This window comes from Eptesicus fuscus, chromosome 25 (genome assembly GCF_027574615.1).
Source record: "Eptesicus fuscus isolate TK198812 chromosome 25, DD_ASM_mEF_20220401, whole genome shotgun sequence".
Taxonomy (NCBI): domain Eukaryota; kingdom Metazoa; phylum Chordata; class Mammalia; order Chiroptera; family Vespertilionidae; genus Eptesicus; species Eptesicus fuscus.
Window position 1 is genome coordinate 2,693,158 of NC_072497.1, and position 144,179 is coordinate 2,837,336.

Sequence of the window (144,179 nt, forward strand, 5' to 3'; positions counted from 1 at the left end):
GGTGCCTTTTGTGGAAGCTCGCATCGAAAGCTGCGTCCAGGGAATAGAATCCTTACACATAACTGCAAAGCCGTGTAATATTTGAGGAGTCGCAAGCCTGGCTCCGCGTCTCCGCGTCTGTCACGGATGTGGCCTCCGGGCCCGACAAGCGTTTCGGGGGAGCATCCTCTTTGGAGGTGAACGGGCTGACACTTTGGTTGGTCCCGGTTTTTTTTTTTTGGTTTTTTTAAAAATATATATTTTATTGATTTTTTACAGAGAGGAAGGGAGAGGGATAGAGAGTTAGAAACATCGATGAGAGAGAAACATCGATCAGCTGCCTCCTGCACACCCCCCACTGGGGATGTGCCTGCAACCAAGGTACATGCCCTTGACCGGAATCGAACCTGGGACCCTTGAGTCCGCAGGCCGACGCTCTATCCATTGAGCCAAACCGGTCTCGGCAATAGCATCTTCTTTTAAACTGAGGACGATCTTGACTAAGCAATTACCTTGCAAAATACAACACAAACAAGGTCAAGGACTCTCCTTCCATGGCACTTCCCACGGTCCCTCCCCGCCTGCCTGGGGGCTGCCTGGAGGGTGTCAAGACTCATGCCGTTTACATGTGCTGGCACGGACCTGACCGCGTAAACAGTCAATGACAAAAAAAAACACGGCTCCAATACTTAACATCTGCAACAGGGACACATCACATAAATCGTTATTAACAAAACTGTTTATTGGTTTTTAAATATACATGGGTTAAATTTTTAAATGTTAGTTTATTTTATTACGGTTTATGTCATGATAAAAGAATACTGAACCAAAACATCAGAGAAAATGGAGGCTCAGTAGCATGATTTAATATACTTTCCTGGATAAACAAATTTTCTTAAAAAAGTATATAGCTTTTTATCTAATAAAAACTTCCTAAAAATTCAATGTTCAGAATTGAATTTTTACTAAATCCAGAAAACCAGAGTTCAGAAAAATAAAAGCAGTGTGGGTAGCAAGAGAAAAGAGAAAGAAGTGGGAAAAAAGTAGATCTGAATAGCAAGTGTGACATCGCTGGCTGGCTTGTTATAATTTTTTTTTTCCCCAATCTATTTAAAACAGGATTATCTCTCTGCGACCCTGCAGGTAAAAAAATCCTAGTGTTTTAGCTATAAGAAAGTTTGAAGATTTCAGATATACAGATAAGCCAATTAAAAAACAAACACCTTTCTGTCTAGTATTCTAAAGACTTTAAAGCATTATATAAAACTTTAAAATTCCTGTCACCCACATTTTAAGAAATAAATCTACACTTTAATAAGCACTCTTAAGATATAAAACGGTCTGGAAAAAATTACATCCTATACCGGGCTAACCCCGCCCTCTGCCATAGGCAGGAGGGGAAGGTCATCCCGAAATCTTGTCAATTTCTGCAACAAGCGAGCAGGCGCCTCCCCCAGGAGGGACGCCTCAGAACACCCTAAATTTACCTAAATAGCTGCACTTTCTCAGTGGGACTCTCTGCAGCAAGAGAGTTACACTAATAGAACCGTCAAAATTTATTTTAATGGCGAGACTTAAAAGCATGATCTCCTTTTTCTTTTCTTTTCTTTTTTATCTCCCCTTTCTTTTCTTTTTCTTTTTCTTTATCTCGCCTTTCTGGAAAAGCTTGCTTTGAACACAGACAGGGACTCCTATTATTTCCAGCCCATCATGAGAAACAGAATGGAGGAAGACCAACAACCTCCCGTATCCTTCAATTCTACTGACGGGACAAAAAATATAAAGGAACTTCACTTTTTAAAGGACAACCTAATAGGGTACATAACGTGACCTTTTCACTGTGTGTCTTCTGTGTGCGTATGTCTTTGATGCTCTTAAGCGTTCCCTTTAAATCACAAGATTTCAAATCCCACCCTTAATATTGCTGAACAAGACAAACACCGAAGCTTATCGTATAGGCACGCGGCCTCTAAGGCCGAAACCACACCCAGAGGTTTTAAGCAAAGTCCCCGATCTTTCGTAAGCGGCAGAAGGAAATGAAGGAACGAGAAGGGTCAGACTCAACCTGAAACCTCACTATGAGAACCAGGGCTGCCCGCGTCCAGCCAGAGCGGGAGGCAGGGGGCGGCCCTGGGCGTGCACCCGGCGGAGGCGCGCTGCGGGGCGGGCCCTGGGCTGCCGGCGGTGAGGAAGGGCCGGGAAGGGCTTCTCTCCGCGCCCCCCTTCCAGGCCGGCAGCGCCGGGTCCGTTACTTCCCGTAGAACTTCTTGTTGAGGAGGAAGATCAGGAGGTTGACGTTCACTTTAGCTCTGTCGAACAACTTCATGACGGCCACGCCTTCGTACTGAAGCTGCAGCAGGTCCTGTTCAGAGAGAAACGTCTGGACGGTTAATCAGGCCCGTGGGACAGGAAGAGAAAGGACGCGGCGTGGAAAGGACCGCGTGTGCCGGGGTGAGCCGGGCTGGGAAAGACGTTGGCCCACGTCCCTGCCCACAGCACAGCCACCTGGGAGCTCAGGGAAAGCACAGGCCGGTCGGCCCAGTTTCCCGGGACGTTTGGAGGGAAGAAGGCAGGTGGCTCATATGAAAATACACAAAACACGCCAAGAAAAAGCAGCATGTTCAGCTGTCACGCACAATCACGTGTCTCCGGTGGGTCGGAGCGCTAATCAACCTGGAGAAGGTGAAGGATGCCAATCCCCGGTGAAATGCACTGATCGCTGCCAGGACCAGGCCGGCAATGTTGTCGCTAAAGGAGCTACTAGAGCCTTCGTGTCTGTCTCACCAGAAAAAGCTTATATGCCCTGACCGGTGTGGCTCAGTGGATAGAGCGTCGACCTGGGGACTGAAGGGTCCCAGGTTCGATTCCGGTCAAGGGCATGTACCTTGGTTGCGGGCACATCCCCAGTGGGGGGTGTGCAGGAGGCAGCTGATTGATGTTTCTCTCTCATCAATGTTTCTAACTCTCTATCCCTCTCCCTTCCTCTCTGTAAAAAAATCAATAAAATATATATAAAAAGAAGAAAAAAAAAGCTTATATACTGTGAAGGCGAGGGAAAGAGAGGACTAAATGTTTATCAGGTGTCAGACGGAGTGACCCAGGGACATGGAAGCGTGGATCAGAGTGCGGGATCTCGGAGGGAAGGCGGGGGAGGGTGGGGGGCTGGGGGGGTAAACCAAGGACCTTGCATGGATATATGCATGGCCCATGGACACAGACAATGGAGCGGTGAGGGCCTGGGGTGGGGGCAGGCTAGAGGGGGGCCAGTGGGGGGGAAAAGGGGACATATGTAATACTTTCAACAATAAAGAATTATTAAAAATAATAATAATATGCCCTGGCCAGTGTGGCTCAGTGGATAGAGCATCGGCCTGTGGACTGAAGGGTCCCAGGTTCGATTCTGGTCAAGGGCACATGCCTGGGTTGCGGGCTCGATCCCCAGTGGGGGGGTGTGCAGGAGGCAGCCGATCCATGATTCTCTCTCATCGTTGATGTTTCTCTCTCTCTTTCCCTCTCCCTTCCTCTCTGAAATCAATAAAAAAATATGTATTTTAAAAAATAATAATAATAAATAAATGTTTACCAGGTGTCTACCACATGGCTGACACTGTATAAGCACATTATGCAGTGTCTCTTTAAGTCTGACAAAAACCCCGAGAGGGGTGGTAATCCCGAGTTTAAAGACGAGGCTCGGCCGGGAAATGACTTGACCAGGAGCCCGGACCTGGACGCTGAAGCTGGGCCTGACCCGGAGCCCTTGCTTTTCCCACCGCCCTCCACTGTCCAGAACAGACTTAGGAAATCGGATTGGTCTCACGCCTCAGCTTTCGAAGGGCGGTGATGAGAAAGCAAGAGTCAAAGGGCTCGAGAGGAACCCTCAAGTTCAACCAGTTCATTTTTTTTAAATGTATTTTCTTGATTTCAGAGAGGAAAGGAGAGGGGGAGAGAGAAACATCAATGATGAGAGAGAATCATGGATCGGCTGCCTTCTGCACGCCCCACGCTGGGGATCGAGCCCGCAACCCAGGCATGTGCCCTTGACTGGAATTGAACCTGGGACCCTTCAGTCCCCAGGCCGATGCTCTATCCACTGAGCCAAACAAGTCAGGGCAACCAGTTTATGTTTTTTTGAAAAATCCTAGCAGCTTCATGAAGGCCAGGACCCTGGTGTGTCACCTGCACCTAACACACAACCTCGCACCAGCAGTCATTCCATAGTTCATGAATGTGTACATGGAGGAATGCAGTACCTGAGGCGGAATGGGGGGCCTGGAAGAATTTGGGGAAACTGAGGGAATGACAGGATCTTTTTGTGTAAGTACTGAGTCAGCTATGTGTTTCACAAATCCATTTCACATTTGTTCAGCCAACCTGTTTTTTGTGTTTTTTTAAATTTTTTTAATTGATTTCAGAGAGGAAGGAAGAGGGCGAGAGAGATAGAAACATCAATGATGAGAGAGAATCACTGATCGGCTGCCTCTTGCACACACCCCACTGGGGATTGAGCCCGCAACCCTGGCATGTGCCCTTGACCGGTATTGAACCTGGGACCCTTCAGTCCGCAGGCTGACGCTCTATCCACTGAGCCAAACTGGCCAGGACCAGCCAACATGTTTTGAGGGTCTACAAGTCATTGAGAAGGAAACAAAGAAATACTGCGGGTTCCTAAGGTTCACGGTTTGGGGGTGAGAGGAAAATAAGTCGGCCCCTACTAGAGGCTCCTCTAAAGGATGTGGAGCAGCTGGCCTGTGTGGCTCAATGGTTGAGTGTCGACCCGGGAACCAGGAGGTCCTGGTTCAATTCCTGATCAGGGCACATGCCCAGGTTACTGGCTCAATCCCCAGTAGGGGGCGTGCAGGAGGTAACTGATCACTGATGTTTATCTATCATCGATGTTTCTATCTATCCCTCTCCTTTCCTCTCTAAAAAATAAAAAAAAATAAAAATCCATAAAAACATATTTAAAAAATAAATAGCCCTAGCCAGTTTGGCTCAGTGGATAGAGCATCAGCCTGCGGACCAAGCGGTCCTGGGTTCGATTCTGGTCAAGGGCACGTACCTTAGTTGCAGGCTCCTCCCCGGCTTGGGCCCTGGTTGGGGCTCGTGCAGGAGGCAGCCAATCGATTTGTTTCTCTCACATCGATGTTTCTCTCTGTCTTTCCCTCTCTCTAAAAAAAAAAAAATCAATGGAAAAATATCCTCGGCCAAAACCGGTTTGGCTCAGTGGATAGAGCGTCGGCCTGCGAACTCAAGGGTCCCAGGTTCGATTCCGGTCAAGGGCATGTACCTTGGTTGTGGGCACATCCCTAGTGGGGGGTGTGCAGGAGGCAGCTGATCGATGTTTCTCTCTCATTGATGTTTCTAACTCTCTATCCCTCTCTCTTCCTCTCTGTAAAAAAAAAAATCAATAAAATATATTTTTTTTAAAAAAAGAAGAAAAAAAAAAAGAATAAAATCCTCGGGTAAGGAATAAAAATTTAAAAAAGGATTCAGTTCACAAAGATGCAATTTACGCACATCTTGTTAGACATACTCCTTTGACCACCTTTACCAAATCAAAATCTTTAAAAAAGGATATAAAAAAATTAAATTAAAAAATAAAAGCAAAAAAGGATATGGAGCTAGCTCCCGAGTAGGCTTACAATGGTGTACTGTCAAGACGTACACTTAAGCCTTTTGTTCGCGTCCAAGGTATCAGCTCCACCGAGTGCCAACACGAATGGGAGCCTCAGGGAGCGGCTCTCTGAGGATTCCCACATCCCAGGGCGCACAGACCACATCACACAGAAACCGGACTCGGCGCCTCTCCCCGCAGTGGAGCCCAGCTCGCCGCCACACACGGACTGCTCTCTCCCGTCTCCCGTCTCCCCGGCCTGGACGAGAACACGACCACCCCGGACGCAGGGCCCCCAGCTCCACCTGGGGCACGCCCACCTGGTAATGTAACATGAACGTCTCCATCTGGACTCCCATGAACTTGGCTTTCACTTCAAAGTCTCCCACTTCTTCTGTTGGAGTGATTTCAAAGATCACATTCTTAAACCTGTTGAGACAGAACATCAGAAGGGGTGATGTTGATGGTCTCATATAAAAATATCCTGTGAAACCAGAGGGAGTCGGACCTCCGTTACCACCATTTGTCCACCATCCAGAGCTGAGGGGTCAGTGCCGACATGTACACATAAGGAACTGGTGGACATTGAAATTGGGTCTCAAAAGAACTGTTGGTCCAGAAAGAAACTCACTACAGACCGATTCATTTGCCTGTCAGCATAACCATTATTGCTCGTCTCACATTCAGTTCTTATAAGTATATCTCTAGTGACACATGATCTCGCCCATCTAGGGGAAATGATGAACAACATAGACTGATGAACAAGAACAGACCCAGAAACAAGGAGGCATCGATCGGACTATCGGGCCTCAGAGGGAGGATAGGGGGGGGTAGGGGGGGGGGGGGAGAGATCAACCAAAGGACTTGTGTGCATGCATATGAGCCTATCCAAGGGTTAAGTTCAACGGGGGGTGGGGGCATCTGTGGGGAGGGGTGTGGGATGGGAATGGGGGGACGAGGACAAATATGTGACACCTTAATCAATAAAGAAATTAAAAAAAAAAAATCCTGTGAAATGCAAAGGAGGAGGTGAACGGTGACTTCAGGAGTGACACAGGGGTACAAGGTCAAGGTCCCAGGACGTCTGCAGGTGACGCCGCGTGGGAAGGCTTTGGGTTTGGAGAGAAGAATGGCACCCCCTCCCCGCCCGCCCCTCCCACCCCCCGTCCCCCCAGAGCTCTCTTGCTTTCTTTTCTTTTCTTTTTTTTTTTTAAATATATTGTATTGATTTTTACAGAGAGGAAGGGAGAGGGATAGAGAGTTAGAAACATCAATGAGAGAGAAACATCGATCAGCTGCCTCCTGCACACCCCCTACTGGGGATGTGCCCGCAACCAAGGTACATGCCCTTGACCGGAATCGAACCTGGGACCCTTCAGTCCCCAGGCCGACGCTCTATCCACTGAGCCACACCGGTCATGGCCAGAGCTCTCTGGCTTTCTACTGAAAAAGGAGCCACTGAGGAATGCCGCCAATGGCCTCTGAAGGGGTGATGTCAGAGGAATGCGCTTGGCCTGCCACGTGGCCACTGCCGAAACCTGGATAGAAGGAGAATCAAGAGCAAGTTGGCCTGGAAGGAGAGGGCGACAAGAGGGTATGTGAGAACGCACACATGTTTGAAGACTGGAAGAAGCACCCTGGCCGGTGTGGCTCAGCGGATGGAGCGTCGGCCTGTGGACTGAAGCGTCCTGGGTTTGATTCCGGTCAAGGGCACATGCCCGGGTTGCGGGCTCGATCCCCAGTGGAGGGCGTGCAGGAGGCAGCTGATCCATGATTCTCTCTCATCATTGATGTTTCTATCTCTCTCTCCCTCTCCCTTTCTCTCTGAAACCAATAAAAACATATATTTAAAAAAAAAAAAAGACTGGAAGAAGTGATTAAATGAACAAAAGGGGGTCAGAACAAAAAGAGCGAAGAGAAGAGGTTTTCTGGACAGAGTGGGTGTTACAGATACACATGCACCGAGTATCACCATAGATAATTGCTATTACTGAACATAGAGGGCGTCCCCCAACCAACGTATACATACTTTGAATGATTATAATGTCAGTGATTACTAACATACAATTTATTTTCAAAACTAAGTGCGTTATCAGCTGTTAAAGTGTATATACAATTTTTGGGGACACTCTATTTAAGACATCATTCATTCTCAACATGTTACACGCCCCTAAGTTTTATGGCACCAGAAGAAGGTGGGAACATGCTGTTCTCCAAGTGATCAAAGCACGTCACCCCAGACTTCCAGAACTCAACTGTGGAGCAACCTTATCTACAGACAGTCCTCGGGTTACGTCGGACTCGACGTACGTCGTTTCGTGGTTACGTTGCCATCTCCCATTTATTTATTAAAAAAAAAAAAGTTCTGTCATTTCAACGTATGTACACATGTGCTTTATGTTTTTTATCATTTATTTACCACAAGTAAAGGTCAGGAATTGTTATCTTCCTTTTAAATTTTTTTACTGTTTCACTTCATTACTGCTGTCTATGTGCTCCATGTGAGTGACGTAGGTGCTTATGTAGGTGGGTTCCGACTTACGGTGAAAATCGCGTTATGTCGCACCGTAGGAACGGATCTCTGACGTAACCCGAGGACCTAGTGTATTGTGAACAGAGCTGAGACCATGAAAGATGCAAAAGAGGCACCTAGCTGGTTTGGCTCAGTGGATAGAGAGTCAGCCTGCGGACTGAAGGGTCCCAGGTTCAATTCCGGTCAAGGGCACACGCCCGGGTTGTGGGCTTGATCCCCAGTGTGGGGTGTGCAGAAGGCAGCCAATCAATGATTCTCTCATCACTGATGTTTCTATCTTTCTCTCCCTCTCCCTTCCTCTCTGAAATCAATAAAAAATGTATTAAAAAAATACTAAGGCATTGAAAAATCTTAAAACGAACAACAAAAGAAGAGGGACTGGAGAGGCTAAAAGAGGTCACAAAATCCAGGCCCTAAAACACATGCATTTTACTCAACGGGAGAGCCTCACAGGTCATTCCTTAGAGATATTTATTTTATGTGACAATTTTATTTTAACTGACATCTTTTGTTATCTGGTGTCTAAGCCCATGGTAGCAAATTAAAAAGAAGTAAGAGAGGCAAATAATGGTAGGCACTTGAACAGTAGTGGGAAATGATGAAGAAATAAGAGAAGAGCTAATAAATATTATGAAATGAAAAATGCATAAAGTACCCAACCAAAAAAAACGCCCCAAAAGACCAAGATCCCTAATTGAAACAATGACCAGAGAGAATCCAGACAATAAGCCACATTTTAAACACACACACACACACACACACACACACACACACACACACAGAATTCAAAGAAATGCAAAACTTTAAAATGAGATTCTTTTTTTAAACTACTAAGCTCAAAAATATCAACGATTATTTTATTATTCATTGATGGAAAGGAAGTCGTGAGATAAGTAAGCACTTTCATACACATTTCAGACACAAATGAAAAATATTTTGGCAATAGATAAAAAAGTTAAACATTTTTTTCAATTAATATGGAAAACAGTATGTCAGTTCCTCAAAAAACTAAAAATATAACTATCTAATGACCTAGCAATCCCACTTCTGTGTATATATCCAAAAAGGATTGAAAGCAGGATCTCACAGAGGCATTTCCACTTTCCTGCTCACGGTAGCATTATTCACAATAGCAGAGAGGTGGGAACCACCCAATGACCATCGATGGATGGATGAATAAACAAAATGTGGTTTATATACACAATGGAGTATTATTCAGCCTTAAAAAGGAAGGAAATGTCACATGTTACAACATGGATGGCCTGTGAGTACAGCATGATAAGTGAAATAAGCCACTCACAAAAAAAAAAAGAAAAAATAAGACAGAAAAGCAGAATGGTGGCTGCCCGGGGCTTAGAAATGGGAATAAATTAATTAATGGGCTCAGAGTCTCAGGGTTTTTTTCTTGTTGTTGTTAAATATTTTTATTGGCGTTTTTTTGTTTTTTGTTGTTTTTTTTAGAGAGAGAGAGAGAGGAAGGAGAGGGAGAGAGAAACATCAATGTGAGAGCGGAACAGGGCCAGAGACTCAGTTTTACAAGTTGTCTTTGTTTAGAAACAGAAGAAATGGGAGAAATGGCTTCCTGTTTTAAAGAGGAAAAATTAAAATGGGATCCACACAGCAGGTGTGAAAATGTCCCGAGACAAATGTTCCACAAACAAGGAAAAGAGATACTTCCTGCTGATAACAGACAATTAACTCTGAGTATTGGCTCTAATTCTGCACATACATACATATATATAAATAGATAGAAAAGTATAAAAATGATCATCCTGCTTAGAGAAATAAAGGCAATAATATAAAGATGTGATAAATGCATAAATTAAAAGTAAATAAGTAAATGCATACATTTAAAACATCAATGTACAGAATAAAGTTAAAAAGCGAAGACTTACTGATTCACTTGTAGGTCCTCAATTTCCAGAAGGACCCCCTTTTCATGTAATCTTGCTGCCGTGTATTTCAGAGAAATCTTTTTGCTTTTCTTCCCTTTCATTTCCCTGGGCTTCTTGGAGACCCTGTAAACATGACATCATGTCACTTTCTATAACTATCTACTTTGATTCGGTTGGTAATTCGAAAATATGGGATCAGAAAGCGAACTTCCCATACACAAGGGTAAATAACATCAACTCTAAAATGGCAAATAAATATTAGGATTAGCCTAAGCAATATCGCTGCAAAACGGGGGAAAGATTACGAAGTTGGTTTTCTCTTTAATTTAAATTACATTGGAGAACACGCCATGAATTTGACAGTGTCTTCATCTTTCTATGCACACCTACCAGCAAGGGTGAGGGCTCCTAATGCCAGCTTGGGGGAGCTGTACTGACCCCCAGGGGAGTCACTCTACACCCCTCGGCTGTGCAGGGGAAGAATATAAACATCTCAGAATAAGTACTTTTTAAAAGAGTTTAAGCCTGGCCCTGACCGCTTTGGCTCAGTGGATAGAGCACCGGACTGCGGAGTAAAGGGTCCCAGGTTCGATTCCGGTCAAGGGCACATGCCCAGGTTATAGGCTCGATCCCCAGTAGGGGGCGTGCAGGAGGCAGCCGATCAATGATTCTCTCTCATCATTGATGTTTCTATCTCTCTCTCCCTCTCCCTTCCTCTCTGAAATCAACAAAAAATTTTTTTTAACAACAACAACAAAAAAAGAGTTTAAGCCTGCATAGTTATTACAGAGGAATGGGAACAAGGAAAAAGAAACAGATATTGGAAATTACTGGGGATGCCCAGCTGGCATGGTCCAGTGGTTGAGTGCTGACCTATGAACCAGGAAGTCACGGTTCGGTTCCCGGTCAGGGCACATGCCTGGGTTGTGGGCTTGATCCCCAGTGCAGGAGGCAGCCGATCAATGATTCTCTCTCATCACTGATGTTTCTATCTCTCTCCCTCCCCCTTCCTCTCTGAAATCAATAAAATATATATTTAAAGAAAAAAGAAGTTACTGGGATAACTGAGGCAAGAAGTGATAAGAAAAATAAGCAAAGGAAAAATAGAGACAAATGAAAACCAGGGATTTGGGACTCCAAAGGGGGTGAGGGGCGCCTCAGGAAATGGGGCAGAAATGCTGGCAGGAGTGGAAATGGGAACCATCCCTCTGGAAGGAAACTGAAATATCTATCAAAATCGCATCTGGACAAAACTTTTGACCCAGCAATTCCACTTCTAGGAATTTATCTTTAAAAATATGCCCACAGCCAGAGACATGGATAAATGGAACTGACAGATCTCGGAAGGGAGGTGAGTGGGGAGCACGGGAAGACCTCAGCCACAGAACATACATATATGCATATATGCAGAGCCCATGGACATCCTTGTAGACAATAATGTGGTGAAGGCCTAGGAGGGGCGGGGGCAGGGCAGAGGGAGGCAAAGGTGGGGGACATCTTTTACAGAGTCAACAATAAAAAATAAATTAATTTAAAATATATTCCCTGGCCGGTGTGGCTCAGTGGATAGAGCACCGGCCTACAGACTGAAGGGTCCCGGATTTGATTCCAGTCAGGGGCACATGCCCAGATTGCAGACTCAATCCCCAGTAGGGGGCGTGCAGGAGGCAGCCAGTAGATCAATGATTCTCTCTCATCACTGATGTTTCCATCTCTCCCGCTCCCTTCCTCTCTGAAATCAATAAAAATATATTTAGCCCTGACCGGTTTGGCCCAGTGGATGAAGCGTCGATCTGTGGACTGAGGGGTCCCAGGTTCGATTCCGGTCGGGGGCATGTACCTTGGTTGCGGGCACATCCCCAGTGGGGAGTGCGCAGGAGGCAGCTGAATCGATGTTTCTCTCTCATCGATGTTTCTAACTCTCTATCCCTCTCCCTCTCCCTTGCTCTCTGTAAAAAATCAATAAAATATATTTAAAAATAAAAATAAAAATATATTAAAAAAATATGTTCACATTTGCAAAATGATGTATGTACAAGAGGTTATTTGTTGCAGAATTTTCCAAAATACATAACTGGAAAGCACATAAATGCCCACCAATGGGGAATTTATTGAGCCAGTTGTTGTATCTATCTTCACAGTGGAATACTATTTAAAAAGGAAACGAGACCCTAGCTGTCTTAGTGGACCTAGAAGCAATGACGACTTCATGGCAATGCGCACACTTAGTCCCTAGATCTTGGAGTCTAAATACTGTTCTTCTAAAGGGAACCAGGGGTGTTTGGAGAAAAAGCTAATTCCCAGTCTGGGGAGGGGAAGTACAAGTTGAACCAGAAACACCTTGCGCTATAAAGTCAGGAAGTTCTCAAGAACGACGGGGGCATGTCAAAAGGACACAGGCACCAGCCCTGCCAGCCGGGTGAACGGGACCTGGTTGTTGAGAGAGAAAGCTGATATGGCAAAATGAGAACAGAAGAATCTAGGCGAAGGCTATGTGGGTGTTTACTGTTCTATTCATTCAACTTTCCTGAAGCTTGGAAACTCTTAAAATGGAAAGATAGGAGCAAAATAGAAACTAACCTACAAGCAGGACCTACACGGACCAGCGCGCCTCTCTGGGTTTCGAGTTTCCCTCCCCACAGAGGGGCAGGCTAACGGTTTCGGCTGGTGCATCACACTCCTCAGCCACCAGGAAAGCCAGGGGCCGAGACCCCGTCCCCAGGAGCTACAGGGTGAGGCTGAGGAACCGCAATGTTTAATATTCCTCAAGCGACCTTGGGGCGCAGACAGGGTGCAGGACCACGAGATAATGTCCATCCTGATTCTTTCATTTCTGGGGCTAGGAAGCCATTTCGGAACAAGAGATGTTTAGAAAGAAGTACCTGTGAAATCCCCCACACAGTGCTTATCTGCATCCTACAATGGCGAATGGGACCAGGAATTTACACAGATGATTAGATCAGAAGAAAAATAAAGAACGAATGCAATGAAGAGGTCCAGTGTGTTCTAAGTTAAAAAGTCCGCAGCCCTAGCTGGTTTGGCTCAGGGGCGGAGCGTCGGACTACAGACTGAAGGGTCCTGGATTCAATTCTGGTCAAGGGCACATACCTCGGTTATAGGCTTCATCCCCGGCCCTGATCAGGGTCCGTGCAGGAGGCAACCAATCGATGTGTCTCTCTCACATTGATGGAACTCTCTCTCCGTCTCTCCCCCTCCCTCCCACTCTCTCTAAAAATCAATGGAAAAAATGTCCTCAGGTGAGGATGAAAAATAAATAAATAAAAAATCCCCATGTCACTTCAGTTGCCTCTACGGCTCCCCACCACACACACACCCCTGCCCTCCCCCCCCCCGCCCCGATGTGGATAAATCTTTAAAAGAAACACTCACTTGCCCTTGCTGGCCAGGTTGTCCAGGCAGGTTTTGATGTAGCTTTTATAGTAATCCACCTGCTCTCCGTAGAACGTGGCCTTGGAGTTCAGAGCAGCGTACGTCTGCTGCAGCTTCACCAGCTCGGCCTTCCTCCTCTGCCGGTATCTCCGCTGGTTCCGGATATCCTGGGACACAAGTATTAAAGTGAAAAAAAAAAACACACCATGTCCGATATCTTGTGCCCCTGGAATCATTAACAGTAGAACCCAGTGGTGCTTAAACTGTGCCTTGCATGACCACCCATTCTTAACAGGCAGCAATTCATGTTCAATAATTAACAAGGAAACTCAGATCGCATCCATTTCCCCCCCGATTTGTATTTTCCAAAGGTGGGGAAATGTGTTACTTTTATGGGCTTCCACATTCTTAGAGTTTACATGCAAAAAAAAAAAAAAAGAATTTACATGCAAAGCTGGTTAAGCCTCTTAAATAGGTTGTCAGAAGAAGGAGAAGATAAGGAGTTGATGATCAACTCAATGTCAATTTAGGTTTCACAGAAATCCTTAGGAAGATCTGGAAACTTCCAAAGAGGTCAAAGACAAATAGAGATATGGGAAGCTCTTTCTATGAATTTAGGCTCTGAAATGAGTTATCAAAGGGCGGGCCAGGTCCTCGTGTTAGAAGAATCAGAGACGATTCTTCAGGTGAAAGGACACGGGTGTGCTATGAACTGCAGATACGCTGCCATCTGAAGAGCTACTGTCTCTTTAAGAGCCTCTGGGAGAGGGAGAAACGTGGCCAGGCCCCCGCCGTCCCCGGGCAGCAGTACCCTGGCGATGTCGTTGATCAGCTCCTGGTAGCGGTTCTTGGGGTTCACGGTCCCCAGCTCCGTGAGCTTCTTCAAGCCCGCCTGGATCTTGTCCTTCTTCTCCTGCAGGCTGAGGTTGCTGTCTTCCTTGACAGATTTGGACTTCTTCATTTTGTCGGGAGTTTTGGCGTCGCGGATGGCGCGTCTCTGCATGGCCCTCTGATGCTCGGCTTCCTACACGGAAGAAGTTCCCGGTAACCTCAGTGCCCCGGTCCCAGCCCCGAATTCACACAGCTCCCACACTGCGTTCTGGCAACGGGGAACACGCTTAGCCGGCAGCTGACAGAGAAACTGCACGAAGCAGAGGCAGATTGCTTTACATCTGTTTGTGTTTTTTTAATTATATTTTTAATCTTTATTCTTTTTTAATTGATTTCAGAGAGAAGGGAGAGGGAGAGAGAGACAGGAACATCAATGATGAGAATCGTGGATCAGCTGCTTCCGAACTCGCCCTACTGAGGATGGAGCCTGCAACCTGGGCAGGTGCTCTTGAGCGGAATCGAACCCGGGACCCTTCAGTCCGCAGGCTGACGCTCTGTCCACTGAGCCAAACGGGCTAGGGCTGCTTTTACATCTTTCAATCACCTGGCTTCTTAGGGCTTCTGTCCTGGACTCTTAGGTACAATCGGGAGATTGGGCTCTACTGGCTACAAAATCCCTCGTCTCTTCCCTATCACCTGCTGAGACATGGGAGCCGCCTCATTTTATTTGAAACGCAGCTCGATAAACGTTATAGCTACACCAGGGCTCAGTCTCTTCTTGCTGATTCTTTTTGCCACCTGTCCGTGCCGAATCACGCTCCGGCCTTCCCTCTGCTTTTAAACGCGTTGCAAAGGCCAGGATCTTGAGAATACAAAGACTTTCCCTTCACACGTCTATGTTTCCCAGTCAACACCCAATGTTTGCCCAGTCTGGCCCTGCCCGACACAGGACCCACACCTGCTGTTCAATTCACTCGGCACTTTCGTCTTTAACTCTGCAAGCGGGCTCCCGCATCTGCCACCCTCATCACCAATGACCATCCCCCAAATCCTTCTCCTAGTTTTCACCTCGCTCATCTCTGCGTTTTCTTCTTTTTAAAAAAAAAAAAATATTTTATTGACTTTTTACAGAGAGGAAGGAAGAGGGATAGAGAGTTAGAAACATCGATGAGAGAGAAACATCCATCAGCTGCCTCCTGCACACTCCCTACTGGGGATGTGCCCGCAACCAAGGTACATGCCCTTGACCGGAATCGAACCTGGGACCCTTCAGTCCGCAGGCCGACGCTCTACCCACTGAGCCACACCGGTTAGGGCTCTGCATTTTCTTCTTGCCCTACAAGTGACCGATGGTCACTTTTCTGTAATGTCCACTCTCAGTATGTCAGTGATCACCTCCGTGCTGACGGGTCCCAAATTGCTGTCACTAGGGCTCCAGTGCCACGTTCTGAGCTGCTTGTACTGAGAGGCTCACATGTGGAATGGCTTGTAATCCCCCCCAAACTGGAGCGTTTCCCTTCCCCACGCTGCCTTCCCCCCTGATGTCCAGGCTACTCTGCATCACACAGGGCAAGGAGCGCACACACTGGAGTGAGACAGCGGGAGCCCGGTCTGGTTCTGCCAGGACGAGCAGATGATCGCAGGCAAGTCAGTTAACTCTCCGGGTCTCCGCTTCCTCGCCTGTAAAATGAGGACAAACAGACTCGCCTCCTGGGGAAAGGGCAAGGATTCAATGGAGGAACGCGGGGAAGGCACCAACCAGCATCAGGTCCTCAGTAAAGACGGGTCCCTCCCTCACGTCTAACTTTCCTGCAGGTTCAACAAGTTGCCGTTGTTGGTGATGTCTCTTTGCCTCTTTTCTTGCCCCTCACACACACCTATCGCTTCAGGGATCCATCGCAGCTGCTAAAAGCGGAGCATTCACTTCAAACAGTGTTTTTTAAACAGCCCTCTGTGCAGCCTGGAGGGACGCCCAGAGGTGCCACAGGGCTCCCGAAAGCGGGGCTCCCGGGGCCCCATTCCTGCTGCTGTCAGAGCAGCTCCAATTCTGCCTGCTTTATAAACGGGGCTTCCAGCCAGACCGGTGTGGCTCTGCGGCTGAGGACCCAGGAACCAAGAGGTCGCTGGTTCGATTCCTGGTCAGGGCACCTGCCTGGGTTTGGGGCTTGATCCCCAGTAGGGGGCGCTCAGGAGGCACCCAATCAATGATGTTCCTCTCTCACCGATGTTTCTATCTCTCTATCCTTCTCCCTTCCTCTCTCTAAAAATCAATAAACACACACACACACACACACACACACACACACACATACACACACATATATTTTTAATTAGGCTTCCAAGTAAACTGTCATTTAATGGAAAGGATTCGTATGTTCAAAATCTGAAAACGAATGCCCTGACCTACTTCTCTCCTTTTATGAGGACGTGAAACAGGAGCCTTAAACATGAAGTGACTCATCCACCCCTCCCCACTGCCACGCCGCCCCCCAGCACCCGGGCCTGGGACCTTATCACACACCTGGATGACTCACCGCCATCTGCTCTGATGGCGCTACCAAATTAATCGGCACCAAGCAGTCCGCACGGTTACAAAGGCTCTTCACTCCTTCTCTCTCCAGTGCCAAGTTCCTGTCCCGGTTTTGGTGCTACATCCTCTGTCCTCAGGTGTTAGCTCTCGCTGCGCCCCTCCCCGCGGGCCTCCCTGGTAGAGATGCAGGCCTGGCCACATCACACCGCCCTTGGTGCCTCGGTTCCCACGCTCCCCCGCCTGGACTGCCCGCCCCTCTTGCCTCACATCCTATCCATTCTGAGCGTGGCTCCAGCTCCACCTCTTTCTGATGCCTTGCTCCTCGCCGGCCTCGGCCTCTTTCCTGAACATCTGGCGCGTTCACAGCCAGTGCTTCAGGTAACGTTTAAAGGCTCCTTCACTTCTGGTATACACTGAGTGGCCAGATTATTATGGTCTCTGAACACATAATAATCTGGCCACACACACACACACACACACACACACACACACACATTAGAGGCCCGGTGCATGAATTCGTGCATGGGTGGGGTCCGGCCAGCCTGGCCAGGGGGAGGGAACATGGGCAGTTGGCCGGCCTGCCTGCTGGTCGAACTCCTGGTCGAGGGGACAATTTGCATATTAGCCTTTTATTCTATAGGATATACACTGAGTGGCCAGATGATTACGCGTCCAGAGATCATAATAATCTGGCCACTTGGTGTATATCTCACATCTTCCCAACTAGATCATGAACTAACTGGTGGAGTTCAGGAGCCACATCCTGTACTTTTATTCTATCTACCAAGGCACCTAACAAAATGCTAACGATATAATTAATACTCAATAAACTACCGGGCAGATGCACTGATTCTGCCTGGAGTTAAGGGAAAACACACACGCATACAGCATGGACGCGCCAGTGAGCTGCCTCTGGAGCCAACAACCTTCTCAACGAGCCTCACCCAGCACCGCCCTCTGTCCAACCCCAGGCCACCACCTCGTGTGACCCCCACCCGTCCCGGGGGCACCTCTTTGCCTTATGAAGAGTCCACATTAGACCCCTCCGGTTTACCTGCTCGTTGGTGGCTGGGGTTTCCAGGATCTCAGTCAAGGTCTCCCCCGGCTGGAACCGGATGACGTCCACAATCAAACGCTTTGTGCTGGGAGGAAACGGAGGGAACATTTAAATATTAGCAGGTGTCCCACCTCCTCTCCACGGGCCCACGCAGCAGCGGCATAATCACCACCTCCTGGTACTCAAGACCCCAGACTGAGTCGTGCGACTCTCACAGAGCGGGTGCCAAGGCGGGGATCTCCGAGACGGACACTTCACTTGAACATCTTATTGGCAAACAAGGCAGATCGGTCCTAGGCCGAGTGTCATATGTGAAGGGACCACCACTATGACAGGCTCCCAAGGCCAAGGTCACCATTTAGGGTACAAGCAAGCGGGCGTGTTCACCGGGGCCGAGGGGTCGCTGGAGTCCACGGGCTTCATGCTTCCCACCTCGGATACTCACTTCAGCAAGATGGTCCTCGCGTCCATTTCCGCATTCTCGTCCCCAGGCACGTCGAACTTGTTGGTCAGTGTGAGGGACACTTCCGTCTTGGCCAGCGCCTCCTTGTTGGGGTCGTTTAGACTGCCAGCGCCTTCTCCTAAAGTTTTGGAAGGGCAGGGAGAATCGGTATAGTAACGACAGGAGATACGGGAGAGGAGACAGAAACTCACAGAGAAGATGATGCACGCGTAAGGAGATGCTTGAATAAGCCAGCGTGACCCTGGGGCAGGGCCACCTCTGATTGAGAAATAGGAGGAAACCCGTGCCAGGTGAGAAAGGCAGGGTCCACAGTAAACTCATTTCACAGATGTCTGACAGTCATTTCGACACCGCATTATAACCTAACCCTAGCCCTAAGCCCCCCTCCTAACCGCCCCCGCCCCCCCAGGGATGGGGCCTAAGCTGGCAGTCAGATATCGCTCTCCCAGTTCGGGGCCCCTCGCTCATTACCGCCTGCCTGCATCGGAGGCGGGAGAGGCCCCCCGCCACTGCCACTGCACTTGCCAGCCGGGAGCCCAGCTCAGGGCTTCTGGCTGAATGGCACTTCCCCTGTGGGAGCGCACTGACCACCGGGGGGCAGCTCCTGCATTGAGCGTCTGCCCCCTGGTGATCAGTATCTGTCACAGCGACCGGTTGTTCCGCCGTTTGATTTGCATATTGGTCTTTTATTATATAGGATACACTTTTTTTTTTTTTAAGATATGAAGGTTTGTTTTTTTAATATATTTTTACTGATTTCAGAGAGGAAGGGAGAGGGGGAGAGAACTATAAACATCCATGATGAGAGAGAATCATTGATCGGCTGACTCCTGCACGCCCCCTACTGGGGATCGAGCCCACAACCTGGGCATGTGCCCTTGACCGGAATCGAACCCGGGACCTTTCAGGGCTAGGGCTGTACAGACACATTTAAAAAGACCCCCTCCGCCAGACATCACTCGCATCTTCTTCCCTAATGCGTATCCAGAGCTTGAACAGTGCAGCTGCCAATCACAACCCTCCTCTGTCGTGTTCCCTCTTACTGCTGTCAGCTGAGTCGGAACCTTACCTATCAGGGACTCGATGGTGGGCACCTCGCCAAGGTCATCCAGCAGCTCATGGATCGGGTCATTGTGCTCCGGGGCAATGGCGTCCTGGTGATCCAGCAGGAGCTGCACGAACACCACGGGGTCAACTCAATCGACACACTCAGCCCGTCGGCCCCAACCCTGCCCGCGCTGCCCACAAGCACAGAAGAAGGTTAGATGGAAAGTCCGACATTCAAAGGGCTGACAAGCCGATCCTCAGCAAACCTCCCCAAACCAGCAATACGTAAGCATCACAGGCAGTACAGCGAAGGCCGGCGGAGGGGGCAGGAGGAGGGAGGAGAGGGTCCAAGAGGGGAGAAGGGGGACAGCTGTAATACTTTCAACGACAGAGATAAATTTACCAAAAACAAAACAAACAAACAAACAAACAACCATATCCTTGGATGAGGATTAAAAAAAAAAAAATAGGACTTGCCAAGCCAGCGTGGCTCAGTGATTGAGCATCGACCTATGAACCAGGAGGTCACAGTTCGATTCCCGGTCAAGGGCACAGGCCCGGGTGGTGGGCTGCATCCCCAGTGTGGGGCGTGCAGGAGGCAGCCGATCAATGATTCGCTCTCATCATGGATGTTGCTATCTCTCTCCCCCTCTCCCCCTCTCCCTTGTGCTCTAAAATCAATGAAAATGTGTTTTTAAAATACAGGACTTGAGTAGATATTTCTCCAAAGAGGATATGCAAATTGTCAGTAAGTTCATAAAAAGACTTTTTATTTTTTATTTTTTATTTTTAAAATATATTTTATTGATTTTTTTACAAAGAGGAAAGGAGAGGGACAGAGAGCCAGAAACATCGATGAGAGAGAAACATCGATCAGCTGCCTCCTGCACGCCCCCGACTGGGGATGTGCCCGCAACCAAGGTACATGCCCTTGACCAGAACCGAACCTGGGACCCTTCAGTCCGCAGGCCGACACTCTATCCACTGAGCCACACCGGTCAGGGCAAAAAGACTTTTTCGAAAAGGCATCACACTTGGCCGGTTGGAGGACTCGTGATGCGTGGAGGGCAAACACTGGCCCTCTCGCAGCCTTGAGTGTGAGGGGCTTAAACGGACCCGATGTCAGAAAGAACAAGGAAGCCCTCAGACTTCAACATCCGAGGTCGCCCATGTGCCCTGCGACCAGTTCAAACCACTCACAGCCACACGTTTCCGTCCTGTTTCCTGTACACAACACCTTTAACTCGGAGAAAAGTACGCCCTGCCAATGTTGTCATTGGAGGCATTCAAGCAAAGCCGTTAAGGAAATGACGAGGCCTGAAATGTCGTTTACATTTTATGTTTTCCCATTTCCTGTTCTATATGCCACCAAAGGGGAAAGGAAGGAATGAAAGGTATTTGGGGGGAAAGAGAGCATCCAAGGGAAAGTAACTCTAAGGCGACAAAGAGGAAAAAGCCGGTATTCTATTCATGTTAGAAAAATCACACAAGTAAAAAGAAGTAAAAGCCGGGGTAAGATGGAGGAACAGGCACCAGGATGTTATCAAGTCCCCAGGTCAGCACTCCCACGGAGGTTCTGGGGCCCACCGTGGGGGTTCCGGTTCAGGAGGCCTGTGGGGGGCTCAGCAACTTCTTTTTTTATTTTTAGATATATTTTTATTGATTTCAGAGAGGAAGGGAGAGGGAGAGAGAGATAGAAACATCAATAAGAGAGGATCACTGATTGGCTGCCTCCTGCACGCCCCACACTAGGGATCGAGCCCGAAACCCGGGCACATGCCCTGACCAGGAATCGGACCGTGACCTCCCGGTTCACAGGTCAACGCTCAACCACTGAGCCATGCCAGCTGGACTCAGCAGCTTCATTTTTAGCATCTGACTGGCAAACTAGAGGCCCGGTGCACGAGATTCATGCACTGGAGTGTGGGGGATGTGTGGGAGGTCCCTCTGCGCCCTCTCACAGTCCGGGACCCCTCGGGGGATGTCTGCCTGCTGGCTTAGGCCCGATCCCCCCGGAGATAGGGCCTAAGCTGGCAGTCAGACATCCCTCTCGCAGTCCGGGACCCCTTGCTCCTTACTGCCTGCCTGCAGCACAGGTAGGAGAGGCTCCAACCACTGCCGCTGCGCTCACCAGCCATGAGCCTGGCTTCTGGCTGAGCAGCGCTCCCCCTGTGGGAGCACACTGACCACCAGGGGGCAGCTCTGCAGGGAGTGTCTGCCCCCTGGTGGTCAGTGCGCGTCATAGCAACCGTCGTTCTGCCATTCGGTCTATTTGCATATTAGGCTTTTATTATATAGGATAGGATAAGGCAGCTAAGTACTCTGATTCTGCTGCAGGTGGCCCGGAGGTCACTATGAAAAGGCAGTAAATAGTGTTAACAACAAAGAGCAAGGCAGAGGCGATGTCAGGAAGACCCATCAAAGGGAGTGAGCTATTTGGCTCTGGAGGGAGATAAACAGCAGCCGGGAAAGGCGGGTAAGGACAGAGCAATGAGATGAAGCCACTGGAGAAGAAGCCTCACCGTGTGGGTGTTGATGATTTCCCCGATGGAGATGTAGATCACGGGCTTGGTGAGGGTCACGAGGTCGGAGTATTCATCCACATTAAACTTATCCTGCAGCTCTGGGACGTCGCAAGCCGTTTGGAAAAACCGCCTGGGAAGAAACACGAGAGCCAGACCCCAACAGGTGACACGTGTGTGAGAAGCTGGCGAGAGAACAGCCCACAAACCTCGGGAGCAAAGCGTTCGAGCGGAAGCCAGTCCCGACAGCGGATTCCGGATTGAGTGCTGTGCGTTCCCCGGGCCTGGCAGCCTCGGGCCGGGGGCTTTAAGCACTTCTCTCCCCGCCCAGGTTTAGTTCTACCCATAGGACCCGCTCAACCAAACACCTGTGTCACCGGGAGAACCCAGTCTAAGCCGATGCCCTGAACTCACAACTAAAGGTTTAATTTACAGATATTGAAAGTGCTCTCCAGCCCAGCTGGCATGGCTCAGTGGGTAGAGCACCGGCCTGTGGACTGAAGGGTCCTGGTTCACATATGGTCAAGGGCACATGCCCGGGCTGCGGGGCTCGATCCCCAAGTAGGGCACGTGCAGGAGGCAGCTGATCAATGATTCTCTCTCATCATTGATGTTTCTATCTCTCTCCCTCTCCTTTTCTCTCTGAAATCAATAAAAATATATATATATATATATTTTCTTTTTATTTTTTTTTCAAAAGAAGATAACTGAAAAGAAAAAGAGTGCAGTGATTTAAAAAAAAGTATTCTCCAACTCTCCTCTGGTTACAATTTCACAGGTACATATTCTTAATACATATATTTTTTAGTTGATTTCAGAGAGGAAAGGAGATAGAAACATCAATGATGAGAGAGAATCATTGATTGGCTGCCTCCTGTACGCCCCCCCACTGGGGATCGAGCCCACAACCCAGGCATGTGCCTTTAACTGGAATTGAACCCGGGACCCTTCACTCCACAGGCTGATACTCTATCCACCAAGCCAAACCAGCCAGGGCAGGTACATGTTTTTTAAAAAAAATCTATTTTATTGATTTTTTTTTTTTTCACAGAGAGGAAGGGAGAGGAATAGAGAGTTAGAAACATTAATGAGAGGGAAACATCGATCAGCTGCCTCCTGCACCCCCCCTACTGGGGATCAAGCCTACAACCCAGGCACGTGCCTTTAACGGGAACTGAACCCGGCACCCTTCCCTCCACAGGCTGATGCTCTATCCACTGAGCCAAACCAGCCGGGGTAGGAACACATTTTTATAGCTCACGCCCTGGAGCTCTATCCAACACGCGCCCTGCAATGCGGCAGCGCAGGGAGAACGAGGCGTGGTTTCTAGTCTTGCCTTTACCTTCGGAGACAGACACACACCTACAGAGTCTTTCCCGTACCCGGTCCCCTGCCCCTTACCTGAACTTCTGGTAGGACTGGGAAAGGTACTCGTTAATGATGCTTAAGTGAGCGTTATCGCCCAGAAACATCTTGTTGGAAGCTGCGTGCTGGAGCATCTTGGCGATGGAGCCGAGGTTGCGGCGCTGGTCGGTGGTGAGCTGGCCTCCCGCCGACAGGTCAATGATGTCGAAGGCGTCCGGAGCAACGATGGCTGGGTTCATGTATCGATAGTACAGCAGGTTACCAATAATCTGGGGACGGACGACAAAGAAAGATGGGCGCTAAAAGCCGCTCCACTGAGGAAGCCACAGAGGACTCTATTAGCACGGGGAACGGGAAAAACGCAGTCCTGTGAGGGAAGACACGCACTACACACACGGACACACATGCACGCATGCACACACGCCTGAGCTCTCAAGGTCTGACCCTAACGTGACCCAACGTCCCTCGTTTGGGTGCAGAGGAAAAGAAAATGAGGCAGAACGGAAAAGCACGGCAACAGGAAGGACAGATTCAGGGGGGAATGACAGGCGTAGCGTCTGTGACCGAGCACTGCAGGGCCTCCCTCGCTCTCACGTGACGGCAGCAAAGAAGGCTGCCACCCACGCGCACTTTTCGCTTTCGTGTGGGTGGGCTTTCACTCGGAGAGGCGAACGAAGATACTTAAAAATAAATCCTTAAACAGGACCGAACTGGCACAGTGCGCCCTGTCCGAGCCCCATCGTGCTCATGCGGGAGAGACGTCACAGGTAGACAAGTTCATGCCTCGGGAATTCAAGTCACTCAACACACGGCTCTTCCCCAGAAGTCAAGGACAGTCAGTCACAGCATTTCCCCTGGAGTCATCATTTAAAAATACAAAATTAATTCACCTGAACAGAAAGCCTAGAAGCGAGGCCTCACTGTAGGAAAGCACAAGAACTAGGAGAGAGAAGAGAAAGGCGTTCAGGTTAAAAAAAGGAGGAGAGAAAGGCGCACAGGCAAGTCAGAGTTACCAGCCATAGCCAGGGCAGAAACAGTTGTGCTTGGTCCCCTTCACCTGGCCACCAGCAGAGGGCGCTGTTTTTCAGCGAAAAGACAGGACTCAGAAATCTATCTCAAGACAGGAAGAATCCACCTGGACTTCATTGATGCGGGCCATTCAAACCCTATAGAAGCTCGAAGAGGTGGCATTGACTATTTACAATCACAATCCGTGGCGAGCGACTGCCGGGATTCAGGCTCTTACTAAGGGTCTGTGGTCAGGCCTCATTGTATCACTGTTTCCTCAAAGGTCTACAGCAGGCGTCCTCAAACTACGGCCCGCGGGCCACATGCGGGTGTTTTTGCCGTTTTGTTTTTTTACTTCAAAATAAGATATGTGCAGTGTGCATAGGAATGTGTTCATAGTTTTTTTTTTTTGTTTTTGTTTTTAAATATAGTTTATTGATTTTTTTTTTTTACAGAGAGGGATAGAGAGTCAGAAACATCGATCAGCTGCCTCTTGCACACCCCCTACTGGGGATGTGCCCGCAACCAAGGTACATGCCCTTGACCGGAATCGAACCTGGGACCCTTGAGTCCGAAGGCCGACGCTCTATCCACTGAGCCAAACCGGTTTCGGCCATAGTTTTTTTTTTTAAACTATAGTCCGGCCCTCCAACAGTCTGAGGGACAGGGAACTGGCCCCCCGTTTAAAAAGATTGAGGACCCCTGGGAAGGGCCAGGCCGCGCCAGCTTCCCGAGTCTTACCTTCAGCAGCTCATCCTCACCAGCATCGGGGAACTTCTCATGCAACGAGTCCTTCAGCACTTTGGCAATGAAGCGCATCCCGTAGCTGTGAGACGGACACAACGCGTGAGAGGGGCCCGGGGGGGAGGAGGGCGCTCGCGCTGGGCTGTGTGCGGGGTCACGACGGAAGGCACTCACGGGATTTTGTCCACGGAGCTGATGATGGCGCAGAGGAACTTGTCTGTCACGGCGCGCATGTTCCTGATGGAGTTGTCCAGGCGTGTCTTGACCTCTTCGTGAGCCAGAGCCTGCTCGGGGGTCACGTCGTAGGGGAGTTTGCTGGGAAAGCAGAAATGACCCCCGATGTGGTTAGACCAGAAGCCGGGCCGGGCCTGGGGCAGGGCCACGCATTTCAGAGGCAACTTGCTCGTGTTCATTGACCCGGTAGATAAGGGGGCCAGGACCTGAACCCGGGTTTTCAACTGTGAATTGGGTGCACGGCACCTGGGATGAATGGTGGATGGGACATGATAGCTGCCTGAGTCTCTACCTACCTGGCGGGAGAGACAAACGGGCTTTTATTGAAAACATATTGTGCTGTGTAAATGGCTTCTTATTTTGTATCTACAATCTGGGAATAGATTTATTTTGTATATTGTAAAAGGAAGAAAAAAAAAAAGCACAGAACGTATTGTGCTGTAAGTAAGAAGCTGACCACAGTGCTGCGGGGGCCAGAGGAGCGTCTACTCAGACTGGGGGAATCAAGGAGGGCTTCCAGGAGGAAGGGGCTCGGGGAAAAAGGAAGAAGGGTCTTCTAGGAAGGAAGAGCAAATGCAAAGAAAAAGAAGAGGAGAAATGAGGGCGGGGAAGTAAGCAGGGCCTGGTCACGCAGGCCCCTGCATATGGTGCTAAGACGTCTGGACTTGCCTAGAAGCCAGGGAGAGCCGTTAGTAAGAACTCAGTAAACACCTGCTAAATAAATGAACATATGACCAGGTCCACAATTTAAAAAAAGAGGTTTCTAAGGAAAAGCTATTTGAACAATTATTAGCTTGTAAATCAAAGGTCAATTGCTGAGAGAGAGAGAGAGAGAGAGAAATGCAGGACAGAAAAGGGTGTCATGGCGGCATACCTTGCCTCTCCTGTCTGAGACTCCATCTGATTAACCCACGACTTGTAGATATCCACGGGGTCGGTTTTGATGTTGAGGGATTTGTCGTCCATAATCTCCTTCACGACCGGGGCCAAGATCTGCCGCAGGGCGTTCTGACCCCGAGCACCACGGTTGAAACTGACAACCATCTTAATAACGGTAGGGTTTCCTGTCACGATCTCTTGAATCTGGTCTACTTTTGACCTATGAAAACATCAGAAACAAACGGAGTTTAAAATACACAGAATCCATGGGCGTAAAGATCCCCTACTTAACGATCCCATTTCCTGGACACAAATAATGGGAAGGAAAACGCTTGTCTAAACACAGAACACCTTTCTGCTGCTGCAAACACAATGGGTCCTTTATCAGACAGAAATGTGGAATCTTGGTGTTTGGATCAGCTTCTTAAAAATTATATTTTAAGGAACATCGGCCTGTGGACGAAAGGGTCCCGGGTTTGATTCCCAGTCAGGGCACATGCCCAGATTTGTGGGCTGGATCCCCAGTGTGGGGGGTGCAGGAGGCAGCCGATCCATGATTCTCTCTCATCATTGATGTTTCTCTCTCTCTCCCCTCTCCCTTCCTCTCTGAAATTAATAAAAATATTTTTTAAATAATAATAAAGCAAAAAATAAAAAGGTTAAAGGTCAGCCTTTATTTTATTTTAATTTTTTTAAAGGTCAGACTTTTTAAAAAATTGTATTTTAATATAGAAATGTTCCTAAAATTAATTTAGCAAATTGATTACTTTATCACCTCCTTAGCATCTGCAACAACCCTTTCTATCAGTAATTCAACAAGTAGATGCTTCTATCGAGTAGTTCACACAAATCACTGCCTTAGCTGAGAGCATGAAGCGTACGATGCGGGCAGCCTGACTGTCCAGCCCTGAGCCTCTGGTCGGGAGGTGGGGGAGGGGCGTGAGGCGGCGGGGGGAGGGGGGTCCCTCCGTACTTGATCTCCTCCTGGAGCGCCGTCTTGAAGAGCCGCAGCAGCAGGTACTCCTCGCGCTGGTTGGAGGCGTAGTTGTAGAGGGTGAAGATCACCGAGTCCATGAACTTGGTGGACTTGTTCTGGGGCATCTGAAAAATCAGCTTGGCCAGATAGGTGGGGTTGGTCTGAAACGAAGCAAGGGACTTAAGTCACTTCTGGATAATTAATGTGAGGGCTGGCACAAACATTCAGGGTTCTGTAAACTCGAAGGATCAGAATGTAGATCAGTAAAGAAAGAAAGAAGATGTAAAGAAAGAAAGAAAAATGAGACAGCTCTTTGCTCACCCCTCAGAGGAAATCAGAACTAGCCCCACAGAGGTCTATGGGTAAGGTTGTCTTAAGGAAAAGAAAATTAGCTACATTTTCCAGTACCACTTCCAGGAGCCACTCACCTGCAATAAATAAAACAGGTGCTGATAAGCTTCCAATTTCTCTCTCTTCTCCTTGCTCAAAGCCTTGAGACCTCCCTTCTGTTTATTTAGCATCATCATGTCAGACAACTGTTCCTTATTTTTTTTGGTAAGCTTTTTACTGTGGGAAACCACATCCTGTGAACAAAAAAAACAACACATAAATCAAAAGGCGTTCAGAGACGAAGCTGGGCATTGTGGGTCTCTCGCCACACTGGCAGATTCCTTCGAGTCAGATGGAGTCTCTCCTGTTCTCAATACATCAGTCAAACACAGTCCTACTCTCATCTTCCTATAAAGAACCTGATCCAGAAAGACGTCCACTCACTCAGGAAGCCAACTCCTAGGAATCTACCTGAAAGACAAAGCCTTCCATACGATAAAAGCTACGTTTACATCAAGACACTCCCTGCAATGTTATCTGGAATAATAAAAACTGGTCAAATGGTTGGGGGGAGATAGAGGTAAATTATAGTGTTTCTTCTAATTAGTTCTAATACTGCTATTAGAAATAATATTTATGACTGCCCGGCCGGCATGGCTCAGTGGTTGAGCGTGGACCTATCAACCAGGAGGTCACGGTTCGATTCCCGGTCAGGGCACATGCCTGGGTTGCGGGCTTGATCCCCAGTGTGGGGCGTGCAGGAGGCAGCCGATCCATGATTCTCTCTCATCGTTGATGTTTCTCTCTCTCTCTCACCTTCTCCCTTCCTCTCTGAAATCAATAAAAATATATTTAAAAAATAATATAATGACTTTTATCACATGGAAAACATTTTTTCTTCTAATATGAAGTAAAAATGTCCGATATGAAATGATTGTGCGGTGGTGGAATTACGGGATGGTTTTTACCTTCTTCTATTTTAAATTTTGCTATTCAATCACAGTATTTCATTTCCTCTGTAACTTTTTTATATATATATTTTATTGGTTTTTTTACAGAGAGGAAGGGAGAGGGATAGAGAGCCAGAAACATCGATGAGAGAGAAACAACGACCAGCTGCCTCCTGCACACCTCCTACTGGAGATGTGCCTGCAACCAAGGTACATGCCCTTGACCGGAATCGAACCCGGGACCCTTTAGTCCGCAGGCCGACGCTCTATCCACTGAGCCACACCGGCTAGGGCAATTTTATTGATTTTTTACAGAGAGGAAGGAAGAGGGATAGAGAGCTAGAAACATCGACGAGAGAGAAACATCGATCAGCTGCCTCCTGCACACCTCCTATTGGGGATGTGCCTGCAACCAAGGTACATGCCCTTGACCGGAATCGAACCTGGGACCTCTCGGTCCACAGGCCGACGCTCTATCCACTGAGCCAAACCAGCTAGGGCTCCTCTGTAACTCTTTTAAAGTTTATGGCGTTCAAGGAGAAAGCCAGCCTTCTCCCTCCCCACGCATCAGCGAGGGTGAGGCAGGGGAACCAGAGGGGGACAGGCCCCGCGGCCCCGCCAGCCCCGCGCGCACCTGCAGCGTGATCTTGTTTTTCACCAGCAGCCCGATTTTGATATCCATGAGGTTGAGGTCGTTCTCCAGCTGCTGGTTGGAACGAATGAGGGTGATGACCTCTTCCCGCATCTTCATAAGATCCAGCTCCTCCTGGAAATCCTGGTCGCTCTGGTCGAGCAGGTGGACAAACTTCCGGACCACGATCATCGGAGGGTCCTCGGCGTTAACTGGCGGAAAGACAGCCCGTGTCAGACGAGAGCGGGGTTACCCGGAGAAGTGCCGGGTCCGAGGAAGGTCAGGGTTATGGATGAGCTCTAGTCACAGGTGTGTGTTTAACGGTGAGATGAGCAAAGACAACCGCGAGGGCGCACAGTGTTCTCATGTTGCGACAAAGGTTGACGCGGTGGAGAACGGGACATGCAGCCACAGGTTAGCAAAGGGGGTTAAATCGCAAGCAGCCCCCGGCCCCCAGGCTTGCCTGCAGGAAGTAAGAGAGATCCGTGGAGAATACCCAGACCCTGAGGGCCTCCACTCCGCCTCTGCTGGGCCACAGTTACTCACTGAGAGTCTTGTAGTCGTCACGAGCTTTGTTTGCCCGGATGAAAGCCTGGATTTTGACAATGTCATTTATCTAAGGAACAGAGGAGGAGAAATGCTGTCGGTCATCGGTCCACCAAAAAGATCGCAAAACGGATCCCACCGGCCCTGCTTCCCCAGGGAACGCACGTGATCTCGGAAGTACTGCAGACGATCCCGATAGCGCTTCCTCGCCTGGTGCATCCTCGCCAGGGACTGGATCTGTGGACACAGGGCCCGGGAAATTACAAAAGTCCTTCACCTCAACACAGGCCATCCTGGCCCCCCACACGGAGTGACCCGCCCAGGCCACCGTACCTTCACGACTTCATCTTTATGGGAGCGCAGGTACGCTAGCCGGTCCTGATAGGCCTTCTTCTGCTTGTATCCTCTCCACTGCGACTGAAACCATCACAGAGTACAGTCGGCACATGGTTTCCCAGGGAAGAGAGGAAATGCCAACACCTCTCCTCGACCTACTGTCCACGGGCAATTCCTGACCCGGTCTAGAGAGGACCACGTCCTCCGGTGACTGGGGAGTGTGGGCAGAGGCTGTGCCGCCACGTGGAGAGCACAGTGGCCAGCGTCCACTTCCCTGGTGTGAGCACCGCCCGTCACACCTTTTAAAACCGCCTCCAGCCCGGCCGGCGGGGCTCAGAGGTTGAGCGTCGACCTATGAACCACAAGGTCACAATTCGGTTCCCGGTCAGGGCACATGCCCAGGTTGTGGGCTCGATCTCCAGTGTGGGGTGTGCAGGAGGCAGCCGATCAATGGTTCTCTCTCATCATTGATGTTTCTCTCTCTCTCTCTCCCTTCCTGTCTGAAATCAATAATATATTTAAATATATATATATATATTTGTTTTTTAATCAATAATATATATATATATATATATATATATATATATACACACACACACACATATATATATATATTTGTTTTTTTGTTTTTTAGAAAGTGCCTTGCCCTAACCAGTCTGGCTCAGTGGATAAATCATGGGCCCACAGACTGAAGGGTCCTGGGTTCAATTCTGGTCAAGGGCATGTACCTCGGTTGCAGACTCCTCCCCCGGCCCAGGCCCTGGTCAGGGCTCGTGCAGGAGGCAACCGATCAATGTGTTTCTCTCACATCAGTGTTTCTCTCTGTCTTTCCCTCTCTCTTCCACTCTCCCTAAAAGTCAATGGAAAAATATCCTCGGGTGAAAATTAAAAATAAATGAATGAATGAATGAATGAATGAATAAAAGGGCCTCCACACATCTTTTATTGGGGAGCCTTACAATAAACCAGGTGAGGAAGGGAAGGTAAACACTAGCATCCCCACTCACAGAGGATGAAGCAAACACAGAGGCTCACACCACCCGGCAGTGGGGAGCCCCGAGGCCCAGCTCCGAATTCTCTCTGTGGCACATGCTGCCCGTCAGAGAGAAAACTGCCCCTGGGCTGGCGGCTCAGCTCCACGCACCGCATCAGGCACACAGATGACGGTGGCAGCAAAGAGCAAACACTAGTCCGAAGAAGGATGAGACCAGGAGGTCAGCAGGAAAACACACACACACACACACACACACACACACACACACGCACACACACACACTCGCCCCTAAGAACTGGCGGTCTCTGAGCCCTGCTCTCGGCGCCCTCCCGCGGCCTGTGTCCTGGGCTCTGGAATACCTGGATGCAGGTGATGGCGGGAATCTGTTTCTTCAGGAAATTCAACCTGGAGCGGAACTCCTGTCGGACGAGGTACCCGCGGCAGCAAGCCTGCAGCTTGGTGATCAAGCCCTCGTTGGCCAGCCAGAGCTGCTCCCGGTTATACGCGGTCGTCACCCCGGAGATGGAACTCTGAAAGGCACGTGGTCACGGGGAAGACAGACATTCGTAGGTGAGAAGGGACACCAATTTTAACGCGATATCGTCCGCAGCGCACAGACCAACCCTGACTGCTTTCTCGGACCGTTCTAGATCTTCGAGCAACGGGAATGGCTTCAGTCTATTTTTCAGGGCAGGTTGCTCTCATACCCCCAAAAAGCCACAGACAAAAAAAACAACAACTTGATCTTCTTTCACCTCCTATGTACCCACTCATCTGCCCAACACGGACTGTGCTGGGCACCGTGCGTGGGCCATTGTTGACAAGAAGACAGAGGAGGCCGGCCGGCGTGGCTCAGGGGTTAAGCGTCGACCTAGGAACCAGGAGGTCACGGTTCGATTCCCGGTCAGCGCACATGCCTGGGTTGCGGGCTCGATCCCCAGTGTGGGGGCATGCAGGAGGCAGTCGATCCATGATTCTCTCTCATCAGTGATATTTCTATCTCTCCCTCTCCCTTCCTCTCTGAAATCAATAAAAATACATTAAAAAAAAAAAAAAAGAGGACAGAGGAACAGGGGCCGGCAGGGGCTGAGTACCCAGTCCCAGAAGCCCCTGGTGGAGGACACGCAGGGAAATGGCCAGCCTGTCCGTGACGGACAGCGTGTGGTCTAACACGGCACAGTCCGGAGTGGGTGGGACGGTCCGGAAAGAGGGAGAAAATGTAAACTGGGAGAGATGAACAGTAGGTGCATTTAATGAGGAGTTAGAGCAACTGTTCCTTCTTCTTTTCTGGGCAACCACGTTTTCTCTCACAAGCACACAATTTGTCTCTGACTGAGATTCTACAATACTGGTGTTCTCCTAATTTAGGCCTTAAGTCACTCCCCCAACCACCAGACAAATAATTACTCTGCACCAGTTCATTACGGAGCCTCAATTTTAGGCTAAGGCTTCTGACCACAGGCCTGTTCCTCCAAACACACTTTCGGCTCCAACACGCTTGCTCTCAGCTCCTTCCCCGAAGGCAGGCGACCTACCTGGATCTCCTCCCGCGAAAGCTGCGTGGAGTTTTGCACAAAGCCCTGGGGTTCGTCCCATCCTCCTTGCTGCGTGTCCAGATTGTGGTAATAATAATATCCACCTTTCACCCAGTGCTTCACCCACTTGCTGTTGTTATCGCCTGGCGGACAGGAAAGGAAAGGTTAAAAGGGACCCAGAGCCACGCTCCCCACCCGCGTGTGTCGGATGCGACAGGATGATTCTGACCAGGTTCACCAATCTACCTGAAGACCATGCCAAAATCCCGTTCCTTGGATGAATGAGAGCAAAAGGGCATCCTAAGTCCCTCTTACATTATGGCTTTGCAATACCTCATTTAGCTCACTCACATCTACATTATAAAAAGAAAATATGCCCTAGCCCAGTGGTCGGCAAACTGCGGCTCTCGAGCCGCATGCCACAGTTTGCCGCTCTGTTGACTAGTGAGTTTGCCGACCACTGGGATAGGGGCTTAATCACAAGGAACAACAACAGCCTGTAATTATGGGAATTGAGAGTCTAGGTCAGTGGTCGGCAAACTCATTAGTCAAAAGAGTGGCAAACCGCGGCTCGCAAGCCGCATGTGGCTCCGGAGCCATGGTTTGCCGACCACTGCCTAGATAGAGCATCGGCTTTCGAACTGAAGGGTCCCGGGTTCGATTCCCAGTCAGGGCACACACCCAGGTTGCAGGCTTGATCCCCAGTAGGGGGCGTGTAGGAAGCAGCCAATCAATGATTCTCTCTCATCATTGATGTTTCTATCTCTTTCTCCCTCTCCCTTTCCCTCTGAAATAAATAAAAAATATATATATAAAAAAATACCTGCAAAGTCCAACTGTGGAATAAACTTTGATTAGCTTTGTTCTTTCCAAAACCAACATCTAAGACCTTATGTGTCAGAAAACGACTTTCTGGTAAAAGATCTGCAACCATTCAACCTCTCTAGTTAACAACAGAGAGGCCAGAAAGCGCTGGCCGGTTTGGCTCAGTGGACGGAACGTCAGCCTGCAGACGGAGGGGTCCCGGCTCGATTCCGGGCAGGAGGCAGCCGATCAATGATTCTCTCCCATCATTGATGTTTCTCTCTCTCCCTCCCTCTCTGAAATCAGTAAAAATATATAATTATTTTTAAAAAGGCCATAAAAACGGATGAGAATCAAATCTTCATTCCCCTCCTTTTGCAGGTAAACTAGTTCTATCTAACTCTAGGCTCAGATACTATAGCAGCTACTGACAACCTATAAAATATAAACAGTCAAATACTTTTAATCTTCCGGCATTTTCAGGAAATTGACCTTTTGAAACATAGTTGCCCAAAAGGGGAAAATCCCCGCCCCCCAAAAAAACAGGGATATTATTGCCTCCTTAGGGCAGTGGTCGGCAAACTCATTAGTCAACAGAGCCAAATATCAACAGTACAACGACTGAAATTTCTTTCGAGAGCCAAATATTTTAAGCTTAAACTATATAGGTAGGTACATTGTTATTCATTTAATTAGGGTACGTGGTATTTTGTGGAAGACCCACACTCAAGGGGACAAAGAGCAGCCTGTAGCTCGCGAGCCGCGATTTGCCGACCACTGCCTTAGGGTATCCTATATAATAAAAGGGCAACATGCAAATTGACCCTAATGGTGGAATGACAGGTTGTTATGATGCTCACTGACCACTAGGGGCAACTCCTGCGTTGAGCGTCTGCCCCCTGGTGGTCAGTGCACTCCCACAGGGGGAGCGCAGCTCAGCCACAAGCTGGGCTGAGGGCGCGAGAGCTGCAGCGGTGGGTGGCGGGAACCTCTCCCGCCTCCTAGGCAGCACTAAGGATGTCCAACATCCCCCGAGGGCTCCCGGGCTGGCAGAGGGATGTCTGACTGCCAGCTTAGGCCCATTTCCCTGAGGAGTGGGCCTAAGCTGTCAGGTGAACATCCCCCAAGGGCTCCTAGACTGTGAGAGGGTGCAGGCTGGGCTGAGGGACCCCTCCCCCACCCCCGAGTGCACAAATTTTCATGCACCGGGCCTCTAGTTTAAAATAAGTCCAGATACTGTACTTCTACACGAAAGTTATCTTTCTCTGCAGACTGCCCTTCCCTCCACCTCGGTCCCCTCATACACTCACGCTCTCGGCTTCAGGGCACACATTTATTTCACCGTAACGCACCTGCCGCCAGCTTCTTCTTCCTGGCTTCTGCGAGGTCACTGTGGTACGTTTCACAACACTCAGGGATGACTCCGTACAGGCTCACGTCCGGGGAGCGGAGGGCGCTCAGCGTCTTACCGACATCGCCGCTCTGCACAGCCTCGTTAATGGCCAAGATTCCTACGGCGACTGTCGCGGAAGAGAACTGTCACCGGAATGGTTGAGGAAGCCCTATGTGCGTACCCTGGTTCACTGGCTATGCCTGCTGGCAAGCTGTTCCCCCCGCCCCCCCCTCAATGCTGGTCTGCCTAGCACGACATGGAGCACCTCGCCACCCCGCCCTCCACCGGGAGAAATAAACCAGCGATACGTACACCTCTGTGCCTCCTGGGTGTCTTTGTTGGACTGCCAGATTCCACCTTGAATTTCATCCAGCCATAACACGGCGGACTCATCCTGGGTTTCCTGTGCACCGTGAAAAGCAATGTAACATTTTATTTTATTTATTTATTTATTTATTTATTATTTTTTAAATATATATTTTATTGATTTTTTACAGAGAGGAAGGGAGAGGGATAGAGAGTTAGAAACATTGATAAGAGAGAAACATCGATCAGCTGCCTCCTGCACATCTCCTACTGGGGATGTGCCCGCAACCAAGGTCACATGCCCTTGACCGGAATCGAACCTGGGACCCCCCCAGTCTGCAGGCCGACACTCTATCCGCTGAGCCAAACCAGTTAGGGCAAGCAACATAACATTTTAGAACCATGAAATCAGGGCCCATGGGATAAAGGGGCTTGTGAGACCCGATTAGATATGGAGGAAGTTTCAAACACGTGAGACACATGGAATAGTCAACTGGAAGAAGCAGGAATAAAAAAAAAAAAAACAGTGAAGCCCGGCCGGTGTAGCTCAGCGGTTGAGCATCGACCCAGGAACTAAGAGGTCGCCAGTTTGATTCCCGGTCAGGGCACATGCCCGGGTTGTGGGTGCGATCCCCAGTAGGGGGCACGCAGGAGGCAGCCGATCAATGATTCTCTCTCATCATTGATGTTTCTCTCTCTCTCTCCCTCTCCCTTTGTCTCTAAAAAAAAAAATCAATAAAAAGGTATTTTTAAAAACTGGTGAAAGATTACGAGAAATGCTTCACATAAAGTGATAAAGATGCAAAGATGGATCCAAGTGGCTCAGGAGGTCAAAAGCAGCAAGAAGGGGCAAAAGGAGCAAACTGGGAAGGAACCCAGGGAACCTGGGGAAATGTCTGTCTAACCATTTCTGTCTGACCACTAGCTAACCAAGCAGACACTTCAGTGGGCACACAGGATAAAGAGCACAGACTTAACAGAAGGAAAAGTCACTAAACAAATCATGACAACCATCAGGGACAGCAACCAGCCCTGAGGAGGGAGAGTGCAATCGGATTTTCAGAGCTGTCCTGTTATTTTATTAAAATGTCCAGTTTTCAAAAACTGCAAGATAGCCCAGCCGGCGTGGCTCAGAGGTTGAGCGTCGACCTATGAACCAGGAGGTCACGGTTCAAGTCCCAGTCAGGGCTCATGCCCAGGTTACAGGCTCAATCCCCAGTGTGGGGCGTGCAGGTGGCAGCCAATCAATAATTCTCTCTCATCACTGATGTTTCTGTTTCTCTCTCTCTCTCTCTCTCTCCCCCATTCCTCTCTGAAATCAATAAAATAAAATAATATATATACACACACACACACACACACACACATTCTGACTTAAAAAAACAACTACAAGACATGCATAGAAACAAGAAAGCCTGGTCCAAAAAGGGGGGAAAGCTGATAGCCGCAATTGTCTCAATTGATCATGGTAGACAGAGACTTATATCAGCTATTTTAAATATGTTCAAAGAACTAAAGGATATAAGAACAAGGTCTCACCAAATAGAGCATGATCAGCAAAGAAATCAAAATTATTTTTTTAAAAAAAAGAAGAATCAAATGAAATTTGGGGGTTGTAAAATACAATAACTGAAATTAAAAAAATTCCTAGAGGGACTCAGCAAACTTGAAGATCAGTCCACTGAAATGATCCAGTCTGAGGAACAGGAAGAAAAAAGAAGGAAGAAAAAGGAACAAGGCCTCACAGACCGGAGGACACCATCGATAACATCCATATATGCATAATGGAATCCCCAAGACAGGAAGAAAGAAAAAGAGGCAGAAAGAATACTCGAAGGAAGTCTGAATCGACCTATAACAAATACAGAGATGGAATAAGGATCAAAACACATCCTACAAAAAAACAAAGCTCAAAACACAGGACTGCATGGCTTCACTGGCGAATTCTACCAAATGTTGAAAGAAGCTAACACCAATCCTTCACAAACTCTTCTAAAGCAAAGAAGGAGGAGGAAAACTTCCCAATTCATTCTCTGAGGTCAGTATTACCCTGACACCAAAGCTAGACCCAAAGATACCACAAGAGAACTACAGGTCAAAGCGAAAGTAAGACCTTTTGCTTGATAAATTTGGAAATCAGATTATTTTTAAAACCACTTTCAAGATGGCCCAGAGGAAAGTTACAAGCTAAGCGGAGGCCTAAAAAAGGCTGTTGCATCTAATGTGTGGGCCTGGCAGTGTTAAGCAAATTCCCTCTAACCCCACCCCCCATCCTCTGAAAAGTTATTCCACAGCAAACGGAAATGCTTCAAACTCTAGTCACATCCTCTAACAGTTTAACTCCCACAACCCTACCAAAGGGCTCAGAGCGTGAGTGAGAGCAGGTACAAGTTACAGCCTCAATCTAGTTTCCTTTTTTAGATATGGAGCCTGGCCTAGTTCATTTTCCCAAAGTCCACTTCTCTGTCAATCAAACATAATAAGATTCCTTGTGGACTTATATGGCAGCAAAAGCAAACATTACCACTGGGGTCTAGACAGAATCACTAGAGCCAGGCCCCCAGTTAGAGATTCTGAATAAGCAGAAACAAGAGTATAAATCTTAGGAATCTGCATTTTTTAAAAAATATATATTTTATTGTTTTTTTACAGAGAGGAAAGGAGAGGGATAGAGAGTTAGAAACATCGATTGATCAGCTGCCTCCAGCAGTCTGGGACCCCCACATTCCTTACTGCCTGCCGGCTTGCTGCTCCTTAGAGCTGCCGTGGAAGAGGGAGAGGCTCCCGCCACCGCTGTGCTTGCCAGCTGTGAGCCCAGCTTCTGGCTGAGCGGCGCACCCCCGTGGGAGCGCACTGACCACCAGGGGGCAGCTCCTGCATTAAGCGTCTGACCCCTGGTGGTCAATGTGCGCCATAGCGACTGGTAGTTCTGCCGTTCGGTGGATTTGCATATTAGGCTTTTATTATAGAGGATTGATTTTAGAGAGGAAGGGAGCGGGAAAGAGAGATAGAAACATCAATGATGAGAGAGAAGCACGGATCGGCTGCCTCCTGTACGGCCCCTACTGGGGAGTGAGCCTGCAATCTGGGCATGTGCCCTTGGCTGGAATTGAACCCGGGACCCTTCAGTCCGCAGGCCGACACTATCCACTGAGCCAAACCAGCTAGGGCTGACTTATGCATTTTTGGGTCTTATATTTCAATGCAGAATTTACTTAGAGACAGGGAGATGTGTTGACAAACAACAACAACAACAACAAAGCCAAATGTGTAAAACAGCAAAACTTCCAAGAGGCAGAGTCTATGTCCCTCACCCCTTGTGTCCCTACAGAGCTCTGTATGTGAGGTGCCCAGGAGCAGTCCCTGAGGGAATCAGGGGAGCCATCATTCCTGTATCTTGGTGCTTGGAGGGAGGAAGTTCTCGGAACAGCAGCGACCCTTTCGATGCCACTCACCTGGGCTTTCTCTCTCTTTGCTCGGATCAGCGTGTCTTGGTAATGCTGGGCCACTTCTGCCAGGACGCCCTCCAGTTTGGCTGCAGGAATCTGCAGGGCCTGCAGGGTCTTCTGGGCATCCCCTTCGTCCAGGGCTTCGTTAATTAAGCCGATGGCTAAAATCCCTGAAGAGGAAGAAACAAAGGTCATTTCTTTAAGACATTCCACAAACAAATCTGTCTGTAAGCATGCTAAGGACGCATAAATCCACCCAAGCACTGCCATGATTCAAACCGTAATGGGTCATCCATGATAATGAGCAGCATGGTCTCTTTAAATTTAGTGTTTGTCTCATTCAAAATAAATGGCCTTATGCGCATATTCCTATTGAAAGCTCAAGTCCTCTTGTTTTATGTGTAATTGCTCTCACTTAAAAGTGTGAAGATGGTGCCCAGCGGCATGGCTCGGTGGCTGAGTGTCAACCTATGAACCAGGAGGTCACGTTTTGATTCCTGTTCAGGGCACATCCCTAGTAGGGGATGTGCAGGAGGCAGCCTATCAATGATTCTCACTCATCATTGATGTTTCTAGCTCTCTCTCCCTCTCCCTTCCTCTCTAAAATCAATTAAAGCCCTAACCGGTTTGGCTCAGTGGATAGAGCGTCGGCCTTCAGACTGAAGGGTCCCGGGTTCGATTCCGGTCAAGGGCATGTACCTTGGTTGCGGGCACATCCCCAGTAGGGGGCGTGCAGGAGGCAGCTGATCGATGTTTCTCTCTCATCGATGTTTCTGACTCTCTCTCCCTCTCCCTTCCTCTCTGTAAAAAAATCAATAAAATATATTTTTAAAAAAATCATGTTCAATTCATCTCCTGAAAAATTTATATATATATATATATATGTGTGTGTGTGTATGTGTGTGTGTATGTGTATGTGTGTGTGTGTGTATATATATATATGTTTATATATATATGTACATATATATATATATATGTTTATATATATATGTACATATATATATATATTTATATATATATGTACATATATATATATTTTTTATTTCAGAGAGAAAGGGAGAGGGAAAGAGAGGAACATCAATGATGAGAGAGAATCATTGATCGGCTGCCTCCTGCACGTCTCCTACTGGGGATTAAGCCCACAACCCGGGCATGTGTCCTTGACCAGAATCAAACCCAAGACCCTTCAGTCTACAGGCCGACCGACGCTCTACCCACTGAGCCAAACCAGCCAGGACCATCTCCTGAAATTTTTAGTTATGACCTACATACCTAATTATAGCAGCTGCCTGGTGTTTTGAAAATAATATCCAACCTTAGCTGTTGAGTTATACATCTATTTCAATTTTCTAAAACGCCCCCAGGAGTCATGGTTAGAACTGGCTCATGGCATCACGCCGCCTAGCACCGTGGCACATGGGGGGATGGGACCGGGTTACTCACTCTCGTGCTCCTCCTGCACCACCAGATTCACGTGGTCCACGCAAGCCTGGATGTCGTTCCACGTAATAAACTCGTTCTTCTCTGCATGTGCCTGGTCTTTCAGCTTCATCAGCTCATCGAGATACCTGCCCCATCCCCCAATAACAAAGACAATGAAGTGCAACAGAATAAAAGGGACCTTCAAGTACCACTTGTGGGTGACAGGAATGAGAAGACATGGGGGGGGGGGGCGGCGCGGAAGGACGGCAAGGGCGAGGGAGGGAACAGTGGGCAAAGTACCCAAGAACACAGACAGTTAAGGTACCCAAACAGTTTTGATATATTCTAGAGGCCAGCTCCGGGACTGAGTGACCTTACAGAAAATGTGAAAATGTAAGGCTATCACCTATTCTTAACAGCCTCTCAATTCCAAGGAAGACCAACTCTAGAATCAGAGAGAGGCAGCAGCTCCAAGATAAGGAACTAAGGCCACCCACCAGCTAGGAAATGCAGGAGGAATGACGTATCAGCAAGTCCTCATTTAGCAGCTCTTACTGAAGTACCGATTTAGGCAAGGATTATCAAGGGTCAAGCTATTAAGGCAAAGGTTAATTTGCGCACGTTCATGGTGCAAAAGGGGCAAAGAGATTATGATCTGGTGAGAGAGAAACACAGATATCCGTTGGAGGGATGAGCTGTCCCCTACAGACCAATCTTAGTATTGTTAATGGCAGGACAGCAGATTTCACACGAGTCTTGATATGAGAAAATGAGAAACACACACATTACCAAAAATGTTCAACTAAATCTTGACATGCCTTTAGACATAATTTCCAGTTTACAGGAATAAGACAAGTATTCCGAAGCAACCAGAACCAGAAGATGGGGCATTTTATAGGCCAACTGGCCCCATCTCTCTGACAAATCAGTGTCGTGAAGAAAGGGACAATTCTGGGCTAAAAGACACCGAAGGGACACACAGACAGAGGTAACACCTGGTCCCGGACCGGATCCTGGTTTGAACAAACCAGCTGAAGAGTCTTGGAACAAGTGAGGAAGAAAGAAGGTGGACTCGATTCAGAGGATGTTCCGGAATATTATGGCTTTTGTCAGGGTATATGATAAAGTATAAAATGAATAGAAATAGAAGAAAAAAAAAAAGACGATCACAGCGCCCGTGAAGAAAACCAGAGCTGACGGCTGACCCACAACAGAGGTTCCAGCAGTCGGAGGATCCAGTCCCCTCGGCACCCACCTCTGACAGTTCTCCTCTTCGATGTTGGTCAGGCCCGTCACGGAACTGCTCAGCTGCTTCCACACCGTGTTCATGTCCCCCGACTCCAGCGCCCTGTTGATGAGGGCCACGGACGACAGCATCTCCACGGCCACGGAGAGCTCGGGGTGGGTGAGGCTATGCTGCAGAGAGAGCGAGAGGGGGACAGAGTGAGAGACGCGAAGGAATACCAAGGCGTCTAAGTTTCTGGTTAAAAAACTTGGTGTCCTGCCCTAACCGGTTTGGCTCAGTGGATAGAGCGTCGGCCTGCAGACTCAAGGGTCCCAGGTTCGATTCTGGTCAAGGGCATGTACCTTGGTTATGGGCACATCCCCAGTAGGGAGTGTGCAGGAGGCAGCTGATCGATTGATGTTTCTAGCTCTCTATCCCTCTCCCTTCCTCTCTGTAAAAAATCAATAAAATATATATTTTTTAAAAAATTGGTGTCCCTAACTGCACCACAATGTGGGTATTCAATTCCCTCCCACTGCTTTCTGTTTTTTTTTGCATGTGTTTTTTTATTGTTTTCAGAGAGGAAGGGAGAGGGAGAGAGAGCTAGAAACATCAATGATGAGAATCACTGATGGGCTGCCTCCTGCACGCCCCCTACTGGGGATCCAGCCTGCAACCCTGGGCATGTGCCCTGACTGGGAATCGAACCGTGATCTCCTGGCTCATAGGTTGATGCTCAACCACTGAGCCACGCCAGCCAGGCCCTCTCGTTGCGTTTTGCTCGCTTACCTCAGGACTCTGTTGCTGCAGCGTCGCCAGCTCCTTCTGATAAAGATCGGCAGCAAAGGGATACACCTGGGGCAGCTGGGCTTCGGGGTTCATCAGTTCCAGAACAGTCTTCTCAGCCACGCCCTTCTGGATGGCAGCGTTGATGGCGGCCACGGCTGCCAGCCCTGGCAGAGAGCGGGGTCAGAAACACGGCTGGCGGGGGGAGCCCCGGGGGGAAGGCGACGCCAGCTGTCACGGTAGGAAGTTACGCTCTGCGGGTGACCTGCTGGCTGCGCCACCCGAAGCGGAACTCCCATCTTAGAGAGCAGTCTCCTTGGCAGGGGGCGAACTGTATCGCAACAAAGCCAGTTCAAAAAAAACAGTCTCCTCGCCTAGGCCCTCTTTCTGCTTCAGATCACCCGCAGCCAGCACTACTCTCCCCTGAAACCTCCTCCTTCCGCTGCGGCCACCCGCAGGGCACCAGCTTCTTCAGCTGCCACTCAACGCTCTCCACCGTCTTCCCAAGCCTTGACCTTCCACCGCCCAGCACCAAACACCGCCAGAAACTTGATCCCAAGCGCTGTCCTTCCATACACCTCTCACCTTCAGTCCCTCTGCTCACACCTCCTTCCCCCTGTTGCCCCCCGTTATCACACTGCGGACCCAGTAGTTTCATTGCTAGCTTTACCCAGTGGCCAGGTGAGTGTGTCTATTGAGCGAGTACAAAGAGCGTTTTTACATACATGTTCAAGGCACGCTTTCAAATTAAATACCCGTTGCATTTTGAAGTTACTTATTACATGTTCTTACAAGCTAATATCTTTTTAAAGTATGATGCTTTGTAAAACATTGTGTAATAGCCGAAACCGGTTTGGCTCAGTGGGTAGAGTGTCGGCCTATGGACTGAAAGGTCCCAGGTTCGATTCCGGTCAAGAGCATGTACCTTGGTTGCGGGAACATCCCCAGTGGGGGTTGTGCAAGAGGCAGCTGATCAATGTTTCTAACTCTCTATCCCTCTCTCTTCCTCTCTGTAAAAAAATCAATAAAATATATATTTAAAATAAAAATTAAAAAAAAACACTGTGTAATAGGAACACACGAGAATTCTCGTGATCTGTCCGCAATGCGTTAGGAACAGCCTTCTCCTCTTGCATCCTCCAAATCTCACCCATCGATGCCCGACTCTCGCCTGCTGCAGGCGTTTCCCTGACCAGCCGTGGTGCTTTCTCGCTCAGAAGGGTGACCTCAGACCCCCGATGCCATGAAGCCACTTCCCTCCCCGCCTAGGGAGCCCGGGAGCCCAGCGGGGGGCTTACTTCGCTGGTACTGCTGGGCGGCAGTGTTGGCGGCATCCACGGCGGCCTGGAGCTCCTCCTTCTGCAGCGCATCCGCCTGACCGCCCTGAGGACAGCAAAGGACCTTTATGTCAACAGGACCCCGCCTCTGCCCACAGGCACGCTCTCCTCCCGCCGCAGCGGTCACGGGCACAGAGAGCCACGGGGGCAAGTGGCAGCCCTGGCCACGCCGGGGGGCAGAGGTGGGGGGTAGGGTGACTTTCTGGATACCAGTCCATTATGTAAAGAAATATTTTGTGAGAAGCGTCAAACGTCCTAAGATAAACGTTTACAGAATCACTAGCATGTGTGTGCCACTGACTCTGGCCAATACGCACTGCGAGTTTGTAAAATGTACGCTTGCCCTTTTTGGGACAAAAGAGAAAACCCCTCTTATCTGTTCTTTTTTTTTTTTTTTTCCCCTCTTATCTGTTCTGAAACCTGCCCCCTGGCCCCCCAAGAACAGTGACACACAGTCTGCTGGACAGTGAGCACCTCCCCAGAGGACACACTGAGGCGCAGTTTTTTTAGAGCAGAGATTCCTGAAGGGAGAGTGTAAAACACTCTGGTTTTCCCCGACGGCTCTGGTGGGGGATACAGGCGAAGGCTTCGGGTGAAGGGGTGGTTCGATTGGGAAGGCGGGCATTACCTATCTTCAGGGGATTTCCAACTCTAAAACCAAGCACAGCTGAAGACCATGTGTACTTTACCTGAGGACATTTTATTAAAACAGCTCTTTCTTTTTAAAATATATTTTTCTTGATTTCAGAGAGGAAGGGAGAGGGAGAGACAGAAACATCAATGATGAGAGAGAATCATGGATCGGCTGCCTCCTGCACGCCTCTTGGCCAGAACAGAACCCAGGACCCTTCAGTCCGCAGGCCCACGCTCTATCCACTGAGCCACACCAGCTAGGGTTAAATTAAATTTTTAAAATGTCCTCAGGCAGCCCTAGCTGGTGTGGCTCAGTGGACAGAGCGTGGGCCTGCGGACCGAAGGGTCCCGGGTTGGATGCCTTGGTTGCAGGTTCCTGGGCCCTGGTCGGGGGCTCGTGCAGGAGGCAACCAGTCGATGTGTCTCTCTCACATGGATGTTTCTCTCTGTCTTTCCCCCTCTCTTCCACTCTCTCTAAAAATCAATGGAAAAATATCCTCGGTGGGGATTAAAAAAAAACAACAGAAAATAAGTAAACATAAAAACCTAATTTAGCCGAAACCGGTTTGGCTCAGTGGATAGAGCATCGGCCTGCGGACTCAAGGGTCCCAGGTTCGATTCCGGTCAAGGGCATGTACCTTGGTTGCGGGCACATCCCCAGTAGGGGGGTGTGCAAGAGGCAGCTGATCGATGTTTCTCTCTCATCGATGTTTCTAACTCTCTATCCCTCTCTCTTCCTCTCTGTAAAAAAATCAATAAAATATATTTTAAAAAAACAAAAAAAAAAACAAAAACCTAATTTATATGCAGGAGGAAAAGTTACGCTAGAAAACGATGGCTCGGAAGTGTCTTTCACACGACAGTACGGGGTCAGGTGGTGCACCAACCCCGCGGGCGGGACCCGGGTCCTCTCACCTGTCTCTTCTGCTGCCTGTCACTCAGGAGCTGCTTCAGGTACCACTCGCTGTTCTGCTGCTGCAGCCCACGGAGGCCCAGCGCCGGGGACTGCAGGACCCGGAACAGGGCCAGGGCGCCTCCCTGATCCAAAGCCAGGTCCACGTTCGCTAACGCGGAAAACGCTGCGGAGGAAGAAGGCAGGCGCTTTGAGAAAACACTGTGTTCACATGAACAGCCCAGGAGATAGTTTTCCTTCCCCCAAACCAACCCCTCCACTCAGATTAGGGAACGGAATCGGGCCGCCTTTGTTCTGGGCCGTCACAGCCGCCTACGATCTGGGGACCGGAAAGAACCTTGAAGCCATCCAGCTCCCGGGGGCTCCTGCCAGGCTGCCCATCAGGGTAACAGATTCCTGGAGCGCGCACGCCCCGGGCCTACTTAAAAGCTTCCAGATGCAGACAGCCTGGCACCGCTGTGGCAGCAAAGTCAGAGGCACCAATCGACACGGATACAGGCCCAAGTTCCCTCGGAAATGCCAAGTGGTTGTCTAGAGCAAACTACTAAACAGGAGAAGGTCTCCCACAGAAAGGGACCACATCTTTGGGCAATTTTGTTTCCAAACTTATTGTCAGGGAGGACGAAGAGGGTGGAGGAGGGTCAAGGATCTGGTGACAGAAGGAGATCAGACTTCGGGTAGTGAACACACAATCGAGTATGCAGATGCCCTAGGATCAAGTTGTACACCTGAAACTTACAGAAAGTTATTAAAATTGTTACCCCAAAAATTTAATTACGAAATTTGAAAATTGGCCCGGCCTGAGTGGCTCGGTGGTTGAGTGTCGACCTATGAACCAGGAAGTCACGGTTAGATTCCTGGTCAGGGCACATGCCCGGGTTGCAAGTTGGATCCACAGTAGGGGGCGTGCAGGAGGCAGCCAATCAATGATTCTCATCATTGATGTTTCTCTCTCTCTCCCCCTCTCCCTTCCTCTCTGAAATAAACAAAAAAATATATTTTAAAAATACTGTGTGGTTTAATCTATCTGTGCTGTGGGAAATTTGAAAGGCGTGTATATTGCCCTAGCTGGTTTTGCTCAGTGGATAGAGCGTCCGCCTGCGGACTGAAGGGTCCTAGGTTCGATTCCAGTCAAGGGCACATGCCTGGGTTGCGGGCTTAATCCCCCATGGGGGGCGTGCAGGAGGCAGCCAATCAATGACTCTTCCTCATCATTGATGTTTCTACCTCTCTCTTCCTCTCTGAAATCAATAAAAAATATATATATATTTTTTTAAAAAGGCATGTATATTGTGAGCTGGAATAGGTACTAAGGTCAGAATTAAATTGGATCTTGGATGGCACATACAATTCGGATTAGAAAAGAGATAAGATATGAAGGCCTTAAGTAGAGAGATTACATGATTTTTTTTTAAAGCAATAATAATACTAATATTGGGTACTTACTAAGTACCAGGCAGTTTACATACATTATCTCATCATCTGCATGATTCTATGCTCCAGCTGTCCAATGCCACACCGCTGTTAAGGAGGACAAGAGACCAAACCCTAGGTCTGTCCAACTCCAGAGCCAGATGCTTTTTTTTTTTTTTTAATATATTTTATTGATTTTTACAGAGAGGAAGGGAGAGGGATAGAGAGTTAGAAACATCGATGAGAGAGAAACATCGATCAGCTGCCTCCTGCACACCTCCCTACTGGGGATGTGCCCGCAACCAAGGTACATGCCCTTGACCGGAATCGAACCTGGGACCCTTCAGTCTGCAGGCCGATGCTCTATCCACTGAGCCACACTGGTCACGGCCAGAGCCAGATTCTTAGTGAGTCATGAAATGAATAGAATCGACATAGGAGACGACTGGGTAAATGGGTCTCTATGGAGTTGTACACTAAGGCTCTGCATTTGGTCTGGCAAGTCATCAGGAACCAATGCAGGCTCTTGAGCAGAAGAGAGACAAAAATGAAAATACACTTCCGCCCTAGCTGGTGTGGCTCAGTGGATAGAGCGTCGGCCTGCGGACTGAAGGGTCCCAGGTTCAATTCCGGTCAAGGGCACATGCCCGGGTTGCGGGTTCGGTCCCCAGTTGGGGGCGTGCAGGAGGCAGCCAATCAATGATTCTCTCTCATCATTGATGTTTCTATCTTTCTATCCCTCTCCTTTCCTCTCTGAAATCAATAAAGATATATTAAAAAAAAAAAATAACACTTCCAAGAAATTATTTTTTTCAAAAAAAAAAAATTAAATTTCTCAAAAGTGTGCAACACATATGCAAATATCAATAGTACAATCTCATTTGTGTTTAAACATATGTTTTGAAAGGGATGTGCATAAAAAATCAATAGTGGTTATTTCTAGGTGATAGGGGTCTGGTTTTTTGTTTATTGTTTACCTCTAGGTAACTTGTACTAGTCTTTAAAAGAAATACAAAGCTTTGACTGTACATTACTTTAAAAATAAAAAGAATAAAACTGCTCTTCAGGGTTTTTACATGTATAACACAGGGTGAAAGCGTGAAACAAGCCAAAATGATCAGTCTAGATCCGTGGTTCCCACCCTCTCTTTGGCCACGCCCCACCTACATCTCTAACATCCTGATGCCCCCTGTGACCTAGAATTCTCATTATTCAAAAAGTGAACTCCTGTTCACGTGGAGGAAGCCTCAAAGGCTATGAACTTGGTCTAAACAAGCTTCCAAAGAACATGGCATCCATGAGCGAGAGAAATAAAAGAACGAAAGGACAGTTGAAGGACTGAGGAAGAAATCACTAAGAAATTGTTTAAAAATAATAATATGAAGTGATATGAAAAAAATAGCAAATAAAGTTTCAAAACATATAACAGAGAACTGAAATGTATAACTATGTCACCATACATATTTATATACTGTATATAAGGCCCCTAGAACCATAAGAAATGCAAAAAATTCCCGGTTAATAACTCATTCTCGAATTGTCCCCCTTAAACATCAAACTGCCTCCCTGTGGGGCGTGTGCCCACGTTGGGGACCACTGGTCTAGAAACTACAGCAATGAGAGCGGGTGGGGTGAGGACCCGCCTGAGGACAGCGGCAGCTAACAGAACACACGAATACAAAACACAGTCAGAAGCAGCAGCTCCTAAACAAGCCCACTCGCGCCCACAGTAAATAAACGAAGTCATCCGTCCGGAACGGGTCACGGCTGCCCCCTCAGGTGCCTGGCTCAGGGTCTCACTTACTGTTGACTTTGTTTACGTTGCCTTGGATTTCAGCCTGAGTGAGCAGCTCCTCGTAAACGTCCCTCTCTCTCTCCGAGTTTTCCGTCTGAAAATGAGTTAAAAGTGTCATTAGATTAGCTCAGCTCTTTAAGGAGACCACGGAGAGACGCTGAACGCCTCCCCCACCGGAACAGAACCAAGAGCAAGGAAAGGAGGTGCCTTAAAATCTGTAGTAAAGCCCTAGCCGGTGTGGCTCAGTGGATAGAGCGTCAGCCTGCAAACCGAAGGGTCCTGGGTTCGAATCTGACCAAGGGCACGCACCTCAGTTGCAGGCTCCTCCCCGGCCCAGGCCCTGGTCGGGGCTTGTGCAGAAGGCAACCAACTGATGTGTTTCTCTCACATCCATGTTTCACTCTGTCTCTCCCTCTCTCTCCCACTCTCCCTAAAATCAACGGAGCCCTAGCTGGGCTGGTTTGGTGGTTCCGCCTATGGACTGAGGGTCCCAGGCTCGATTCCTGGTCAAGGGCACGTGCCCGGGTTGTGGGCTCAATGCCCCAATCAATGATTTTCTCTCATCACTGATATTTCTCTCTCTCTTTCCCTTTCACTTCCTCTCTGAAATCAATAAAAATATATTTTAAAAAAATAATAAATAAATCTATAATAATAAAAGCATAATATGCTAATTAGACCAGACAGCCGAACGACCTTCCCGACATCCTGTCGGACGACCTTCTGGATGAAGCCGGGGCTGCGAGGGCCGAGGCAAGCCGCTGCAGCTGTGAGGGCTGAGCCCCTTGCACGAATTTCATGCATCGGGCCTCTAGTAAATAAATGAAAACCAATGGAAAAAATATCCCTGGGTGAGGATTTTTTTTTAAATAGAATAAATTCCGAGGTAGAGAACAAAGTGGATTGCTACAGGCCTATCACTAAAGCATAAAAAGCAGGTCCACTAAGGACAAGCCCTGGGTTCTCCCAGAGCCGGGCAGGCGAGAGAAGGAAGCTCCGGCGAACCTGTCCTGCCCACTCGTGAGCCCACGGCCCTGCCTCAGACTGAGCAGAACGGGCCCATCCAGGGACCAGCTCTCAGACCCTCTCATTGGTTTGCACAAAATTCAAGAAGAAAGTAGACGTCAAAGTGGAATCTAAGGCCAAAAGACTACATCCTGTGTAAATCCATTTCGTTTATATGAATTTCCGGGACAGGAGGGGGGGGGATCTATAGTGATAAAAAACAGATTGGTAGGTGACTGGGGCCAGGGGTGAGGCGTGGGGGACAGACTTTTACTGTGGGGCCCTGGGACGTTTTGGGTGATGGTTCCCCACATATATGTGTCAACACCGTATGCTTAAAATGAGTGAATTTCACTATCCTGTACATTGTACCTCCATAAAACGGATTTTTAAAATCAAACGAGGAAAGAACATAAATCAGTTAGAAAGAAGAGATGTTCCCTTTTTTACCCTGTTTCTGGCATTTGTCATTTTGTCGTGCTTGGCCTGGTAGAGGACGTCCTGGTAGGTGGAAGCCAAGGACTCTTCCAGATTGACAAGCATGGCGTTGGGGTTTTTCAAAGCTGTGAATGTGTCAGCTGGAATTCTACGGTCCACGGCTTCGTTAATAGCGATAACGGCAGCATGTACTGAAAATAAATTAAAAACGCAGAACACCGAGTGATGCAGAGTATAGGATACACGTTACACCTACAAAACCGCCCTGCAACACAACAGGACAGAGGGGGCTTGTTTTCATGGAGAAATAGCACCTGGGTTTGGAGGAGTGGCTCCCCGAGTCCTGTAAGCCCGGTCCCTTCCTCAGGGTGCACAAAGCCAACGTTCTGAGCCACACCTGGGAAGCTGAATTTGGAAACTCACAGGGAAATATCCGCAAGGGAGCCTTGCAAGGAGCATGTGTTAGGGAAATGATGACCCTTCATCATCATGTAAATCCTATAGAAAAAATAAAGCACCTCAAAGAGGCACTGAAATGTGGACCTCACTGTCTAAGTGTTTGTATTATCATCCAAATCAATCACTTATTTCCAAACAATAGCATAAAAGACTATAGAAGTGTTGAAAACTAGATCTACTTGCCCTGGCTGGTTTGGCTCAGTGGACAGAGTGTTGGCCTGCGGACTGAAGGGTCCCAGGTTTGATTCTAGTCAAGGGCACATGCCCAGGTTGTCGGCTCGATCCCCAGTATGGGACATGCAGGAGGCAGCTGATCAAGGGTTCTCTCTCGTCATTGATGTTTCTCTCTCCCTCTCCGCTCCCCTCCTCTCTGAAATCAATAAATACCTATTTTAAAAAATAACAGAAAAACAACCACCACCTAGATTTACTGACCTAAGCTTGCTAGCAAAACTCCTAATGCAGTGGTCGGCAAACTCATGAGTCCACAGAGCCAAATATCAACAGGACAACAATTGAAATTTCTTTGGAGAGCCACATTTTTTAAACTTAAACTTCCTCTAACGCCACTTCTTCAACATAGACTCGCCCGGGCCGTGGTATTTTGTGGAAGAGCCACACTCAAGGGGCCAAAGAGCCGCATGTGGCTCACGAGCCGAGGTTTGCCGACCGCTGTCCTAATGTCCAAGATCATCATGACAGTATCCATCACCGAAAGTGGTGGCAGCCATCCCATCTGAAGCCCATTTCTCTCTTACATGCAGCTTCATCCACGGAGAGTTCGTTGGCCAGGATGCCCCCGATCTTGCTGAAGGCCGGCATCTGGATCCCGTACTTCTCCAGCTCAATCTTCATGTTGTTGATTTCTTCTTCTGCAGGAGAGAAGCGAGACCCAGGCAGACAAGTTAAGCGCCTTTCCAAAACTCAGAGAAGGGAAGAGATTCTTCAACTACAAAAACTGGGTAAGATAGACTCTACCCCTCAGGGTTGTTAAAAAGGATGAATGAGACAGCATGCAAAAGGCACTTAGCACACTCCCTGGTACACATCACATGCGCTCAGTAGGCGTAAACTATTATTACTATTATCAAGAGCATTAAAAATCAACTACGGCATGAGAATGGCCCTGCCGAAAACAGCTTTTCCAAACCGCTACTTAGGGCATTTCCCACCATGAACCTATGAGTGGAGCGGCATCAAAGGAAACGCCACGAGAAGCGAATGAGTTCCCAGCCGGTCGGTATCTCCGTTTTTACAATCAAAATCACTAGCGACTTCTAAACAATTTCGTTTCTACGGCAGGAAGCCCAGTGATAAAGAAAACAACATGGAAGGTCAGGCCCTTGCCCCAGGTCTGGTGAATGACTTCCCTGGGAGGAAAAATAGCACAGAGAGAAGTTTTGTTGCCATTTTTTTTATATTCCCAGGCCTATAAAAGAATCCCCCGTTTGAAAGATTTGAATCTAGCCCTAACCGGTTCGGCTCAGTGGATAGAGCGTCGGTCTGTGGACTCAAGGGTCCCAGGTTCGATTCCGGTCAAGGGCATGTACCTTGGTTGCGGGCACATCCCCAGTAGGGGGTGTGCAGGAGGCAGCTGATCAGATGTTTCTCTCTCATCGATGTTTCTAACTCATCGATGTTTCTAACTCTCCCTCTCCCTTCCTCTCTGTAAAAAATCAATAAAATATATTTTTTTTAAAAGAAAGATTTGAATCTATCCTACCCCTAACCACTATCACCACTGATCTTTTTCTCCCCGAGCCCCCATCTCTTCAAGCACCTGACTGCAGCAGATACTCAGAGTAAGCTAAATAAACTAAAATTATCCAAATAAGTACCAATTACAGAAGTGTCATCCCTGCTTCATCTCACTCCCCCACCCTAGTTCTGCCCCGAGGAGGTGCCTGTTGGAAGGAAAGGGTTGGAGGAGTGGCTCTTTTCACTTAAAGTTATGCATTAATACTACATATATATATATATGCTAATATATATATGTATATATATATATATATCATACATAATAAAAAGGTAATATGCAAATTGCATCACTCCGCTACGCCCATGATTGGGCCGGCTGGAGGCGCGGGGGGCGGGACTCAGGGTGGCCGATTGGCTGGCAGTTGGAGCGGGGGGCAGGGACTTGCGAGTCCCCGCCCCCCGCTCCTCCCGCTGGCCTAAAAGGCCAGCGCTGCGGAAGGACCCATGGGGCCAGCGGAAGACGCTGGTGGCGGAATGGTGGCGGAATTCGGGGTGGCCAATTGCGTGGCTGCCGGCACCAGTTTTCCACCAGCACCAGTTTTCCTCTGGCCACCCCCTGATCTGAGTGCCTCCCGAGTCCCGCCCTCAGCCTTCGGGAGGCACTCCGCTCTGATCAGCGGGTGGCCAGACGAAAACTGGTGCTGGTGGAAAACTGGTGCCGGCAGCCAGGTGAAGGAAAGTCTATTGCATGAAACTTCGCGCAACAGGCTTCTAGTATATATATATGCGCTAATATTACCCCAACTTAGATATAAGAAATAAATAAATGAAAAAATAGAATAAGAAATAAATAAAATAAATAAATCTATTTTTTTAGATATAAGAAAAAACAATAAATATATGTAATACTACATATATATGCTAATGTATGTATGCTAATATATGCTAATACATGTATGCTAATATATGTATGCTAATACATGTACGCTAATATATATATGCTAATATATGTACACTAATATATATATATATGTGTGTGTGTGTTAGTTGCGCTATTATTACCCCAACTTAGATATAAGAAAACCGAGACTCATTAATCATACCCAGGTCATAACTGAGAGGAAAGAGCCTGAAATCCCAATTTTAGTGTTCTTTTCACCACCCCGAGGAGAACGCTATTTATACCGCTTTCATCTCTGCTGCCAGAGTATTTTTAAAGCCCCGCGTCAGGAAGATTGGTTTTGTTGGCTCTCCAGGCTATTTCCACATAAATCGAGTATTTCCTGCTGGGTTTGCAACTCCTTACCGGTGAAGTCAACCTTTCCATACAGGTCCTGAATCTGAGGAGCCAGGCCTAGTTTGAACAGGTACAAACTAGAAAACACAAATATGCAAAGAGTTAGGCCTCCAGCCATACCTGCCCCTGCTGCTCCTAAAGGGGAAAATCCGAATAAAGAAGAGAAACATTCTGCCCTGGCCGGTGTGGCTCAGTGGATAGAGCGTCGGCCTGCAGACTGAGGAGTCCCAGACTTTAATCCGGTCAAGGGCACATGCCCAGGTTGTGGGCTCGATCCCCAGTAGAGGGTGTGCAGGAGGCAGCTGATCAATGATTCTCTCTCATCATTGATGTTTCTATCTATCTTTCCCTCTCCCTTCCTCTCTGAAATCAATAAAATATATATATTAAAAAAAAAAGAACAGAAACATTCTGAACAGAGACTCCCAGGACACCACAATATTACCCATTACAGTTACCATACTTTACCTCAGAGCCTTTTTTTTTAGTTTTACATAATAACATTGTCCTAAAAATTCACATAATGTAATGCAAAAGGCACTGAGCTGGGAATCAGTAGACACAAGTTCAAATCCAAGTTCCAGTAGGAATCCAGTATGTGATTAAATGTTACTATAAATGTTAATATAATTAATGTAAGTGATGAATCTTCCCTTTGGGTTACCCTCCTGTGATCAATGTTTGAAGTAACAAGACATTTTAGAGAAGTCTCATGAAAATGATTCCGATTAAAAAAACATATTTAAACTGAATTCTTATTACCAATGAAAAAGTGTTAGGTAATTTAAAAGTTTTAAATAGAGTACCTATTACACATACTCTCCTCTTTAAATTAAAATCTACTAGACTCCCAGCTTCACGAAGGCAGGGACTATAAATAAAAGCCTTGTTCACCAATGTCTACTCAGAGCCTTGCATCTATCCTAGCTAATAAAAGAGTAATATGCAAATTGACCATCACTCCAACACACAAGATGGCCACCCCCATGTGGTCAAAGATGGCTGCCAGTCAGACATCCCTCAAGGGGTACCAGATTGGAGAGGGTGCAGGCTGGGCTGAAGGACACCACTCCCCCCATGCACAAATTTCATGCATTGGGCCTCTAATACATATATAAGCGACCAGCCGACCGCTTGGGCACTGGTGGGGTTCCTCGGCCTGGCCTGCGGGGATCAGGCCAAAACTGGCATTCTGACATCCCCCGAGGGGTCCCGGATTGCAAGAGGGCACAGGCCAGGCCGAGGGACCCCACCGGTGCACAAATCCATGCATCGGGCCTCTAGTATATTAATAAATATCAATCAATATCTCAGAGGGGCTGAATGAATAAATAAATGCCTATAAGCCTGAGTTAAGTTAACTGCATTATAAGGCCCCAGCACATCAGAATCAATAAATGAGAAGACATCAGAAGGACAGTTTATAGGAATGGACATGAACAAGACACTGACAATCCAGCAATAAGGGAGGATATAAAAAGTATCTAAGAGCCCAGCCGGAGGGGCTCAGTGGTTGAGCGTAGACCTATGAACCAGGAGGTCACACACCGGGTTGTGTGCTGGATCCCCAGCAGGGGGTGTGCGAGAGGCAGCTGATCAATGATTCTCTTTCATTATTGACTAGAGGCCCGATGCATGAAATTAGTGCACAGGGGGTGGGAGGGGAGGGGTCCCTCAGCCCAGTCTGCATTCTCTGGGCCTAAACCGGCAGTCAGAAATCCCTCTCGCAATCCGGGACACTTTTCATACAGGTGAAAGGCATCTTGCTGTTGTGTGGGCAGCTACATTTTTTTGCCCTGATTATAAAAAGTAGCACATAACATGATCCTTCTGAGGCAGTAGTACCATTTTCCCCATCTGATGGGTGGAAAAACTGAAGCAGAGAGAAGTTAAGTTATTGGCTTTGCCACACAGTTATAAGTGTCAGAATCAGGGCTGACCACAAAATGTGCAAGCCAGAGTCCATGCATGTCATCGCTGCATCATCCTGTTTTCTCAGTGTTAGAGTAGCCTGGCCAGGTTTTAATGTTTAAATCTAAGAGACTGTTCCCAATATATAGGGTAGGGTCCCAAGGCCTGGCCATGATCAGGGCCATCTGTGGGGTGACCGGTGGGCGGGGCAATGCAGGGCCCCCCTCACCCCCCCGCTGGCACCCACCTTAGCTGGCAGCCAGGCCCCGCCCCCCGCTGGCCCCACCCCCTGCCACTGCCAGCAGGGGGCAGATGCTCAATGCAGGAGCTGCCCCCCGACCCCCCCGACTTGGGGCAGCTCCTGCATTGAGCATCTTCCCCCTGGTGGTCAGTGAGCGTCATAGTGACTGGTCTTTCCATCAGTCGTTCTGCCTTTTGGTCGATTTGCATATTAGGGTTTTATTATATAGGATGTTTCTATCTCTCTCTCCCTCTACCTTCCTCTCTGAAATCAGTAAAAATATATACTTTTTAAAAAGTATCTTAAGAATATGAGCCTAACCAGTGATCACGGACAACAGGGGGATGGGGGCATGCGTGTGGGGGGGTTTGGGATGGGAATGGGGGATTTGATGACAAATATGTGATACCTTAATCAATAAAGTAATTTAAAAAAAAAGTATCTAAGAAACAAACCACAGAAACTCAATAAAATGGTGTGCAAATAATCTATAAGCCTCAGTATTATCTAAACACAAATATGTATAACACTATTACATTCACAGAACTGATCAGAACTTAAGTTGTATAAAAAAAATGTATAATCTAAAAAAAAACCCACAAACGTTCTGAACACACATTCCAATGTATGTATCCACAGTAGCTAATAATTTTCTCAGGTCAGTACAAGTATAAATCATGTTATGATTAAGTGCTTTTCTTCAGAGTAAAATGCTCAAGATGGAACTATATAAGGTTCCTCTCTCAGAAGATTTTAAATCTATTAAATAAATTTCCCAAACCAGAAGAGCTACTAACTTCCTGTACATATAAAATGTTCCTTTCTCTAGTTTACCCACGTAATAGGTGCCACCTGAATTCTGAATTCTTTTTCTCCAGGAATTTCTTCCTCTTATTCCTGCTTTAAAGCAGGAAAGCGAATGTCACGTTCACAGCCTTAAGAAGCGTGTTAGCTTTCAATGTCCTCAGCGGTAAATTAAAGGTGCTACAGCAACGTCACCAGCTGGTCACAGGAGAGACGGGAAGGCCCGGGCACCCACTTCCTGTTATCTCGCTTTGGGTACCAGGAAGGTTTTAAGGAGATGCCCAAGCTAGGGATGCAATCGGCATGGCCACCTAGATCTTCTTGCCCCAAATCGAAAGTACTGAACCCCAAAGCTGGGACCTCACAAATGCTAACGGTCAACCTCACTTCCCAGGCTTTGTTCCCGCTCTCCCGGGCCCACTTTACACGTAAGCTGCTAGGTACCCATGCCCATCAGCCTGGAATGGAGCTCAGATTTCCTCTCCGTTTCTCTTTTCCTATTTAAGCGGTATGTTATAGCAACGGGGAGAAAGAAGCTGTGTTAGCCTATCTGGATTCCAGTTATCTTTGCTGACAGCAGAGTAACTTTGAGGTCACTATGCTAATCTCAAAGATGACTAATAGCCCTAGCTGGATTGACTCAGTGGGTAGAGCATGCCGGGTTCAATTCCGGTCAAGGGCACATGCCCAGATTGCAGGCTCGATCCCTAGTAAGGGGCGTGCAGGAGGCAACCAATCAATGATTCTCGCTCATCATTGATGTTTCTATCTCTCTCTCCCTCTCCCTTTCTTTCTAAAATTAATAAAAATATGTTTTTTAAAAAAGATTAATAAAGGCTCTGAAACACAAACACAGCAGCTGATTAGGAAGCAGAATCTAGTACAGGCCCACGATCCCGTATCTAAAATCTTTGGGCCAGATGTGAATTTAGGGCTTCTCAGATAGTGGAAAGGTTTTTACAGTGTACACAGGATTATAAAACAACCCCAGCAAGCTTTGCGGCAGCCCTCTTAAACAAACACATTACTTCTCTGCCGAGAAACATCCATATAATCATACCAAGTACGTGAATTCTAAATAACCTCAACGAATTCTGATCAGATTTTGCCAACAAATGAGGTTGAACCAAAGTTAAACTTAGTTCTCAGGGCTGTTAGGTTTTTGTGGGGTTTTTTTAATTATTATTATTTAAGATAAACATCTGTGGGTCTATATGATCTCAACATCAGTTCTTAGAAAGATAACAAATACAAATGGATTTGGAATGATGGAGAATGGGGGTCTTATCTGAGAGTAGAATGTAATCTACAAGAGAATTTTTTTCAGGTGACTAAATACTGTGACTATCGCTGGAATAATGCCAGTCAAGACTTAGAGGCCGGGGAGGGAGGAAGGGAGACGATGCTTGTCTGTTGCTGTTGACCCAAAAGGGGGCGGTGCCTTGTCCAGTGACGTGCGGGGAAGAGCCTGACTGGAACAAGGCTGTGTTTTTTTTTGTGTTTTTTTTTAAATGTATTTTTTATTGATTTCAGAGAGAGGAAGGGAGAAGAGAGAGATAGAAACATCAATGATGAAAATCATTGATCGGCTGCCTCCTGCACGCCCCCTACTGGGGATCGAGCCTGCAACCCAGGCATGTGCCCTTGACTGGAATCGAACCTGGGACCCTTAGTCTGCAGTCCAATGTTCTATCCATTGAGCCAAACCAGCTAGGGCAAGGCTGTGTTTTATGGGAAAGAGGCTCCAAGCAGGTACACACACACTTCCGACATATTATCAAGTGTTGCCACCCACCCTCCAGGAAAACCACTCTTAAGGGAGGAAAGAGATCAGAAACCGCCAAGCAGAACACGGCCCTGTGTACACTTTCTCAGCACGGACAGCCTACGGAAGAGAAATGGCGAACAATAGCCGACTTCCTCCCTTTCTCAGTCGGACTCGGGGCTCCGTCATTAGAAAGGCACAGTTAACTCTTCGTCTCCATTTCGGAGAATCTGAGGACCCGGGACCCAGGTCGCACTGCCGGGACCGGTGGCTACGGAGCTGGCAGAGAGGAATGCGCCAGCGCGGCCTCTGAGCCTGCCAAGTTCAGGTGCCCTCTGGAGGCACAGCCTTCTCCAGGCTATCGACAGACAAACCTCTCGTAACACGAATTTAATCCGAAGGACGCATCTGGTTTTGACTCAGACACGTACGTTTCCAATTGCTACAATATGAAAGTTCCCCTAGATAGCACCCATTCCTAAACATTTGGGGGGAAATGTAAGGCATGACCTCTGTCCCTAAGATGCTAATAATGTAACAGGGAGAAAAGATTAAAATTATGGAAGAAGACCAAACCAGACAGAGTCGGACCTGCATTACCACCATCTGTCCACCATCCAGAACTGAAATGTCAGTGCTGACATGTGCACATAAGGAACTGTTGGACATTGAAATTGGTCTCAAAAGAACTGTTGGCCCAGATAGAAACTCACTACAGACCGATTCATTTGCCTGTCACCATAACCATTATTGCTTGTCTCATTTTCGGTTCTTATAAGTGTATTTCTAGTAGCACGTGATCTCACTCATCTAGGGGAAATAATGAACAACATGGACTGATGAACAAGAACAGACCCAGAAACAAGGAGGCATCGATCAGACTGTCGGGCCTCAGAGGGAGGGTAGGGAAGAGTGGGGGTAAAGGGGAGAGATCAACCAAAGGACTTGTGTGCAGGCATATGAGCCTAACCGGCGGTTAAGGACAACAGGGGGGTGGGGGCATGTGTGGGGAGGGGGGTGGGATGGGAATGGGGGGACGAGGACAAATATGTGATACCTTAATCAATAAAGAAATTAAAAAAATAAATAAAAAAATAAAATAAAATTATGGAAGAAATAACATATAACTAAAAAAAAAAAAACACAAAAAAAAAACCCCACGAAACTAATAAAACCAAGAAACAGACTACAGGAGTGTAGTCGAAGGCATGAGCTGGAGAAATCATAAAATGTCACACAACAGTGGGGATGGAGCGAAGACGTGACGGGCTCAGCCAAGACAAACACGAAGTCCTCTGATAAAGGGAAAGTGCCACTTCCCTTGTCCACTTATTTATAGGGCAGCAAGTCTCCCCCTGCGCTGAAGGAGGGGCAGGAACACTTGTTATCATGTGTGATTCGGACAATATGCAAGGCATCTAAGTGCTACAGACACAAAGATAAGGAAAGAGTAAAAGGATATAGTTCTTGCCCCCCGAGGAGTCCACACACAAAAAAAAACACAAGTGACAGATAAGAACAAATAACCAGCCTACAATGTAACAAGCACTGTTCTTGAAGGAAGAGGTTCCTACAAAGTAATGCTAGAGGAGCACAAAGCAGGGAAGTAGCTAATTCTGCCTGAAAGATAACAAGTTAAAAAAAAAAAAAAGTATCAAAATATGTATCTGAGGTGTTATGGGGGAGAAAGGGCAGTCTGGCAAAGGAACCAGCATAGCACGTGGGGAAGGGAGACCAGCACACGGCTGCAGAGGAGGGATTGGCTGCGGGGGAGCCTGGAACAGAGCCATCCAGTATTTTATGGAGGGTCTGATATAAGCAGGGCTGTTCTGGAAAGATGGCTCTGGTGGCAGATGGGCCAGGAGGAAAGAGCCGACGGAGGGAACCTTCTAGAAAAGGAGGCTAATGCCTTGTTCCACAGAAGAGAGTCCCTAGTCCTGAGGGATAGTCTTTCTTTTGTGGGTTTCACACTTTTGGGGGTTCTGGTGATAATCAACCTCTGGCATATGTTTGATCTCAAGGCAACAGGCTTCTTATTATACAACTAGAGGCCCGGTGCACGAAATTCGTGCACTGGGAAGGGTGTCCCTCAGCCCAGCTTGCACCCTCTCTAATATGGGACCCCTCGGGGGATGTCCAACTGCAGGATTAGGCCCGATCCCTCTCACAATCCGGGACTGCTGGCTCCTAACCGCTCACCTACCTGCCTGATTGCCCCCTAACTGCTTCCTTGCTGGCCTGATTGACCCCTAACTGCTCCTCTGCGGGCCTGATTGCCCCCAAATACCCTCCCCTGCTGGCCTGATCACCCCCAAGGCTTTTATTAGTATAGATATTATACATACATGCATGTAAATATAACTAACATGAAGCACACATACAGCATGCTACATAAAATGAGCAGCCCAAGCAAACTCCCACACACATGTCCCATCACCTTCTCCTTTAGTCCCACAGCCATCGTGTAAATGGGGACCACTCTGAAATACTTTATAAGCACCTACTCCCATCCCATCCTAAACCCGCCTCCATATACATCGTCTCTTCCTTCTAATTTTGTACTTTGTTGATTCTAAGTCATCTTCCAAATTTACTATAAAATGGTGAAAAAAATTTTGTTTCAGTTCCTATTTATTTGTGTTGGCATAAAATTTATTTAATGAACAAATGGCTTGGTGAGGACCTAAATAACTAAATAAATTATAAATTAACCATTTGATATTTTCTGGTATTATCTGAAGACTAGAGGCCCGGTGCATGAATTTGCGCATGGGTGGGGTCCCTCGGCCTGGCCGGCGATTGAGGCCTATCAGGGGGCCAGCAGGCTGGGGAGAGGGACCCCAGGAGGTTGGCTGGCCAGGTGGGAGGGCAGGGGCCGCAGGAGGTTGGCCAGCTGGGCCCCTCCCGCCCCCCGATCAGGGCAGACTGGGAATGGGGGGCCGGCCAAGGGGAGGTTGGCTGTGGGAGCACACTGACCACCAGGGAACAGCTCCTGTGTTGAACGTCTGCCCCCGGTGGTCAGTGCGCATTACAGCAACTGGTTGAGCGGTCATTCCGGTCATTCAGTTGTAACGGTCACTTAGGCTTTTATATATCATATATAGATGTTGACAAAATTTGATTGTACTACTAAAGAGTATCAAGACATAGTTTATTTTGTAATTCAGCTTATCAGCATGAAATAAAATGATAAACAATGAAAGTTTTCAAATGTATATAGTTTTTATAATTTTTAAGAGATTTTAATTAAAAAGGGACTGTATCCTGTGGGAAATGCAGAGTTCACAGAAACACTAGATCAATAATGAAAGATTATACTATGTTTTCACAGCAGGATTATCGTCTACTAGAGGCCCAATGCACAAAATTTGTGCAAGAGTAGGCCTTCCTTCCCCCGGCTGCCAGCACTGGCTTCCCTCTGGCACCCGGGACCCGGGCTTCCCTCACAGCCCCAGCTTCGTCCGGAAGGTCGTCCGGAAGGACGTCCGGTCTAATTAGCATGTTATGCTTTTATTATTATAGATTATAGGAATAAATAACCCTTTCTCCCTGCCCCCTAGAAAAACACAGCTGTTTCTCACCATTTTGTTAAAATAATAGTATCCTATTCTACTTAAAAATTCTGAAGCTAATGCACAATCTTTTTCATTACACCATAGACAAAAAACTACATAGTCAATTCAGATGGTATTCCTAAACTGTTTTTTAAAATTGAGATGACTGACATACATTATTAGTTTCAGGTGTACAACATAATGATTTCATAGATAAAATATTGAAATGATAGTTAACATCTGTCACCAAAAATATTTATAAATTTTTTTCTTTGTGATGAGAACTTTTAAGATCCACTTTTATAGCAACTTGCAAATATACAACACGGTATTGTTAACTACTAGAGGCCCAGTGCACGAAATCTGTGCACTCGGGGAGGTCCCTCAGCCCAGCCTGTGCCCTCTCACAGTCCGGGACCCCTCGCTCCTTACTTACTGTCCGCCTGCTTGCTGCTCCTTACCACTTGGCTCGCTGTTCCTAGCGCTGCCGCGGAGGCAGGAGAGGCTCCTGCCACCACCGCTACACTCGTCAGCCATGAGCCTGGCTTCTGGCTGAGTGGCGCTCCCCCTGTGGGAGTGCACTGACCACTAGGGGGCAGCTCCTGCATTGAGCGCTGCCCCCTGGCTGTCAGTGCACATCATAGCGACTGGTCGTTCTGGTCATTCCGCCTTAAGGGTCGCTTAGGCTTTCATTATATAGAATAAATAGCCACTACACTGCACATTACATCAGCAGGCCTCAATTACTCTATAACTGGAAGTTTGTACCTTTTGACCACCTTCACTCATTTCACCCATCCCTCAACCCCCACCTCTGGGAACCACTAATCTGTTCTCTGTGCACTGCTTATTTTACCAAGAAAACCCGGTTACCTGAGTGCATGGATACAATAGATACATCGCGGCATGTTCTTTCGGTCGTAGATATCTGTAGTTTCGGGGTAAAATATCTGAGGAGAAATAAAAGCAGTAGAGTAAGTATCCATCCACTGGATTTCTTTTGATCACTCACCAATCATCGATAACACAAATAAAACATCAGACAATCAACAAACATTGTGGCATTCAGCAAATAACTTCATTAGGGTGGAAAAAACATTGAACCATAAGTAATGCAAGGAATAAAATGCTACAATACGGAATGAAAAACACTATTTGAAAAAGCCTGCCGAAACCGGTTTGGCTCAGTGGATAGAGCATCAGCCTGCGGACTGAAGGGTCCCAGGTTTGATTCCGGTCAAGGGTATGTACCTTGGTTGCGGGCACATCCCCAGTAGGGGGTGTGCAAGAGGCAGCTGATCGATGTTTCTCTCTCATCGATGTTTCTAACTCTCTATCCCTCTCTCTTCCTCTCTGTAAAAAATCAATAAAATATATATTAAAAAAAAAAAAAGAAAGAAAAAGCCTTATTTGGTCAACCCACTGAATGTCCCTGGGTATGTGAAAGTGACTTGTGCACTACAGACTCAGTCATGGGAAAAGTTTAAAACACTGGCTTTGCTTTGAGACAGCATGGAGGGACCTTGGAGAGTATTGTGCTAAGTGAAATAAGTCAGTCAGAGAAAGACAAGTATCACATGATTACACTCATATGTGGAATCTAAGTAAAATAACTGACGAACAGAGTGGATCCAGAGACATGGAAGCATGGAACAGAGTGCGGAATCTCAGAGGGAAGGCGGGGGAGGGTGGGTGGCTGGGGGGTAAACCAAGGACCTAGTATGCATACATGTATGGCCCATGGCCACGGACAATGGGGAGGTGAGGGCCTGGGGTAGGGGGCGGGGTAGGCTGGAGGAGGCCGATGGGGAGGAAAGGTGGCATATGTAATACTTTCAACAATAAAGAATTATTTAAAATAAACAAATAAAACACTGGCTTTGAAGGATTGTAATCTTCCTGGTTACTATCTGCCATGCCTAGACTGAGTAGAAATTCCATAGAACGTTTACTAAGTGCTGCCGTCTGTGCAAACCACTACATTTAGACACTGAAAAAAACGGTAAAACATTACACTGTGCCCTACTGCTTGGGGGAAGTGGGAAGATACTGAGGTGAAGTAGCCAGAATAGAGGGTGTCCATGTGTGGGACTGTGGGTGATGGGTCGCTTTCCTTGGCAGCACTTAGCACAATCAATCAATCACTTGGGCTATCATCTGCTTGACTCCTCCACCAGCCTACAAGCCACGTGAAGGCAGGGACCCGGTCTGAGCTGCTCACTGCTGGATCTTCCATGCCAAGCCCAGCGCCCAGGTCATGGAAGGAGCTCTATACTTGATGCATTTGTGAATGAGGTGGAATAGGAACAGAGTAGCTTTAGAGAGTGAATAGCCTGGAAGTTCAAAACCTATTCTCATGGTAATGAGGCACCACACAAGACTCAACCTGTAATTTGGGGGGTGGGGGGGGGGAGAAATAACAGTGGATTGGAGAAGTGAAAGGCTGAATTATAAGGTGATTAGAAGAATTCTGACAAGGCAGTGGGAGATGCTACAGTACTAGGTATCTATTACAGCACTTAATACATTGTGTTCAATTCTTTGTTTTTTTGTTGTTTTTTAAATATATTTTTGTTGATTTCAGAGAGGAAGGGAGAGGGAGAGAGAGATAGATAGAAACATCAATGATGAGAGAGATTCATTGATCAGCTGCCTCCTGAATGTCCCCCGCCGGGGATGGAGCCCGCAACCCAGGCATGTGCCCCCTGACCAGAATCAAACCCGGGACCCTCCAGTCCGCAGGCCGATGCTCTATCCACTGAGCCAAATCGGCTAGGGCCAATTCTTTGTTTTGATGCTCATCCCACAATCATCATGCCTCTCCACTGGAAAGAACTGCCCGGCCCCCCACCCCAAGAAATGGGATGTATCAGAATGATCCTTTTTTTAAAATATATTTTTTAATTGATTTTTTACAGAGAGGAAGGGAGAGGAATAGAGAGTTAGAAACATCGATGGGAGAGAAACTGATAGATCCTCCCTTCTCCCAACTGATGGACGGAGTATGACGTAAACTGCACCTGCAGCCTGGACATTCCTGAGCACCTAACCAGGCACCTTATATGGACTGTACATTGAACCACCAATCAGCACCTGCCAAATACCCTAAGCCCCCGATTCCTAAGTACCTAAGTGCCTAATCATGTGCCTTATATGAAACCACCAATCAGCACGTGCCGAGTACCCTAAGCCCCATCCCTTCCCATTCCTCCCCTCAAAAGGCGTGTTCACCCCTGCACATGCGCTCTCTTCCTTTGGGGGGCAGCCCGGCAGGGTCCTTCTCCTCTAACAAGGCCTGTAGTCCTGGTTTTCGGCCTCTGTCTCATCTTTCAGAAACATCCATCAGCTGCCTCCTGCACACCCCCCACTGGGGATGTGCCCGCAACCAAGGTACATGCCCTTGACCAGAATCGAACCTGGGACCCATCAGTCCACAGGCCGACGCTCTAGCCACTGTGCCATACCGGTTAGGGTCAGAATCATCCTTTTGGATAATTTTTCCAGCTCCACATGCTCACTTCCCAAGACTGAGATATGTCCTCCCCCTGAAAGGTGAAAATCCCAGTCACGGTGAGCCAACCTCCCCGAAAACGGCAGAGAATCCATTTCAGAAACAGGAAAAGAAGGCTGGGCAGGTGGGATGGAATCAGATTATGAGGCCCTGGAGAGTCAGGCACATCTGAACCTGATACACAGGTCACAGAGAAGTCCTCACTTTGGAGCCAAGGAGTGAAAACAGAGCCTCGGAGCCCCGGGAAGATCCGACTGGAGACAAGACACAGGGTGCAGAGAACGGTGCGGAGATGGAAGCGAAGGAGGCCGCTGGCAGGCTGTGTCAGCAGATAAAAGAGGCACTTCAAATAAAGGAGGGCCCCCGGTTTGGCTCAATGGATAGAGCGTCGACCTGCGGACTGAAGGGTCCCAGGTTCGATTCTGGTCAAGGGCATGTACCTTGGTTGCGGGCACATCCCCAGTAGGGGGTGTGTAGGAGGCAGCTGATCGATGTTTCTAACTCTCTATCCCTCTCCCTTCCTCTCTGTAAAAAAAAAGCAATAAAATATATTTTTAAAAATAAATAAATAAAATAAAGGAGGGAGGCTGGGGGAGTAACTGCATTCAGGAGGCCAAGGTAAGGCCACGGTTTGGAGCCTGGGTAACGGGGAAAATGATAACAAGGTTCCATTCATTACAGAGGAGGGGATGGTCACGTGCCGGAAAAGGTACGTTTAGCTTCAGACGTGAGAAATTTTAGGTGCTAGAAAGCTATGCGAGGAGAAATGTCCACTTGAAGATACTGTGTTCATCTTACAGCAAAGAGTCTTCAAAATAACTGAAACCGCCCTGCTGGCGTGGCTCAGTGGCTGAGCGTCGACCTATGAACCAGGAGGTCACGGTTCGATTCCTGGTCAGGACAGATGCCTGGGTTTCGGGCTCGATCCCCAGCATGGGACGTGCAGGAGGCAGCCAATCAATGATTCTCTCGCATCACTGATGTTTCTACCTCCTCTCTCTACCTCTCCCTTCTTCTCTGAAATCAATACAAGAATATTTTATAAATAATAATAAAAATAACTGAAACCATGAGAATGAGAGAATGTAGCTAAAATAAGGATTGCATCTTAAGGAATGCCCACTAGTAGGATATGGAAGATAGAATAGTTGAAGAAAACAGAGGACTAGTTGGGCAGATTAAAAACAATTTTTAAAAAATCAAACTCAAAATTACAAAAATATTTCATGGAGGAGGTGGCCAATAGTACCAATTATAATAAAGAGTCAAAAAGGATAAGAACCGCCCTAACTGGTTTGGCTCAGTAGATAGAGCGTCGGCCTGCGGACTCAAGGGTCCCAGGTTCGATTCCAGTCAAGGGCATGTACCGTGGTTGCGGGCACATCCCCAGTAGGGGGTGTGCAGGAGGCAGCTGATTGATGTTTCTCTCTCATCAATGTTTCTAACTCTCTATCCCTCTTCCTTCCTCTCTGCAAAAAATCAATAAAATATATATTTTTAAAAAAGGATAAGAACCAAAAAATTATCACAGTAAGTTTCTATAATTAACCTGTGTGTACCATATAAAGAGATCAGGAAAGACATCCCAATAAATACTAAATATGTACTGTTGATTATATATCATATGTTATACCACGGCCAACAATACATTTTCAGGCTGAGTGTCTTTAGTCTACATTACTCAGAAGTCTTCTGGACCTAAATCGAGAAGGGTAGACATTTCAAAACGGACAGCCAGGAAAGCCCTGGAGTTTCCATGTTTGCTGTAACTGTGGTCCAGGACAACGCACTATTGTTAGTAAACAAAAAAAGGTAATAAAAGTCAATCATGAAAAAAGCATTTTAGCCCGGCCAGCATGGCTCAGTGGGTAGCGCGTCAGCCTGCCGACCAAAGGGTCTTGGGTTCAATTCTGGTCAAGGGCACGTACCCAGCTTGCAGGCTCCTCCCAGGCTTGCGCTCTGGTCGGGGCTCGTGCAGGAGGCAACCAATCGATGTGTTTCTCTCACATCGGTGTTTCTGTCTGTCTTTCCCTCTCTCTTCCACTCTCCCTAAAAATCAATGAAGGGCCCTAACCAGTTTGGCTCAGTGGATAGAGCGTTGGCCTTCGGACTGAAGGGTCCCAGGTTCGATTCCGGTCAAGGGCATGTACCTTGGTTGCGGGCACATCCCCAATAGGGGGTGTGCAGGAGGCATCCGATCAATGATTCTCTCTCACTGATGTTTCTAAACTCTCTATCCCTCTCCCTTCCTCTCTGTAAAAATCAATAAAATATATTTTTTAAAAAAAATCAATGGAGGAATATCCTCGAGAGAAGATTAACCAAAAAACAAAAAACAACAACAAAAAAGCATTTTACAATAGCAATACGACTACTAGCAACGGCAAATATTAACGAGGCTCTTGGTACCGTTCAAAAGAGGTTAAGTCATCATTGCCCAATAGGCGCACCACACAAAAACAGGAACAGGAAGTTACAGGTGCACAGCAAGGCCAAGTTGCTGTCAGAACTTGACGCACAGCACTTCCTGACATTGTGGGGCCTAATTCTCACACACACCAGTGCAGGGGAGACCGCTTCAGCACTCTGCTCTGAGAAACAGAGGCCAAAAACGTGTCTGCTGCAAAGGCTCAGCTCTGGATTTAACTCGGTTCAACAGACAGATAGGCAAAGGTGAGGCCAGCGCTGTGCTATACATTTACAATCGGCTGTAGGCACTTCCTAACACTCCACGTCTCCCTTTTTGCCCTTTCACTTTTTGTTGTTGTTTACAAAAATTTAGCCTATAGGACAGTATAAAAAAAAAAAGAAAAAAACAGCCCAGCCTGAGGTCACAGTTCGGCGCATGCCCGGGTTGCCGGCTCAATCCCCAGTAAGGGACATGCAGGAGGCAGCCAATCAATGATTCTCTATCATCAATAAAAATATATTTCTTTTAAAAAGCCAACCCCTGCCGAAACCGGTTTGGCTCAGTGGATAGAGGGTCGGTCTGCGGACTGGAAGGTCCCAGGTTCGATTCCGGTCAAGGGCATGTACATTGGTTGCGGGCACATCCCCAGTAGGGGGTGTGCAGGAGGCAGCTGGTCGATGTCTCTCTCTCATCGATGTTTCTGGCTCTCTATCCCTCTCCCTTCCTCTCTGTGAAAAATCAATAAAATATATTTAAAAAAATAAAATAAAATAAATAAAAAGCCAACCCCTAATCCCATCACACAGAAATGAAAACTGTATTTCCTAACAGATTTTTCCCGAGAATATTCATTCACTTTATTTTTACACAAAAATAGTGATCTCATCTTAGCCAGGACACAAACTCTTCTAACCTTAGCCTATTACGTTATTTTTCCACTTAGCACATCCCAGACAACTGCCTTTGTCAATACAGAGTAACGTCATCCTTTTTTTATGGCTGCACTGGGATCGGACTGTCTGCATCACAATTCCCTAGCGAAGGAACATGTGGTTTGCCATCAATTTCTTCTACCAAAAGCAAGGCTGAAACATCCTTACACATACATCTTTTGGGCTTGTCTGATTATGGTGGAGGGACAACTTCCTAGAAGGACTCTTGGGTCAAAGGTATGGGGTGGGGGAGTGGAGAAAGATGCCCAGGCCTGCAAGAAGGATCATATAGAATAGGCTTTACGGGTTCCGGTGGGACTGGGTAGCTAGAGATGGCAATTTCACTACGAGCAGCACTAAATAAACTCCTGAGCAAAACAGTCAAGGATGGCCCGGCCAGCATGGCTCAGTAGTTGAGTGTCGACCTATAAACCAGGAGGTCACGGCTCGATTCCCGGTCAGGGCACATGCCAGGGTTTCCCGCTCAATTCCCAGTGGGGTTCATGCAGGAGGCAGCCAATCCATGATTCTCTCTCATCATTGATGTTTCTCTCTCTCTCTCTCTCTCCCTTCTCTGAATCAATAAAAATATATTTTTTAAAAAGTCAGGGATCTCACTCCCATTATCAGCACTACAACCATCATTCCAAACTCATCAAACTGCATACATTAAATATATATGGTTGTTTGTACATCAATTATACGTCAATAAACCTGCTAAAAAAAATTACAGCCATCACCAAAACTAGATATAAGAGTCAATGTCATTATATTGCTTCTATAATTTGAAATATAAAATGACCCTTCAGCCCTGGCTGGTTTGGCTCAGTGGATAGAATGTAGGCCTGGGGACTGAAGGGTCCCGGGTTTGATTCTGGTCAAGGGCACATGCCCAGGTTGCAGGCTCGATCCCCAGTGGCGGGGGGTGCAGGAGGCACCTGATCTATGATTCTCATCATTGATGTTTCAATCTCTCTTTCCCTCTTCCTTCTTCTCTGAAATCAATAAAAACATATATTTTTTAAAAAAATGATCCTTCAAACACCCTAAATTTGGTTATTCTGAAGCTGGAAGATAACATTTCTAAAATATTTCCGAAAGTCAAATTTTAATGAAACAACATTGTTAATAATAATAATAGTAAACCACTGAAGTATATACTTTAAAATTCTTGTGGTGTCTGGCAGAATAGCACGGTAAGTGAATTTTAATGTAAGTCTACAATCTGATGCAGTAAAAGTAAATGATATGGCAGGGAATTTCTCTAAGGCGGGGTGAAGCAGGGATGAGGAATATAAAACGAAAAGAACAAAACTATTTTCTAAAAGAAACAGAAGAAAGAGATCTTAAGGACTTCTTTTAAAAAAAATCACCAAAGATTCCACTGAAAATAAAGAATACTTTCATAACTAGAGTGAGAACCCTTATGCCAGGACAGAGCGAGGCCAGAACTATGACTCTCACGTGAAGTACCTTAGGCAAGCCAATCTCGTCCATGGCATTCAACCACTGGATCACATTATCCGTGTGGCGGAAGTGGAGGCCGGTCGCCTAGAACAAATAAAAGACCATTAGGCGGGGGAGAAGGGGGTCCCAGTATAAGGTGACAGGGGAAGATCTGACTTTGGGTGGTGGACATACAGATCTGGTAACATAGGAACCCACACCTAAAACCTGTATGTTCATGTGGACCAGTGTCACCCCAATCAATTTAATAATTTTTTTAATTAAAAAAAAAAAGACACCATTGGCAATAGTGACACTAAATAAAAACTCTCTTGCAAGTTTCCTTGGGAGACTTTACAAGGTCCCCTTAAATTCAAGGTCTGTCTATAGCATTATGCTCACATTCCAATCCCAAAAAGCCAGATCCACATCTCCGCTCCTCTCATTTAACAACTATCCGGAGAGGCCCGGCCGGCGGGGCTCAATGGTTGAGCGTTGACCTATGAACCAGGAGGTCACAGCTCGATTTCAGGTCAGGGCACATGCCCGGGTTGCGGGCTCGATCCCAGTGCGGGGTGTGCAGGAGGCAGCTGATCAATGATTCTCTCTCATCATTGATGTTTCTAGCTCTCTCTCCCTCTCCCTTTGTCTCTGAAATCAATACGAATATTTTTTTTTTTAAAGAAAAGAAAGGTTTCTATCAGATTTTAATTTGGCTTTGGCTTTAAATTTGAACATAAAAATCTCTTTTGATTGCATCTTCATCCTTAGCTCATAATTACAGTCAACTGCTCTTCCATTCGCTGTTGGTTTTGCAATCTTCCACTATCTTATCTGCATCCTTATTTCAAATAAGAGCTCTCAGGAAAGCTCCCCACCGAAGCTCTTAGACGACTAATGTTGGTCCTTGTCAACTGAACTAAGCAGTCTTCTTTCTCAGGGCCGTGGGCCACAGGAATCAAACCCTTTCACTTACCTCCATTTCCTGAAATTGGATCGCTTTCCAATCCAATTTACCTTGAACTCTAATATCACAGGTTGATCTTTTTTCCCTCAAGTTGCTTTTAATTTGCCAACAAATCTCAGGACTTGGTTAAAGTTAGATTTAAAGTAGTTTCCCTAGTTACTTCCGCTACCTTCTAAGAAATAAAAAAATTCATCAAGGCCCTAGCCGGTCTGGCTCAGTGGATAGAGCGTCGGCCTGTGGACCGAAGGGTCCCGGGTTCAATTCCGGTCAAGGGCATATTCCTCGGTTGCAGGCCCTGGTCGGGGCACGTGCAGAAGGCCACCAATCAATGTGTTTCTCTCACATCAATATTTCTCTCTGTCTTTCCCTCTGTCTTCCACTCTCTCTAAAAATCACTGGAAAATATCCTTGGATGAGGATTAAAAAAAAATAAAAATTTTCATCAAGGACCATGATGATACCCACCATCGTAAGAAACGTATCAGAAATACAAACCGCTGAAGTTCCTCTACTACTATATCTTGACTTTGCACTATTTTCTCCACTTTTGTTGGAACAAACACACGTCAACGCACTTCTCAGTAACTCATACACAGGAGAAAGTATGCTAACCTCTCTCAAGTTCACGGTCGCGCTCGCACCACGCCGGGGAGGACTCACCTTGTATCTGGTTTGCTCCCGGTCGTAGATCTTCTTCAGGGACACCACTTTGGGAGAGAAGAAGTTCCCCAGTTTGGCGAGGTAGACCCCGTTCCGGAGGCCCTCCTCCAGCTCTGTGGTGGGAGGCAGATCTTCGCCGAGGCATGCTTCCATCCACCTGCAAAGGAGAGAGGACTTGAGAACAAGGCGGGGAGGACGGAAGCGTTCCTCAGAAGATTCCAGTTTAATTTCCATTCTCCTTGGGAGAGGCTTAGGATGAACATGAGCAACACTCCTTTACGATCCAATTTCAGCCCGGCCGGCGTGGCTCCGTGGTTGAGCATCCACCAGGAGGTCACGGGTTCGATTCCTGGTCAAGGGCACATGCCCGGGTGGCGGGCTCGATCCCCTGTGTGGGGCGTACAGGAGGCAGCCGATCAATGATTCTTTCTCATCATTGATGTTTCTCTCTCTCTCCCTCTCCCTGACTATCTGAAATCAATTATAAAAAAAATTTTTTTTTTTTTTTAAAGATCCAATTTCACACACTTTGTCCTGGCCCAGTCAGATCTGAGGCAGGGAACTTGGAAAACTGCTCGGGCATGAATGCCAACCTTCTTCTCTACCCTACTTTCCTCTCCCGGCCGCACAGCCAGCTGGCCGCCAGGTCCTGACTGTCCCATGAACCTGGGATCCGTTCCCTCAGTCCTTAGGTTACTCCTTAAGGAACGCCTACGAAAAACCATTTGTAACTGGAGCCACCATCTCCACTGTTTTACTGCTGAAGTTCCTGGTTTTAGCACTCAGAACCCACAGTGAATTTCTAAGTTTAAGGTTTTATGGTTGTTTGGGGTTGCCAAAATAGTCACTTATCTTGGCTAAAACACTGAAGGTCCCTCTAATGAAAGCAGTAAAAATGAATTCTTCGGTGCTTTTCAGAGAGGGAGAAGAGGTTGTAAAGACGGAAGGAAAACTATATTTTGTCCCTTGAACACTTCTCGCATGATTTCAGGGAAGCCCAAGATAAAACAAATCAGCATATGTTTTCTACAAACAGAAAGGTATGTAACTAATAATCATTTAGAGCAATGATTTTAAACCTTTTTTTTTTTTTGAGTCACAGAATCCTTTGAACATCTAAGAAACACTATATGATCCCAAAAATCAGTGACACCTTAGCCAATTTTGCTCAGTGGATAGAGCGTTGGCCTGTGGACTGAAGGGTTCAGGGTTTGATTCCGGTCAAGGGCACATGCCTGGGTTGTGGGCTCGATCCCCAGTGTGGGGCGTGCAGGAGGCAGCCAGTCAATGATTCTCTCTCATCATTGATGTTTCTATCTCTCTCTCACTCTCCCTTCCTCTCTGAAATCAATAAAAAAAACATTTTTTAAAAAAGAAACACTATAGGTCCGCCCCCCCAAAAAATGTGCGGACCTATAGTGTATATATATTTATTTATTTCAGAGATTTCGTTTACCTCCAGATTAAAACCCCTAATTTAAAACTATTCTACTCAAATTTTACCAAGCGGATGCTATCCCTACAATCTTGACCAACCTGGGGTTTTAAACATCTACACACTAGATGTGGCCTGGTCTGTTTCACTAGTGATAAATCTTGAAAAGCCAATGAGAAAAAAATCCAAAGGTACAACCGACTAAAGTAAAACCTAAATTTACTGCCAAGTAGAACATAAAAATGAAACACTTATAATGCGCAGTGATGCACAGAAATTTAGTTTAAAAGGCAAATAAAATTGTAAGAAACATTTAAATATGCCATATTATATACACACAGGCACATAAATCCATGAAAACACTAACATACCAATAGAAAAACAGGCCAAATAACATGTACATGTATTTATGATCCCACTTATCTATGTTTTTATATAATTATTTCTAATAAAAGTTGCTTGAAATATATAAAATAGAGCTTATATTATTCTTTTTTTTTAATATATTTTTATTGATTTCAGAGAGGAAGGGAGAAGGGGAGAGAGCTAGAAACATCAATGATGAGAGAGAATCATTGATCGGCTGCCTCCTGCACGTCCCCCACTGGGGATCGAACCCACAACCTGGGCATGTGCCCTGACCGGGAATCGAACCGGTGACCTCTTGAGCTACACCAGGCTGGGCATATTATTCTTTTACAAATTGTTATTTTCCTAATTAAGAATAACATTTCTTGCATTAATTTTATCTTTTCAAACTGGAGCTACTGCTCAGAATCTTTAAAAAACAGTAAGGAGCCCTAGCCAGTTTGGCTCAGTGGACAGCATGTCGGCCTGTGGACTGGTCAGGGCACATGCCCAGGTTGCAGGTTCGATCCCCAGTCGGAGGCGTGCAGGAGGCAGCAGACAGATGACTCCCTCTCATCATTGATGTTTCTATCTCTCCCTCTCTCCCTTCCTTTCTGAAATCAATAAAAAAAAATATATATATATATATAATTTTTTAAAAATATATTTTATTGATTTTCCACAGAGAGGAAGGGAAAGGGATAGAGAGCTAGAAACATCGATGAGAGAGAAACATCGATCAGCTGCCTCCTGCATACTCCCCACCGGGGATGTGCCCGCAACCAAGGTACACGCCCTTGACCGGAATCGAACCTGGGACCTTTCAGTCCGCAGACCGACGCTCTATCCACTGAGCCAAACCGGTTTCGGCAATAAAAATATATTTTAAAAAAATAATAAGGAAAAGCAACAATTTCCCGTTTTTCTCAAGTTCTATGGAATAGTCACTCAACCTCATTTTCAAATCTGTTACACTCTTAAAGCAGCCAGCATATTGTCTGCCCCATAGTCGACCCTTAAATAAAGACCGCCTGCATATATGAATGGGCCAGAGACTTTTCTGGTCATTTCCTCAATTCAACGATAATCATTTTCTCTTCTGACTTCTCTTTCAGGTAGAATTTAAATGTCAGGGATGAGGGGCGGAGTGGGGGGGAGGCACCAGGAAACAAATGAGTTTTCCAGAAGAGATGCCGGAGTACCTAAATCAGAGAGCCATTTGTAACAGTTACCAAGTCTAAACTCTACTTCAGGAGGAGCCTAGAGACCAGAGGACTCTGGGGAAAACAGTGTAGGTGATGGGTAGGGAAAACAGGTGTAGTCTCAGGACAAACGTCATACAGCCATCCCTCTAATATTTTCCTGCTGAAAGGACACGGCAAACAGCTCCTGGCAACCCAGCCCTCAGGGGGCAGCCTACCCTGTGCTCTCATTAACAGGGACACCCGAGAACAACTCCAGTGTAAGCCGGCAGCAGCTCTTGGCCACGTAACAGTATGAAGAAAAGATTACTTTTCTTCTCAAAATAAGGTGAACACACAGGGAAGACGATGAATAACAGCACGGGAAGTGTTTCTGCCTCGAATCAGAGCCAGTTACCAAAGTTGTGTGGGCTTTCCTCTCCTCTGGGATTACTAGATTAATACCAGCCCTAGCCGGTTTGGGTCAGTGGATAGAGCATCCGCCTGCAGACTGAAGGGTTCTGGGTTCGATTCCAGTCAAGGGCACATGCCCAGGTTTCGGGCTCAATCCCCAATAGGGGCGTGCAGGAGGCAGCTGATCAAAAATTCTCTTTCATCACTGATGTTTCTATCTCCCTCTCCCTCTCCCTTCCTCTCAGAAATCAATCTATTTCAATCAATCAATCTATCTATCTATCTATAATAAAAGAGAAATTTGCAAATTGGCCGTACCTCCGCGAAGCCCACCAGCCAATCAGGAGTGAGTATATAAATTAACCCAACAAAGATAGCAGGTTAATTTGCATATGCAGGCGCGAAGCGGGGCAGGACGCCTGCTATGAGGGGGAGGGTGGGGGGACAGAAACTTTCAACATTTTATCCTCCTCAGTGGCTCATTTTCAATACAAGTAACATTAAAAATATAACCTCTAACCCCACATGGCAGATATTAAGCTAAATACTTTGCATGAATTATCTTCACTTATACTTGCAAAAAGCCATAAGGTAAGTAGTAATATTGTTCTTATCTTCCTGATACAGAAACCATGCACTCCTAAAAGTAAAATAATCTCTCCCAAAGTACTGAGCTTGTAAGTGGCTAAGCTCACTCTTTTTTAAAAAATTTATTTTTATTTATTTCAGAGAGAGAGAGAGAGAGAGAAACATCAATGATGAGAATCACTGACCGGCTGCCTTTTGCACTCCCCCCGACTAGGGATCCAGCCTGTAACCCGGGCATGTGCCCTGACCAGGAATCGAACCATGACCTCCTGGTTCATAGGTTGACGCTCAACCACGGAGCCACGCTGGCCAGGCTAAGCTCACTCTTGAACCAAAGCTGGTGTGCTTCTAAAGCCTAAACTCCATGGCTACAACACATTGCCTCTTTAAAAAATGACAGCTACCACCTACTGAACACTCACTAGCAAATGCTCAGGTTCTGAAACGGGACTTCCTGAAGCATCCCACGCCACAAGCCATGACCTCATTCACCATCCTACTCTATCAAGCACCATGTTAAATATTAAACACTGGGGAAGCAGACACAATGAGTGTGAAAAATGAGTGCTCATATAAAAGCTTGTCTTTCCTATAATTACATAATAATTCTCATAAATAATTATTTTTTGATTGATTGATTTGTGAGAGAGAAAGAGAAAGGGAGGAAGGGAGGAAGGGAGGAAGGGAGAGAGAGGGAGAGAGAGAGAAACATCGATTTGTTGTTCCACTTAGTTATGCATTCACTGGCTGATTCTTGTATGGGCCCTGACTGGGGTTAGAACTTGCAACCTTGGCATAGCAGGATGACCCTCTAGTCAACTGAGCTACACCAGGCGTCCTCAAACTACGGCCCGCGGGCCACATGCGGGTGTTGTTGCCGTTTTGTTTTTTTACTTCAAAATAAGATATGTGCAGTGTGCATAGGAATTTGTTCATAGTTTTTTTTAAACTATAGTCCGGCCTTCCCACGGTCTGAGGGACAGTGAACTGGCCCCCTGTTTAAAAAGTTTGAGGACCCCTGAGCTACACAGTCAGGGCTCTCACAAATAATTTTTTTAACATATTTTATTGATTTTTTTACAGAGAGGAAGGGAGAGAGAGAGGATAGAGAGTTAGAAACATCGATGAAAGAGAAACATCGATCAGCTGCCTCCTGCACACTCCCTGCTGGGGATGTGCCCGCAACCAAGGTACATGCCCTTGACCGGAATCGAACCTGGGACCCTTCAGTCCACAGGCAGACGCTCTATCCACTGAGCCAAACCGGTTTGGGCTCTCACAAATAATTCTTATATCCCTTTCATATTTAGACTACTTTTATAAAGCTTTGATTATATATATATTTTAAATCAATTTTCCAAAGCAAATCTACTCACATCCATTCAGGAAACATTTTTTAAAATATATTCTTATTGATTTCAGAGAGGAAGGGAGAGAGAGAGAATCACTGACCGGCTGCCTCCTGCACGCCCCCTACTGGGGATCGAGCCCACAACCCAGGCATGTGCCCTTGACCGGGAATCGAACCCGGGACCCTTCAGTCCGCAGGCCAGTGCTCTAGCCACTGAGCCAAACCAGCTAGGGCATTCAGGAAACATTTTTAAGGGACCACTCTGTGCAACGCTTATAAAATGTGCTGAATACCTGCCCTTACCTTTAAAGAGATCACCCCCCCCCCCTTGCCAAAACCGGTTTGGCTCGGTGGATAGAGCGTCGGCCTGCGGACTGAAGGGTCCCAGGTTCGATTCCGGTCAAGGGCATGTACCTTGGTTGCGGGCACATCCCCAGTGAGGGGGTGTGCAGGAGGCAGCTGGTCGATGTTTCTCTCTCATCGATGTTTCTAGCTCTCTATCTCTCTCCCTTCCTCTCTGTAAAAAATCAATAAAAATATATTTTAAAAAAAGAGATCACCCTCTTGGGACAGAGATGCTTAACCAACTAACTGGCTACCCTAGGAGATGAGGGCTGAACTGGCTTTGTTTAAGATAAACTGTATTTAGAGGTAAACAATGGGGAAAGGAGATGTTTAAGATAAAGGAAACAGCACAAGCAAAGGGCCCAAAGGCATGGAAACAAATGGCATGTTTAGGGAATGACAGCGCATCATGCCGGAGGACTCCGGTGGAGGCGGAGATGTCTGGAGTCTGGTGTTTCATCTGCAGGCAATGGGAGCCATGAACGTTTTTCAAATGGAAGAATGACTCGGCCGTGCCTTGGCCAGATAGCTCAGTTGGTTAGAGCGTGGTCCCATTACGCCAAGGTTGTGGGTTCAATCCCCGGTCAAGGCACATGTTAAGAATCAACCAATGAGTTCATAAATAAGTGGAACAACAAATCCATGTTCCTCTCGCTCGCTCTAAAATCAGTCAATAAATAAAAATTTAAAAAAGAAAGAAAGAAAGAAAGAAAGAAAGAAAGAAAGAAAGAAAGAAAGAAAGGCCCGGTTTGGCTCAGTGGATAGAGCATCGGCCTGCGGACTGAAGGATCCCAGGTTCGATTCCGGTCAAGGGCATGTACCTTGGTTGCAGGCACATCCCCAGTGGGGGGTGTGCAGGAGGCAGCTGATCGATGTTTCTCTCTCATCAATGTTTCTAACTCTATCCCTCTCCCTTCCTCTCTGTAAAAAATCAATAAAATATATATTTTTTTAAAAAATGACTTGGCCAACTATAATTTAAAAATTTTAATTAATAATACATTAATAAAAAGGAGTGGCTTGGTCAGATCTGAGACTTTAGAACAGTAACTAGGACAACAGCATGGAAGACAAGATTCCAGAGAGAAATATTAGGCAACTGTGTCAGGAGTCCAGGTGAGAGAGAATGAGGTTGCTAACGAGGGTGATGATGGGAACAGAAAGAGAAAAGGTGACTAATCACAGAGGAGGCGGGGAGCCTCTTGGGATCTGTTAGGTGGCGGGGAGTGGGGGTGAGGAGGGCATCCGGGAAGGTGAAGGCTTTACTGACGACCGGGAAAGAACAAAAAAAAACAGTTACCCCCTGACCTCACATTCCGCTACTGACATGAAACATCAAATGGATTCGAGATTTTAAAAATGAAAAAGGAAGCAAAAAATATAGATGAATGGTTGGACGATTGCTTTTCCAAACAAAACCACGGAGGCAGAGATCACAAAGGAGGAGGGAAACAACTGGCTACACAAAAAGCAGTTAAAGGTCTATAAGTCAATTAAAAAACAAAAACAAATGGGCCCTAGCCGGTTTGGCTCAGTGCATAGAGCGTCGGCCTGGGGACTGAAGGGTCCCCGGGTTCGATTCCGGTCAAGGGCACATGCCGGGTGGCTGGCTCAATCCCCAGTGGGGGGCGTGCGGGAGGCAGCTGATGGATGATTCTCTCTCATCATTGATGTTCCTAACTCTCCCCTCTCCCTCCTTTCTGAAATCAATAAAAATATTTTAAAAAATCAAACGGAGAAATAAACCGGAGGGCAAATTGGTAACATATAACAAAGAACGAATAATCTCCTATAATCTTCATATTCTACATACATTTTAAATGCTTGAAATAAATAACAAATATTCTCCTAGGGAAAATGGGTTAGAAACACAAAAAGGCAGTTCACCAAAGATTATAAAGGGTCGGTGCCTTGGCTGGTGTGCTCAGTGGTTAGAGCATCAGCCTGTGGACCAAAGGGTCTTGGGTTCAATTCCTGGTCAAAGGCATGTACCTGGGTTTGATCCCCAGCCCTGGTAGGGCTGAGGGAGGAGGCAACCAATCTGTGTGTCTCTCTCACACCCCTCCCTTCCACTCTCTCTGAATATCAATGGGGGGAAATATCCTCGAATGAGGATTAACAAAAATAAATGGTCAGGAATTAATAAATGAAAGTAACAACAACACCGTTTTCAGCTATCAGACTGGCAAAGATAAAAAAAGAAGAATAGCAGCTTATTACCATTCCTTATGTGGGAAAACCCCACATTCTCACACAGTTCCAGAGAAAAGCTGGCAACACGTACCCTCTATAGTGAACCGGCAGAAACTTCTATAAAAGGGAAAAGATCGCTTTATTTTTAAACGATGATTTGGTGACTTGCGGCCTGGATGACTAAAGAAACGATGATGCCATCAGACAAGGCTGGGGACCCCGGCAGAAGCAGGCCAGAATGCTAAATTCATGTTGGCTCAGTGGACAGAGCGTCCGAGGACTGTGGGCTCCATCCCCAGTAGGGGGCGTGCAGGAGGCAGCTGATCAAGGATGCTCATCATTGATGTTTCTGTTTCTCTCTCCCTCTCCCTTTCTCTTCCTCTCTACAATCAATAAACATGCATTTTTTTAAAGAAAGAAAGCAATGACTTTTAAGAGGCAAATGCACAGAAAGAAACGTCACTATGATAAAATGAAAACCACGAGAGGATCCCATGACAGCAATCAAGGAAGGAAAATTGTCCAGGAAGCTGGAAGAGGTGGCCAACTTCAAATGCTGTAGGGAGACGGGTGGCACGGAGAAAAGGACACGGCACGGGAGGGAGAATGCCACCTGTGACCCGCAATGAGGGGGGGTCTCAGAGAAGGGGGGCGAAGGAGTCAGATTACTTAACCAGAAAAGTAACTCGCAGTGGGGAATAGCACCTGTAGACTTCATTTTTTTTAAATGTCCTTGATTCCACTTTTTTATTTTCATTGATTTCAGAGAGGAATGGAGAGAGAGAGAGAGAGAAACATCAATGATGAGAATCATGGATCGGCTGCCTCCTGCACGCCCCCTACTGGGGACCAAGCCCGCAACCGGGGGGGCACGCATGTCAAACTCAAAGGCTAACACAGGCCAAATAAATGAGGCATGCAGAGCTAGGGCAAATGTAGACTTCTTGACTTCAAGAGGTTTAAGAAGGAAAGAAAGAGTTAGTCTGAAGAGGTGGTATGTCAAAGTAAGGAGTGTCTGTCTTAGAGTCTCTCTCTCTCTCTCTCTCTCTCTCTCTCTCTCTCTGCATTGAAGAAGACTAATTTGAAGCCTGCAAGAAAAGAACAAGTGAAGGAGGGACTAAAGACACAAGAAATAAAGGAAAGAAAGTAAGATCCCACAGCCAGCTATGGTAAGGAACATGCCCACTTCTTCTCTGAGAAAAGAGGGAAGGAAATGAGAATGAGCAAGAATGCCCGCCTGCCAGCCAACCTCTCTGAGCTTCGGTTTTCCGTCTACAACACAGGATTAGGGGCGGCACCTAATTCTCGTAAGATTACCGTCAAGATTAACGGAGTGAATGCACACAAGCACCAGCAGGCTCTCAGTGACGACAGCCCTGCATGTGGGTATGTGTGTCTGCGAGTATGTGTGTGAGCTCGCCAGATCCCAGAGGTAAAACCTACTCCTCGAGTCGAACGCCCAGGAACTTGCGTAATAATACCTGTCTGCCTGGTCCCGCTGGTTACAATTGTCAGAGGGAGCAGCTATCCCAGGCCCTACCCGTTCTGTCACTCGGGGAGACAAAGAAATGACTCCGTGGGGAACTCCACTGCGGTAAGCCTAAGACAAGTCCGGACCCAGAGCACCTGGAGGACGGAATCGGTGCGAAGGAGGGGTCTGTGCAGAGGAAACCAGCGGAGCGAGTTCCGCGGAGCACATGACTTCGGCGGTTTCCCAGCTCTGTGCAATACGGAAGGGGAACCTGCCAATGCCGGAACTGACCACCCCAAACCACTGACATTCGGTTCCTCCAGGCGCACCACCCTGCCGCCACGCCCCGCAGGCAGGGTTACTCGGTGCTAACCCCCCACCCCCCCAAGTTGGGCCATCTTTCCTCGCAAATAGGACTGGAAGCCACTAATCCATCTGAGCACCATCTAGGCCCTGGGAACAGCCTGGAGATTTCAATCCAGTGTGATAGGAACACGCCTTGAGAGAAAGGAATGTGGAGTATTCAGTAAAGCATTCCTGGTCACATGGAGAGAGAGAGAGGGCGATTAGGGCTGGTTTCCCAGGGAAAATGGCACCGAGGACTCTGTGTGTGTGTGTGTGTGTGTGTGTGTGTGTGTGTGTGTGTGTGATGCAGGGATATGGAGGGAGGAGAATGTGCAGACCCTTTGAAGGATCTGAAACAGGAATGAAATGATCGAGTCTGATTTAAAGGATCACTCCAAGCAGTATGGGTTAGGACAGTGGTCGGCAAACTCATTAGTCCACAGAGCCAAATATCAACAGGACAACGATTGAAATTTCTTTTGAGAGCCAAATTTTTTTAACGTAAACTATATAGGTAGGTACATTGTTATTCATTTAATTAGGGTACGTGGTATTTTGTGGAAGAGCCACACTCAAGGGGCCGAAGAGCTGCATGTGGCTCGCGAGCCGCGGTTTGCAGACCACTGGGTTAGGAGGAAGGACCAGTAAGAGCTGAGGAAGTACTAGCTTCAGTGATCCAGGCAAGAAATGATATCGGCTTGTTTTCCCAAGCCATGTAAGCAGAATGAGACATCCTGATGGTATCTGTTTTAAATGAAACTTCTGAGTATAAATCACACCAATCGGAACAGCTATCGTAATAAGTGAGACACCACAGGGAAACTTTCTCCTTAAGTTAGCTTATTTAAGATCTGTGTTTCTTGATGCCTAATGCAGACCCTTCCCCAAGCAAATCATTTCACTCTCTGAATGTGACATGGTATGTCAAGTCTACTTGCCAAAATTAAACGTCTAATTGTTATCATTCTGAAGAGTCCACTGGGGTGATGGAAACTAGGCTATGATGATAGTTGCACCACCCAGTAAATTTACCAAAAATCATTAAGTTGTACATGAAAAATGGGAGAATTTTATGGCATGTAAATTGTATTTCAATGAAGCTTTTTACAAGTTCCCTGGGCTATTAGTCCCAGACCAGGCCTTCAGATGCAGAGCCAAATGAAATATTACCACGTTTGAGCTCTCTATTCACCCAGCTCTACCTGAACACGTTATCATGAAGCAAGAAGGATCTTTTAAAGGACAAAAAAAATCTTCAAGCCCGGCCGGTGTTGCTCAGTGGTTGAGTGTTGACCTATGAGTCAGGTTCAATTCCTAGGTTGCTGGCTCAATCCCCAGTTAGGGGGCGTGCAGGAGGCAGCTGATCAATGATTCTCTCTCATCATTGATGTTTCTAGCTCTCTCTCCCTCTCCCTTCCTCTCTGAAATGTGTGTGTGTGTGTGTGTGTGTGTGTGTGTGTGTACACTAGAGGCCCGGTGCATGAATTCGTGCACGGGTGGGGTCCCTCTGGGTGGCCTGCAGGGACCCGGCCAAAACCTGCAGTCCAACGCCGCCTGCAGCTCCTACCTGCCGCTCCCACTTACTGTGCCTGCCACGGGCTTGCACCCCACTGTGCCTGCCATAGGCTCGTGCCCAATCGATCCCGATTGGGAGAGGCTTGCACTGCCACAGCAGCACTCACCAGCCATGAGCCCCGTGTCTGACGCCCTCCCAAGGGGAGTGGCCTGTGGGATTGGGCTGAAACCAGCTCTCCGACATTCCCCAAGGGGTCCTGGATTGCGAGAGGGCACAGGCCTGGCTGAGGGACACTACCAGTGCACAATTAGGCCAGGGAGGGACCGTGGAAGGGCTCCAGGGCATGTCCAGCCCACCTCACTCAGTCCCGATTGGCCAGACCCCAGTAGCAAGCTAACCTACCGGTCGGAGCATCTGCCCCCTGATGGTCAGTGCACATCATAGAGACTGGTCGACTGGTTGACTGTCTGCCCCCCCGGTGGTCAGTGCATGTCATAGCGAGTGGCTGAGCATCCTTAGCATATCATTAGCATATTACGCTTTGACTGGTGGTTCAGTTGTTCTGCCGTTCGGTCTATTGGCATACTACCCTTTTATTATATAGGATAGTAGAGGCCTGGTGCACGAAATTCATGCACTGGTTGGGGAGGGGGGTGTCCCTCAGCTCGGCCTGCGCCCTCTCGCAGTCCGGGAGCCCTCAGGGGATGTCCGACTGATGGGAGCGGGATGTCCCATGGGGAGCGGGCCTAAGCCAGCAGTCGGACATCCTTAGCGCTGCCGACTTTTTACTATTTAAACCCGGCTTCTGGCTGAGCAGCGCTTGCCCTGTGGGAGCACACTGACCACCAGAGGTCAGCTCCTGTGTTGAGCGTCTGCCCCCTGGTGGTCAGTGCATGTCATAGCAACCGGTCGTTCTTCCGTTCCATCAATTTGCATGTTAGCCTTTTATTATATAGGATTATATACGATATATGTATATATATGTATATATTTATTTAAAATTGTTTAATCTTCAAATTGAGTTAAACCTTGATGATAGCTAAGCCTCAGCAGCTGCAGTCTAATCACTGCTGGTTGTGAGCAGCATGGGAGAAAAGAAACAGGGGAGTCCTCCACAAGATGAAAGACAGGTACATATTTCTTTGCGAAAGCAATTCTCTGAGTGTCACTGCCTACTGGCAGCTGCTGGAGCCCACGGGAACAGGGAGAGCCTGTAGAGCAAGTGCTATGTCAAAAATTTCATATTCAGGTCTAGTTACTAGTAAGAACATACCGGGAGGAGGGATAAACGATGATACTCATCAAAGACAAGGCCCTTGACCTCTGAGGCTAACAGTCCATTAAGGAAAAGTATAAGGCGCTTATATTTAAAAAAGAAATTTTTTAAAAAGCTACAATAAAGGTACATTGTGGGGGGTGCTATAGAAACAAGAGTGGGTATCTAGGTAGGCTTCCTGCAGGAGGTGCTACCTGAATTTATTTTCTTAGGCAATATATGTATACGTGCCCTCGCCGGCTTGGTTCAGTGGATAGAGCATCAGCCTGTGGACTGAAGGGTCCCAGGTTCAATTCTGGCCAAGGGCACATGCCTGGGTTGCGGGCTCGATCCCCAGTAGGGGGTGTGCAGGAGGCAGCCAATCAATGATTCTCTCTCATCACTGATGTATCTATCTCTCTCTCCCTCTCCCTTCCTCTATGAAATCAATAAAGAAATGTATTTTTAAAATATATATACACATACACACACACACACACAGGTCAAAATTCAAAAAGTATAAAAAGCTCCCCAGTGAAAAGGAGGAACATTCCGTGAAGGGAACAGACAAGAGGGTCATATGCCGCTGAGATTAAGAAAGAAAGTACTGCAACTTTCCAGTGGCTACAGCAATTAGGTCATGGGTGATATCAGCGAGAGAAATTTCAGTGGGGGGAAAGGAAGGCTCGTGAATCACACCCACATGCCCCGAGGTAAAGCAGTGAGGGTGGAGGCAGTCCAGACAAGTTCTCCCTGAAGGAAAGGGAAGGGACAGTAATCGCAGTGCGGCCTCGTATTAAGGGAATGCGTCTTAAGTGGGGCAGCATTCGAAGGAAAATATGGAAATGACAGTGAAGAAACTAATACTGAGCAGGAACCCGAGGAGACAAAAAAAAAAAAGAGAGGATCCAGACCACTAGATGGAAGGCTAAGTCTTCGGAAGAAAGATAATTCTCCCACTGCTACAGGGAAGGAGGTCGAGATGGTGTGTTAAATGAGATGGGGCAAATTTGTTAGGGAGAGAAAAAGTGAGAGTTTGTAGAGGAAAGAGAGGTCATCAAGCTATCAAATGGGAAGCTGGAAATGGAGATGCCTACTGATAATCCAATTTGGCTAAAGCCCAGCCGGCATGGCTCAGTGGTTGAGCACTGACCTATGAACCAGGAGGTCACAGCACATGCCCAGGTTGCAGGCTCGATACCCAGTCGGGGACGTGTAGGAGGCAGCCAATCAATGATTCTCTCCCATCATTGATGTTTCTGTCTCTCTCTCTCCCTCTCCCTTCCTCTCTGAAAGCAATAAAAATATACACATTAAAAATATATATATATTTGGCTAAAAGTTTTGATCAGCCTCATCCATCTCAAACAATTCAAAAGTCACCTCCTCACCCTAGCTGGGTTTGCTCAGTGGATAGAGCGTCGGCCTGCAGACTGAAGAGTCCTGGGTTCAATTCCAGTCAAGGGCACAGACCTCAGCTGCAGATTCCTCCCCAGCCCGGGCCCTGGTCCAGGCACATGCAGAAGGCAACCAATCGAAGTGTCTCTCTCACATCGATGTTTCTCTCTCTCTGTCTCTCCCCCTCCCTTCCACTCTCTCTAAAAATCAATGGAAAAATGTCCTCAGGAGAGGATTTTTAAAAAATAATTTTTTTAAAATATATTTTATTGATTTTTACAGAGAGGAAAGGAGAGGGATAGAGAGTCAGAAACATCGATGAGAAAGAAACATCGATCAGCCGCCTCCTGCACACCCCCTACTGGGGAGGTGCCCGCAACCAAGGTCCATGCCCTTGACCGGAATCGAACCTGGGACCCTTCAGTTCGCAGGCCGACGCTCCAGCCACTGAGCCAAACCGGTTTCGGTAATAATTTTTAAAGAAAAAACTCTACAAAAGATATTAAAAAAAAAAAAAAAAAGTCACCTCCTCCATGAACTCTTCCATGATCTACCACTGGACATAATCTCTTTTTCCTCCAAACTTCCTGTCACCTTTGCTGGGGCACTCTGTATCTCCTTACCACTGAATGCAGTTATTTAAATACATAAGGGTGGAACCCTCTTCCGAGTTACCTTTGCAGCATGGTGCTCTACAAATAACTACTGAATGACGCAGACTGTTTCTGGTCTCCATGGTTACCAAATAATAAAAGAAATAGAAATTCCCCTAAGCTCTCCGCGGCACAATACTGAGATCCTCTTCATCACCACAACCCCCACATGACCTCCTGAAGGGAGGGGGAGAGACAGAGAAGAGAGAGAAACATCGATGTGAGAGAGACACTTCGATTGGTTGCCTTCTGCATGTGCCTGGACCAGGGCCCGGGCTGGGGAGGAACCCACACCATTTCGGCTGATCCTGCCAAACCCAGCCATAAAATCATCTTCCCTCATCTAAACGCTCACACATTTACTGCACCGTTTCCTTGGCAACCATACACGGCCTTAGGGCACCAGTTAGACCCTTCATCCTTTGATGCTGAGTAACTTTTCAAATGGCTATGCCCTGTCTGCCCAGTCAATCCATCAGCCCCCTAAGGGCAGGACTGGGTCACACTTTTACATCTTCTCCAGTTCCACCAGGAGGTCCTGAACGATGTGGGGGGAGGGGGGGGGCGCAGAACTGTGTGTTACCCGTTTCATTTCATTGAAAGTGTTTTCTCCAACTTTTTTAGCCCCATGTCAGAGAAAAGAAAAAAAAAAAATAGAGAACGAGTAATGGAATATTATCAAGCCATTCAAAGCAAAAATACTTTTTAAGGATAACACAGGAAATGAAAATAAAAATTGTTTTAAGTAACAAGAGAAAGTACTTGGGTTAGAACATAATCTTCCACTCACTGTTATACAGTCTAATGCTTGAAAACCTGCAACATGGATTTTTCCAAAGCACTTCTGGGGACTTTCATTTTTAAGAATTTTCTTATTGTTATAAAGTTCCTCCTCCTAGTAGGCAGATTTCCATTGCCTGGTTCTGTTCCTGACACCACACATGATCAACTGAACCCCTCTTCCATTTTCCAGGAATTTTTTAATAATGTAGGCACAGCCCTAGCCGGTTTGTCTCAGTGGATAGAGAGTTGGCCTGTGGACTGAAGGGTCCCAGGTTCGATTCCAGACAAGGGCACATGCCCAGGTTGCAGGCTCGATCCCCAGTGTGGGGTGTGCAGGAGGCAGCCGATCAATGATTCTCTCTCTCATCATTGATGTTTCTATCTCTCTCTCCCTCTCCCTTCCTCTCAGAAATCAATAAAAATCTATTTTAAAATAATAATGTAGGCACAAAGTTAACAGTTGAACGAATTACTATACAGGCTGACAGACTGAACTGAGATTCTATGTTTCTACTAGAGGCCCAGTGCACTGGGCGGGCAGATGGGGGGGGGGGGATCCCTCAGCTCAGCGTGCACCCTCTCACAGTCGCAGGCCCTCTCCCAGTCCGGGAGCCCCGCGATCGATGGATCACCCCACAGCCCGCTGGTCGGTGGCCTGGGCCTCCATCTGCAGGGCGGATCCTAGGGCGACGGCCCCGCCCCAGACCAATCGCATCACACCCGCCTTGGCTGGCCTGGCGCCAGTGGGTGTCGTAGCGTGGTCGTCGGGACAGTCGTTCTGCATATTACGCTTTTATTATAGATAATAAATCTATAATACATCTGAATCTTGTTTCTGTGTTACGTCATCTCATTCCTTTCCATGATCCCTCATCCATCAGAATGTATAGAGCCTCTATTAGCGTGGTCCTGCTCACCCAGCATGCTCTAGTCCTGCAGCAATAACCAACTCAACGAGTGGACCAACCACGCCCGGCCGTGGGTGTGGGAGAATCCCACCACACAGCTTCCATCCTTGTTCTAGACGATCAACGTCCCCCTTCAAGCACCGCCTCCAACTGCAGGGACCTCTGATCGGCCCAGAGGCCAACGGGACCACCTAGCCCTTCCTCTGCTGCAGTCTCCACATTTCTGCTCACGAGTTCCTACACACCTCAGATGTGTTTCCTTTTCTCTGATTTTCCCACGAACGCTACGTCTCTAGCCTGTACTTCAGACACTCCATTTTTTGAACCCCCAAGACTCAAGGTATTTTGAAAGCAGAACTTGTCGCGCAGCGTATTAAATGAAACATTCCTCAGGGCACTTGGCCGGCGCGACTCTGTCGTGAGAGTGCTGGCCTGCGCGCTGAAGGGCTGCGGGTTCAATTCCCAGGCAAGGGCACACAACTGGGTTTCAGGTTTGCTCCCCACTCCCAGTCAGGGTGCGTGCAGGAGGCAACCAATCTGTGCGTCTCTCTCACATCAATGTCTCTCTCTGTCTGTCTGTCTGTCTCTCTCTCTCTTTCTCCTCCCTTCCTCCGTCCCTCCCTTTCACTCTCTCTCTCTGAAAAGCAATGGAAAAACATCCTCAGGTGAGGATTAACCAAAAAAATAAAATAAACAAAAATAAACATCCCTCAGGTAACAAGCCAAGCTCAAGTGTGATCAACACATCATTTATGCATTAAGTCCCACTAAAAATGTCTCCTATGAAACATGCCCTAAAGAGCTGTCTTTGATGCATTGCCACCATCTGTCCACCATCCAGAACTGAGATATCATTGCTGACATGTACACATAAACAACTGTTGGACATAGAAACCGGGACTCAAAAGAACTGTTGGCCCAGAAAGAAACTCACTACAGACTGATTCATTTGCCTCTCAGCATAACCATTATTGCTTGTCTCATTTTCAGTTCCTATAAGTGTGTTCCTAGTATCACATGAGCTCACTCATCTAGGGGAAAAGATGAACAACATAGACTGAAGAACAAGAACAGCATCGATCAGACTGTCAGACCTCAGAGGGAAGGTAGGGGAGGGTGGGGACAAGGGAGATAGATCAACCAAAGGACTTGTGTGCTTGCATATGAGCCTAACCAGTGATCACGGACAACAGGGGGGTGGGGGCATGCGTGTGGGGGGTTTGGGATGGGAATGGGGGGAGGGTTGATGACAAATATGTGATACCTTAATCAATAAAGTAATTTAAAAAAAGAGCTGTCTTTGAATTAAAAACCTAGCAGCGCCTTTTTCTATTGAGACAAAATTCAAAGAACATAAATGCACCGTCTTTAACCATTTTTAAGTAGGAAACGCAGTGGTGTTCAGTGTATTCACCAAGTTGTGCAACCACCATGACTCTAATTCCAGGAGATTTTCACCGCGAAGACACCCCACACCCACTCAGCAGCCACTCCCCATCCAGCAGCTCTTTCTGCATACGGGTTCTTCAGCTGGCGACAAGCTTTAATTGCATTACAGTCTAGTCCACATTTACCCAACCTGCCTGCAAAAGTATTACAGGCCATACTTCCCCAAGGCCCTACTGAAATCTAGACATTACTGTGTTCCTCTGAGTCACCATTCTGGCGACCCTGTCCAGAGGGAAATGATGTTACTCTGACAAAGCCTTTACAGGGAGGCCTGGTCGACCCCTACACATCACTGCTTTTCTCACTAAGTGCCCATAAGCCATCCATTTCATAATATGCCATGAAATTTTGCCAGAGACTAGTTAACTGGACTGAAATCTGTGATTATCTTCTTTTCCTTTTTAATAATTAGTACATTTGCACTCCCCTACTTTAAAAAAAAAAAAATGTATTCCTGCCCTAACTGGTTTGGCTCAGTGGATAGAGCATCGGCCTGCGGACTCAAGGATCCCAGGTTCGATTCCGGTCAAGGGCATCAAGGGCATGTACCTTGGTTGCGGGCACATACCCAGTGGGGGGTGTGCAGGAGGCAACTGATCGATGTTTCTCTCTCATCGATGTTTCTAACTCTCTATCCCTCTCCCTTCCTCTCTGTGAAAAATCAATAAAATATATATATTTTTAAAATGTATTCCTGTTCTTCACAATGCCGTTAAGATCCTGCAACAGTGTGGCAATTATACCTGTACAATTAGTACAATAATGGCTATAATTTAAGCTCTATAAGCCAAGAATGTAAGAACTCAATGGAGAATGGAAAAAAACGAACTACAAATAAAACATAAAACTGGTGAGAACTGGCCATGAACATGTCCCAAATTCTTACTTGAAATAGTCCCTCAAATCCATTACTCTGACAAGAAAAGTATTTCCCAAACCAGTGTACCCTGGAACACCAGTCCTAAGAAAGATGATCTGTGAGAACGGGTCTGACACTCGCCTCTTCCTTGGAGACTCAGAACTTGCAGCCTATGATAAAGAGTCTAGATATCCACAGGTTAAACAATCTGTTAACCTGGGCTTAATCCAGTATTTCTGAAACTTATTTGACCACGAAACCCTTTCTCCCTTAATGTCAAACCCTCATTAATGGAATACACATCAAAAAGAGGGATGTAGAAAGTCAGCCACACAGTATTCAAATCCCAACACAAAGAATGGATTCTGTTAGCTTGGCCAGTCTGTCCATCTCTTCACAGCACACATGTGCAAGCGGTTAATCTAAAACCTGTTCCCTTCCTGACCGGTATAGCTCAGGTGGTCAGAGCATCGTCCCGCTATGCCAAGATTTCCAGTTCGATCCTGGTCAGGGCACATACAGGAAGCAACCAATGAAAGCATAAATGGGTGGAACAACAAATCAGTGTTTCTCTCTCTCCCTCCCTTCTCTCTCTCTCTCTCTCTCTAAAATCAATCAATAAAAAAATAAATAGCCCGGCCAGTGTGACTCAGTGGTTGAGCATCAATCTTTGAATTAGGAGGTCACAGTTCCATTCCCAGTCAGGGCACATGCCAGGGTTTCGGGCTCCCTCCCCAGTGGGAGGCGTGCAGGAGGCACTCGATCAATGATTCTCTCTCATCCTTGATGTTTCTACCTCTCTCACCCTCTCCCTTCCTCTCTGAAATCAATAAAAATATATATTTTTTAATTTTTTAAAATAAATTCTTGAAACCTGTTCTCTCAATGCCAACTTCATTACATACTATTAATCTTTGTAACATCACAATACATCTTGCTTGAAGGCACGCTGGAAAATTCTAGTCAATTTCTCTAAAAGGAAATGTATGCCATCTGTTTCAAAAATCTCCACAGTTGCAGCTGCCTTGTCCTGAAAAGAATTAAGGTCTCAATTCATAGACTAGAGAGTATGGCACACTCCAGCGCACATTCATAAAGGAGCCGTTGATAATGCTCATCATTTAAGATACCATCCAAATCTCATATAGAGAAAGGGGGGGGGGGGAGGCAGGGTCTCTACTTCACTCCTCACACCCACATAAATTCCAAATGGATCAAATGTTAAAACTCTTTATGTACTAAAAATACTAGAAGAAAGAACGGGGAATGTTTTTGTAAAGTCTCGGTACAGATAAGAACTCTTTACAAGTAACATAAAGCCCAGAAGCTAAAAATAACGAAGAGTTTTAAGATTCTAAACTATTTTAAAACTTTAAAGTCAAAAGTTAAAGAACAAACTGGAATAATTATCTACTACACATATGGCATCCAAAGGGTCAGTATCCTCAATAGATAGAGACCCCTTACAAATCAGGAAGAAAAAGACTCCTTTTTCTACGTGAGCAAAGGACTCTGCCAAAACAATGGACAGAAAAGGAAATACAGATGGCTTTTAGTCATATGCAAAGATGCTCAGCTTCACTCAGAATTAAATCATCTAAAAAGTAAAACTTCCATGAAATACTATTTTCACCTATAAAATTCACAAATTCACAAATATTTTTTAAAAACTAACTAGAGGCCCAGTGCATGAAATTCATGCACTCGGGGGGAGAGGGGGGTCCCTCAGCCCAGCCTGTGCCCTCTCACAGTCCAGGAGCCCTCGGGGGATGTCGGACTGACGTCTTAGGGAGCGGGCCTAAGCCAGCAGTCGGACATCCTCAGCGCTGCCACGGAGGCGGGAGAGGCTCCGGCCACCACCACTGCGCTCGCCAGCCGTGACCCCGGCTTCTGGCTGAGCGGCGCGCCCCCTGTGGGAGCGCACTGACCACCAGGGGGCAGCTGCTGCACTGAGCGTTTGCCCCTTGGTGGTCAGTGTGCATCATAGCGACCAGTTGTTCTGCCGTTCGGTCGATTTGCATATTAGCCTTTTATTATATAGGATGCTCTTAAGTTGATGAAATTATGGAGAGAGCAGCCCTCATATATTATTGAGGAACATGGCAACTAGGACAACCTCCACAGACAGCTAGTTTTGCCCCATTCCCTCTTTTTATACTTCAGTTCTTTCTGCTTCAGTGTTTCTAGGAACACCCATTAATCCTATTCAAAAAAAATACTTTTTGTTTTCTATGTTGCTAATTAATGGCCTTTAGCAACACACTGATACTTTCTATTTAGAGCACAATAATAGTATTTCCTTCTTCTACAAAGTCTCTCAATGTCTCTGAAAGCCAGAGTCCTCTCAGTCCCCAAGCATCTGCCTTAACAGAAGCCACGCCCGGGGCTGGCAGCTGCCTCTTTCCAATGCTCCCTTCTGCTTTTCGTTATGATTTCCAATGAGTCAACAGGAAGGTATTCTGAGTAAAGAAGAAATAGAGGCCTTCAGACAGGCCTTCCCTCCACCCACAACACCAAAAAACACACATCTCGTCAAACGATCCAAGGCAATTTCCAATCCAATCTGCCACTCCTGTCTGCATGCGGTCATTATTACACACACACACACACACACACACACACACACACACACACAGAACATAAGCAACTGGGAAGAAGTAAAGTTTTTCTTTTCTTTTTGTTTCTCTTTTGTTTTCTAAATCCTCACCTGAGGACATTTTCCCATTGATTTTTTAGAGAGAGTGGGAGAGGGAAAGACAGAGAGAAACATCCATGTGAGACAGACACATCGATTGGCTGTCTCCTGCACACGCCCTGACCAGGGCCCGGGCCGGGGAGGAGTCTGCAACCGAGGTACGTGCCCTTGACCCGTGCCTTGACCGGAATCAAACCCAGGGCCTTCGGTCCGCAGGCCGACGCTCTGTGCACTGAGCCAACCTGCGGAGGGCAAGAAGGAAAGCCTTTCTAAACTGAATCAAAAGCAGATACCAGGTTACGAGAAAGAAAACCAACCGGGAACACTGCAGCCTCCCCGAGTCACTGTATGTAACTACATAACCTCCACTGCCTCCACTTCCGCTTCCAGGGAGACCGCCTCAGTGAGCAGAAGCGAGGTCAAAAAAGTGAAATACACCCATTCATCGGAGGCCAATCACCATGTTTCTAGACACCCACAGAAATCACTGAGATTTTGCGTGAGCTGTATTACTTATAAGCACGGATGCACAAATCTTGCACCAAGCAACAAACCGCTACTCGGGTAAGCCTGCCACTGTCTTTAGCTCTGAGTGAATTTAAAAAAAGTGTATGACTGCCGAAGCCGGTGTGGCTCAGTGGATAGAGCGTCGGCCTGCGGACTCAAGGGTCCCAGGTTCGATTCCGGTCAAGGGCACGTACCTTGGTTGCGGGCACATCCCCAGTAGGGGGTGTGCAGGAGGCAGCTGATCGATGTTTCTCTCTCATCGATGTTTCTAACTCTCTATCCCTCTCTCTCTTCCTCTCTGTGAAAAAATCAATAAAATATATTTTTTTTAAAAAGTGTATCACAAAGTCCAACAATCTAGTTAGACACAGAAACACAGAAACGGGAGAGTTGGGCTCGGGCAGTCAGAGCGGCAGGGGGAAGGCTGTCGGTGCCCACAGAGGGTGACACCAGCTCCTAGTGCTGTCACACAGACCTGGGCCTGAATTCCACACAGCTCCATGACCTTGAGACAAGTGATACGAACTCATTTTTTTCCCTCTTTAATAATGCCGCCTGGCCAGCGGTTGAGCATCAACCTATAAACCTATGAACCAGGAGGTCACAGTTCAATTCCTGATCAGGGCACATGCCCAGTGTGGGGCGTGCAGGAGGCAGCCAATCAATGACTCTCTCTCATCATTGATGTTTCTCTCTCTCTCTCCCTCTTCCTTCCTCTCTGAAATCAATTAAAAAAAATTTTTTTTTTAAAAAGAGAGATGATCCTTACTGAAAAAGAGCATATTGTTCCTAAACCAGAAGAGGAGGTTGCACAGCAAAAAAAGAAAGAAAAAAAAAGGCAGCCCAGAAGAAATTGAAGAAATGAAAACTTAAAATAAAGAAAGAAAAAATAATGCCTCTCTCGCGCGGTAATGCTGTATGTAAATTACTACGTTATCATCCTGTTAATCACTGGTGGTTACTGCTGCTGTCATTATTATTTTTAGAAGCAGACGTAGCACCAAAGAGGGCTCTGGAGTCCTCGCCAAACCTGAAATCTGGATCAACCACTTACTAGACGGCGGGTCCGCCTCTCTGAGCTTTGCTTTCTTTTCTGTTAAATGCAGATAAGAATAAGCACCTCCTAGAACTGCAAGAATAGCTAACTAAACAATGCATATAAAGTGCTTAGCACAGTGCCCAGCACATAAGAAGTGCTGAATAAATGATACAGGTGCTAACAATGATGAAAACAGGGAGAAGGAGAATACTGACATTGGCGCAAATAGCAGGATTGGGTTTTTGGATTGGGGGGAGGGCTTTTATGGCTTACTTGAAGTATTAAGGTTTCTACAATAAAATGCCTTATTGAAAAATAAATTAATTTTTCCCAACATATAAGTATAAGCAAAAATTAAAAAAACAAACACAACATTCAAGCTTAAGCAACTAAACTCTCTTTAAAATAAACCATTAACCAGATCTTTCATTTGTATGTTTAAGCGTCTGATTCACATGCTGTAAAAGCATGGGATCAATCAGATTACCAGGGGCTCTTCCAGAAGAAAAATCAAGAAGCAGAGTCCTGCCGAGACCGGTGTGGCTCAGTGGATAGAGCGTCGGCCTGAAGACTGAAGGGTCCCAGGTTCGATTCCGGTCAAGGGCATGTACCTCGGTTGCAGGCACATCCCCAGTAGGGGGATGTGCAGGAGGCAGCTGATCGATGTTTCTCTCTCATCGATGTTTCTAACTCTCTTATCCCTCTTCCTTCCTCTCTGTAAAAAATCAATAAAATATATTTTTTAAAAAGAAGCAGCAGAGACCTGATTTGGTCAGGTAGGCAACGGGACCTCCACAGAAGTGTCACTTCCCTCGGCTTGCTCAAAGATAGTCGCTAAGCAACCAAGCCACACATTAAATAAACAGCCCCAATAATATGAATCACTTCCGGATGGTCTCACTTTGCCTACCAGCACTTTCTTACACAAATTCTTCCTATGAAAGCGTTTCTTTAGCAGCCGCAATTGGAAACAACCAGGAGTCCATCAAACACCACATGGCTTTAAAATGTTCAAATCAGTTTCTACTACCAACAGGTCAGCAGAATTGCTTAACTGGGAAGCAGAAGGGATTCTGCAGAAGTCAGAGGCAGCTCACTAAGCAAAGCCAGAAAATTAAGTTCCTAGAACATGCCAACGTAGGCCCTAAAATCTTTGTTTCTTTTTACTATATTTTCATTTACACTATTATTGCTCTGACCTCAAAAGAAGAGAAGGAAATATATGCCAAATTAGGTCAAATTAATGATCCACTTAGCCTAGTCAGACTTTCCCAACTTGGACTGTTGAACAATTCATACACTCAACCTGGCCAGTTAACAATGGTTTCCTGTGGTCATATCCACTCCAAGACTTACTGAAAATATGAAGTCCAATTCTCTTGGCTACCATCCCCTTTATTCCACCTAAAAGGGTTCCTATGTGTCACACTATTCTTCATGAACTAATCAGAGACCATGTGATTAATTATCAAGAGCAGAGAGGAGCCCTAGCCTGTTTGGCTCAGTGGATAGAGCATCGGCCTGCAGACTCATGGGTCCCGGGTTCGATTCTGGTCAAAGGCACATGCCAGGGTTGCAGGCTCAATACCCAGTGTGGGGTGTGCAGGAGGCAGCCGATCAATGATTCTCTCTCATCACTGATGTTTCTATCTCTCTCTGCCTCTCCCTTACTCTCTGAAATCAATAAAAATATATTTGAAATTTAAAAAAAGAGCAGAGAGGAAAAAGGAGTTAGTAGTTCAAATAGAAAATTGCAATACCACATGGCTTAGCAACTACCATTAACCGAACCAATGAAAAAAATCAAGGTGGTAGAAAATCAAGTCAGTGAGGCAGAAGACATATGTGAGACTTCTAGAATGCTGCTTTAACTAAGATAAACAAAATGAAGAACAGCCATAAAACAGAGTGTATAGATCTAACCTAACAATAGGCACCCCCAGGACAGAACTAATGAATCAGAACCAAATCAAGGTATAACAGACCATTTCCCAGAGCTAAAATAAACAAACAAATAGGATATCATAAGCCAAGAAGAGTCTCATCACCGGCAGAATTACTAAGCTGACATCAACTCTAATATATAAGTTGGGGAAACCTCAAGAAACAAGAATTTCACAAGTTTCAAGTCATGAAAAGTGTAAAAAGAAATTACTTGTCATGCAGCTAAAATCAAGCTCCCCTCGGCCCTGGCCGGTGTGGCTCAGTTGGTTGCGTGTCATCCGTGCACCGAGGGGACACCAGTTTAATTCCTGGTCAGGGCACAAGCCCAGGTTCCGGGTTTGGTCCCTGATCCAGGTGCACTTGTGTGGGAGGCAACCAATCGATGTTTCTCTCACATCAATGTTTCTCTCTCTCCCTTCCCCTCTAAAATCAATAAAAACATATATTCTTTTAAATCCTCACCCAAGGATTTTTTTTTTTTTTCATGATTTTCAGAGAGAGGCAAAGACAGAGAGAAACACCGATGTGAGAGAAACACATCGATTGGCTGCCTCCTGCACGCACCCTGACCAGGGCCCGGGCCGGGGAGGAACCTGCAACCTAGGTACGTGTTCTTAGCGGGAATCGAACCCGGGACCTTCGGTCCGCAGGCCAACACTCTATCCACTGAGCCAGTCAGCTAGGGCTAAAAACATTTTTTTAAAATATATTTTATTGATTTTTTACAGAGAGGACGAGAGAGGGATAGAGAGTTAAAAACATCGATGATAGAGAAACATCGATCAGCTGCCTCCTGCACACTCCCCACTGGGGATGTGCCCGCAACCAAGGTACATGCCCTTGACCGGAATCAAACCCGGGACCTTTCAGTCCGCAGGCCGACGCTCTATCCACTGAGCCAAACCGGTTTCGGCAAAACATATTTTTTTAAAAAATAATAAATAAAATCATGTTAGCTTCAGATATTATTTCTCAATAAGTACAGGAAAATTAAATCATATCTATTTTCTCAGGAAAAATGAAATATAGTTCGCCATAACAATAAAAAGCCTAGAACTACATGTAATCTAACATCTGAGAAAGCAAACATCAACTGTTAATAGGTAGTAATAACACTGTTTTTAAATGATACCAGAATTTAGAAACACCACGAATTTTAAAGACTTAGATTCTTAAACAACATTAAATCACTAAATCAGGGAAAAGATAACAGAATATAAAACTTCACATTTTAGCAGGACTGTAGAGAAGTTAAACTATCTAAACTTTGAATTTAGAAGGTATTATAAACAGAAAGATTAACATTTAAGTGACAAAATTTAACTGTACAGTGAGCCCTAACCAGTTTGGCTCGGTGGATAGAGCGTCGGTCTGCGGACTGAAGGGTCCCAGGTTCGATCCCGGTCAAGGGCATGAACCTTGGTTGCGGGCACATCCCCAGTGGGAGGTGTGCAGGAGGCAGCTGATGGATGTTTCTCTCTCATCGATGTTTCTAACTATCCCTCTCCCTTCCTCTCTGTAAAAAAAATCAATTAAAAAAACTGTACAGTGAAATAACAAATAAAGTGGAAAATTAAGGGAAACTTGGTAGCAAATATGACAGAAGGTTGATGTTCAGATTCTTTTTGTAAATTGAGGTATAAGTGACATAGAACAGTGGTCGGCAAATTGCGGCTCACGAGCCGCGGTTTGCCACTCTGTTGACTAATGAGTTTGCCGACCACTGACCTAGACTTTCGATTCCAATAATTACAGGCTGTTGTTGCTCCTTGTGATTAAGCCCCTATCCCAGTGGTCGGCAAACTCATTAGTCAACAGAGCGGCAAACCGCGGCTCTCGAGCTGCATGTGGCTCGTGAGCCGCAGTTTGCCGACCACTGACATAGAACATTGTATTAGCAAGAGGTACAACATGCTTTCCCTGCTGATGGCGTTCGCAGACATGGTGAACGTCCCTAAAACCCACCGAACTTTCTGTAAGAAGCATCGACCCCACAAAGTAACACAGCGCAAGAAGGGCAAGGATCGCAGAAACCGGTTTGGCTCAGTGGATAGACTGAAGGGTCCCAGGTTCGATTCCTGTCAAGGGCATGTACCTTGGTTGTGGGCACATCCCCAGGAGGGGGCGTGCAGGAGGCAGCTGATGGATGTTTCTCTCTCATCGATATTTCTAACTCTCTATCTCTCTCCCTTCTTCTCTGTAAAAAATCAATAAGATATGTTTTAAAAAAACAGGAAGCAGAGTGGCCATGGTGGGCAGACTAAGCCGATTTTCCGAAAAAAGGCTAAAACTACAAAGAAGGTTGTGCTGAGGCTTGAATGCGTTGAGCCCAACAGCAGATCTAAGAGAATGCTGGCTATTAAGAGATGCAAGCATTTCCAACTGGGAGGAGATAAGGAGAGAAAGGGTCAAGGGATCCAGTTCTAAGCTTCATATTTTGTTTTATTATGACAATAAGATCTCGATATGTTCACTTCAAAAAAAAAAGAGGTACGCATATGGGCCTAACAGTGATCACGGACAACAGGGGGGTGGGGGCATGCGTGGGGAGGGGTTTGGGATGGGAATGGGGGGGATGAGGACAAATATGTGATACCTTAATCAATAAAGTAATTTAAAAAAAAGAGGTACAACATAATGATTATATACTTGCGTATATTATAAAATGATCACCACAGTAAGTCTAGTTAACACACATGCCCGTACATGGTTACAGAGCAGATATGTTTCCTGTGATGAGTAGATAAGATCTACTGTCTTAGCCACTGTCAAAAATGCAATACAGTATTATTAACTCATAGGACATCCATATTATAAGAGCACTCACAAAAGTTAACATCATAACCCCAGAAGATTACAACCTAAAATAAAATTGGTAAACAAATACGTAGGGAAATATTTAACCTTTCCAGCCATCAAAGCAATATAATATTAAACCGGAATAAATAAAAGTATGAACATTATGCACCCATTGAAAATAGTAATTAAATATGCACTATAGCAATTTAAACAATCTAAATTCGTGATTACAATCTAAAAATTATGTTAGGCAGCCCGGCCAGTATGGTTCCGTGGTTGAGCGTTGATCTATGAACCAGGAGGTCACACTTAAGATTGCCGGTCAGGGCACATGCCCGGGTTGCAGGCTCGATCCCCAGATCTCATCATTGATGTTTCTAGCTCTCTCTCCCTCTCCCTTCCTCTCTGAAATCAATAAAAATACATATTTAAAATAAAATAAAATAAAATAATAAATTAAAATTATGTTAGACTGTTTTTCCCTTTTTTAAAATTTTTTCCTTTATTTTAAAATTCATGATCATTGTAAAAAGCAATTTAAATATACAGAAGGGCATTAAATATAAAGGAACAGACCTCTCATGCCATTCACCTCTATCCTGCTTCCTAGAGAGGTAGGCTGTTTCTGGTGTTCCTCTTTAAGACAAGCGCTTAAGTCTGAAGTGGAAAAACCAGGTCTATCAAACTTGAGGACCTTGAAAGTGCCCCGAAAAGTTTATTAACACGTCATCATCTTTATAGTAAATTGGCTTTGCCAGCAAGGACCAGGATAAAGAATACGTTTTACGAATGCCGACTGTGCTTTAGCCACTGTGCCAGGCACTTCACGCTCACAGCAACTCCTAAGATGCATGGGAGATCACTTTGCAAAGGACACATTTAGGCTCATCCCTGCGGTTAAAGCAACGTGCAAAAAGCAGACTCAGAACTCACGCCTGCCAAAACTGAAAGCTCTCATTCTTTTCACTTCGTGTATCATTGAAGTCAAGACTCTCAAAGAGGTTTGAATCAGACTTTTTCCAGTTCTGTTTTACTTGATATTTAGTATTATGAGATTATAGTCATATGACTTTTCTTTTCTTTTTTAATATATTTTTATTGATTTCAGAGAGGAGGGGAGAGGGAGAGAGAGAGAGATAGAAACAATGATGAGAGAGAATCATTGATCGGCTGCCTCCTGCACGCCCCTCACTGGGATGGAGTCCGAAACCCGGACATGTGCCCTTGGCTGGAATCAAAACCCAGGACCCTTCAGTCCACAGGCCTACGCTCTATCCACTGAGCCACCCACGCCGGGTAGGGCATAACTTTTCTTAGTAATAATGATAGCTACTAACTAGCTGACTGCCTAATATTTACCAGATTACTCTTCACATATATATTTTTTTAATTAGAGGAAGGGAAAAGGAGATAGAAACATCAATGATGAGAGAGAATCACTGATCGGCTGCCTCCTGCACACCCCTTAATGGGGAGTAAGTCTGCAACCCAAGCATGTGCCCTTGACCGGAATCGAACCTGGAACCCTTCAGTCCACAGGCTGACGCTCTATCCACTGAGCCAAACCGGCTAGGGCCTCTTCACATATCTTAATTATAAATTTGCTAACAGTCTCAGCTACACCGTTAGGTAAAAAGCTTTCTGAGGCCACTAGGAACTAACCTCCTCGCACTTATAACATTGTTACTATGTGGAAAGCACTCTCAATTTTTGAGTCACTTTATAACAAATACACTCTTATTTAAATGCAATCCACTTCTTACCACGGAGTCGATGGAATGCAGCTGCACTAAGTTTCAGAAGAGAGATCAGAGGTTTTCATTTATGTCGCCGTTTTAAAAGAGAGTTAAGAATAAACCCCACACCATACTTCCTCCCTTGATAGTTATGCATACATGAATGCATCCAGCTGGCTGTGCCACTAAGTAGCCACGTGCTACGGAGCCCCTTAATCAAGCTGGGTCTCCCGAGGCGATGAAACCGGTTTTCTCATCTGTTAAAGAAGAGCTTGAGTCACCTCCTAAAAATGGTCCCCCTCCATCTTTAAGTGATATTCCTCCACTGGAAAATGCTAGAAGCCGGTGGGCAAGCTTTCTTTCCTAGTTACCTCGCCTATCCATTTTATTATTTTATTTTTTAACATATTTTATTGATTTCTTACATAGAGGAAGGGAGAGGGATAGAGAGTTAGAAACATCGATCAGCTGCCTCCTGCATGCCCCCCACTGGGGATGTGCCCGCAACCAAGGTACGTGCCCTTGACCGGAATCGAACCCGGGACCCTTCAGTCCGCAGGCCGACGCTCTATCCACTGAGCCAAACCGGTTTGGGCTCGCCTATCCATTTTATTTCCTTGCCTCTTCAATGTCTTTAACTTCTGTTGCCGGGATCACAGTGGGCCAGCCCGGACCTAGCCGGATGTGACTGAAATTCAGATCCCAGTTGGCGGAGAGGAGATCTGAAGAGTTCGTCCCAGAAAAGGTTCGATGCCAGCAACAAAGAGAATGCACAGAAGAGAATTTCTTCTCGGGACCTGATTTCCTTCCAAGACACTTTCCAACTCCCCTTCATTACAGAAGGTAAAGTGCCTCTATTTAGTGCTACTGTCGTGGTTTCTGACCGTCTCTAACCGGCCACAGCCCTTACTTTCCCTCTATAGGGGGGTGTACCCTACCCCCGGAGCTGGGGTGTGGAGACTGAGCAGGAGGAAGGTGGCTCATGACAGTCTTTTTTTTTTTTTTTTTAATATATTTTTATTGATTTCAGAGAGGAAAGGAGAGGGATAGAGAGAGATAGAAACATCAATGATGAGAGAGAATCATGGATCAGCTGCCTCCTGCACGCCCCCTACTGTGGACCGAACCCACTACCCGGGCATGTGCCCTTGACCGGAATCGAACCCAGGGACCCTTCAGTCCGCAGGCAGACGCTGGATCCCCTGAGCCACACCGGCCAGGGCTCGTGACAGTCTTGAAAAGGCACACCAGCAAGCCTCTGAAAGAAGGATCCTCAATGCAAACTGGGAGAGTGCTGGAAATAACCTGGAATTAACCTTCCACCTGTGACCTTTAACCTAATGGAATTTTTAAAAAATATATTTTTATGTACTTCAGAGCGGAGGGAGAGAGAGAGAGAGAGAGAGAGAAACATCAATGATGAGCCCAGCCGGCGTGGCTCAGGGGTTGAGCGTTGACCTATGAACCAGGAGGTCACGGTTCGATTTCCGGTCAGGGCACATGCCCAGGTTGCGGGCTCCATCCCCAGTGTGGGGTGTGCAGAAGGCAACTGACCAATGATTCTCTTCCATCATTGATGTTTCTCTCTCTCTCTCTCTCTCTCCCTCTCCTTTCCTCTCTGAAATCCATAAAAATATATTTGAAAAAAAAGAAACATCAATGATGAGAAAGAATCAGCAATTGGCTGCCTCCTGCACACCCCACACTGGGGATGGAGCCCAAAACCTGGGCATGTGCCCTGATTGGAAATGAAACCTGGTTCAACTACGGAGCCAGGACGGCCAGGCCTGAATTTAATCCCATTTCCGGTCCTACTCTCCTTATCTTCAGATTGCTCTACCCGATACGTTCTCTTCCTTTTTTTCGACCTGATCTATTTTTGTCACCTGATCTACTTTTTTCTGATCTATGACTTCTTCCTGTGCAAGACCTCACATATTTAAACCTCCCCTCCTTCCCTTGAGTGACAATGCTGTTCATTCCTCCGGCTCCTTAGCCAAAACAAATGAAAAGCCCAATTAGAACAGGCAAAAGGATAAAAAATAAACCTCCGTTGAAGCACACACACGGAATTTCAGATGGCTCCCTTTATAAAGTCCTTGATCGGCTCTGTAGCCCTAGCAAAAAGCCCTATATCCTTAGGTAATATTTCATGAGGACAATAACTTAACTTCCACATTGGAGCTACTGTCCAAACAATAAAGCAAGCAGCAGCTCTGTATTTTCTAGTTCCCAACCACTCCCGGTGCGCACTTTTGTGGAATCCCTCCTAAAACGTTCCCCGTTAACTTTCGGGGGAAACGCAAACCCGCACCCGCAGCACGCTCTCGTTTCTCTGCGCACACTCCTACTTACACGCACCGTCTCCACACGGTCACTGTCCCTCTCCGCACACCCGCCTCTCCGTCCCCCGAAGCGCCCTGCGGCAGGTACACGGGGAACCGGCGTGCCCTAAGCCACACAATGGGGCCACTGTACTGCCAGGTGGAGCCTTAAGTGGGAGGAGGAGCGGTCTTATAAATAGAACGAAAGAGGGGGGACCTTTTCTTCCCCTGGATCTCTCTGATCTTTCTTCCTGGCCTTGGAACCGGTGTGAATTCCAGACCCTGGCGGCTCTTCCAGTTTGGGAGGAGGGAGGGTTACAAAGAAAACAGGACGGGGCCAATTCAGAAAGGCGAACGGGGCCTGTGCTAGAGGGGGGAAGAGGGGCCCCCGCAGCACAGAAGGGGCAGCCCAGCTCTCCAGGTTAAGAGATACAGCTGGGGCCCTGGCCGGTGTGGCTCAGTGGATAGAGCTCTGGCCTGCGGACTGAAGGGTCCCAGGTTCAATTCCGGCCAAGGGCACATGCCCGGCTTGCGGGCTCAATCCCCAGTAGGGGGTGTGCAGGAGGCAGCCAATCAATGATTCTCTCTCATCGTTGATGTTTCTATCTCTCTCTCTCTCTCTCTCTCTCTCCCCCTAACTCTGAAATCAATTTTAAAAAATAAATAAATAAGTCTATAATAATAAAAGCATAATATGCTAATTAAACCAGACGTCCTTCCACCTTCCGGACGAAGCCGGGGCTTCGAGGAAAGCCCGGGTCCCGGGTGCCAGAGGGAAGCTGGTGCCGGCAGCCGGGGGAAGGAAGGCCTACTCTTGCACGAATTTCGTGCATGGCGCCTCGAGTAGATAAATAAACGAGATACAACTGGAGCTGAAGCCCCAAGCTCATGATCTGCCTGCTGTGCACCTCCAACACAGCGGGTGCCGGCCGGTAGGGATCCAGCCCTCTCTTCTCAGCCCGACATTCCAGGCTTCTCTCCCTAACCTTGACGAGTTGTAAAATCTAAACAGGGGCTTCCAAAGTTGATTTTCCAATTGAATCTTTAAACAAAAAATTCACCACGTCCAGATTTTATATGATTGCTTCCATAAAAAAAAAAAAAAACAACAAAAAAAAACACAAGCACACCCCAGCCAGCGTGGCTCAGTGGTTAAGCATCGACCTAGGAACCAGGAGGTCAGGGTTCGAGTCCCAGTGAGGGCACATGCCCGGGTTCAGGGCTCCATCCCCAGGAGGAGGCATGCAGGAGGCAGCCGATCAATGATTCTCATCATTGATATTTCTAGCTCTCTCCCTCTCCCTTCCTCTCTGAAATTAATAAAAAGTTTTTTTTAATTAAATAAACCAAACACATTTCCACAACGCCTGGCCAGCAGGCAGCGTGTACCAGGGCAAGTAATTGCCATTATTCTGTTCTCTCTTATAGCCAAAGCATAAAAAAGTACAGACTATCACAAATGTCTCACTAAGTATGCAAAAACACCCAACTAGAAAAACACCCCAGGTGACCATGGCCCCCTGGAGGGATTTTAAAGAAAATGGGCTACCTTCCTTATACTGGAAAAAACACCTGACAAATGAAATGCCTTGCTAGGGCAGCAACTGAAGAAGGAAATGTGATTATAAAAGCATCATTCTATTTAGGCTATGATATCCCTGCATAGGCAGACTTCAAGTACATATATATGTTATTGATTTCAGAGAGGAAAGGAAAGGGTGAGAGAGAAACAATGATGAGAGAGAATCATTCATCAGCTGCCTCCTGCACACCCCCTACTGCAACCGGGGCATGTGCCCTGACCGGGAATCGAACCATGATCTCTTGGTTTATAGGTTGATGCTCAACCAGTGAGCCACACTGGCCGGGCATGCAGACTTCTGAAAACATTTAAATCTTGTTTCTCAGCGAGGAGGGACCATCAGAACCACTAGAAGCATTTACAATATACAGGGGTCTGGACCTCCCAGCCCAGATCTACGGAACCAGAATCTCTGTGGTAAGGCCTGGATACCTGTATTTTTGGGGAAGTTTCCTAGGTGATTCTAATGCCCACACCTAGTTGAGAACCACTCTACAAAATGATGACAATTATTCTTCAACCAAGAAAACTACACATAGACCATGAAAACTCTAGCCTCAGTTACCTCATTGAAATGAGACGGTTGAACTAGATTAGAGGTGGCAAGGGGGTGTCAGCCAAGACACCCTGTGTAACAAGGACATTTTACTGTCGAACCCAGCATTGAAACAAAAGCAGAGCCCTGGCCCGTAAGTCAGTTGGTCAGAGCATTGTCTCAACGCGCCAAGGTTGCAGGTTTCGCCCCCCATCAGGACAAGAATCAACCAATGAATGCATACATAAGCGGAAAGCAAATCGATGTCTGTCCGTCTGTCTCGCTCTCAAAAAGTCAATACACGTAAAAATAAAACAGCCCTAGCTGGTTTAGCTCAGTGGATGGTGTGTCAGCCTGCGGACTGAAGGGTCCCTGGGTTCGATTCCAGTCAAGAGCACATGCCCGGGTTGTGGGCTCGATCCCCAGTGGGGGGGGCGTGCAGGAGGCAGCCCATCCATGATTCTCTCTCATCACTGATGTTTCTATTTCTCTCCCTCTCCCTTCCTCTCTGAAATCAATAAAAATATATATATTTTTAAATAAAATAAAACAAAAAACAGAACTGCTTTGGAGGCGGGAAGGAAGGTGAGTTGAGGCTCAGTCTCCCTGTTCATCCCCAGCTCACCTCAACGGAATCAGCAAGAGCACAGCCTGGTCTCTCAGACCAGCTGCAGCCTCCGAACTCCCTGACCTTCCAAAGCTAGGTCTAGTCCACAACGGGAGGCGCAGAGGACGGCATCTTCTTGTTCAAGAAGTCCTTACCAACTTTGTATGGGAAACCAACCCCTTTTATAATAACATACTCGCCTGGTGTCTAACCTTCCATTTAGAAAAACAATTCTCCCCACCTAAATCATCACTAATCCCACCGTCTCCTGGAAGAGCTTCAAGCTCCGGGAAAAAAGCCTGGATTCAAGAGGATACACCAAATGCATGTTAGTGGTAGCCCCGGGGACAGGACGAAGGGGAATAGGACCAGGAAGGGGCACAAAGGGAACTCCATGGGGTCTTTTTTTATATATATATTTTTTTTTATTGATTTTTTACAGAGAAGAAGGGAGAGGGATAGAGAGTTAGAAACATCGATGAGAGAGAAACATCGATCAGCTGCCTCTTGCACACCTCCTACTGGGGATGTGCCCGCAACCAAGGCACATGCCCTTGACCGGAATCGAACCTGGGACCCTTCAGTCCACAGGCCGATGCTCTATCCACTGAGCCAAACTGGTTAGGGCGACGGGGTCTTTTTGAGAGGAAAGAGAAAGATCTGAAAGGCTAACATGTGTTCCTTCTGAAATGCATGTATGTGTGCGGTATTGTCCTTGGACATTCCTGTAGCGTTTTTATACTTTCAGAATTAAAACCAAAAACAAAACAAAAAATCTTCTTTATTAGTCACATTTAAAACATCCATGATTTTCATTAGCCTATGGATCACGAATACCTGTCATTATCCCTTGCTGGCCTTTTCCGCCAAAGCTCGCTTATAGGATACCTGATCTGTAATTACATCTATCTGCCCCGGGACATTCAAAGGCACACGGCACCAGAACAAAAGGAATGAACCACGGAGAGCAAATCGAGACTCAAAGACTATGGCACAAAAGGCCTCGGACATCTGATGGAGCAAAAGAGCAGCTGTACATTCACTTCACAAAGAATGCAGAGGCCCTAACCGGTGTGGCTCAGTGGATAGAGCGTCTGCCTGCGGACTCAAGGGTCCCAGGGTTCGATTCTGGTCAAGGGCATGTACCTTGGTTGCGGGCACATCCCCAGTAGGGGGGTGTGCAAGAGGCAGCTGATCGATGTTTCTCTCTCATTCATGTTTCTAACTCTCTATCCCTTTTCCCTTCCTCTCTGTAAAAAATCAATAAAATATATTTTTTTTAAATGCAGAGGATGCTGCCTCTGGTAAGCTGTCTCTGAGGATTGCCCAACGGATGGACCCCTACTCGTAGCATAGGTTCAAGGAGAGAAGGAACCCAACTCATAGATAAATCAAAACGCATGAAGAACTGGTGAAACATTAAAGCTCAAGAACTTCAAATCCTAAAAATGCTCTTTCTTCCCCCAGAGCTGAGAGTGCCTCAAACAGGCTACCGTGGGCATAAATCAGAACAACACCAATCTGGGCATTTTTTCAGTAAACAAAAACGTCCACCATATGTAATACCTTAAACAATAAAGGATTTAATTTTTTTTTTAAATGTCCATCCGTGTTTCATGAATAAACTACCACCAAGGTTACTTGCTCCCACGAATAAATCCCCTAACTAGACTTATTCCTTCACACCACCAGCCTCCCTCAGACAGAGCTACAACATACTGAGAGAAATCTTTATCTGCATTCACATCCTATCAGCTCCCTTCTCCCAACCTTTTTTCCAGCCAGCCGATCTTTACCTCTTGGCTTCTTCCAAATGACAAAGGTATTCGTAAGCCACATTCTGCCGTCTCCTTTCATCCATCTCCTCCGCAGTGAGTCTCTCGTTATCCAGGACAGCTAAAACATGAAAGAATGCCAACAAAAGAATCCGTAACCTTTCTGAGCGATAAAAGAACGCCACATCATCACATTCCTGCTTGTCCCTTAGTCAGGGTAACCCGTGGATGGGGGGATAGACAGGTGTACTAGCATGACTTTCCTAAAACAGGAAGTAGGGGGTTTCAACTATACCTATCTTACCCTTTAAAAAAAAAAAAAAGTATGGTAATATGAACATGTACTATAGCTTAGCATAACTTGGAAAAATAGTAAGTTGACACTTGGGGCCGAGTCTGTCCTCGTCCATCCGCCAGACTTTTTCTAAACAGAGCTGAAAATGCCATTTCCCTCTTTCATTCATAACCAAAGCCCTCGGTCCAGTCACTGAGAACGAAGTGGCGGTCACTGTGCTGAGCATTTTACAGGCGGTCTCTCACTGAAGCCCCACAGCAGTCCCGTGATCATCGCGCCCATTTGACAGATGAGGAAACTGAGGCAGGGTGCTCTCTGCCCCACGGCTAGCTAACAAGTGGTGGGGCCCGAACTCAAACCTGGGCGGCCTACCTCAAAAGCCCGTGTGTGAGCTTCACCTCGAAGCCACCTACCTCTTGCTTGGGCACCCAGGGTACGGGATAAATTCCTAACTCCTGGGGGTGGCATTCAAGGCCTTTCCCAATTTAGCTCCAACTACTTTTGGAAACTCTCCCTCCCCTCTCCCTGCCCCTCCTCCCACCATCGTGCACTCCACCCCATAATTCCCAGGGCCTTTCTGCTGTTCACTATCTCAGTTTATGCTCTTCCCTCTTTTCAAGCGACGTCTATGGCCCCATCCATCTTGACAGCATACTGCTCTGTTCAAATGTCACTACCTATGCCCGCTCCCCCCCCCCCCAATTCCCACTTCCCCAGGCTGGTCCTCACCCAGGCTCCTCTTTATGCTGGTTTTTTTTCACGCACCTTTTATCTTTATTGCACCTTATCATCATCGGGAGGTACACCTGTCCGTCTCTCTGATTTAAAATGTTCTCTGAAGGCAGGGACTGGGTCTTACCTTGAATATCACACACCTGACACCAATGCCTCACTACTTAACTGTGGATGCGTGAAAATTCTCTTTTAAAAAAAAACTCAACAGGACTCCCAGGGCATAAAAATAACATGGAAAACCTCCAGGCTCCAAAGGACTCTCTCCCCCGGCCAGGGGGAGCTACCCCGCCTGCGGTGCAATGACGTCCCGGGAACAGACTCCAGAAAAGGAGGAAGTCACAGGGTTTTCTCGTTTTTATTACTTTTGTAATGCTGACCGGGGAACCGAGCCGGAGAAAGCTGAAGTGACTTGCCCAAGGGCCGCACCTCTCGGCTCGCCCGGGGCCGGGCAGGTCTGGACCCGGGGTCCCCCCTCGCCGGCAGCAGCCCTAGGGCAGCGGCTCCCCAGGAAGAACGAGCAGAGCCCGGTCTCCAGTCCCCGGGACACGCCCTGCACGGCCCTCCTGCCACCTCAGCCTCGCCTAGGCCGTCCCCTCAATCTCGGCCGAGCCGGGAGGCGGGCGGCGCTGGGGGAGGCCCTCCGGCCGCCGCGCGCGGGCTACAGCCTGGGAGCCGCCGGGGTCCCCTCACCCCCGCCGCCGCCGCCGCCGCCTCGGAGACCGAGGGGCGCCGCGGGCTGGGAGCCTCGCCGCCCGCACCCCTCCCGCCCACCGCCCCGGCTCTTCCGGGTCCGCGCGGGCCCGCAGCCGCCCTGCCCCACCCGCCTGGCCGAGCCCCCCGGGAAAACGGCGCCTGGGAGGCAGAGAGCCTGCCCCCAAACCCCCCACGGAGCCCCGTACTCACAGCCATAGTGAGGCCGGAACACGCTCAGCCCGTCAACCTCGTCCGTGGCGGACATGGCGGCCGAGCCCAGGTCTCTGCTTGAGGAAGCGGTGAGACCTCAGAGGCGCGGGCGTCGGTGGCTGCAGCTCCTGCAGAGTGCGCGGGCTGCCCTGCCCTCAGGCCCCGCCCTGGTCCCCGGGGTTCCGCCCTGGTCCCGAGGCCCCGCCCCGTCCCCGAGGCCCCGCCCTGGACCTCGAGGCCCCGCCCTGGTCCTCGAGGCCCCGCCCCACATCGCCGGCCCCGCCCCTGAGGCCCCGCCCCAGTGGCCGCACCCGGCCGCGCAGTCGGCAGCAGACGGAAGTGGGCGGGGCACTAGCAGGCATTTCCCCGCCCCCAGCTCCGCCCACACCCCGCCCCGCGCCCTCTAGGGGCCGGCGAGAGGCGGAAGAAAGCGGGCAGAGTCTGCCCGCCAGTCCGGCTCGCGAGCGGTTCGGCTCGCCCAGGAAAGCCCGCCCCCGCCCTGGAGCCCTACCCTCTAAGGCCGGCGTCTCATCCGCATCTCGGACAAAACTGATGCCATTGGCGGTGGCTTGAAATAGAAAAGGTGGGCTCCGTGCCTTCCCCTGCCTGCCGAGCTAAACTCTGCACCCAAGGCCTCCGAGGAGGGCGCCCTTTGCAGGGGCCCAGGGCGTTCTTACTGGACGCAAGGAGGGACCGCAGGGTCTGGCGGTCTGGCCTCAGTTCTCTCCTAGATTCGCCAGTCGTCACCAGATTTGAACTGCGTGACCCTCCTGATATTTGAGAAGTGGATGCTAAAGCAGGAGAGCTGTATTTGGCCAAACTTACTTCCCTTACATCCCCTGCCACTGATCTTTGCACGTTCTTCTTTTTAAGTGACTTTTGCCCCTTTTAGGGCTCTTTCCCTTGCAGCTTGTGCGCTGCCCTTAAAATAATTGTTATTCGGATTTAATTAATTTTTAATAATTGGATTTCTGTCCTCAGCCCTCTTCCGTTTTTCTCTTTGTCCACTCTTTCTGAGTAACCTTACCCATGATTACCTTAAACTGCTGAAGAGCCCTAATATATATGCTATCCAAATAGGCAAATGTATTTTCTCTTTATATGATAAAGGTTATGAAACTAATGGGCTCTTGCTTGCTTTCTGATTCCTAGGACTATACAATTCTAACAGGTTTTTTTTTTTTTAATCTGTTTCTTTATTGATTTCAGAGAGGAAAGGAGAGGGAAAGATAGAAATATCAGTGATGAGAGAGAATCATTGATAGGCTGCCTCCTGCATGCCCCTACTGGGGATCGAGCCCACAAATGGGCATGTGCCCTCGGCAGGAATCGAACCTGGGACCCTTCAGTCCACAGGCTGACGCTCTATCCACTGAGCCCGTGGTCGGCAAACTGCGGCTCGCAAGCCACATGCGGCTCTTTGGCCCCTTGAGTGTGGCTCTTCCACAAAATACCACAGCCTGGGCGAGTCTATTTTGAAGAAGTGGCGTTAGAAGAAGTTTAAGTTTAAAAAATTTGGCTCTCGCCAAAACCGGTTTGGCTCAGTGGATAGAGCGTCGGCCTGCGGACTGAAGGGTCCCGGGTTCGATTCCGGTCAAGGGCATGTACCTTGGTTGCGGGCACATCCCCAGTGGGGGGTATGCAGGAGGCAGCTGATCGATGTTTCTCTCTCATCGATGTTTCTAACTCTCTATCCCTCTCTCTTCCTCTCTGTAAAAAATCAATAAAATATATTTTTTAAAAAAATAAATAAAAAAAATTTGGCTCTCCAAAGAAATTTCAATCATTGTACTGTTGATATTTGGCTCTGTTGACTAATGAGTTTGCCGACCACTGCACTAAGCCAAACCGGCTAGGGCTCTAACAGGTATTTAAATCAATATCCCATTGAGTTTCAGATATCTCACATAGCTTTATCTGATGATCACAAATTATGTCATTCTTCATAACTATAATAAACGTACAGAGGTTTTACCAAGCTAAGTGTTTTGTTATTTATTTTCTAATCTAAGCCTCATAATAATCCTACAAAGTAATAACTATTATTACCTCCAATATACAGAAGAGACGATGGAGAAGTAACTTAACTGAAGCCACACAGCAAGAGGCAGAGCTGGAACTCAAACCCAGGTCTGTCTAATGACAATAAAAACATCATTCAGAGAGATACACATTCAGACCATAACTGACCACTTACCACTTCTTGCCTGCCAGAAAAGCAATGTTTTGGTGTGTGTGTTTTTTTTAATGATATTATTGGAAGAAGGGTGAAAAATCAACCACTCTCATGCCCTGCTGGTGAGTTGTAAATTGGCACAGTCTTTCTGAAGTCCAACTTGGTATCATTCAGTTCTCCTTCAAACAGGGAATTCCACCTGTTGGAATAGATCGTAACAACATTATTTTTCATTGTGAAAAGAATTAGTGATGAAGGTACTCATTTGGGGATGTCTGAAATACCCATCGCTAGGTTTTTAAATCTAATGGCACCTCCACACAGTGGGATGCTGTACAGCCACAACAGTGATGATGAGTGGTTCTGGTAAGCCATGCTGACTGCAAGGAATAGAGACCCACTTGTTTTATCTCTAAAGGAAAGAAGGCTAGAAGAGAGGCATTTATAATAAATATTAGAGGCCCTTAGTCCTGGCCTCTCCACCTCCCCGCCTCCTCCTTCCCTCGCTCCCTCAGCACCCCGCTGCCCCTGGTCTCCCGCCATGTTCCGCGCTGCCCCCTAGTGGTCAGCGCACGTCATAGCGAGCAATCGAACTCCTGAGGGGACGCTTTGCATATTGGCCTTTTATATATATACAGACAGATATACACAGACTGAACCTGGAGCAGGAAAAACAGGGCTTAATGGAAGATTGAAGGCATGGGACTTATTTGTTTGTCACTCTGTGCATCTCTGCTTCTCCATGGGTCTGCTCCACCCTCCTCTCTTTGACAACCAGCTTCCTCCCTTCTAGTTTCTTATGCTCCCTCATATCTCCAGCTTCTATTTGACTTGCCACGGTCTCAATTCAGCATCAGCTCCATTGAGGATAATCTCAGTGGCCCAATCCCATAACAAGTGTCATATGATTGACCCAACTCATTTTTTCATCCCATGGTTATGTCTCTGACTCAGATACCAATCATTGGGTCAGATACCAATCCTTTTTAGTTCAATTAACTGTGGTCAGGGGATACAGCCAGTTAAGGACAGAAAACTATGAGCCCCATGGGTATTATTTCCTTCCTGGGTAGGCACACAATGATCAGTATTTCTAATGTGATAGTTAAGTGAAAATAACAAATTATGAACGAATAAATAGATTGTGATACCATTTTTGCTCTAAAAGTATATAGATATAGATGTGCATATGAACAGGGGGGAAAAACTTGAAGCAATATAGTCACAGTGGTTTCTTTTTTTTTAAAATATATTTTATTGATTTTTTACAGAGAGGAAGGGAGAGGGAGAGAGAGTTAGAAACATCGATGAGAGAGAAACATCGATCAGCTGCCTCCTGCACACCCCCTACTGGGGATGTGCCCGCAACCAAGGTACATGCCCTTGTCCGGAATCGAACCTGGGACCCTTCAGTCCACAGGCCGATGCTCTATCCACTGAGCCAAACCGGTTTCGGCCACAGTGGTTTCTTGAGGTGGTAAGCTTAAAGTGGCTCTGTGTAGGATTTGTGTATTTACTTATTTGTATTTACCAAGTTTTCTACAATGAGCTACTTGAAATACTATTTGTCAGTAAGTATAAAGTTAGTAAATATGAAATGAATAAATAAAATTAAATGGCAATAATGAGCTGCACGGTCATTTTGGGAGATGGAATTGGTTCATGACCTCAAGAATTTACAAGACTCATGGGAATGGAGCAATATGAACAGGATACTTCAGATAAGCATCATAATAGAGACTTCTCTGGGCCTGGAATACCCTTTCGCCTCTTATCTGTCTGGGAAACTCCTACTCAACTTGCCAGACCCAACTCAAATGTCACCTCCTCCCCCAGGTTAAATTAATCACTTCCTGTTTATTTCCCATGAGCACTTTATTTTATTCCCCCGCAGGAGCACTTTAAAATATACATATTATATATAAAATATATATTAATATAAAATATATTATTGCCCAGCTCAGTGGTTGTCGGTCAACCTATGAACCTGGAGGTCACAGTTCAATTACCAGTCAGGACACATGCCTTCCTTGCAGGAGGCAGCCGATCATTGATTCTCTCTCATCTCTCTCTCTATCTCTCTCTCTCTCTCTCTCTCTCTCCCCCTCTCCCTTCCTCTCTGACATCAATAAAAATATATTTTTTAGCCAAAACCGGTTTGGCTCAGTGGGTAGAGCGTCGGCCTGCGGACTCAAGGGTCCCAGGTTCGATTCCGGTCAAGGGCATGTACCTTGGTTGCGGGCACATCCCCAGCAGGGGGTGTGCAGGAGGCAGCTGATCGATGTTTCTCTCTCATCGATGTTTCTAACTCTCTATCCCTCTCTCTTCCTCTCTGTAAAAAATCAATAAAATATATTTTAAAAAATATATATATATATATATTTTTTTTTAAAAAACTATTTATTGATGACAGAGAAAGAGAGGAGGGAGGAGGGAGAGAGAGAGAACACCAATTTGTTGTTCCACTTATTTGTGCATTCATTGGTTGACTCTTGTACATGCCCTGACCAGGGATAGAACCTGCAACCTTGGGGTATTGGGCCGATGCCCTAACCAACTGAGCTACGTAGCCAGGACCCTCGGAGCACTTCAAAAACCATTTGTCTTCACAAATGAGTCCCAAGTTTTTTTTCACATTGTAATACTTCAGAATCAGGATAGGTCTTACCATCAGTATTAAAGGAAACTAACCAGATACCAGGTAGACAGGGAAGTCAATGGAAAAGTAACATAACTGCCATTGCTTGCAGATGTGTACGTTTAAATTCTCGGTAAAGGTCAAAAAACTTTCTGAGCTAGAATTGATGGCAGAGTCACATTTCAGGAATGACTGTGTGGATCTAGAGTTTGACTCTTCACAAAAAGCTTGGCTCCAACATTGATTTAGAGAAGAGGCTAGTAATTACAGTGATATATTTCTTTTTTTTAATATATTTTTTTTTTTGTTGATTTCAGAGAGGAAGGAAGAGGGAGAGATGGAAACATCAATGATGAGAGAGAATCATTGATAGGCTGCCTCCTGCACGTGGCATGTGCCCTTGACTGGAATTGAACCCGGCACCCTTCAGTCCACAGGCTGACGCTCTATCCACTGAGCCAAACCAGCTAGGGCTCCAGTGATACATTTCTTCTGTTGTCTATCAGACAAAATATGTTTAAAAAACATATACATTTGGTAAGATTTTTTTTAAATATATTTTTAGAGAAAGGAAAGGAGAGGGATAGAGAGTTATAAACATCCATAAGAGAGGGACATCATCGATTGGCTGCCTCCTGCACTCCCCCTACTGGGGATTGAGAGGTAAGTGCCCTTGACCAGAATCAAACCTGGGACCCTTCAGTCCACAGGCCGATGCTCTATCCACTGAGCCAAACCAGCTACAGCTGGTAAGGTATTCTTTTTAAAATATATATATATATATATATATTTTATTGAGTTTTTACAAAGAGGAAGGGAGAGGGAGAGAGTTAGAAACATCGATGAGAGAGAAACATCCATCAGCTGCCTCCTGCACACCTCCTACTGGGGATGTGCCCACAATCAAGGTACATGCCCCTGACTGGAATCGAACCTAGGACCCTTGAGTCCACAGGCCAACGCTCTATCCACTGAGCCAAACCGGCTACAGCTGATAAGGTATTCTTAATGTCCTAAAAAGCTGTTGGAAGTTGATGGCGCATCCCACAATCAAAGGTGTCTTCAATTTCAGGAAGTGTATCACCTTAAATGGCTCTATTATAGCACTTAGCTCATCGAATTACAATTTACCTGTCCATCTTTCTTTAAAAAAAAAAACATATATATATGTGTATATGTATATATATATATATAATATTTTTTTTTATTTTTTACTGATTTCAGAGAAGAAGGGAGAGAGAGAGAGAGAGATTAAAAACATCAATGATGAGAGAGAATCATTGATCGGTTGCTTCCTACATGCCCCACACTGGGGATGGAGCCCGCAGCCCATGCATATGCCCTGACCCGGAACCCAACAGTGACCTCCTGGGTTGATGCTCAACTACTGAGCCAAGCTGGCCAGGCTTCCCCGCAGACCACTAAACACCTCCAAGAAGAAAAATGGGTAAATACTCTTAATGTGAACAGTTACCAAGGGTAACATCCTTCCTGTTAGATTTTTAAGATTTGCTTTTTGTATCGCTTATGCAGAAATTTTCCAGAAGGAGGGGTTCCATAGGACCCATTTTATAAATGAGAAAACAAGCACACAAGAGGTTTGGTATTTTGGTATTTTGCTCAAATCATAAGATTTAGAGTTAGGAATCAGAGTGGGTCTTTCTGATCCTAAAATCTCTGGCATATGACGAACATCACATCCCACTTTATAGATAGACTATCCCTGAGAAGGTACTCATTCACTTCCTGCCCATGCCAGATGGTCTCTGAAAAGCCTTCAGCAAACACGTATGAACACCCGTGTCCTGGTCTAAAGACAACTGACAGCAGAGACCTAGCAGTAGTGGGAGGAAGCCAGGAAGTCAGCCCAGAATGAAGCTGGGGCTTTGGTTTCCGGGCTGGGGTTAGAATGGGCCACAGGACACTGCTGCAGACTCAAGGCTGAAGACAAAGGGTAACTATAAGGACCCATCCAGAGACGTGGTTAGGAACCATAAGCCAGATCCAAGTATGCAGAAAAGAGAAGCAGATGGGGCAAAGAACGCCAGATTCCTCCACAAGACCGATCCTGAGATGGGCAGGGTTCCCTCGAGGCATGCATTTAATCATCTATAGCCTGACAGTGGGTCACTAGCCACGGTAGCTAACCTGTACTGAGCACACAAATGACAGATTCAGAGCAGAAGCCATGCTCGGTAATAACAGCCAGCTTCTGGCTTCAGGATCCCTAGAATTGTCTCCGAGAGAATCTGATGGGCAGCGACAACAGGTGGGATGGACCTGCCATGCTGGCCGCAGGCAGAAAAGCCAAACATTTGCAGACTGGGACCTCATTGTGGACAAAGAATCCAGTATCTGGGGCAGAAGGCAGGGTCATACCGGGAGAAGAAGCAGGAAAGGAAAGTTGACGCCAGAGCCCATGTCAGGGTCTTAAATTCTACATTAAGGACATTCAACTCTCTTCTAACAGGAAACTACGTTTTTAAAAGCAGGGAGGGATATAATTTGACTCAACAAAAATTTATGAAATGTTTGCTTTGCACTAGGTACGAACAAGGGCATAAAGTTGAGTTAAACATAGTCCCTGCCCTTTAGACAAGTACACGAATGACTTTACAAGATGAAATTAAAAGTAAGTGTAATGCAAGATATAAAAAGGGTTACAGAGATCCTAAAGAGATCCTGCCCTACTTGGTTTTGCTCAGTGGATAGAGCATCAGCCTGGGGACTGAAGGGTCCCAGGTTCGATTCCGGTCAAGGGCACATGTCCAGGTTGTGGGCTCAATCCCTAGTAGGGGGCGTGCAGGAGGCAGCCGATCAATGATCCTCTCTCATCATTTATGTTTCTATTTCTCTCTTCCTCTCTTTTCCTCTCTGAAATCAATTTAAAAAAAAAATTTTTTTTTAAAGAGAGAGATCCCATCTGCCTGATGGAAGAGATCTGGACTATTTCATGGAGAGGGAGGGTTTTAAAGGGGCTTTGAGAATGAGTACTTTGTGAACTAGAATTCCCTGAAGTGGCCACATGGACAACCAATACGCTTGTAAAAAGTTGTTCAACTTCCCTGCTCATCAGAGAGATGCATATTAAAACCACAATGCAATGTCATTCATACCCATCAGATTAGAAACATTTTAAAGTCTGATGAAATAAAGAGTTGGCAAGGTAGACTAGTGAAGGGAATTCCTACTGTGAGAATGGAAACCAGTACAACCACTTGGGAGAGTAATTTGAAAATATCTAGTTAAACTTGCACTTAATCTATGATTTCAGAATTCCATTCTTAGGTATACATACCCAGGGACTCCTACACATGTACACAAGCAGACATAGAATCTCATCGCAGAAATGCCTGTGACAGCAAAAACCAGAAGTGATCTAAATAGCCATCATCAGAAAAACAGGTAAGCCCTAGCTGGTTTGGCTCAGTGGATAGAGCGTCAGCCTGCGGACCAAAGGGTCCCAGGTTCGATTACGGTCAAGGGCACATGCCCAGGGTTGTGGGCTCAATCCCCAGTAGTGGGCGTGCAGGAGGCAGCCAATCAATGATTCTGTCTCATCATTGATGTTTCTTTCTCTCCCTCTCTCTTCCTCTCTGAAATCAACAAAAATATATTTTAAAACAAAACAAAACAGGTAAATTGTGGTGTGATTATCCTATCTGATAAAGAGGGAATATGCTAATTGACCATCACACCCTCACAAAGATGGCGGTGCCCACAGCCAATAAGGAGGGGATATGCTAATTGACTGCCATGCCCTCAAAGATGGCAGTGCCCACAGCCACAAGATGGCAGCACCCAATCCCCTCAGCCCCGCTGGGGTGGCAGGCACAGCATGGCTGGGCCCACCCCCAGGAGGGTCCGGCCGCTCTGTGCGCCTGCCTCCAGAGTCCCCCAGTTCCCTCAGCTCCCCAGCCTCCCAGGGACACTGAGGCACAGGTAACCAGGGCCGGCCGAGGCTTGCGCTGCCAACAGTGGCAGCAGCAGAAGTGTGATGGGGGTGCCGCCTTCCCCTGATCACCGGGTCACCTCCCGCCCCTGAGGGCTCCCGGACTGTGAGAGGGGGCAGGCCGGGCTGAGGGACCCCCACTCCAGTGTATGAATTTTCATGCACCGGGCCTCTAGTATAGTGAATATTAAAGCACGGAAATGAATGAAGGACAACTACATTGAATATGGATGTCTTTCACAAATATAGTATTGAGGAGGGAAAATATAAAATACTCGCCTTGATACCCATTTGTAGACAGTTTAAACAAACTTATGCAAATCAATATTGTACATTACTTAGGGATCCATCTCAATATTTGCATATAAATATAGAGAGAAAGTGTAAATAAGTGTAAAGTCATAGGAGTGAGAAATAATTCAGGAGAGTGCAAGAAGGGTTGGGGAAGGGGCTGTGATTGAGGAAAGAGTCAAACAATTATAAATTGCAGGAAATAAAGTGTGTTTTTTCTGTTTTTTCTTTTTTATTGATTTCAGAGAGGAAGGGAGAGGGAGAGAGAGATAGAAACATCAATGATGAGAGAGAATCATTGATCAGCCGCCTCCTGCAAGCCCCCCACTGGGAATCAAGCCCACAACCCGGGCATGTGCCCTTGACTGGAATTGAACCCGGGACCCTTCAGTCCGCAGGCCGATTCTCTATTCACTGAGCCAAACCAGCCAGGGCTAAGTGTGTTTTTTCTTTCATGTTTTATTAAAGTGTAGTTGACAAATTTTTATTTTATTTTATTTTTTAAAATATATTTTATTGATTTTTTTACAGAGAGGAAGGGAGAGGGAGAAGAATAGAGAGTTAGAAACATCAATGAGAGAGAAACATCGATTCAGCCGCCCCCTGCACACTCCCCACTGGGGATGTGCCCGCAACCAAGGTACATGCCCTTGACTGGAATCAAACCTGGGACTCTTCAGTCTGCAGGCCGAGGCTCTATCCACTGAGCCAAACCGATTAGGGTGACAAAATTTTATTTTAAAAATATATGTTTATTGATTTCAGAGAGGAAGGGAGAGGGAGAGACAGAAACATCTTTGATGAGAGAGAATCATTAATCGGCTGCTGCCTGCACGCCCCACACTTGGGATTGAATCCCCAACCCGTGCATGTGCCCTGACCAGGAATCGAACCATGATTTCCTAGCTCATATAGATCGATGCTCAACCACTGAACCATGCCGGCCAGGCCAAAATTTTATTTATTTATTTAGTTTTAATCCTCACCCGAGGATATTTTTCCATTGATTTTTGGAGAGCATGTAAGAGAGAGGGAAAGACAGAAGGACACATCGATGTGAGAAAAACACAACGATTGGTTGCCTCTTGCACGCACCCTGTCCAGGGCCCGGGCCGGGGAGGAGCCTGCAACCCAATGGAGTTACCTGCCCTTGACTGGAATTGAACCCAGGACCCTTTGGTCCATAGGCCGACGCTCTATCCACTGAGCCACACCGGCTCGGGCCAAAATTTTATTTCTTAAGCTGTGTGGTAGATACATGGTTGCTGTTTGCACTGCCCTTTATGCCTTCTGTATATCTTACAGATTGAATTTTTTCAAATAGAGTGGAAACCTGTTCAGTAGGAAAAATTGAGGCAGGAAGCCATTTTTGAGAAGAAGCTGTGCTGAGGAGGGCAGGCTGTGTTCAGGGAAGGCGTGTCCCCACTCTGCTTGGCAGGGTAAAGGGTATTTGTATCATAAGAACAGCAGTAAAGGGTATTTTGTGTCCAACTTGCGCTTATACACCATCCTGCGCTTGATAAATTACTTCCACATACGCTAGCTCATTTGATTCTCAACTTGAGTATTCTCTCTTTATATACACAGAAAGGTTAGGTGATATATTTCTATTTTTGTTATAGAAAATGTTTAAAAAGATATATAATAAGTGGTGGCGGTGATCTCTGCAAGGTGGAATAAAAATAGGTGATTTTTTTGTTTGCTTAATTGTATTTTTCTGATATTCCTAAAATGGACATGTATTATGTATGAACTAAAAAAGTAATAAAGAAGTAAGGGAGCCGTAGCTGGTCTGGCTCAGGGGATAGAGTGTTGACCTGCGGACTGAAGGATCCCGGGTTCAATTCCGGTCAAGGGCACATGCCTGGGTTGCAGGCTCCATCCCCGGTAGGGGGCATGCAGGAGGCAGCCAATCAATGATTCCCTTTCATCATTGATGTTTCTATCTCTCCCTCCCTCTCCCTTCCTCTCTGAAATCAGTAAAAATATATTTTAAAAAAGAAGAAGAAAAAGTGAGGGAAAGGGTAGGGAGCAGGAAATAAAGCAAGTGACTTCCTTAAAGCCAAATAATAAAGTTTTTGGATTCTGGTCCTATACGCTAAGTGCAAAGTGACAAACAGAAGAAATAAAAGAAAGAAGCTAACATGAAAAAAAAAAAGTTCAACTTCACCGCTAATCAAAACAATGCAAATGGAAACCATCTGTACAAATCCTGTCCCTTAAGTGAGCACAACTGTTTTCCAGGGATGAGGGTGTGGGCACGCGGGTGCTCATTTGTTGCTGGTAGCGTGGTCAATCGGTACGGTAGGCTCAGAAAACGATTTTTTTTTTTTTATTTTTAAATATATTTTATTGACCTTTTACAGAGAGGAAGAGAGAGGGACAGAGAGTCAGAAACATCGATGAGAGATAAACATCGATCAGCTGCCTCTTGCACACCCCCCTACTGGGGATGTGCCCGCAACCAAGGCACATGCCCTTGACCGGAATCGAACCTGGGACCCTTGAGTCCGCAGGCCGACGCTCTATCCGCTGAGCCAAACCGGTTTCGGCTCAGAAAACGATTTAGCAAGAAGTAACAAGAGCTGTAAAAATGTTCACACCCTGTAGAAATCCTCCAAATCGTGGACACGTTTTTTTCTGGGAGGTTTGCACAAGAGGTCTGCTGATGGAGCAGGGCCTCTTGCATTCAGACCGAAGGTCCGAGCTTGGCTGATTATAGACGGGAGGGCCTATAGGTTTCTGGACGTTTCTTTGTGCTCCGTAGAGGGAGGGTTTGTTTTTCAGCCGAAGGGAAAATGAGAAAGTGTGATTGAGAGAGAGAAGGGGAAGGACTGGCCTCGTGTTTGTCCAGGCCCAGGCACTTGGATCGTCCCTCCTTTTTTCCTTCTCAGTATAACTCAACTTTATGAGATCTGAGTGGAAAGGGTGAGTCTCTGCCAGAGTGTTCCGTTTCCCTATTGGCTTTTTTTCTGGTGAAATATCTTGTACACAAAAAGGATATAAAGAATGCAAATTAATTTAAATAAAAAAAATTTTAAACCCAGCGTAAGAAATAGAAACTTAGTATTCTTCTTCCTCATTTCAGTCAACCTCTACCCTGGCTTTGATAAATCCTTTGTTTTCTTTTTCTTTCTTTCTTTTTTTTTTTTTTTTTAGAGAGAGAGAAGCATCAATTTGTTGTTCTACTTATTTATGCATTCATGGATGATGCTTGGTTGAGCCCTGACCGGGGATAGAACCCGCAATCCTGGCATATCAAGATGACGCTCTAACCAACTGAGCTAACCGGCCAGGGTGGATCTTGTTTTTAGATTTGGTTCTTTATCCTAAAAGCTTGTCAATTTTAAGCATTTAGGCGATATGATTCGATTTAAGGTTTTTGAAAGATCACTCTGACTTCTCTGAGAAGAAATTAACAAAAATAATACCTGGGGTATCAGTAGGAGGCTACTCCAGGGATTCAGGTAAGAGATGGTGGTCATTCAGGCCGAAACCGGTGTGGCTCAGTGGATAGAGCGTCAGCCTGCGGACTCAAGGGCCCCAGGTTCGATTCCAGTCAAGGGCATGTACCTTTGTTGCGGGCACATCCCCAGTAGGGGGTGTGCAGGAGGCAGCTGATCGATGTTTCTCTCTCATAGATGTTTCAAACTCTATCCCTCTCTCTTCCTCTCTGTAAAAAATCAATAAAATATATTAAAAAAAAAAAAAGAGAGATGGTGGTCATTCGGGACTAGAGAGTGGCATTGGAGATGGAGACTGGTAGATGGTTCTGAGAGGAGTCTGACAGGTAAAGTTGACAGGGCCTGGAGATGATATGGGTTTTAAAGTGGAGAGACGCCCTAGCCCCGTGGTCGGCAAACTGCGGCTCGCGAGCCACATGAGGCTCTTTGGCCCCTTGAGTGTGGCTCTTCCACAAAATACCACGGCCTGGGTGAGTCTATTTGAAGAAGTGGCGTTAGAAGAAGTTTAAGTTTAAAAAATTTGGCTCTCCAAAGAAATTTCAATCGTTGTACTGCTGATATTTGGCTCTGTTGACTAATGAGTTTGCCGACCACTGCCCTAGGCGGTTTTGCTCAGCGGATAGAGCGTCAGCCTGCAGACTGGAAGGGAACAAATTAGTGTTCCAAGGCTGATGTAGTAATTTAGTCTGAGTAACACAGGAAGGCTTTTAAGAAAACCTTCAGGCACCGACTTTTCCCTCTAGAGCAGGCATCCTCAAACTACGGCCCGCGGGCCACATGCGGGTGTTTTTGCCGTTTTGTTTTTTTACTTCAAAATAAGATATGTGCAGTGTGCATAGGAATGTGTTCATAGTTTTTTTTTTAACTATAGTCTGGCCCTCCAACGGTCTGAGGGACAGGGAACTGGCCCCCTGTTTAAAAAGTTTGAAGACCCCTGCTCTAGAGTATTAAACACCCAAGACACACCTTCCTTAACCCCTTGCATCTGCCCTTACCTGTCCACTCTTACTCCTCCAGGACCAAGGAACCCCCAGCCCAGAATCCTGTAAAGCTCCCGGGAACTTAGGCTCCGCGCCTCTATCATTTCCAAATTCAGAGCGGCCTGATGGATCTAACACGAGACACTGACAGAGCCCAGAGCTGGTCGGTTCTGTGTTGCTGACAGGAGATCTGCAGCCACAATCTGGCTCTTCTGTCAACTACGTGATCCACAGCATTTTTCAGGCCTTAGGTTTTCAACACGTGGAAAAAAGAAGCCTGTCATTAGGAGAGAAAATGAGACATCTGGAGAATTATTACCCAGAGTTCCTCGGGGGGAGGGGGGGGAGACATTTGCAACAATGCTGTCACTTTAGAGATATTACACTTTATGGTTTAACAACAAAGTGCTCGCGTGCGTGCGTGCGTGCTAGGCTCTCACAACCACCTTGCGAGGTAGGGAAGGTAGGGCCTGACAAAAGGCGGAAGTCTGGCCAAGGTCAAGTGTCTGGGCCAGGACTCAGACAGCCCTCCTTCTCCGAGAAGTCAGTGCTCCTGTCAACACTGGCTTTCCTCAGTACATTTCAGTTAAATTCAGGAATGTACCGGTGTGTAAAATGAATGACCCGAAGAGGGTCACAGAGTTGTTGCAGTGACTTAAAGCTAAAAGGCAAAGGACCCAGCAGATTCGAAAACAGGCGCTGTGTCCTGCAGCTGGATGCGTTGCTCAGTCGCCTCGGGAATCTTGCTTCCACAGGGTGACAGTCCTCTTCCAGGCCCCTCTGGCTTGCTTGTCACTGGACCTTCCTGTGCCTCAGATGGCAGCCAACCTCCAATGGGAGCGCCTCGGGCCCGGCTGCTGTACAGAACGCGTCTGAAATTCGTTCAGCCTCTTAGTCACAAGACCGCAAACATCCTCTCGGTAATTCTGCCTCGTCATGGCGATGAGACATCTGGTGACTAATGCCTGCATAGCACTGGCTTGGGAGAGAGTGTTTTCTTGTTTTATTAAATCTGGGCGCTCACACCCCAAATCTCCCAATGCCTACCTAATTGCTCGCAAGTCCTCGGCTGGCGGGGCTGCCCTAATAAATGCCTTACTGTGTAATGAGGCTGATATAAGCAACTAGCTTGGCAGGGAGTGTCTTTTAAGGGGCAGGCACAATAGTGAGGGCTTTATATAAGATCTCAAATATTAACCATTTTAGTGATAATGGGACCATTTTGTTACTGAGCACCTACTTTGCGCCAGGCACTGTACTAGGTGGCTTACATGAGACCTTTAGGTCACATTTATTTCACTTCTCTTAGAGTAACCAGGCATCAACCATTCAACTTATATTTCCCTAAGAAGCCATCAAAAACATTGAAGGAATGCCTTTTGCGTTGTTTGGATCCTATAGGTTTATCCTTACCATTAAAACATGGGAGAAAAAGAGAGGGAACAGATTAGGGCCCAACTCGAGCCACTGGTGCCCAGGTTCCTAATTGGGGTGCTTGAAGATAGTTTTCTCTATCGGGGGGTACTTAAAGATAAAAATGTGGCCCTAACCGGTTTGGCTCAGTGGATAGAGCGTCAGCCTGCAGACTCAAGGGTCCCAGGTTCGATTCCGGTCAAGGGCATGTATCTTGGTTGTGGGCACATACCCAGTAGGGAGTGTGCAGGAGGCAGCTGATCGATGTTTCTCTCTCATCGATGTTTCTAACTCTCTATCCCACTCCCTTGCTCTCTGTAAAAAAATCAATAAAATATATTATTAAAAAAAAAAAAAGATAAAAATGTGGCCCTAACCGGTTTGGCTCAGTGGATAGAATGTCTGCCTGTGGACTGAAGGGTCTCAGGTTCAATTCCGGTCAAGGGCGCATGCCTGGGTTGTGGGCTCGATCCCCAGCGGGGGTCATGCAGGAGGCAGCCAATCAATGATTCTCTCATCATTGATGTTTCTCTCTCTCTCCCTCTCCCTTTCTCTCTGAAGTCAATAGAAATATATATATATATATTTTTTTTTAATTTTTTGGAAGGGAGCAGCAAAACCCACTAAAGATTAATTCCTAAATCAAATGAGTGTTTTGATGGCATAAAAGATGTGCTTTCTGACGGAAGCTCTTGTCACATTTACTACAGTGAAAGGGTTTTTCTCCCGTGTGTGTTCTCTGGTGTGTCAGGAAGTGGGAACGCTGGTTGAAGGTTTTGCCACACTCGGGGCACGGATACGGTCTCTCTCCTAAGTGGATCCGCTGATGGGTCACGAAGTGGGAGCTCTGACTGAAGCTCTTCCCGCACTCGCCACACCGGTAGGGTCTCTCTCCCGTGTGGATCCGCTGGTGCTTAACGAGGGCGGAGCTGTCGGCGAACCCTTTGCCACAGGCGTCACACTTAAAAGGCCGCTCGCCGGTGTGTGTCCTCTGGTGCGTGACCAGATGTGAGCTCTGGCTGAAACTCTTGGGACAGGAGGGACAGCTGAAGGGCCTTTCTCCTGAGTGCGTGCTCATGTGAGCCACAAAGTGAGAACTGTCGGTGAAGCCCTTCCCACACGCGGGGCATTTAAAGGGCCGTTCCCCCGTGTGGGTTCGTTGGTGCTTGATCAAATCCGAGCTTTGGCTGAAACTCTCCCCGCAGACATCACACCTGTAAGGCTTCACTCCCGTGTGGGTCCTCTGGTGGGTGATGAAATTGGAGCTTCGACTGAAGCTTTTGTGACATCTGAGGCACGTGTAGGGCTTCTCTCCGGTGTGGGTCCTCTGGTGCATGATGAGGTGCGGCTTGCGCCCGAAAGTCTTCCCACACTCCGGGCACTCGTAGGGCCTCTCGCCTGTGTGGGTCCGCTGGTGTTTGATGAGCGTGGAGCTGTCGCCAAATTTTTTCTCGCACCCACTGCACTGGTAGGGTCTCTCTCCTGTGTGTGTTCTGCGATGGGTGACGAGGTCTGAGCTCTGCTTGAAGCCTTTCCCACACTCAGTGCATTTATAAGGCCTCTCGCCGGTGTGGGTTCTGAGGTGTCTAATGAGATAGGAGCTCTGGCTGAAGGTTTTCCCACATTCTGCACACACAGGCTTCTTTCCTGGATATCCATCCAGGAGCTTGTCTGAATCCATGTCCCGACGGCCCTCCCCTGGAAGGGTCCCAGGTTCTAATTCAAGGCCCCTCCCCCAGCTTCCTCCCCAGCCAGGTGTCTGATAAACATCTGTACTGGCCCCTTCTGAGGATGTTCCGCTTGGTTCTGCTGTTTCAGAAACAGCCTGATGGAGTTTTTCCAGCTGACTCTCCAAGTCTGAAAAATTAACAGAAGTGACTGAGAATAAAGTTGTCAGGAACGTACATCGGAAGGCAGCAAGAAATATTAAAATTAGTGTTTGTGCAACAGGCTGTACTTAATTTGACTACTTTGGTTTTCACTCTGTGGAAAGTTTATTGATGTTCATTGAGCTCACGGAAAACATGAATTCCTAAACGCTTTTTATTTTCAGATGACCAGATAAATCTTGAGAGGACATTTACACCGTTCAAGAGTAAACCACGTCGCCGAAACCGGTTTGGCTCAGTGGATAGAGCGTCGGCCTGCGGACTCAAGGGTCCCAGGTTCGATTCCGGTCTAAGGGCATGTACCTTGGTTGCGGGCACATCCCCAGTGGGGGGTGTGCAAGAGGCAGCTGATCGATGTTTCTCTCTCATCGATGTTTCTAACTCTCTCTCCCTCTCTCTTCCTCTCTGTAAAAAATCCATAAAATATATTTTAAAAAAAAAAGAGTAAACCACGTGTTGTCAAAATTAGGCAACTCCTCTCAAAGATGTCATAGTGGAAACGAAAGTGAGATGCTTACTTAAAAAGAGACTTTATTTGGTCAATTCGTGACTGCCCAAGAACTCAAATTTAAACTTCCAGTAGGAAGATCAAAACTCCAGGGCAGCGTTTCCAATTCTTCTCCCACCAAGTAACCCTCACAGCTCACCTGTGTGACTTCCCCTTAGGATGTCTCTTGCCTCAAAATGTCGGGGTGGTAGAAGCCATGACTCGTCTTTCTGTTCCAGCTGGGAGATGACACTTGGTCTAGAAATCCTGTACAGGAAGATGAACAGAGGCTGTGGATCTGAGCCAATCACACGAGGCCTGGCCAAAATCTAAGCCCTCCTCCTTCCCTAGCTAGAAGGGGACATCCAGAGAAACCTCGTGCGTGTTTTGTCTCATTAAAAGGGCAGCCACGATAAGGTGATCAAAAAGCGTGATCTCCCCAAGAGGCTGAGGAAAAGCCCTTTTCCTCCCATTAAAAAAAAATAAAAAACAAACAGCCCTGCCGAAACCGGTTTGGCTCAGTTGATAGAGCGTTGGTCTGTGGAATGAAGGGTCCCAGGTTTGATTCCTGTCAAGGGCATGTGCCTTGGTTGCGGGCACATCCCCAGTAGGGAGTGTGCAGGAGGCAGCTGATCGATGTTTCTAACTCTCTATCCCTCTCCCTTCTTCTCTGTAAAAAATCAATAAAATATATTTTTTTAAAAAAAGGGCAGCCACGATAAAGTGATCAAAGAGCGTGATCTCCCCAAGAGGCTGAGGAAAAGCCCTTTTCCTCCCATTAAAAAAACAAACAAGGAAAAAAACAGCAGAATCTCAGAGGAAAGGCGGGGGAGGATGTGTGGATGGGAGATAATCAACCAAAGACTGTGTATGCATATATGCATAACCCATGGATGCAGATAGTGGGGTGGTGAGGGCCTGGAGTGAGAGGGCTAGTGGGGGTGGGTGAGGGAGCTAGTGGGGGTGGATGGAGGATAAAAGGAGACATATGTAATACTTTCAACAATAATTAAAAAAAAAAAATCAGGTCATTGAAACTCTAGGGTAAGTACAATAACTCGCCTCAGAAGGCACAAGGCTAAACCCATGTGGAAAGATAACTTTATCAGAAACAAAGCCGCCATGACCTCACCCTTAGAGAGAATCAAGGGAGTTAACTATAATATTGGCCTTTAAATTTTTCCCCAGAAGGACAGCAATAGATACAGCTATGAGAAAAAGACAAACATTTGTAAGAAAAAAAAATAATGAACAAAGGACATGCATAGGCAATTCACAAAAGAAAGAAAAGTAGCCTATACATATATGGAAAATCTTACACTTACTATTAACCAAAGGGGGGGAAAAAAAAATATATATACATACATATACACACATATACATAAACACACATATATATACATACATATACATACACATATATATATATATGACCGGCTGCCTCCTGCACGCCCTCCCCTAGGGATCGAGCCCACAATCCAGCATGTGCCCTTGACCGGAATCGAACCTGGGACCCTTCAGTCTGCAGGCTGACGCTCTATCCACTGAGCAACACCAGCCAGGGCTAGCCAAAGAAATTTAAATTAAAACGATTGTCCGGCCTGTGTGGCTCAGTGGTTGAGCATCGACCCATGAAACAAGAGGTCACTGGTTCGATTCCTGGTCAGGGCACAGGCCCAGGTTTTTGGGCTTGATCCCCAGTAGGGGGTGTGCAGGAGGCAGCCAATTGATGATGTTTCTCTCTCATTGATGTTGCTCTCTCTGTGTCCCTCTCCCTTCCTCTTCTCTAAAATCAATTTTAAAAACATATTTTTAAAAAATTAAAACAGCCGAAACCGGTTTGGCTCAGTGGATAGAGCGTCGGCCTGCAGACTGAAAGGTCCCAGGTTCGATTCCGGTCAAGGGCATGTACCGTTGGTTGCGGGCACATCCCCAGTAGGGGGTGTGCAGGAGGCAGCTGATCGATGTTTCTCTCTCATTGATGTTTCTAACTCTCTATCCCTCTCCTTCCTCTCTGTAAAAAATCAATAAAATATATTTTTAAAAAATTTAAAACAATGATACACTTAGGCAATAAGTGTAGAGGTGAAGAGTGTAAACTCAAGAGTCATATTGCCTAAGTTTGAATCCTAACCCTGTCTCTTAGTAGCTGTGTGACCTCAGGAAAGTTACTTCAATTCTCTGTGTCTATGTCTTTATAAACTAGGGATAATGATAAGATCTACTTTATAGAGTTATAAGGATTAAATGGTAAGTCCTCAATAAATGTTAGCTATCCCTACTAATTAACCCAGACTCTTAAAATATATTATCTACCATGATGGTAGACTAGAAAGAAACGGACACTTTCATATAATGCTTTTGGGAATAAATAAATTGATTTAATCTTTTTAGAAGGCATTTGGCAAAAATATCAAATACCTGAGAAATGTACCTATTTGTGAACCCATCAATTCTAATTCTGGGAATTGTAAGAAAATGAAAAAATAAAAGTTGTGCAAAGACATATTAGCTACTTATTAACTAATTATAATTCAATAAAGAAGACTTTTTTAAAAAAGATAATTAGCTCGCCAAAACTGGTTTGGCTCAGTGGACAGAGTGTCGGCCTGTGGACTCAAGGGTCCTGGGTTCGATTCCGGTCAAGGGCATGTACCTTGGTTGCGGGCACATTCCCAGTAGGGGGTGTGCAGGAGGCAGCTGATCGATGTTTCTCTCTCATCGATGTTTCTGACGCTCTAACCCTCTCCCTTCCTCTCTGTAAAAAATCAATAAAATATATTTTAAAATAATAAAATAAATAATAAAATAAAAAAGATAATTAGCTAAGAGTTATTTATCACAATACTGGTGAGAATCTGGAAATGACATAAATCAATTAAATGTCCCACAACAAAGGCATACGAAAGGCATATTTGAGCCATACAAAACTGCTATTTATTTTTTTAAATGCGTTTTTATTGATTTTTAGAGAGAGATGAAGGGAGAGCGATAGAGAGATAGAAACATCGATGAGAGAGAAACATCATCCACCAGCTGCCTCCTGCAAGCCTCCCACTGGGGATTGTCAGAGTCTCCAAGGAGAAAAGAATGAACTTATTAGGTCATCTGGAAAACCAGATGGGCTGGGCCCCAAATGGTGCCAGCACCCAGGGACAGGGAGTCAGAGATTTGAAGGGACTCTAGGTGGGCTTTTTCCAGGCAGAGAATTCTCTGGGCAGGACCAGAGGGGAAAGATAATGGTCTTAGCAAGTGGAGTGTGATCAAAGCAAAAGGGAATGTGGTCTAAGCAAAAGGGAATGTTGGTGGTAAAGTGGTCTAAAGGTCAATTCCCAGCCCTAGCCGGTTTGACTCAGTGCATGGAGCATCAGCCATCGGACTGAAGGTCCCAGGTTCAATTCCAGTCAGGGGCACATGCCTGGGTTGCAGGGCTCAATCCCCAGTAGGGAGTGTGCAGGAGGCAGCCAACCAATGATTCCCTCTCATCATCGATGTTTCTACCTCTCTCTCCCTCTCCCTTCCTCTCAGAAATCAATAAAAATAAAAACAAATAAAAAATATTTTTAAATAATAAGTAAATAACAATAAAGGCCGATTTCTAGGTGAGGGGGTATCCATTCAATTATTTGATCAGACCTAACAGGCATTGAGTCCACAATCCAGGGGCACCGGGAATCAAACCTGTGACCTCCTGGTTCCTGGATTGAGGCTCAACCACTGAGCCACACAGGCGAGGCTCTTTTTATTGTTGAAAGTATTACATATGTCCCCCTTTTCTTTCCGCATTGACCCCATCTAGCCCACCCCAAACCCTGCCCTGCCCTAAGCCTTCACCATCCTATTGTCTGTGTCCATGGGTTATGCATATATGCACACAAGTTCTTTGATCACTTACCACCTACCCACCCTCCCCCCACCTCCCGAAACTGCCATTTTATCAGTAAAAAATGGTCAATATGTACTTCAATCTAATGTGAATTATTTTACTCATATGACAAAATACTAAATGGTTATTTTAAGTAGTATACAGGAAGATATTTATTGTTGTCAAAATATATTCATAATATAATGTATAAGAAAGTAGAATGGCCCAATTGGCTTTGCTCAGTGATTGAACCAGGAGGTCAGGGTTCAATTCCTGGTCAGGGCACATGCTCGGGTTGTGGGCCCAATCCCCAGAGTGGGGTGTGCAGGACGCAGCCGATCAATGATTCTCTCTCATCATTGATGTTTCTACCTCTCTTCTCCCTCTCCCTCCCTCTCTGAAATCAATAAAAATATATTTTTAAAAGAAAATAGAAAAAAATAGGATGTACAACTGAATATACAGTCTGATCCCAATTTTTTCTTTCTTTTTTCTTTTTTTTTTTAAATATATTTTATTGATTTTTTACAGAGAGGAAGGGAGAGGGACAGAGAGCCAGAAACATCGATGAGAGAGAAACACCGATCAGCTGCCTCCTGCACACCCCCGACTGGGGATGTGCCCGCAACCAAGGTACATGCCCTTAGACCGGAATCGAACCTGGGACCCTTCCGTCCGCAGGCCGACGCTCTATCCACTGAGCCAAACCGGTTTCGGCTGACCCCAATTTTTTCTTTTGTTTTTATATCATTTTCTAATTCTATATGTGCTTGTTTGTTAATTGTATAAGTGTGTATGTGTATTATGCTTTTAATTTTATCTATGGAGGCATAGTAACTTTTCAGTGGTAGAATGGATGACTTTTGTTTTTATTTTGTTCGTTTTTTTTCTTCAGCGAGTATATATGACTTGTGTGTACATATGTACATACTCCCCATTTTCCACAAAGACCTGATCTGAGCTCTCACCTCTGGCACTTACCTTAGAGTCTCAGTGTCCTGAGCTGGAAAAGGTGGAAGATAATACATGCGTCAAAGGGTTATGGTGAGATATTAACAAGATAATAAATGCCAAAGACATCTGCAAACCATAAAGTGCCATAAAGCCCTGACCGGTGTGGCGCAGTGGATAGAGCGTCGGCCTGCGGACTGAAGGGTCCCAGGTTCGATTCCGGTCAAGGGCATGTACCTTGGTTGCGGGCACATCCCCAGTTGGGGGTGTGCAGGAGGCAGCTGATGGATGTTTCTCTCTCATCGATGTTTCTAACTCTCTCTCCCTCTCCCTTCCTCTCTGTAAAAATCAATAAAATATATATTTTTTAAAAAGTGCCATAAAAATGGAAGTGCTCCTTTCTTTGCCAGGGAGGCAACAGTTATTCTCACAGGAATCTGGAGCTCTAAGAGACCAGCATCCCAAGAGACCAGTTAGACCTAGGCCCTTTTATTTTTTGTTTTTGTTTTTTAAATATATTTTATTGATTTTTTTACAGAGAGGAAGGGAGAGGGACAGAGAGTTAGAAACATCGATGAGAGAGAAACATCCATCAGCTGCCTCCTGCACGTCCCCCACTGGGGATGTGCCCGCAACCAAGGTACATGCCCTTGACCGGAATCGAACCTGGGACCTTTCAGTCCACAGGCCGATGCTTTAACCACTGAGCCAAACCGGTTAGGGCTAGACCTAGGCCCTTTTAAAATATAAGGCTTAAATCTAAAGGAGAGTAGCAGCCTGCCCGGCTGGGTATGGCTCAGTGGTTGAGCATCCACCCAGGAACGCAAAGGTCACTGGTTCGATTCCCAGTCAGGGCACATACCTGGGTTGTGGGCTTGATTCCCAATAGGGGGGTGCAGGAGGCAGTCAATGGATGATGTTTCTCTCTCATCATTGATGTTTCTCTCTCTCTCTCTCACTCTCCCTTTCTCTCTCTCTAAAAATCAATAAAAACATATTAAAAGTAAATAAATAAAGGAGAGTAGCATCCTTACCCTTTGAGAGCCCATTCTTCTAACGGTGCTGGCTCGTATCCCTGAAGAGGATTCTCTAAGTAGTGCCCGTTCTTCCCTGAAGTCCCCAGCCACATCATTGAGGGTCATCAGGTCCTAAAGCAACAGACCTCATTATGCATCCAGCTCTCAGGATATCCTCACTATGGTCTGAAAAGCAAAGGACAGCTACCAAGGATATCCGTATACACAAAGCCCCCCCGCCCCGCCGCCACCCTCCACTAGACTAGCTCTCAGGTGAATTCTGTCCACCACAGAAGGTTTGATTTTCTTATTCTATTTCTATTTATTTATTTACTAGAGGCCCAGTGCACGAAATTTGTGCATGGGGGGAGGGGGCGGGGGTGTCCCTCCGCCCAGCCTGCACCCTCTCCAATCTGGGACCCCTCAAGGGATGTTCAACTGCCCTCCCCTGCAGGCCTGGTTCCCCCTAACTGCCCTCCCCTGCAGGCATGGTCCCCCCGCAACTGCCCTCCCCTGCAGGCCTGGTCCCCACCAACTGCCCTCTCCTGCCAGCCCAGTCCCCCCCAACTGCCATCCCCTGCAGGCCTGGTCCCCCCCACTGCCCTCCCCTGCAGGCCTGCTTCCCCCCAACTGCCCTCCCCTGCAGGCCTGGTCCCCCCCAACTGCCCTTCTCTGCTGGCCTGATTGCCCACAACTGCCCTCCCCTGCTGGCCATCTTGTGTCCACATGGGGGCAGCCACCTTGTGTGTTGGAGTGATGGTCAATTTGCATATTACTCTTTTATTAGATAGGACTAGAGGCCTGGTGCATAAAAAATCATGTACTGGAGGGTCCCTCAGCCCGGCCTGCCCCCTCTCACAGTCCGGGAGCCCTCAGGGGTGGGAGGCGACCCGCTGATCAGGGGAAGGCAACGCCCCCATCACACCTCTGCTGCTGCCACTGCCGCAGTGCAAGCCTTGGCCGGCCCTGGTTAACTGAGCCTCAGGCAGCCCTGGGCGGCTGTGCAGCTGACATCCGAGGCTTGCCTGCGCCTCGGGCCGGCCCTGGGTGGCTGGGGGGCTGAGGGGACTAGGGGACGATAGAGGCAGGCATGCGGAGCGACCAGACTCACCTAGGGATGGGCCCGGCCATGCTGCGCCTGCCACCCGGGCAGGGCTGAGGGGACTGGGCGTCACCATCTTGTGGCTGTGGGCACCGCCATCTTTGAGGGCATGGCAGTCAATTAGCATATTCCCTCCTTATTGGCTGTGGGCGCCGCCATCTTTGTGAGGGCATGATGGTCAGTTAGCATATTCCCTCTTTATTAGACAGAATTTTTAATTGTTTTTGCACCTCACATCCCAATAACATATTTATTACTTCAAGAAATAAATCTTTAAAAAAGAGAGTCTATTGCTTTCCCACAAAGGTCAGGTCCTTGGTAAATTGAGTGTCTATGGCTGCAGGGCGGCCGGGCAGGGAGAGGGGCCAGGTGGGAGGCACCCTGTCACAGCCCAGAGGGCCACCTCCTCCTGATTCTCAAGGCCCAGGGGCTACCTCCATGGACGGATGGCGGGGCGGCTCAGGAGGGTGGTTGGGTGTTCTTATTCTATTTTTACATAATCCTACCCTTGGCCAACTTTCTCATCACTAGAGAGGCTTGGGCCTCCTCGAGACAGATGAACAGAATCCTGTCTTTGGACACACTAATTTTTTTTTAGCATCTATATATATAAAAGCCTAAGTGACTGTTACGGTTGACCACTCACTATGACGCACACTGACCACCAGGTGGCAGACGCTCAACACAGGAGCCGCTCCCTGGTGGTCAGTGCGCTCCCACAGCCAACCTCCCGTGGTCCCTCCCCACCGCTGCGTGCCCGCCCCCCTCCCGCCGGCCAGGCCGAGGGACCCCACCTGTGCACGAATTTACACACTGGGCCTCTAGTGTTTTTATTGATTTCATTGAGGAAAGGAGAGGGAGAGAGAGAGAAACATCAATGATGAAAGAGAATCATCGACCAGCTGCCTCCTGCACGCCCTCCACCGGGGGATGGAACCCCCAACCCAGGCATGTGTCCTGACTGGGAATTGAACTGTGACCTCTTGGTGCCTAGGTTGACGCTAACCACTGAGCCCCACCGGCCAGCTGGACACACTAACTTTTTGAGGAACAAGTTGTTCGTGATGGACAAGATAAACAAAGGAGAGAATGTCCAGGTATAACTCGATTTCTGAAAAGCTTTAGATTCTTTCCAACTATTCTTCTCATCAAGCAAGCAATTGTCCATTGAATTATATCAAATATGGTCATATTAGTTATGAGGACAGCGGCTTCTCCCAGCTTGTAGATTTGGTGTCAACCTCAAGAAACAGAACTGAGCAGAAGCCCAAAGGGAACTGCCCTGGGCACCATTCTATTTCAAGGCTTCCTGGAGTAAGACGTGACACTTAAAAAGACCTGAATAGCCCTGGCTGGTTTGGCTCAGTGGATGGAGCGTCGGCCTGTGGACTGAGGGATCCCGGGTTCAATTCCGGCCAAGGGCGCATGCCTGGGTTGCAGGCTCGATCCCCAGTAGGGGGCGTGCAGGAGGCAGCCGATCGGTGATTCTCTCTCATCATTGATGTTTCTCTCTCTCTCTCTCTCTCCCTCTCCCTTCCTCTCTGGAATCAATAAAATATATATATTTTTAAAAATAAAATAATAAATAATAAAATAACAAAAAGACCTGAATAAAAAATAAAATTATAAGGGACCTCCACAGCGCTGGCTGTGGAGACAACGCGGTTGGAGAAGAACTAATGGAAAGAACTCAAATTATTTTCCTACCGGAACACACCGGGTGTATCCCAGCCTTTATGAAAGCCGACCGAGAAACAAAGCGCCTTTTTGTGGGTGGCCTTGGCCGGAGCATTTCTGAGGTGGACCTACAAAACCAGTTCAGCAGATGTGGGGAAGTTTCTGACGTGGAGATCATCACGCGGAAAGATGACCCAGGAAACCCACAGAAAGTCTTTGCACATATCAACGTCAAAGTAGCAGAATCAGACCTGAAAAGAGGTATGTCTGCTTTAAATAGCACAAAATGGGAAGGTGGAACACTACACATTCAATCAGCAAAAGGAAGTTTTTTTGGACAGATTGGCCCGAGAGAGAGAAAATGCACAGGCAAAGAACGAAAAACCAGTAAGAGGCAACACCGACTTGTTAGAAAAGCTGGGAATGTGCAGGAGGCAGCTGATTGATGGTTTCTCTCTCATCGATGTTTCTCTCTCATCGATGTTTCTAACTCTCTATCCCTCTTTCTTCCTCTCTGTAAAAAATCAATGAAATATATTTTAAAAAGAAAAGAAAAGTTGGGAATGGTGGATTTCCATATGGAAGCTGGGCCAGGGACAGAAGCACCAGGGCACAAAAATAGGGTTGTAAGTAAATTTGGGAGAGTCTTACCTGTTCTTCATCTAAAGAATCAACATAAACATAAAATATCCTTTGCAAAAAAAAAAAAAAAATAAAATAAAATAAAATAACAGCCTTAGCCAGTTTGGCTCACTGGATAATGCATCGGCCTGTGGACTGAAGGGTCCCAGGGTTCGATTCCAATCAAGGGCACATGCCCAGGTTGCGGGCTCGATTCCCAGTGGGGGCTGTGAAGAAGGCAACCAATCAATGATTCTCTCTTATCATTGATGTTTCTATCTCTCTGTCCCTCTCTCTTCCTCTCTGAAATCAATAAAAATATATTTAAAAATAAATAAAATAAAGTGGTGGATAAGCTGTAAAATCAAGTGAACTTCAATGGGGATAAGTATATAATGATCCTAACCACTGTGCTGTTGAAAACAATCATGAATACATTCATAAAATTGACAGCAATATCAAGAAAAAAATATTTTGGGGGAGATGACCAGATTACTGGATGGATCAGTAATTTCTTCATTGAGTAATATGTTGTAAGGCATTGGGAGTCGCAAAGAAATATGATAGATTCCCTCTCTTTAAAGAGTTTCCAACAGCCTCCCCAAGTATGGTTCAGTAGTTGAGCGTCGACCCATGAATCAAGAGGTCACCAGATCAATTCCCAGTCAGGGCACACGCCCGGGTTGGGGTCTCCATCCTCAGTGGGGGGCATACAGGAGGCAGCCCATCCCCGTTTCTATCTCTCTATTCCTCTCTCTCTAAAATCGATAAAAACATATATATATATATTATTATATATATTTTAAATTATTCTTATTTTTATTGATTTCAGAGAGAAGGGAGAGGGAAAGAGAGATAGAAACATCAATGATGAGAGAGAACCATTGATCAGCTGCCTCCTGCACGCCCCACACTGGGGATGGAGCCGAAACCCAGGCATGTTCCCTTGACCTGGAATCGAACCTGGGACCCTTCAGTCCTCAGGCCGACACTATCCACTGAGCCAAAACAGCTAGGGCCATATATATATTTTTAAGAAGTTTCCAACAGAAACAAACACAAGTCAGCCACGAAACCTGCTACAAAAATATTCTGTGTTCCAGAATGCAGGATGGACCAGATGAGGGTGAGGAAGTTTTACTCCTTCCCATCTTCGTCTCGCCCAATCAAAGCACCTAGAACTTCTAGGATACACACACACACACACACACACACACACACACACATGCACATACGCACACTTCTCATGGAAACATGTATCCATTTACAGCCACTGCTATTGGTCACTGATCAAGTCCTGAGTTTTTGAAAGGACCCCAAAACCGTAGGAATACATTTCACCTCTCTGGCTTAAAACCTTCACGAACAAAAATCATGTCATTTGCCGAAACCGGTTTGGCTCAGTGGATAGAGCGTCGGCCTGTGGACTGAAAGGTCCCAGGTTTGATTCCGGTCAAGGGCATGTACCTTGGTTGCAGGCACATCCCCAGTGGGGGGTGTGCAGGAGGCAGCTGATTGATGTTTCTCTCTCATCAATGTTTCTGGCTCTCTATCCCTCTCCTTTCCTCTCTGTAAAAAGTCAATAAAATATATATATATTTAAAAATCAATAAAATATATTTTTAAAAAAATCATGTCATTAGCCCTAACCGGTTTGGCTCAGTGGATAGAGCGTTGGCCTGCGGACTGAGGGCTCCTGGGTTACCTTGGTTGTGGTCACATCCCCAGTAGGGGGTGTGCAGGAGGCAGCTGATGGATGTTTCTCGCTCATCGATGTTTCTGTCTGTCCCTCTCCCTTCCTCTTGGTAAAAAATCAATAAAAATATATTTTTAAAAATCGTGTCATCGGGGAGTGAGAACCGTGCTGAGTTTGGAGCAATCGTTTTAGTTCTGCGTCCATTACAAACCACCAGAGCAGCGCCCCCTGCAGGAGGCGGCGGGATGGGGACGAAGTTCCCAGCCGCGGGTGCGGAGACCCTGCCTCCCACGCTGTCTCCGGGGCAGGTGACCTCAAAGGCCCCCCGAGCGCCAGGTGCGGTGCCCGAGTGCCTTTGTGCGAAGCAGCGGTTTGTCACCGGATTTATTAATAGAAACATGACCGCCCGGGACGGGCCGCCACCCATTCTCCCCCCTCGCCGTGCAGCAGGCCCCATCGGGGTGCTGCGGTCAGGGGCGGGGGGGGGGGTCCCAAAGCGAGGCTGCCCCCCAGGACCACCATCAAGGAGCAAGAAAATGGATACAAGGGTTGCCATCGCGACGACAGCGCAGAAAACCGCAGCTACCGGTCCCCGCTGCTTTGAGAGACCCGCCGGCTCCGCAGGGCGAGCGCGGGGACCCGGCAGAGTCGGCGTCGGGGCGGCAGGCGAGCCGCCCCCTCCGCGCTCCTCCGCAGCGTCCGGCTGCGGCCGCTGTCTCCTCTCTCAGACCCACTCACCGGCCCCCCGGGGCCCAGCCGGGGACGGAGCGGGAAGGAGAGTCCGCCGCCACCGAGCCGCGCCCGGCCCGCCACACCCGGCGCGTCCCTACCCGAATCCGAACAGGGGGTGCGTGACAGGACTGTGGAGACACAGGTGGAACCCGGCGCTCCCCAAGCCAGCCGCCGGAAAACACCGCCCAGGACCTCTTGCCATTGGCTTTCCAGTTTCCGCGACGAGAAATTGTCCCTGTCCGTAGGCTGGTCGAGCTGTCGATCACCGCGGCGCCTTCTGGGAAATGTAGTCCTGAGCCAAGGATTCGGAGTCCGGGACGCCCAGTTCGGAACGGTGACAAGTACTGTAAACACGATTCCCCAGCTACCCGACTGCGGGAACCACGTCTCCGGAGCTGAGAGGCGGGGATCAAAAACTGTGTCCCCAGAGAGGGATCTGCAGATGCGAACCCCCTGGCCTCACCGGACAACCGCGGAGCAGCCGGGTACCAACCGCGCTGCGCATCCTCCTCTGGCCATCCTCCGCCCCACCCGGCCGCGCGTCCGGGGACCGAATGACGTCTGCCGCCGCGGGTTCCAGGCCAACTCAGACTACGCATGAGAAATCCCAAGCGGAAGCCGTTCGTGTAAGACAGCTATGCATCTTGTCAGGAACATCACCATTCCCAGGCTATCCCCCTTCCATGGATGCATCCTCCTGCTCGCAGCCAGAGGAGGCAGGCGAAGGAATCCGGGATCAGGGACCCGCGTTCTTGCTGTGCCCAGAGTTCTGGTTCTTCACCTCTCTGATCTTCCCAGGGGGTCAGTCCCCAAGCAGGGGGGTTCCCTGTCGTCTCCTTCTGCAATGCTCAGGCTGGAAAGGAGCATCCACCGCAGGGACCTGTCCAGCCAGCACAGCTCCCGCCGCGGCTCCACCCGCCTTTCTCTTGCCCCCCCGGGTTGTCCTTGGTTTCTGCCACCTGGACCGGCCTGGGGAGTGGCGAGGAGATGGGAGGGACCAGGGAGGGACATAAACCTCTGGTCCTCCTTGCCCTGGGCGGCCCCGCCTGGGACAGAGCCTGCCCTCTCCTGCCCACTTCCCTTCTAGAGAAACTGTCACATCGCTGGGGCAATGGTTTCATTTCACCAATGGGTTGAGTCAACTGAGAACGAATTACTGGAAATGAATGAAAACGGTGTTTGCCCTCCGGGGACTCCCCAACAACGCATGGGCTCCTTAAGTTTTAAGGTCTTGAGAGGAAGCTAAGTTGGGGAAAAAAACAAAACAAACAAAAGACTACACAGTGTATGGATCCCACCTTGTTTTATGGGAAAATTTGGGGCCATAAATGAATATATTTACTTATGTGTTCTAAGCAAAAGAAGTAATTCTAGCGTTCTTTCTTTTTAAAAGGAAGGGTTTGCCCAGTCGGGTGTAGCTCAGCGGTTGAGCGTCGACCCGGGAACCAGGAGGTCACAGGTTCGATGACCGGGTTATAGACTCGATCCCCAGTGTGGGGCATGCAGGAGGCAGACGATCAATGATTCTCATCACTGATGTTTCTTTTTTTTAAAAAAACTTTTTCAGATATATTTTATTGATTTTTTACAGAGAGGAAGGGAGAGGGATAGAGAGCTAGAAACATCCATGAGAGAGAAACATCGATCAGCTGCCTCCTGCACACCTCCTACTGGGGATGTGCCGGCAACCAAGGTACATGCCCTTGACCGGAATCAAACCCGGGATCCTTCAGTCTGCAGGCCGACACTCTATCCACTGAGCCAAACTGGTCAGGGCTCATCATTGATGTTTCTATCTCTCTCTCCTCTCCCTTCCTCCCTGAAATCAATGAAAATATTCTTTAAAAAAAAATAAAAGAAAGCATTTATTAGGCCATTGCTAGCAAAAAGAAGGAGGAGGAGACTGTATTGGGGTACAGAGTAAAAAACCATCAGCAGCATGGCTAGGTAGTAAAGACAACATGTCCCAAATCTAGCTTTTCTTGATGATTCATAATTATGAACTGTCAGTCCTGTCCCAACCCTTTCAAAAAGATTCAGTTTAACCTTGAAAATAAACTGTTTACAGAATGAATCCAGACCATGCCCTATTACTCATGCCTTGAATATGGGCAATGCTTAAATATAATGTTTTTAAAAGGACATAATCATGACTCTCATGCAGATATAAAATGAACGTATGTCAAAGATTTTATTTAACTCATTAATTGATTATAATCAGGGAACCAGTAAGATGTTACTTACTAATTCACAGGAGAATTCAAAGAAGTACACACACTAAGTAGGCAGATAAGAAATGCCAAAATGAATTTACAAATAGAGGCAAATGTATCTATTCCAGGGCAATAATCAATTGTATTCTACAACTAATTTGCATTTCTATGGACAAGGATCATTTCCATTAATATTGGTTTTCTACAACTTACAGACAACAGACGATAACCTTTTTGTTGTTGTTGTTGTTGTTGTTGTTCATTTCAAAGTCTTTCACTTTTTCCTAACAGTGAGCACTGGAGGAAAAGACCAGGAAATTAGAATATATAAAAATTAAAAACATGTGCCCTGACCGGTGTGGCTCAGTGGATAGAGCGTCGGCCTGCAGACTGAAGGGTCCCAGGTTCGATTCCGGTCAAGGGCATGTACCTTGGTTGCGGGCACATCCCCAGTCGGGGGTGTGCAGGAGGCAGCTGATGGATGTTTCTCTCTCATTGATGTTTCTAACTCTCTATCCCTCTCTCTTCCTCTCTATAAAAAAATCAATAAAGTATATTTAAAAAAAATAAAAACATGTGCATGATTGTGTATGTATGTTAAAACTCTTTGATATGTGCACTTACGATCTGTGCATTTCATTGTATATAATTGTACCTCAATTTAAGTAACTTAATCTTTAAAAATTACAAATTGAAAACTTGTAGACATTAAAATATTCGTAACAAACATAAAAGACAATAGATCAGTCTCTTCAATAAATACAGGGCTCACAAAAATCAATTTTTTAATGTATTTTTTATTGATTTCAGAGAGGGGGAGAGAGAGAGAGATAGAAACATCAATGATGAAAGAGAATCATTGATCGGCCGCCTCCTGCACGCCCCTCACTGGGGATCGAGCGGAAACCCAAGCATGTGCCCTTCACCAGAATTGAATGAGGGACCTTTCAGTTTGCTGGCCGACGCTGTAGCCACTGAGCCAAACCGGCTAGGGCACAAGAATCAGTTTTAAAAATTAATACCCCAAGGCCCTGGCTGAGTAGCTCAGTTGGTTAGAGCAGCATCCCAACATGCCAAAGTTATGGGTCCCATCCCTGGTCAGGGCATATACAGGAAGCAACTAATGAATGCACAAATAAGTGGAACAACAAATCGATGCTTCTCTCCCTCTCTTTCAAAACCAATCAATCAATAAATACAAAATTAATACCCCAATAAATAAATAAGCAAAAGATCCTAACAGAAAATTTATAGAAGCAGGAACATAATTTTAAACTATTCATACTAGTAATGAATTGCAAATTTTTAAAAAATTTTCTTTTTCATCCCCACCTGCTGAGGGTGATCCAGTGATGGCAATAAGAAACAAAATGATATCAGAACTAGACCCAGATCTTTGTGAGAGGCCAGATGCTCCAGTGCCTCATGGCGAAGGTGAAAAAATACAGAAGAAAGTTCAGATAGTGAATCTTCTTTTAGTGTCTAAGCTTGGTTTTGATAACAATTACATGTAGGCATGTGTAGGTGTGCTTTTACATTCTATCAGAAAGAGAGCCTGAGCTTGAACTCTTAGTCAATAAAAGCATCAGCCCAGCCAAGCAGCGTGGCTCAGTGGTTGAGCATCAATCTATGAACCAGAAGGTTCAATTCCCACTCAGGGCACATGTCTGGGTCTCGGGCTCAATCCCCAGTGTGGGGCAGCCGGTCAATGAATCGCTCTCACCATTGATGTTTCTATCACTCTCCCTCTCCCTTTTTCTCTGAAATTAATACAAATTTAAAAATTTTTAAAATAAAGCATCAAATGGCCAAATATCCACCACCAAGCTTGTTATATGTTAAAATAATAATAATAATAATAATAATAATAGCCCCAACCGGTTTTCTCAATAGTTAGAGCATCAGCTTTTGGACCTAAGGGTAGCAGGTTCGATTCCTAACCATGTACCTCGGTTGCAGGTTCCATCCCCTGTGCCCCAGCTGGTATCGTGTGGGGGAGGAAACCAATCAATATGTCTCTCTCACATCAATGCTTCTCTCCCCCCACCTCCCTTCATTCTACTCTCTCTAAAAAAAAAAAAAAAAAAAAAAAAAAATCAATGGAAAAAATATCCTCAGGTGAGGATTAAAAATTTTTAATAAAGCATTTATAACCTGGCCAAATTTTTTTTTCTTTCACTTATTCAATGATCAGAGATTTTTACAAATTGTTTTAATTACTTTTCATAAGGATGCAGTAAGTTAAGCTTCTGTATCCTGCTTGCTGCTTATAGGCTGATAGACAGACATGAGCAGCGCAGGAACCATAGGCCAGGTACCAAGGCTGATGCTGTGGGAATGAAATTTTTTGTCTAACAGCCGCCCTACAGCGTCACATTGATTTGAATGTGCATCGAGTGACACCTTGTGGCAACTGAGAGTAATTGCAGATACAACCACTGTCCAGAGTTAAGACGCTTTGGGCCTTTTCCCCACAGGTGTGAGTGTCCCCGGGGCTGCTTTGTGTGTTACACAAACTCCAGGAAAAGGGGAGGTCCACAAAGGAGGTTAATGGCTAATTCAAGAGAGGCTAGAGGTGGTTTTAGTTTCCTTTATTTTGGAAAATAATTTAAAGGCATCCTGATGTTGTGGTACAGTTCATATTGGTCCCACTCATGCATAGAAAAAAAGAATGAAAGGAAACTCACCACAATGGGACTAGAGGTTATATTTGGGTGTTGAGATTATACATAGATTTTTGTTATGTTTTTGAAGGTTTCTGTATTTTCCATAAATTCGACAATAAGCATACATCATCACCTTGCCTTTTTTTTTGGGGGGGGGGGTTAGGTCTGATCGAATAATTGAATCAATACCCCCTCCCCTGGGGACTGACCTTTAGACCATGTCACCACCGACATTCCCTTTTGCTTAGACCACATTCCACTTGCTAAGATCACATTCCACTTGCTAAGACCATTATCTTACCCCTCAGGACCCGCCCAGAGAATTTTCCATCCCGAAGAAGCCAGCCTAGAGTCCTTTTTAAAAAATATATTTTATTGTTTTTTTACAGAGAAGAAGGGAGAGGGAGATGAGAGAGAAACATCAATCAGCTGCCTCCTGCACACCCCCTACTGGGCATGTGCCCGCAACCAAGGTATATGCCCTTGACCGGAATCGAACCTGGGACCCTTCAGTCCACAGGCCGACGCTCTACCCACTGAGCCAAACCAGTTAGGCTGTTTTTACCCTTTTGAAGACCTTTCTATGTTAGCTTATAGAGATCGTTTTTTAAAAGGCTAATAGAATGCCAAGGATAGGTGTTCCAAACATTATCCATATTTGCTTTGATTTGCATTTTTACAATTATTTGTGTGGTTGAGCTTTTTTGCCCCTGCCTCTCTCTGTCTCTCTCCACCTCTCTCTTTAACCTGCTTATGATTATCCTTTGTTAGGGAGCTTGAAGCCTCTTTCGCACGCCAAGTGTATTGCAAGCTTTTACTGAAGGTTGCAAGGTTTTTTTTTTCTCTTTCCAATAGTCAACTAACTTCTCTAGTGATAACTTTCTTCTTATGAACTAAGCAGCCTAAAAAGTGTGTGTGTGTGTGTGTGTGTGTGTGTGTGTGTGTGTGTGTGTGATATTGTGTGTGTAGGCATGTGTTTAAATTTCGTCCTTGCCGAAACCGGTTGGGCTCAGTGGATAGAGCGTCGACCGGCGGACTGAAGGGTCCCGGGTTCGATTCCGGTCAAGGGCATGTACCTTGGTTGCGGGCACATCCCCAGTCGGGGGGTGTGCAGGAGGCAGCTGATGGATGTTTCTCTCTCATCTGTGTTTCTAACTCTCTGTCCCTCTCTCTTCCTCTCTGTAAAAAAATCAATAAAATATATTTTTTAAAAATAAATTTCGTCCTCCTTTTTTTTCTTCCTATCTCTATAATTAGTTTTCATTTGTGATAGCTTGGGGGATATTTCTTTCTAGAGAAAAATCCCCTCTGAAACACACCCTGTCTCAAGCCACCTGTGCCACTGTGTCCTCGCAGCACCCCTCACACGGGGACTGCCTCCCAAGTCATTCCTTCCATCCCAGGGCACCCCTGCGTCTC

General features: G+C 46.8%; 3 protein-coding genes across 3 annotated transcripts; 1 reads left to right on the forward strand and 2 right to left on the reverse strand.

Annotated features, from left to right (window-relative positions):
• Positions 1 to 700: 700 nt before the first annotated feature.
• Positions 701 to 109,067, reverse strand: IQGAP1 (IQ motif containing GTPase activating protein 1). The gene is made up of 38 exons (XM_054713172.1): positions 108,932 to 109,067; positions 107,020 to 107,119; positions 70,964 to 71,120; positions 69,364 to 69,441; positions 61,911 to 61,987; positions 52,772 to 52,839; positions 50,526 to 50,639; positions 49,321 to 49,499; positions 47,875 to 47,959; positions 44,660 to 44,823; positions 43,073 to 43,157; positions 41,778 to 41,941; positions 41,019 to 41,179; positions 39,785 to 39,909; positions 38,348 to 38,511; positions 34,899 to 34,989; positions 34,546 to 34,713; positions 32,390 to 32,532; positions 31,214 to 31,384; positions 29,858 to 29,941; positions 29,690 to 29,761; positions 29,525 to 29,594; positions 28,982 to 29,190; positions 27,496 to 27,651; positions 27,065 to 27,228; positions 26,087 to 26,311; positions 25,153 to 25,293; positions 24,976 to 25,060; positions 23,263 to 23,495; positions 21,862 to 21,994; positions 19,362 to 19,464; positions 18,275 to 18,410; positions 17,827 to 17,914; positions 14,223 to 14,435; positions 13,412 to 13,578; positions 10,022 to 10,144; positions 5,914 to 6,022; positions 701 to 2,341 (listed from the first exon to the last, which is right to left on the reverse strand). Exons 1-38 carry the CDS (start codon positions 108,984 to 108,986, stop codon positions 2,228 to 2,230), a joined length of 4,974 nt encoding a protein of 1,657 aa, XP_054569147.1. The 5' UTR covers positions 108,987 to 109,067; the 3' UTR covers positions 701 to 2,227.
• A 13,776-nt stretch (positions 109,068 to 122,843) lies between these two features.
• Positions 122,844 to 138,001, reverse strand: ZNF774 (zinc finger protein 774). Its single transcript, XM_054713213.1, has 4 exons — positions 137,888 to 138,001; positions 132,072 to 132,185; positions 126,382 to 126,488; positions 122,844 to 125,702 (listed from the first exon to the last, which is right to left on the reverse strand). The coding sequence occupies exons 2-4, from the start codon at positions 132,167 to 132,169 to the stop codon at positions 124,483 to 124,485; spliced, it is 1,425 nt and encodes a 474-aa protein (XP_054569188.1). The 5' UTR covers positions 132,170 to 132,185; positions 137,888 to 138,001; the 3' UTR covers positions 122,844 to 124,482.
• LOC129148324 (nucleolar protein 8-like) lies at positions 134,892 to 138,004 on the forward strand. Its single transcript, XM_054713176.1, is given in 4 exon segments — positions 134,892 to 135,152; positions 135,154 to 135,239; positions 135,380 to 135,527; positions 137,906 to 138,004. Coding segments are annotated over 4 exon segments (594 nt in total).
• The last annotated feature ends 6,175 nt before the right edge of the window (positions 138,005 to 144,179 follow it).

Excerpts from the sequence above, each read along its gene's own strand:
- IQGAP1 (XM_054713172.1), bottom strand. The coding sequence starts at position 108,986 with ATGTCCGCCACGGACGAGGTTGACGGGCTGAGCGTGTTCCGGCCTCAC. Across the intron at positions 23,496-24,975 it reads GTGAGGATGAGCTGCTGAAG|ATTATTGGTAACCTGCTGTA; the intron begins GTAAGACTCGGG and ends GTCCGTCCCCAG. Across the intron at positions 18,411-19,361 it reads CACCATCGAGTCCCTGATAG|GAGAAGGCGCTGGCAGTCTA; the intron begins GTAAGGTTCCGA and ends CCAAAACTTTAG.
- ZNF774 (XM_054713213.1), bottom strand. The coding sequence starts at position 132,169 with ATGATGTGGCTGGGGACTTCAGGGAAGAACGGGCACTACTTAGAGAAT. Across the intron at positions 126,489-132,071 it reads GAAGAATGGGCTCTCAAAGG|GATTTCTAGACCAAGTGTCA; the intron begins GTAAGGATGCTA and ends CTTCCTGTACAG. Across the intron at positions 125,703-126,381 it reads CCTAAGGGGAAGTCACACAG|ACTTGGAGAGTCAGCTGGAA; the intron begins GTGAGCTGTGAG and ends TTAATTTTTCAG.